Below are 144,179 nucleotides of genomic sequence, written 5' to 3'. Positions count from 1 at the left end.
GTACCAGTACCAGTGCCAATGCTGACCCATATTCACCAGTCTAAACACCAACAGTTGGTACCTGAGTATTGAAACTGGACCAAGGAGAAATTGGAAATGAATCCCACTTCCTTTGACATTATGTGGATGGACATGTGCATTCACATACAATGAAATCTCATGGCACCGAGATGAAGTAATCAAAGATTGCGTGATGTCCTGGGCAATGTACTTTCTTATGCCAACCACAATGATATAACATGTACCCTATGACTCATTATTGTTACCATTCCACTGTCCGATCTTCACAAACACTTGTGGTGACAGCATTTTCATCGACTATTTAAGCATCGTTCTTTGCCATCGGGGCATTAATATCATGTACCCCTGCCTCCTCACAGCAGGGCACAGTGGCTTTATGGGAGTGGGTTATTAACTCACCGCCCAACCCCCAACCTGGAGGACCAGGGGATCACTCTTCGCAGGGGCGGCTGGTGATAAAGTTCAAAGGTGGGGCTCTTCATTATTATTATTATTATTATTATTAGCACTTATTAAGACTCTTACTTGTAAACAAATACAAGCAGATGCTTCATTAAGTCCCTTTTAGGAAAATGAATGTGTTTCAGGGCTGGTTTACTTTAAATGATAGTCAGTCTGAGTTTAGGGAAAACAAAAGGTATATTCGGTATATTTTCAAACAACCCATCAATTCATCTTGCAAAGCATTTTAGAATTCTTTGAAAAAAAAAAAAACCCTCCCAAAAACAACTATACGGGAGAAAGTTGAATCCACAACTCAACAGGTCAGGGCTGTTTTGTTGTCCTAATGTCATGGCCGTGACTATTGTTCATACCGATCAACGTTAACCAGATTAATTGCATTTCTGGCCTTGTCGTTTCTTAGCCTGCCTTAAAACTGTAGCCCCCCCACAGCTCAGTCTGAAGTTTAGTCAACCCCTTCTCATTTTGCCTCCCTTCTCCTCCTGCTCTTTCTTTGCAGCCAGTTGGCAGAGCTCTGAAACCTTTTTTTAGATTCACCGCAAGGTTTCACTGCGGTTACCATGGCCACCAGCCGGAATCTGGGAAGAAAGTCCACGCCGTTCAGTTCTGCCCACCTTTAACAGCGTTAGCCTTTTCCCCTCGCCAGTGTGCGACATCCACTGTTAGGCGGCGGGTCGCCGAGCGGCCTCGTTTACATCACACAACAGAGTTTAGTTTGAAACGTGTGGTGGAAAAGAAAGAAATCTTTAATGACTGTATTTCCATCTGAAAGGGGAGCTTCTAAAGAATGTATAAGTAATAGTGCACAGCAATGTCTTTTCTCTATTATTTCTTTTCTCAATGGCAAATACAGGGACTGAATATACATATACAGTCATATACAGTCTTCGGTTAAAAAGTCTTAGAAATATACACTATAATATAAAAACAAATCAGCTGGAGGAGCAGTTGGTGAAACACTATTGGCCTACATGACAAGAGTTCAGTACGACTTGGTATTGAATTTAGAGAGCAATATTTAGAGAGCAATGTTACAGTGAACATGATCCTGTCTTAAATATTCAGATGCATTAGATTTCAATCAGGGCTTGTAGTTGGTTGGATCGTTTGTCGTTGAAGAGACATGAGATCATTGCATTCATTTTTAATTTACTTTTTTGTACTTTCAATTACATTTCTTCACTCCTGACTATGAATAAAACAGAAACAAGATGACAAAACAAGGTCTACACAATTTTGTCCCGACCGGTTGAATCACATATAGCATCGTTCTGGCAATATTTTGCTTTAAATCTTCATAGAACTCAAAGTAACATGTGTTTTGAGTGATCAGGTGGCCAAACATAACAACATATGTGACCCAAACAATTCTGTCGCATTCATTTCAAGGTGATTGACAGCAGTTCAGAACAATAGTTTTCAATCCATTTCACTGCCCCCTGCTGGTCAGCACTAAATGTTAAAGTGGTGATGGGTTTACGTATTTACTGAGACGTATCAAGCCAACTCAGTATTCTTTCATGTTTAATTGTATTGACTGGAGAGACCTAAGATCCCATGCTATCCAATTGTTAATGCATTGATTTGGATGGATAGTCACATTTATAGTCAGACAGACATTACAAATTTGAATAATTAATAAATTGTACTTTATTTGTCCATTTTATCAGGCAAGTAAGATTTTTCATTCAACCATTCTGACATGTTTTGACTGTAATCTCTTCTTTTCGTCACAAAGGTTCTGGTGTTACATAGATGATTACGTTAGCAACAGCAGTCAGCTGAAAGAGAATCAGTTCAACCTTTAGTTTTGGTATCTAGTAATTATTGTAATCCTGTAAGTTCGTATAATAATAAATGCATGGGTTTTATATAGCGCTTTTCAGGACACTCAAAGACGCTTTCCATTGCATTATTCATTCACTCCATACTTGGTGGTGGTAAACTACGTATGTAGCTGCAGCTGCCCTGCGGCAGGCTGACGGAAGCAAGGCTGCACCATCAGCCCCTCCGACCACCACCAACTCTCACACTGCATTCATCCATTTGGTGCTCAGTGTCTTGCACAAGGACAGAGAATTGAATTGGGAATTGAACCTACCACCTTCTTATTGAGAGACGACTGCTCTACCAACTGAGCCGTGCCACACAAATCATAGACATGATACATTTGCATGGAATAAAGATCACAAACAGTCTTTGCAATCATTACAAATCACCATTGGTCTCGAGGTAATACCGATCCCGTATGAACAGGGCTTTAGTCAATCCCTCCAGAGTGAAATGAAATCTTGTCACTGTCCAAGATAAAGTTTTTATCCACAGAAAAACTTAAACATACAACTGCCACACAACTGCTCCACTGCCCGCAGAAGCCATAATCCCTCTGAAAGTTGCCTCTGGATATTAATTATGGGGTATGAACTTGCCAGTGGTTTGTAATTCCCAGGGATACTGGGGTAGCTTTGGATTTGATTATTCTTTAAAGTAATATTTTTCTTGGTCTTCCATTTTCTTACTCTCTTTTAAAAAAAAAACGAGCTGGAAACAAGAAGTATTATCTCCTTTGGCTGGTAGTGGGTTTTTTTTCTTCACCAGGTTTCTGAAACTCTTGACGAGAAGTCAATTTTCTCAGGACTACCTGGGAAGAGGCACCTAATTTTTTGAAGCCTGTGTCTGGACCTGGAGTAAGATTGATTGTTGAAGTGCTCGGCTTTGTGATTCAGACTTGGGTCTTTCTTTAAAATTACACCCAACTGCTGTTGGGTAGCTGTCTGATCGCACTTCTTCGAAGTGGTTACTGAAGCCATCCTGTTCCATCTTTCACCTCAACGTAGGCCCGTTCGCCTCGGGGAAAAAGCCAGGGACAAACGAGCGGTAATGCACTGAGCAGCAACAGTCCAAGACATATCAAGACATGTCCTTTTCCTTGTAATTTAAAGACAGTAGCTGTGGAAGTCAATCCGGGCACGTCAGGCTGTTTAACTAACCGCCACCATCCACCTAAGGAAGTGTAAAATAATTTACTGCTTTGTAACTAAATGCCAAACATCTCTGGACCTGATGGCCCGAGGAAGGAATCAGCGGCCGTAACGGACAACATGCCCAAGGAGACCGATGTCGGGATGGCAACCGTGACTCACCTTCCTCAGGCCCAGCAGAGTCTCCAAGAGGGCCTTTTTGAATAGTACATAGCTCCACAAAACACAGAGAGAGGGCGAGAGAAAAGACAGTGACTGAGCAAAGAAAGGACAACTTGAGTGGGAATGCAGAAGATGATTAATGAGGATTCTTTTGAGAGCATATATAATAAGCTGACTCTGCCAGTGTATCAACTGGCATTAGTATCACAAACATGCTCATATCAGCTATGTCTGCTGGAGAGAGGAAAGGGGACAGAAAATATCAAAGACTGTGTCTTACAGGATTTTGGAAAAAACACATTATCGGCGTTGCTGCTGTGAAGGATTGCACCTCCTGGCTGTCAGGTTTCAAATCAATATAATCAAACTTAATACAAGAAACTCCACTGTCAAAGTCCCAAGAAAGCAAATCAGAATAGAAATAAACATGTATTTTTTGTATTGCTCCGGAACCAGCTTCTGAATGGTTCCCCAGGTGTGTTTGAGGCTTCCTACTTCTTCTGGGGTCATCCCCTTGTGCGTTTCCCTTCTGGTGTCGGGTTGTGCAGGCGATACTGCCTTGCTCTCTCCTCATTACACGTCCAATTCATCTCCATCGCTTTTCTCGTGATGATGGTCTTCGCACTCTCTTGGTTGCATATGGTGAGATGTTCTTGGTTGGGGATGGTCTCAGGCCAGTAAAATGTACAGGGTTCTTCTGAGTTTTTTTGTGTGGAAGGTGGATAACTTGTTTATTTCACGTTCGGTCATCCTCCAGCATTCCCACAGACAAACAGCAGCTCACAGCTCTGATACAGTTTTAGATTGATCATGGCGCTCTACTGGGATGACTTCCAAACCCTTTTGAGGTCTATGGAATCCTTACAAATCACAGATTTCAGGGTATTTGGGGGTATTGAGGGTCAGTTTCACCTGAAACTTGACAAAATTAAAGTAACAAAATATAATAATCATATTAACATTAATATATAATAAGAATTTTCATGAGTTATCTGCAGATTTAGTAATTTCATTGGATTCCTCGAAGTGTTGTTGACACATCTCATACACTATTCCACGCTACTTCCTGTTATTTGCAAAATAAAAGTCACGAACCAATGCTTTCGAGGCATTCCATCGTACCTTTATTCTATTGGTACTGCGGCTAACATACTGTAAATAAGGGAATGGATTTTCTTTTTGTATTTTAGTAGAGTTTCAAAGTGAATACATTGAACTGTGACCTTGTTACCTAAATACAAGTAAAAAGTGCTTTTCAAAAGCAAAGGGGAAAAAAAAAATACCTCTATGTTTATGTCAATACATAAAAAGTTTCAAACGGAAATGTCATGAGGCAACAGACGCAACACAGATTTCAATGTGTTGCACACATATTTCTTTACATCTTTCATGACTGTCATTATCTTGGTTGAATATCAGAACCAAATATTTCTGTCCTGTCCTACAAAAGAGGCTCCCGTCCGGCCCGCCAGATCAAATTGTACAAATTCAAATCAAACTCGCTTCAAAGTCAGATTTGGCTGTATGTGACCCCTGAACTAAAATGTGTTCGACACCTCTGCTATAGTCGATGGAACATTTTCCAACATCAGCTGCAGTATTTCCATTGCTCTTGCAGGGTTTTTTTTTTAAAACTGTATCACTGAGTGAGGCGCGGCTAAAATGTTAAAACATTCGACAGCAGCGTTCTCACCATCGTTTGTTGCACCTCTCTACAAAATGATGATATGAGGCAGGAACATTTTAACAAGTGAAGTCAAAAAGCTAAAAATACGTGGCAATTAAATGCTGGCGCTTTCTCCTCAGATGTAGCACTGTATAAATCTCTGATTAGAAGTACATTAATTACAGCGAGCAAAACACAAATGAGAGACAGAATAAAGGTTACTCATGTCACAGAGGGTAATTATGTACTCCGAAAACCGCGCTTCGCCCCAAATGGTAACCGGAGGAACTGAGAAAGGCCAGGGAGTCCCAGATGTACGGAGGTATGGTTAAAACATAGAAATCCTGCAGTTAAACAGTAGGGATATCGAATTTAATTGTTTCCATGTTATATTTGTTTTGGTCTTGCAGCAGCTATTTGTGACGTATCGTCTGACAAGATGAAGCTTAAAACATACAGGAGAAGACGGAAACAAGAGCATTTCTTTATGTTTCTTCCCACAAATTCAGGTCATATGAATGTGTGATTAAAGGTCTGAAACTTTTAGGGTACTTCGTTTGTTAAAAGCACACCATATTATCGGAGAGTTGTACTCACAACTGTGAAAATGTGGCAATAAGATAAACATTTTTTACAAAGATTTAACAAGAGTTATTTTTTGCGTTCACATACATTTCTAGTCCATCAAGTTTTGTTTTGTGTTATCTGTAACTTAGGCCCCCATTTATAAGTGAAAACACAAAACCTCGGTAGTGTTTTGCGTGTCTGTTTACACAACAAAAGTGCTCTGAGCGATTGGAAACTTTTGGAAAAAAGGCTCCCAAGGTGGAGGTTTTCCAAAACATTCCAACTTGTCTGTGGAAATGCACATTTTTACAAACGTTGCTACTGCACATGGCCACCATGACAGTAGTACGCAGTTGTTCTGCACATGCTCAGTAGATGGACTATAAGAACAATGTTTGCCTCCAGAGTGTCATGACTCCCGGTCCATACTCTCTGCCATGTTCACTCTGAAATCAAGAACTCCTCTTCCCGCTTTCCTTCAAGTATTTCTCATCCATCAACACATAAAACTAATTATTGAGTATTTTTGGTGTGAACTGATCATTTTTTGGGCTGAAAATCCGGAAGCAAAAGGGAGAAAAGTAAAGTAGTTAATTCATCGAAGGTAGAAAGTACGACCAATATGCAGACACATTTGCACACGGCAGTGATAACTTTGGAAGAACGTTAGCGACGTTAGCACACGCTCTGCTGTCAATACTGCAGGTTTCATTTCCAAATGACAATCACTAAATAAAATCGATAAAGAACCAGATCGTGAGGCAGAATCGAAAATGGAGTCGGAATCGTAACAATCGTATCAATTCTTATCCCTGGTTACAAGCAATGATCATCATGATACAAGAAGTTCCATTTTGTAAAAGTATGGCGTACCAAATTGTGAAATTTAAACATTTAATCTGTTAATTTGAATTTTTTTTTTAAAAAATAGAAAAACTGCATGATGCTTGATGATATGTAGAATCCATGAAATTCAATCAAATGACCATTTTCTGATTTATAGCTACTTGACCTTATACACCCATTGTATCAAATTTGATACCGACATTTTCAACTTTTTTTTAAAATTAGTCAATTTTCCTCCTCAAAACCCACCCGTGTCACATTCCTTACACGTGGTAATGTGGTAGACTCACTGGAGAGCCTTCTGGTAAAATTAATCACTGCCCCCTTGTGCATAGTCAATGAAAAACTGTAATATGGGAACTTTAATGAGTGTTTTCATCAAGAACATGATATACATGATAAAGAACAATTTTACAACTGTGTTCCTTTAGATATTATGAGTCTCAAATGGATGCATACACAATTTTAATTCAAATTCAGTCCATCTGCATCAATGTAAGAAGTTTATTCTTTGAACAGAGAACATCTTACCTTTGTATATACTTTTGCTCACTAAATCAGAAAATCAGTCGGGTTTATTTCTCAAGTGTGTGACAGATGTCAAGAGTTTCACTCCAGTTCTGCTCCGTCTGCTTCAGATTCTAAGAACATAGATAATTACATCCAGAAGAAAAATGCATCAGTGTCACCTGTTGTTGGCGACGCAATCAAATGTGGTGAAAAAGTACTTTTGAGTTTAAGTGTTTTTCCCTTACTTTTGATCAGCATCTGTAATTAACTACAATTGAAGCAACTGTGAAATTAGCTATAGGTGCACCAAAGTAAAAAGTACAAGACACTGTTGCAAGTAAGGAGGCTCAGAGGGAAATTGGAGTTGAGTGGAATGTTATTATAGTCTTTAGTTGTTGTTGTCATTGACACCAAGTTTACTTTACACATGGTCATTACAGAGATTCAGTTGCAGGCTAGACACCTGAATCTTATAAATATCTCTATATAGAGTAAGATTTAGGCTTTATTATTGATACCATGATGGAAGTTTTCTCTCTCTGCGTATGATTCATTCTACCAATATTCACCTGAGCTTTACACATTAAAAACCTGTTTACACGACATATAAAGTGAAAATTCATGTTGTTTTTCTTCTTTTTTTAAAATTTTGCTTCAGGAAAGTTTTGCATTTACTCAAAAACGTTTGATAATGACGTCTCTGCACAGAAATGGAATGTACTGTCCTTTCTTGATAATTCAAACGGTGTTGGAGTGATGTAGTACCTTGCGTGTCGGGATTGCTGAATTATACATTCTTCCATGTGGTCTGCCATTTTAACCTCACTGATACAGGGACAACAGCTTTGCATTTCACCATGTGCTTTGTCGCCGTGTTGGTTCCAGTGATACTCAAAGACAATAGCTTTTGATAAGTAAACAAGGACCCAGGAAGTGACTTCAACCTGAAGCTGGAGGTTTGAGTCCGCATTCGGAGAGAGGAGGTTGGCTGAGGCGAGGAGTCCTCCACTGCGATTGGACCGAAGAAGACAGGAAGTGAGCAAACGGTCACAGGAAGTGGTCTCTCGAAGAAGTCCGCCACTTGTTGCTTATAAGTGTGTGTAAATGTGAAGTCGCTCTCTTTCCTACACTGTAAGTTGGGGGGGAGGAGAGCACGCCGGTGACCTGCGCGAGCTGCCATGTGGTGAGAATGTCTTTGTTAATAAATACTTGTGTCAACTCTTAACTGTCTGTTGTCCTTAGCCAGCCACAGTTTTGGAACAGGCAGGATGCTGAGAAAATATCTTACGGGATAATTACAATTTTAACAACACAGTGTGTTTGTACGTCAAAAAAGATTGATTTTTTTCAAAATGACATATGTAGCATGTTGAACAACAGTGGGTTATTCCTTTTAAATTTTTAATTGGATGACTGTGTGCATGTAACAGTGCAGTGAACACTACAGTGTTCCTTCGATGTATAGTTTACATAAGGGGCCCCCAACCGCTGGGCTGCAGACTGGTACCGGTACGTGGATCATTTGGGAATGGCCCGCATAAACAGAATAAAAAGTTTCATTGAGAATATATACTTTTAAATTTCCGTTAGTCTGCATTTTCCCACAGTTAACACCGTCACAGTTAGTTTTTTTTTATAGATCGTTAAGCCTTCCTTAAGGCCTTTTCATCCACCGTCCTGTCGCACTTAAAACCAATCCGTGGTGCAAAAAAAGTTTGGGGACCACTGCGCTATAACATCTCGGCTAAAATCAGAGACCACGTCTGATCACAGACAGTTATCACTCGATGCACGCGACAGTTCTGGATAACTGAGGTCTGGAAAATTGAGTGTACTTTTCATATCGTGGGTGCTGTTGGTAGTTTTTGTAATAAAAAACACACATGTGCGCAGAAGATCATACACTATGTACCTTAACAATGGCAAGTACACAGATATTCTTAAGGATAGAGGATGAAGTTGGATTGTTTTCATAGAGACCCTCAACTATAAAACTACCACCTGCACACCATTCCTCACTTTCACGTTTCCACCATTAATGTTAGAGATTCTACGGTAGAAGAGAGATCGGCCATAATTGTAATCCAGACAGTGTGTTTGTCTATAATAAGGACAATTAGCGATTAAAAAAAAACACGTGATTTACATGAAGGGACTGCAGTATTTTCCACCAGTTGCAGCTCAAACAAAATCTTGAGAGAAAGCCGGGAGTGCTTAAGCAGCAAATGTGGCCCCATCACAGCTGCCAGCTTCTATTATCTCAGCACTTTTTGATGTCAAACCATTCATTATATGGCGCTCGAGGGTCACTGCGCTCTGATGACAAGGTCAATATCCTGAACCTGAGTCGAGGTTTCACAGGAGAGCTGATATATGTCTCGACGAGCGCGACTGTGCCCCTGTGGATTTGATCTTGAGCACCGTGTCAACGGCGGTGGAAAACCATGAAGACTACAGGAACAAAAACAACATAAAACTGGTAATAACGACGCTTCATATACCCATCGAGAAGGTTTATATGATGAGTTATAGAGCTTAAATGAAGGTGTCGGAGCGATCTTCCAGACCTTCACTGATTAGAAAAATTATGATTCCATACCGCCTCATGAAAGATACTGTCTAGTTAACATCATGTGTTTAATCAATTTTTATAGAATCAAAGGAGGAAAGCTGGAAAGATTGCTGGAGGGAACTTGATAATTACATGTCATTAAATCTTTGCAGTACATGTCAGAGCACCTTCAGGGCTTCTGGGAGTGGGAATACCAGTGGGGTGAACCGCCTAGTACCACTTAATCTAAACCCCAATTGCATCAAAAAATGAAATCTCTCCTTTTTGCAGTGGCTCCAAACTTTATTAACGGGTGCCCTTTTAGCTTTAATCATTCTTTAATTGTCTTGGGCTGGAGTAGATTTAATTTGCGATTAGATCGTTTATAACGGGGCATACATTCCTAAATAAGATCCCAGTGTTTATAGCCAAATCCAAGACAACATTAAAGCAATGAAAATAAGAGAACCCCCAGTAGATAAACAATAAAAATTGTTTTGAGGCGTGTTTTGGGAGCAGCAATAAAGCCGTTTTTAAAGCTGAGTGCTCACAAGAGTGCGGTGGCTTCATAATTACTATGACTTGACTTACCTTGAGTCTTCAAATGAGCCTTACTTGAACAGAGCTTCACAACTTTTCTTTGGGTATCAAAAGAGGCTGCTTATACAACTAGAGCAACATTGTTCGGTCAAACGTGTGTTAAAAAGTAAAAGGGTTCTAATCATTTCCATAATTCAAATTCTATCTCTTGAAGACACGGTATTACTCATTACATAGCCATGCCATACCTAAAGTCAAAGCCCAGAGTTGTGTATTTGGTACACATCGCATGGTAATGAGGGTCCATCGAGGCGTTTTGCACAGGAAGCACGTTCACTACTTTGGTAATTGTATTTCACTTATAAACTTTTCCACTGCTTGAGCAGTGGATGTGATTGTTAATCACATTCACACTCGCACTCACACACCAATCTGGATGGCCGCTAAGCAAGGTGCTCAATCCATCGATCTGGTGCAATATGGGGTTCGGTGTCTTGCTCAAGGACACTTTGGCATGCGTACAGGGGGAGACATTCAATTGAACCGGCAACCTTCTGATTGAAAGACGACCGCCCTACGAACCGAGCCACAGCCATCCAAGGTAGAATGAACGATGTAAGACGGAGACACGAACGAAGACATTGTACAGATGCAGGACTGTCGCCCCCTCGAACGACACGGGATGATGAAAGCAGCATCAAGCTCATGCAAAGAAAACCGTTTCATGGAATTAATTTACCTCTAAACAATGTCTCCTTGGTTGGAAAAAAATCTAAACTTTGCTGCACAATCTCTGCAAACTCAGTTATGTCCTTGCTCAAGGAGCAGTGACCCACTCTGAAAATGTCTGAGGTGAATTAAAGCACCAATTTAAAACACCACGGGGCATTTGCAGATATTCACAGGTGCTTGTTGAGGGTTAAGACTTGCTACAATGGGTGAATATACACAGAATTAGAGAGGTGCGGTCTAACTGTGCAAAAATTACTGTACAATGCCTAACATCTAACATTTGATATTAGTAATTATAGCAAAAACCAAGGAATTCGAAAGAGTGGTGACTATACGTTGAAAAGATTCGAGGTGTATAATTTATTCCTACTTTATTACACGAATGGAAACTATATATATATATATGTATATATATATATATATATATATATTTATATAGTTCATTAAAACTAACACACTGGAATAATGGACGAGATTATCTCTTTAAAATGAAGGATGCAAAAGGCAACATTCACAAATACATGTTATTCATAAAATGTCAAAATACCCGCAGCATTCTTTTTATATCAACTCTCTGTTCATTCGAGTGCTCTTCGTTTCTGCATGTAAGCACAAATTATACGCTCACTTCCAGTAGCCTACACTTTGTTTTGCTTTGCTGTAGCCATTTGGATTAGTTTGGCACGGTTATGAACGGGTGGCTGGATGCACAAAGAAGTGTAACGACGTATTATGTTTTAAATATTCACTTTAATCAACAGAAGATAAGTTGGGACGGTAGACGAAGCGCCTCATCAGCAGTTCCCGTAGTTTTAGCTCAGGAACATTAGGAGTGGGTCACTGCTTACTGATGAAAAGCCAAACAGTTGGAAGTATTACAGAAGTGTTAGGGTATGTTTTACAGTGAGAGACCCAATGTGGATTTGTGTGGCGAGTGCGCAGCAGATATGCATTCATTTATCAATCACAGTTGGGGGAGCCAGAGGAGATAACTGATTAATATATGCACTCATTTTAGCTTTCATATGACTTTGAACCAGGCTCTTTATACTGTGTTTTTCTTTTTTTTTTTTGAGAAATGGTTGCTGTGAATCCTAACCTGCACAATCCTAAACTATCTTTAAAAGTTAAAACGAAAATCATTTGTTGCTTTTTCAGGGTCCGTTTACATGGTTCTTAAGATGAAACTTTCCGTCTTCATGTAAAGAGAGGACAATGCAAATTTTTTGGAAACACGCAACTGCAGCACGTTCCGCACATGTGCGAGTCGACGGGCAATAACAACAATTGCAGACCTCCAGAGGGTCATGACTCCCAGTCCATATCCTCCTGGGACAATCCAACTTGGTCGCCTGTCCAAACACATGTCTGTGTGCTCCCATTGTTAATCTTTATAGCATATTCTCTGTCCAGGTATGTGTGTTTGTGGATTCATTATAAAAACAAACAACAACATCCCCTAGTGGTCCAACATGAAAATTACACGATTTTCAGCATTTCTGTGTGAACATGAAACTTTTCTGGAACGATAACGCAAAAAAACTAGGTGTTTCACCTGAAACGTTACCGTGCAAACGGGACCTGAGGCACGGCTGTGACAGGGGATGGGCTGTCTTGTATATTCTGAGTTTGGATCTGAAGGTGTGTGTGTGTGTGTGTCCATGCCACAGCGTCCTGGTTCTGCAGCGTCATCACTGCAGCCCTCCCTGCACAGCAGAGCTCGTTTATTAAAGAAGCAACCAGCCCAGATTCGCCACCTCTGTGTGTGTGTGTGTGTGTGTGTGTGTGTGTGTGTGTGTGTGTGTGTGTGTGTGTGTGTGTGTGTGTGTGTGTGTGTGTGTGTGTGTGTGTGTGTGTGTGTGTGTGTGTGTGTGTTCAACCATCCCAGATTTACAGTGGATCCCCTCATCCATCATGAGAGATGTAGGGAAATCAGGGAGGGAGGGACCGAGTCAGGTAGAGCGCTGCAGACTCCCTCTTCGTTCTCTCTGCTCTGAGCAGGAGGGAACAGCCATTAGAGAAACTCTTCAATGTCTCGGGCAGAGCTGAAATGCTTCCCCGGTACTTGTGTGACTCTGCGGGCTGGGTTACAGATTCAGTTCCAAAAATCAACCGGGCGATTGCTCAGAGAAATACTTGTGCTTTCTAACCTTGTGTCCCCGGAGCCGCCCCATTTTTACCTGTATAACCCTCTGCAATGCTGTTTTCCCAAAACGCTACCATGGAGACAAACCCTGGAAGTAAAGTGGCTCTAATCAACATACAAAGATAAATTCCTGCAAAACACGATAGTTAGCAATTTCCAATGTCTGATAGAGTTTTTTTCACCATTTTTAAAGGCAAATTTAGATATTTCTGGTCGTACTTGAAGTTGTAGCGTTTTCATTAATGATTGTTCTTAAAGTCTTAATTTTGCATTTACATTTTTCAGTCGTTTGAGAAACATTTCCTGCATTGTTTCACAAGATAACTATGTTTCTACTGTATACAGTATGTGGAGAACACTCAAAAAGACAACAGAGTTTACATACTGTATTAGGGGTTGTGGTCCTGTCCTGCCCTGTAACCCTGTTTGAAATATTCAAACCACCAGATTCTTTTTTCTTCTTTTCATTAAAACATGCATGGCCTATATTGATTGCTGGGAAAAAGTTGTCTCTAAAGTGAAAACAAACAAACAACTTATTTATGAGCATTGACATTGAATATTTTGTAAAAAAAGAATCTTTTCCAGATTCTCAGTTGGGGATTGTCCTATTTTCTACCCTTCCAGATTATATTGTACACGCTACTGAATACCTGCTGCCTGACACCATTTCTTTTCGTATCCTTGTACTTGCATGTCCGGTCAGAATAAGTACTGAACTCAGTTCATTCTATCAGTTGCCATAATGGACATCATGTCTGTCCTGCATAGCTGCCAGTTTCTTACGCCGTTCAATATCTCGACATTTTCAGAATCACCTGAAATGGCATGATAGAAGACGGCGTGCGGACAATGATCTCTCCTTGGGCAAGACGCTGCAAGTCTTTGTAACCAGCTGAAACAGCCGAAAATCAAGATTCAGAACAGCAATGTTCTTTTGTGAGGTCTCAGTGCTGAAGGGTAATGGAAGGCGATACGGGAAAAGCTGATGTCTTTCATGACGGCGGCCTCCTTCTGCAGGAACCACTGACCCAACATGATCACGAATGAGGAACTTTATGTGTCTCGAAATAGAGAATCGCAGGTCGGTCACGTCCGAACGGCGCCCAATGACAGGATAGCCACAAGATGCAAAGCCACCTGGTGAACAGCGTTGCCGCAGTTACCTTGAAAAAGTAATCTGATTACGAGTCGCTCTTTTAAAAAGTAACTAGGTTAGATTACGATTTACATTTTTAGTTACTCTTGCTGACAACACCCCCCCATCGTCTCAAAATGAAAATGAAAAAAACTCTGCCTGGCCTCCATGTTTAGACATATTTTAATCTTTGACCGACATTCGTTGTTGTATTTATATCTGACTCATGGTTTTATTATCAGATTTTTACAAGTGCTGGTATTTATTTTAGCCCGTCATGTAATTGTTGTCTGTTGTTGCATTGTTTATCTATTTATTTATTTGCGCTGCCTGCTCTAAGCTACCATTTAATTGATGATGATTGATGATGGGGTGAAAAAGGGGGGAATCAAGCAAAACTGCTTAAAAACCCCCAAAATGATTCAAACAGCTAAAATGTCAAAGCGATCATTAAACAATCACTGAAAAAGAGGAATACAACTGCTAAACTCAGGTACATAAACTGGTCAAATGTGATGAAATGTTAGGAGAATCATAATTGAAACCTCATAAATGTAACATAAAACAGTTTTTGTACATGGGTCAAAACTATACATGAAACTTTAAGAAGCCGTTGGCCTCATTTTAAAGGTTAAACATGTTTTATGGCTCCAGTTAAATCTGATCCGGTGGAAAGTCCCCAGAAAAATTGGCTCTATTGGTCATTAAGGTTGCAGACCGCTATACTGTCGTGAGACCGGTTATTTTTTAAGTCTACTGACGATGTCTTGTTGCAGTAGTAATCCTGCTCTCAAATCGAATTCCACAAGCTCTTTTTTTATGTGCTGTTTGTGCTGGACGGTTGGACAGCAAGAGAAATAATTTCATTGTGCGGGGAAACATGTTTTGGATGCACAGCTGACAAAAAATGTATGTAAAGGTAAATATAACCTGCAGCTTCACAGCATCAGATTTTCATCCTTTTTGGCATTGAAGGCCCTGTACCCAAAATGCACTTAAATAAAATGCCACCCGTCAAGCCTGCTTATACCTGCAGTGGGGGCCCATTCACACTTTGCAAGAACAGCATGCACCCCCCTCCATGTGCTGTACATAATACAAGGACAAGCCACTTCACGCGGCCTCTCTTAAAATAATCCCTCTTTTTTTAAAAAACACCTGATAACTGAACATATAAGACCCTACAGTGCAGCATAATGCTCCATAAGATGAATCTATAAGCTGTGCATTAGTACCGAGCTGCACCATCATTACGTGGATATGTGCAACGGAGCCTCGCAAAGCCGTATGGATTTAGATTCTCAATGTCAACAACACCTGCGAGGAAGCGCCCCGAGGCTGCCGTGTGCACATCTCACACGTTCCCCTCCTAAAGACTGTTTTTATTTTTTATTTTCTATGACTTATAGACAAACGTGTGTGTGTGTGTGTGTGTGTGTGTGTGTGTGTGTGTGTGTGTGAGAGAGAGAGAGAGAGAGAGAGAGAGAGAGACAGAGTGGATGTATTGCAGTTCACTGCATTATTGATTGGTTGAATCCCCAGGGCATGTGATACAGACTGGCCATGTTGATTTTCCTCTACACGCATGTTCTCTCATGCGCACACACACACACACACACACACACACACACACACACACACACACACACACACACACACACACACACACACACACACACACACACTTCAGGAGTTGGGCACAGCTCAGAAGGAGTTGAGAGGGAGTAGGTTTTTGTTCTTATGTGTGTGAGCTGGAAAAGGCATTTGAAAAGCTCGCTCAGCCAATCTACACACACACACACACACACACACACACACACACACACACACACACACACACACACACACACACACACACACACACACACACACACACACACACACACACACACACACAGTTCCTCATTAGAATCCATCACAGGCCGACTGCAGTCCTATGGGTCCACGTGGACTTTGCAGGAGTTTAGAGCATCCGTATCAAGTCACCGCATGTGCTCCACTCAACTCCAGGTCCCCGAAGTCATCTGGAGTCACCTGAAGTTATCAAGTGTCTGCCGGAGTCGGCTGGAGTTCACTCCAGTCCCTCTTTATAATTCATTTGGCCCACAGCGAGCACTTCTGAGGGACACCCAACTCATTTTCATGTTGGGATGATCCGAGGCTTGGTGCAGCTCCATTGGTTTGTATTGATTTCACTTAAGTCATTTCGAGGAGATCGCATAGCTGCATATGATATCAGGTTATCAATGAAATGAAGAAAAGGCTATCAGGGACATAATATGGTCTATTCACATGGATTTGAAGTGGATTTGTCTGTGCAAATGGTACACTGTCTTTCACACATCGTTCTAGTGAAATAAAGTACTCTGTGATGGATATCTTATAGAAAAATCATCCTGGTAAAATTGAAATAAATGTACATATAATGTGCTGGTTTTTTTTTACTTGAGGTTGCCTCATTTACGCGTTTTAAGTGAAAATTAGTCATTTTCATGTTTCAGTTTGTGAAAAGTTTTACATTTGCCGCCAAAACTTTTGAAAACAATGTCCATGTCCACAGATCTCGCTGAAAAGCTGAAAATAATGTAGTTGTCATGTTGAGCCAGTAGTGGGTGCTGTTGGCTGTTTTTGTACTCAAAACACACACACATGCAGCAGAACAATACGCTATAAAAAAAATTAACAGGTAACTAAGTTGGATATGTATTACAGTGAGTCAACTATAAAACTACCCAGTCCAGGAGATTGTGGACTGGGAGTCATGTCACTCTGGAGGCCGCCATTGTTGTTTTTGTGCATTTTACTCACACGTGTGGAGACGAACTATGAACAATGTTGTTGTGTACATGCGTGGTAGCATTTCACCGGAGCTCGAAAGTTCCATCTTGGGAGTCGTTTTCAAAAGGTTGCGTCAATTGACACATAAAATGCGACAAATTCGTGAAAACGGAGCTTAGGTGCAAAAGCAGAGAGACAGACGAATGGACTTTGTCACGTTCACATCTACAATCAGACTGAATAATTAACCGCTGATACACATTTTTGGACTGCGGCAGGAAACCAGAGTAACCCCGCAAAAGAAAAAAACACAGCCCATGCTCAATGTGAACATGACACTCTGCACAGGTCCCCCAGAATTAAACTGGTGAGACGATTATGTAACCGTGGAGATCCATAGTTGTGCTGGACACGATTTACTATTCTTCTGTAATGAATTGGGACAGATTGGCAGATAGGACTTTCACACGACCGCCGACAACCAAAAAGTTCCCGACCGAGTCAACATGTTGGCTCACTCACTACACTACGAGTTCCGAGTGTCGCGACTCGCCGGCCGGTCGAAATATAGTGGGACAATTAATGCAACGACTACGTGGCGACTCTTCTACTCACTTTGCTTCTCACTTTTGCTCCATGCACCAAGAGTAATGTAGCGTAAAACAAATGTAGGAGCAATTAATGAACTCAGAGATGATTTTAAGGAAGTTTTATTTATTTTTAAAGATTCACTCTTTATCTAAACGGATGGAGATTTGAGTGTTTGGACCTCGGCGAGGGAACGCAGGAGCAGTGCCACAACTTTCTAAAGCTGAAGGTTTTCATAGAAGTCTTGGCTCAGCCTTGGTCAGAATTACTCACTGATTTATTTTTTATTTTTTATTTCCCCCTGACAGTGAGAGATGGCGTTTAATAATGAATCGTTTCTTCAGAATCAGACCTCGTGTTCGGTTAGGACAACTTGATTTTTTTCCACGAGGGGGCAAAATCATTCGGAGCGTCTCAGTGTACATTCACCCATACAGTCTGTAAGCAACATAAATAAACAATCAAACTGTCAAGAAAACATATTTAAGCATGGGACAGAGGAAGCTGTCAGAACACGGTAAGTAGCAGAGCAAGATAAAGACAAGGTAAAAGCAAATAAGATAAAAAAAAAAAGACAATATTTAAAGAGTAATTAAAAAAAAGGAAATGATGAGATAAGAGAATAAATGAATAAATAATGTCCGCTATATGAAGTCATTTAAAATGGGTGCGGTTTGTGTCTGGAAGCGTAACAGAGGAAATGAAGGAAGATAATTAATTTGACAGAACACGATCCGGTTGGCCGATAGCTCTATTTGCTTTCTCAGCTATTTGTTCATAAAAAAAAAAAAAAAGAAAGAGCAACGGCAGTAATCAGTAGGCCTAATCATGTTCCCTTGCACTTGCACAAATACTGTATGTTGTCTTGCATATTAATCATCGGCGCTAATTTAAGACAAATGCATTGAATTCCGAGGAAACGTTTCACTAAACTACAGCGGTTCAGAAATACGGTTTGATTTTGATGGATTCACCCTTTTCAGACAATCCACACTAATTAAAAATGATAAGAGGATAAGACAATCTCTCCGTGATTTATCTCACTTTGTAGACTTTGCGGGAATTTAATGCAAAAAAAAAAAAAAAAGTCTTTTCTGAGGCTTTGAAGGCTTGGTGAAGTTGAGAGAATTTCACTCTGTTTAGGGAAACGTTTGAGCAATAAGCTGCAAAATTAGAGAAGCAGCATTGCGATGTACAGCAGAGGTTACTTTCACGTCACCTCGGTATTTTTATGCCTTTTTATTCTATTACACTACACCACGCAGACGCTTTAGACCACTTCTTTTGTGTTTGCACAAGCTTTTAACACAAGTGTAGGTTGTATCTGTATTTGTTTAATGATGAAAACCTTCCAGAGGAAAAAAAAAACCCCGAATATGCTGAGGTTCTCAAAAGCAAGCGGTGTAATTAACTTTACACCCTTGTATCCTCCCAAAAGTGCTGCGTCACACAGAATACTGAACACACACCGGCGAAAACACTGTAATAACTTCATCAGCGAGCCATTTGCAAATAGTATTTCCCTCTAGGCTGAGTGCGTTTAGTGGGAATGGTTGCCACTGTTTATGTGAATATAGGGTGCTTGTACTCCGCTAAAGCAGTAGTGTCTAACCTCATGGTGCCTCGGGGACCACAGAATTACTTCGATGAAAGGTTTCGCACCTTTCTTCGGACCGGTAACACACATCCAGGTTTCTTTGGATATTAACAATACATAGACATTCCCGATCAGAATTAATCTGTGCTATATATATATATATAATAGATATAGATATATATATATATATAAAGTGTTAAATGTCCATGACGAGGAATTCCTTCACTATATAGTGCACGCAATAGAAGGGCATGCCATGAACTTCAGGAGACGAGAATGTGAAATCACCATATTTAATGTATGTAAGAGTAAAGATATTCACGCTGAGATACATTTAGAAAATGACAACAAGTGGTTTATTTGTTATTTTGTTGGTCAATATCAGCATTTATATCATTTTGTGATTCACAACCATTTTATTCAGCTGTTGTCCCCCATATTGCCTCAAAGACAGACTGTACATCCTATGTCTAAACCCTGCTGGAAATACATAGATAACCTCATTACTGCTAATATTTGCATTGCATATTGCACACAACCACAACTCACTTCTGGCCTCGACTGTTGTGATTTGAGTTATCTTTCCCAGTTCATCATCAGTAGCCTCACACATGTCCTCATCATCTTTTTACCCACTTAAATGCTTAAAGTCCAATTCAGAAATCACCGAGGTATTTTATTATCAACACCGGTAGCAAGATAAGGTTCTTTCTTAGAAAAGTCTTTCTGCAGAGTGGAGGAGGCGTGACTCAGCTGCTCTGAAGCTTCCTTCAAAAGGCCAAAATGATCAGTGGCGCTGATTTTCCTTTAACCAGAAAGCGTAAAAATATTCAAGACATCGTAATCGGACAGATTTGATCATCCAAAGATGCTTTCAGGACATTTATTTCCAACTGAGCACTAAAACCTTAAAGTGTCAAGATGTCCCACTGATGTATTGAACAAACACAGTGGCAGTGGAGACACACCTTTGCAATATCCTTCCTTATGGCCAAAGCTCAAAGAAATGTTTGGGAGGTGGCGGTACTCTACTAGTTTTGTGTGAGTGTTATATAATGCAGTGATATAATGTACTCCACAAGCTCCACTGTATTTGATGGGCTCGGCTTTAGCATCCTGTGACTCTAACCTTAAGAACATAGATCCAGTAAGGACAATTATTTGTGACAATGCAATCTTATTCGATCCATCTATCCTTGCATACTTGATACCTCGCTGTTTTGTGTTGAAGCGAGCTCGCCTGTTATTCCTCCTGGCCACTGAGTTACTGTATATGTCAGAGGAAGGTGCTCCTGTCAGAAGAACAACATATTTTTTCCGGCGCTTCCATGACACAGAGAGTCTAGGAGGGAATTTATTGCTCAAAATGACGACATTCATCATCAACCCCGATGGAACCCCCATAGAAAGAGTGGTGAAATTTCCCTTTGAGCGAAGCCACTTGGTTCTTCCGCTACATTTCCATGATTGAGAGAATCCGATTTGTAGCAAGGACAGCTGGCCTGATTATTTAATGGCTTTGCAGGAAACAATCACAGTCGCTGACACAGGAATAAAATGCAGAACTTGGGAATCCAAACAGCTACCATTCATCAAACATACGGCCTCTTTTCGGGTGTATTCCACAGAAATACAGATCTGCTCTGCTGCCAGCGATCCAAATCGAGTTGGTAATGTCTTTCATAAGGTTGGTCCAACATTCGGCAACTAATTGTGACATAAACTCTTCCCGGAGAAATAAAGGGTGTATGTTAAAGCACTATGTGCAGGAGAAGCATAACTTAATTGGGGAGGCATTCCTTTATCCAGCTTCATTAATTAGATCACATTAAGGTCTCAAGCGACGTAAACTGCAAAATGCTTGTCTTGAGTGCCAGCACACGCTACACAGAAATGGTGCTTAATAAAGCATAATGTCACATTAAATCAACTAAAATAGCAGCTGTTACATCACCGCAGAAAACTCTATTAGGGATTTCACTATGCTGCCTTGTTAAGCTAATTGGGAGGGTAGTAGAGGACAAGGCCTTATGAAAATAAACATATTGGACACAAAAGTATAAGTTACACCAATAGATTATTTTTACAAACTGGGAAGTAAAACTGTGAAATGTGTTCACCGCCTCAAAAGTAATCCGAACAACTGATCTTAATGGGAGGCGTTTACTTGGTTTTAAAAAAAAACATTATAAAGACTAGGAAGCATGCGGAAAAAATAAATAAGAGTCACAATGAAAGTTGGGTATATTTCATATAAGTGTGCCGGAACGCGTCACGGTATGGATTTACATCCAGCTGATAAAGAAAATGTGTTTTCCATGAAAATGTAAACATATATTGAGAGATGCTATGAATATTACATAAGAAGCCTTATAGGAAGTACCGGCTCAGTCCCTGTATGTTGAGCTTCTCTGGAAGAAAGGTGCCAAAACATTGAGTATTTCAATCTAATTTGTTTAAATGACCTAAACAGGGTATTTTGTTTTGCTAAAGATTCCTGCCTGAAGAAGAAGTAATTCAATAAAAAAAATGTTTAACTCTGTCTCTACTCTGGAGGAAGCAATAAAGTCCATGGGCCTGAGGCCAATATGGTACCATCTGGGTGGGCAAAGGCTATCATATATTTTCTGAAAGCTAACAGTCTCAGTTGTCTGAACATGTGTGATAACCTTTTCAACTTGGTAGCTTTTTAGAAATTACAGCTCTGCAAAGATCGGAAATTGTGAAAAAAAACTATGGCAAACTGTGAAAATGTAAAATTGCAATAGCTCAGCATACAAAAGTGATATACATATGCAATGCCTACTTATAAGTTATTTAATATGGGGAATTCATTTATTTATTTAAAGGAGTGATATCACACAACTTTTCAACACTTTCACGCGGTTCCTAATGGTCCAAAAACATTGTATTCAACGTTTTTGGCCCCAAATCCAGCTTGTCCTTGATTTTCATCCAGTTGAATGTTCGATCATTTGAGCCGCATTCAGAATCTGCTGGGTTTCGTTGAGCTGGACTGGCTCCGCCCCACATGCCCATCTTGGGAGGAGGGGGAAGTACTTCCTACTCCTTATGCCATGCGATATTGTTTACATTCTATCTGTCATTTTACGGACAAACGTTGTTCAACCAAACCAATATGAACCAGAACGTCAGCCAGAAGGAGAAGCTCCTGAAGAAGTTCCGACTCTGCTGCTGCAGCAGGACGTTTCAGATTGGTGAGTAAAATATACTGCGTGCACTTATCAAACTATGTGCATGCCACACTGAGATCGGATAATGTAATTATCCTCTACTAATGATCATAATTAGTAGCTGACAGGAGAATATTCCAGAATCATAGAAATAAAGCGATCACCTCACAGTTATCAAGCCCACACACAGACCTCAGACTCTGCAAAGCCAACATTTGATCTACAGTCTCTATCAGCACAACTTTGCAGACATGAACAATACCTCACAATAAACAAACAAAAAAAAAAACTGGCCTCAGCTTTTGCAAACTAACCAACCTGGTGCTCCGGACAGTAATATAAAAGCTTATAAATCATAATATTATACTTACAGTCCCCGCATTTGCAGTACAGTCATGGATAGTTGGTACAGGTCCATGCTTTACTAGAAGTCTTGCAGCGAATCCAGAGTTGTTCCTGGCCGACGTTATACAAACACTCCTTCATATAGTGCTGAGCGCGACATTCAAAACTTTGGGGAGTCTTGTTGATAGATTCCTATTAAATAAAATAATCCACTGGGTCCTCACAGGCTCAGATGAAGGCAGTAAAAATAGACATATCTGCTCGTTGACACAATTAATAACGGTGCACCTGGCGTGTTTTGTTCGTATCTTCGCCGTGTTTGTTTTCCTGCAGCGGGAGCGAGGTGAAAAAGACGGAGCGCTCGCTGAACGGTCTGATTGTGGGCGGGTCAAAGGGAGGGTCTACCTGGATTGGGCTTGGCTAAAAAACTGATGAGCACACACTTTGGAAAAAATGAAACAAGCCAGACAAAGAGACGACAGACTTTCCTCACTTCCGGGGCGTCATTCCCAGGTATGAGGACGCATATTACTGCTGGAAAACCATTAGAAAGTGAATTTTGCATGATATGTCCCCTTTGAAGGTCAAGTTCATGCTCTAAGGTCAAGGTCAAAAGACGTGCAAAATTAAGGATATGACTTCATTTAACATGCTCTAGATACCACCGCATATATTTTAGCGCTCCAAAAGTAATGGAATCTTGAAGGCAAGGCTATGGGCTTTCAGGAAATGTGTAATATATCATTATATTATATTAATATAACATTAACAGAGCATCATTCAGACACAAGGCGATTCACACGGCTTTACAAAGAAATAAGAGACTAAACATACACGTCTTACAAAGAAATGCAATCAATAAATGAAAGCTTTACACAGAAACAAAAGAAACACATTAAACGCAGGTAATTAAGAATCTTAATCCCAAGTGATTAGGAGTATGGAATACTTTAAAATCTCTCACACGCCCTCATCCTTTCCATTGGGTCACATGTTTCCACACACTCAAGCATGCAGAGATATAACTACCATCCCGGCTGTCCTCCTACGTCTTCTCATTAAAGGTCACTGACCCTTTGTCTTCTCGAACACAACAGAAGTAAAAGGGAAACAAACCTCCAACCTTCTGTCCTGCCAAACAGCTCAGCCGGTGGAAACTCATCAAACGCTTTCTGAAAACCCTCAACTGGATTGGACGGTGTACCAGGTGACGCTGGACTGTGCTGCCTTATCCGGGGTTTCTGTTCCATTGGTGCTGTCACCCTGTTTGTTTTTTGTTTACCAGCTCTCTTTATTTTAGACTGATTCTTTCTTATGGCTGAGTAGGTTGTTACAAACACCAACAACACATAAGACAACAAGAAAAACACCTTTACAAACCTAATTAACCTTTTTAGCGTGAAAGAGAGCATGAGAGTTACAGTGTCCTAGTCGATCTGTGGTATCTCACCAGCACCTTTTGGTTTCATACAAAGTTTTAAGTAGACCAGCCTCAAACACTAGAAACTTTTTCTGACTGTAACTCGGATAAGTCGGTCAACCTAAACCCAGTTGTCCGAGAACTCAGAATCAGAACCAAGAACTTTCCAACCTAAATGTTACAGGCACTAGACCAGTACTGGTGGCTAGGTTATTCCAAGTAACTCCGTCAGTGTGATACGTCTTCATCAAATCCATTCCGAGGGAGGGAAGCTCGCTTCAGGGACTAACCCTCCAGCTATAATGCCCCGAGGGCAGCCTAGACTCCAGGGCCAGACACTTAATCAGTTCTCTCAATCACAGTTCCAAATGTAAATTGGAATTTTCAAATTTTAGTTTTCAATTGCTCTTCTTTTGTAAGTTTAATCACCTAACCTCAATCGTAAAATTAAGGGACATCTTCGGCTCTTTTGAGTTTTAGGAATTTGCTTAATTTTGAAATAGTTCTTTTAATCAAGTCACTCGTTTTCATTGTCAGTCATTGAGGCATTACTTCCTTTGTTGAATCTTAACAAGGAAACATTTGCATTTCCCTCGTTTATGTGGTGTTCAGATCTCAGACGAGCCTCCAAACCGATGTGGGATTTTCAGAGACAGACCCAAAGATGTGGAGTCAGGGTTTCGACGCTGCACCGGAGGTTTTATTTAGGATTGCAAAGGTTACAAACACAAGTCAGTTGACTGAGAGTACGGCTGCCGCTCCGAATAGAACCTCCGCCATTGCTTCAGTGAGCCCAGTTTATATAGACAACAGCTACCAGAGTATTCTGTTATTATTGAGATTACAGTTGATGACTCCTCTCAATGTCAAAACAGTGTGACTTCTTTACCGCATCACTTTAAATTTAATCCGCGATTAATTTTTCAAGGAGCAATTTTCAGTTCAATCACTGTTCAAAATGTGAGCTTAAAGGCTTAAAAAGAGATCAACTTCACTTTGACAAGAGGACGTAATATTGCCAAATACCCGTACGGGAAAAGTGCAGAGAATCCTACACATCACGGTGTTCCAGGTACTGTACCTTCGCAAAAAATGGATTTTCTCTACAAATCCAACATAGAAATGATCAATTTCTACACGAGCAGAGGAAGCTGCTTTACCAACGCTGACTGTTGGTAACATAAGACTTAACAAGATGCTACTATTAATTCATAACCATCCATCGGGGTTATGTGAGCAGTGCAAATATGTAGTGAAAGAGAAAGGGGTAGTTAACTTTGGACCACACTCGAGCACAGAAGGTGTCACCAATGCACCTTGAAAGCTTGTGCCACCGGCCAGCAAACTGAAAGAAGAATACCGACAAGGGAGAAATCACGATGGATACCAGCAACAGTCCTCTCAACCGCATATGGTGAACCAAGAAAAAGCTCCCGAAATAGAGAACAGCATCCTCAAACTGGACCTCAGCACACACAAAGGTAGTGTCCCGGCTTTAATTGGTCAGCTCCATCTCCTGCTTGGACAGCTTGTCTGCACATGCGTCACATAGCTAGACTCGATACCATTCGGTCCAGTCCGCTCGACAACATTTCCAAGTGAAAATGCCAAACTTTTATTGTGTTTTGGGTGTCTACTGGAAACGCAACTTTTCCAAAACCGCTGAGGCTTTGTCTTTTGTGTAAAACAGGGGGACAATGCAACTTTTGAGACACGCTGCCACTGTGTGTGCGCTCACTGACCACAGTAAATAGCTGTTCTTGCACATGTGGAAGTAGGTGGACAATGGCAATGGCTTCCAGCGTGTCATGACTCCCAGCCCAAATTCTCGTGGTGCTTGGTAAGTCTTATACATGACAGTCACCTGAAATACAAGTCCAACTTTGTCTGTCCATACGTATGTCTGAAGACTCACCACTGTTAATGTTTGTAGCGTACTGTTGTCTGTGTAAATGTGCAACACGGAAATGACATTGTTCTCCAGTGTGTCTGCCTTTCTGAAACTGTGAAACACGGCCTAAGATATGTCAATAAATCTAAGCCTCAACTTTCAAATGATAAAAACATATGCAAACCTCATCTGGAGGTTTAGGGTCACTTCCACAATGTACTCAAGAACTTCAAATCTTGGGGCCTTAAGTAGTGTGGATCTAAAGTCTCTGGCAAGGCTTTTGGCTGCAATCCAGCTTCCGCCCTGAAGCATTATCCTGAGTAATCCCCATTTAACCCTGCTAATTCTCATTGTAGCGATATGACAATGTGTGAACCTGACAGACCCACGATGTGCATATACTTGTCTCCAGATATATACCTATAGCTCTTAACTATCTGCAGCAAAGAATTGATATTAATAAGAGCTGAAAGTTAATTGGCCGCTCTATTAGAATGTATACTCGGGCAGAATGGGAAGTACTGCTGATGTACTGCGCCCAATGGTGTTTGAAGGCCAGCAGGCAGATTCAATTGCCTTCATTAGAACGTTATGCGATGTGCATTAGAACCATACATTAGTCCAAATTTACTGTAATACTTATAAGTGATCTAGACTGTGAGCTCATGCATTTTCTACAAAGTGTACCATGTTTTAGCCTGAAATATTTACTGGAAATGTTAGTGCCGTTTATGTTTCTGGCTTTTAGAGTGAGGGATAAATAATATATACAGTTAAATATTTCCTTAAAGCCTGATCGTCACTTCCCCGCAGCGCAGCTGCCAGGTAAGCTCGAGCTGCACTTTACAGTGAGAGGTGGAACCGCCATCTAGAACCTCAAAATCCTTCATTGGCTTGGAAACGCACGTACAAACACACAGGAACAGGAAGCCGTAAGAACGCGAGAAGACTGAAGTACACACACACACACACACACACACGCACGCACGCACACACACACACGCACACACACACAGCCTCATTAATGCCAAATTACCTTCAGCACATTCTGCTGTAATGGAACAAGATGGAAAACGAAGAGTTCTTCCTCTCCATTCACTGAATGATAAATGACAGTGTAAGTTGAACACTGGAGAATGATAAATGAGGGAGAAAACAGGCACGCTAATGTTACAGAATATCAAGCATGTGTAGCCGACCGGGACAAAAGCTGTGCCACATCGTGTTCACATTAACGCTGTTTAAGTGTCAGCTGTCAACAGATTAAATACTTCCACTAAATAAAACTATAAAATATGATTTAGTCGTGTAAATGTGTTGGTTTTTAGATGTTTGCAAACCAACTGTACACTCAATTTCCAAGTCCCTCCATACGATTTTACATTCATTTATGATTTTTTTTTCTATTTCTTTTCTTTTGTTCTCTTTGGTAACTGGTGGCTCGATTGGAAGGTTGCAGGTACGAATCCCCATCTTCTCCTGTCCATATGTCAAATGCCGGACTTAAACTACAATGTTTGATGCTCAGATTAGATTTGCGGCACAAATCAGATTTTTTTTTACCGTGAAGTTACACATATTTTATCAAGTGACCCATCACTCTTAATGCGTTAAATTTGATTGAAACTTTTCATAGAGTTAGTGAAACATATAAGTGAATGCCAGAAAAATGATTTTACTCAATAAAATGAACTTGAAAGTAGTTGTTAATCAACCTGATGATGGCTTACAGAACTCAGAGGGCATGCAGGTCAGGCGAATCAAAGACTTTCATTTTATGCAGATGCAAAGATAAATCTGCAAGCGAGTGGGCGTGGCAAAAGTCCAACCCTTAACAGCATGGTGCAATCTGGATAAGAGGCAGAGAAGGGATGAATATATTATTAGTGGGAGGAATATATTATCAGCAGGCAGAGTCAAAGAAGGCCTCACTAATGTCTGAAAATCAACTCATCTCGTCCCCTTCTGAAAGCAGCGTTCACTTTTATAATTAGCCGGGAGGTAAAGTTCAGTGTGGGCTTGTCCTGAAGTCACTGAAGAAGATCCAAATGTACAACCATCTGAATATAAATGAAGTCTGCATTGTTGTCTTTGTGTTAGAAGTTGTCAAAATCATATCTACACATTTAAAAAAAAAAAAAAAAAAAGCACATTCCAGAATCTAGAGAAAACTATCCACTGCTTTTCAACGTTGAAGACAGTTGGTGCGTCTGTTCAAACCCTGGTTGGGGTAGGGTTTGAGTCAAAGGATTGTCATAACAGAGTCATGAATCCAATTTTTGCAGGGTCGAGAAAATGGTCAAGAACAGATGAAGTTTATCCTCGCTAACTTTGGGCATGAGGTCGTGTGCTTGGAAGACAGGTCATCTATCCATCACTCTGACACACCCACAGTCATTCTTTTTTTATATATTGTAGTTTTTCCAGTAAGTCAACGTTAAACCTGTGACATTCTCTTTAGTACACAATCTTGACATGTTTCAAAACCCGGACAGGCAAAGTTCCTTTGAGAAATGTATACAAGTTAACTCGTTGGACATTGAAACCAAAGTAAAATATATCACACATTTCAAAAGACTGTTCAATCCGCTGCACTTGACTGCCATTTCATATGTTTTGGAAAGTTGCAAATATGACTTCTTACATCGTTTATTTCATCAGTTTTTTTGACGACAATGTGCCCTAACTTGGTCGACATGCAATCATGCAAAGCAATGATGATCTCGATGTGGATTCACTTGCTTTTTTATTTTGTTAACCACAGATGCATTTATTTTTAAGCCTCCACCACAATGGAGCAACAGTATGTAACTGCCTCGTACAACATAGCACTCATTCCTCGTTTAAATTTGCTAAGCTGACATTTAAGATTGCAAGTTTACAATGTTTGCTGTTTGACCTGACTTGTTATTTCATTTTCATTCACCATAACAATGAAAGCACCGGCTCTGAATCTTGATTGTAATCCACTGCAGTAAACGTAAAGTCACTGTGTTGCAATGCACTACAACAGCTGACTGATTTAAACCCACTGCACTTTATGTAGCTTCCATTCGAGCCAAAATGCAGTCAGACTATTGCTTATGAAGCCTATCTGTCTGGTTTTGGTTCAAGAATATCACATTTTATAAACACAAATTGCGCTAAATGATCACTTATTCATAGATTGCACAGCAAGATTAACATTTTAGGGGAAGAAAATTATTACTTCAACATCCTCAAGAGGATATTGATGCTTTCTGATTCATCCGTTCCTGAAACATCTTTGTATGTAAAATAAACATTGGTTTCTGCCTGATTGGCTAATCCTTCAAGACTGGCCCAGAAATTTGCCAGAGGGCCAAAACATGGGATTACTTCCAAACCTCACACATGTGACGTGAATTAAATGTTTTCAGGCCTTGTGCCGGAGTTAAAAAAAAAAACCCTATATCCATCATATCTGCAGGAATTTTCTTTCACCGCTCATCAGCCTGGATAGAGTGCCCAGTTTTGGTCTAAAGTGGTCCTGTCTTTTATATACGCAAGCGACATAGGCGCCGATTCAGTGGGAGCTCCGGTACTCGAGCACCCACTGGAAAGGCTGAGCACCCACTGGTGGATATCCGATCAAAAAAAAGAAGAAGAAAAAAAAAAGGAATAATCAAAACAGCATGTTTACAATTAGCTAAACGTATTTTGGAAGATCTGCTGTATTGGCTGGGAATCAAACCCGGGTCTCCTGCATGGCAGGTGAGAATTCTACCAGCAAACCACCAATACCTCAGTGACATGGATTCTTACAGGGCGGTTGTACGGTTATGTGGTGAGTTAATGTTAAAGATGCATAGAATCAATCTGGGAGTCAAGATGACAGTTGGTTAGATTCAGCGTCTACACGCTTATCTTAGTAAAAAAAAAATTTACCATCTCCATCGGTAAGTTGAGTTGGAGTTTCTATATGAAAGTTAAGAGTCAACTGATATTATTCCTTTATGATATGTCTGGATTTTGGAGCACTTTGTTGTCTAAAAGCAGGCATATCGAATGACTTTATTGGATTATCTTTGTTTGTTTGTAGGCCTTTTTGGATTGTGGTCACTTTTCAAGAACTTTTTTAACGAGAGATATTGACAACAAGAAGTTATCTGAAGACATGGAAAAAGTTGGAGTCATATTATGCAAAAATCACTTTCTAATGGTTTTACAACAGTTAATATGTGTCCCCATACCGGGAATGATGCTCCAGAAGTGACGACAGTCTGTCCTCTCTCTCCCTGACTTGTTTAAATTCTTTAAAAGCATGTGCTCCAACAAGTGAATCAGAAATCAAACTCTATATAGTTTCATCTGGGGTTTAACCAATTCAAATCAAGGTAGGCCCTCCATTTGATCCTCCCACATTTAGGCAGCTCTGCTCTGGCACATGGCACCACAAGAGGAAGTACTTCCTCCTTTTCCCAAGATGGGCATGTGTGGGCGGAGCCAGTCCAGCTCACACAGACACAACAGATTCTGAATGCATTATTTGATCCAATGTTCAAATGGATGAAAATCAAGGAAAAGCTGGATTTGGGGCAATAAACTTTGAATCCAATGTTTTTTGTACCAACGAGACCATGTGAAAGCTGAATGATATGACCCTTTAAAACCGTCAAAACTAAAAACTTTTGTTGCATTTTCGGAGATCAATTTACACGACAACGGTGCTCCCACTCACTAAAAACTGAACTTTTTAAAAAAAACTGCTCCAAAGGTGGAACTTTTTGAAAACTGTAAACCGGGAAAACTGAATTTTTCTGAAACGCTGATATTGCACACGCAACACCACGGTCGTAGAAGACAGTTCCGCACACGGGCAAAAAGGATTCATTAATATTGATGAATGCGGTGCGTGCTGTTCGCTTTTGAATTTAACAGTGCTCCTCCAATAAAGTGTACGCCCACTACTCCATCATCTGCATCACATGTGGAGACACGTTTTAATTCTTACAAACTATCGATACTGACTGTACCAAAAGATGACGAAAGACAGTTTAAAGGAGCGTCAATGTTTAGAGCATACTGTTCTCTGAGTGCATACAGTATATAGGTGTTTCTACTATTTCTACTCCTTTGTTTTCAGCATGCCTGCCATTTCCGTGTAAATGGACATCATTTTGAAAACATAGCCTTTCAAACGCAAAACTTTTCGGAAACTAAAACACAAAAACGTTTGACTCGAAATGTTGGCGTATACAGTAAATGGAGTCACAGTATCACAGTGTCAACTGCAGGTGAAGCATCTGCATGATGTTGAGGCTTTTTTTGTTATCTATATGTTATCTATATATCTATATATATCTATGTTTGTTATCTATCTATCTCTCACTCTCTCTCTCTCTCTCTCTCTCTATATATATATATATATATATATAGAGATCTATATATATATATCTATCTCTCTATATATATATATATATATATATATATCTATATATATATCGATATATATATATAGATATATCTATATCTATATATATATATATATAGATATAGATATCTATATATATAGATACATATATAGATATCTATATATATATATATATATAGATATCTATATATATAGCTTAGGCAGGCTGCTATATATATATATGCTAATGAGCTTTGGAAACAGCCTTCCTAAGCTGTTTCCCATGAATTCCATAATTTCAGAACATGTAAGAAAAAGGAATCAGTCACCACCTCCAATATGTTTCATGCACTTAAGTTCTCAATCAGGTTTTGCGCTCCAGAAATGAGAAAGGAAGAATTATTCGGTGTTGATTTTTTTCAGGATGCAGCACCGTATGAGTGCCGACTGTGAGAAGCCCCCTTTTGCACAGGTTTGTGTGCTTGTTGTGAAAAGTAGGGCAGTTGGAATCAGCCGACTCCTCCAACTAATTCAAAGTTCCATTGCAGTCCATAGCATTTGCCGGTCCAAAACCACTGCCAGCCAGCTGATTAATGCAATGTTTTCTTTTCCAATCCCTTTGCCCCACTTTCTCCCTTTATTTCATAGCTCTGCGTTCCCCATAGGCAATCAGTGTTTTATCTTCTGCCAGATGGTATGTTGCTTTCGAGAAATATATTTTTGAAAAGAAAAGCCAGGAGCAACAAGTCATTCACGGGAGCGACGCATTTCTTCACCTCCACTGTACACACATCATCAGAGTCTTGTGTGGACAATGGGGAGGCTGTCAGCATCTACAGTATATTGAATTCCTCTAAAAAGCATGTGACATATTACTGTGTGCGGTAATTTCAGTTCTTTCACCACGCGTGCAGCTCAGCCTTACATGGTGACAAATATGGAGCCGATATGTCACACATGGTATATTTGTCTTTGCCGTGTTTGAATCAGTGTGTGTTTGGCTGTAGGTGGGGGTACAGTTGATAGGTTGTTTTGGATCAGGAGCCACATTAATCATCTGTGCATGTAAACATTCTCACGCAAAGTATGGAATTCATCAACTTGTACCTATATTTAAGAATGTGTGGACATTCTAAGCACAACTCTGACCAGGTTTAGACACATAATCTCGCGGCAGAATAGTGGAACTACCAATAGAAATCATTTGGAGTGTCACGGACAGGTGCTCAACAATCTCAGACATCACGTGTCCCATGTTTTCCTGTAATTAAAATGTAAAATGAAAAGTTCCTCTCGTTCATCCTCTTTGCCATGACGGTGAAAGGTGAGGAGAAAATAAATCTTTATAAAGAGGCGTGTTGTTTACACTTATGGTTAATTGGAGCCGTTTTCAGAAGGCAAATGAGTCACAAGTCATAAATAAGTGCACGAGCATAGTGATAAAGAAAAAGTGGGATTCATCGACACTGATGGATTACTGATGTGTGTACGACCCACGTACACATTTAAGCACAGATTTGTATGCACATTCGAAATGTCATTTAGAAGACAGAATTTAGTATCCACCTATGCAACCCTCTTCCAAATACCATCATACACTTCGTGCACCGCTGTCATGTAAACAGACGCCCAAAACTTTACACGCATTTTTTTTTGTTTTCACTTGAAAATGTATAAAAGGGGCCCTTAATGCAGATCTGATGTGAATATGCGGGTTTTCTGCAGCTTTTTTGACAGAGTTCTTCCTCTGAGGGCAGCCGTCTCAGAAGAAACCGACTGGTTTCACTGATGCTCTGTGCCCATGATTAATGATGAGGGTAAGTAGCACATCTTTGAACCAAGTGACGTGACTTTGCACTGAAATGATCTGTCATTAAATTAGCAGAAGTGCACTTGGACACCTGAAATGGACTGGAGACTTTTTAATAAACGGTATATCTTTTGAAATAGAGAGCCAAATGATTTGCTTTGGTTTTATCACCTGTTACTTTACTCCTTTTTATACAATCTCACCGAGTCACTTTCACAACCGGACATAAATAACACAAGAGAATCTTGTTGAAAGCCTCATTAGTGAGCCGAGCTTCACAAACATCGCTCCGGAGCCACGCTAGGTAATGACGGGAAAAGCATTTAGCTTGTATTAGTTTTTTTTGTTGTTGTTGTTGTTGATATAAGTTTAACATGTTTTTAAAGGGATTTGATAAGCTTTTGCTTTGCCTTTATTATCTGAATAGAGGACCTGTCTGAGGATATTTTTTTTTTTAAAGTCTGTCCATCAGTCCATATTGACATTTAGCCTTAGAGGAAACACTTCACCAGAGCAAATTGGTCTCAGTGCTGCACTCAATAATTTGGAAGTCACGGGATTCTGAGATAGGAGTTCGGCCTTTAAAATGACTGGGAAAGCAGAAAAACACGAGATTCTGACAAAACAACATTAATACCAGCGCTGGATGTGGCTCTTCCTGTCTGGGCCTGGACCCGTGCCACCTTGTCCCACTCCTCCATCCCAACGTGTTCAGGAAAGCCTGCGGCTTTGGATATATGTGCACTGATATCTAAAGAATAATTTACCCATTCGCAACTGTTCTTTTATTATCCACATCAGACCCAGATGCAACACTGCCGCTGTGGCTACGACACGAGGCTCAGTCATTATTTTTACTCACTAAGTGACACTCATCTTTTGCACACAGTTGTGTGTGAATGACTGAAATTGTTCTTTGATAAGTGACACTTTTAGGCTCCATTTCCACAACAAAGTTTCAAGTGAAAAAGCAAAACTTCAGTCGCGTCCTGGGGGTCTGTTTACACAACAACAGTGCTTGAAGTCACTATGCAACTTTTTGAAAACGCTCCGACTCTGTCTCTGTGTAGACGGAGGAAAAAACGATTTTTCTGATTTGCTCCTACCGTGCGTGCGCATCACCACAATTTAATCGTTTATTTGCACAAGTACAAGTAAATTGACGATAACAACAAAGTTTTCCTCCAGAGTGTTACAACTCCCAGTATATATTCTCGTGGGACTTTGGAGTTTTTATAGTTCGGGTCACTGTAATGGCAATCCAGCTTTGTGGTCTGTATAAGTGCAAAAACAAACAGTGAGAAGTCATTGCCACACATGGTTTTCAAGACTTTGCTGTGTAGACATAAAACGTTTCCGAAACGAAAATACAAAAACGAGGCATTCTCTCTTGTCGCGCAAACGGGGCCTTGTGGTCCATTATACAATACAATAATTTCAACTGTAACCTAGTGAAATAGAGAGGAAGTCATACTATCTTATTTGAGTCAGAGCATTTCTGTGTGGAGTTTGCTTTAGGCTATTTGTTGGCTTGAAATCAGTGTGAGCCAATATGTGTGTTTGAAAGACTTTTGTTCTTTTGATCTTTCTTGTTTCAAATTAACCCTATTTTTTAAGCACTGAGACGTCTTTCCTGTATAATTATGTGAGGAGGTCTCGTTCTTTTGTGAGCAGCACGTTGGATCTTTAATAGCCGTGTTCAGTAGAGACGAGACGTATCAGAATTCCTTGTATGACAATATAAGCGCATTGTGTGTGACTTAGATAGTGCTTGGATCACATTGCATGAACACTTTTAATGTATAAATAGGTTCCATACTTAATTACATTTTTAGATTTTTTTTCCTAGTATTCAATGATTGTGATACTTTTCAAAGAAATGTACCGAAACGAAATAAAACATCCTTCACCAAAACATTTTATCAAATTTTCTTTAAAAAAATACAGGTCAAACCTTTAACCTTCCTTTTCTTGAAGTTAATCGATCACGGTCGGTAAGCCCACAGGCAGCAGCGATGAGAAGTTTTGTCGACTGTGTCTTAAATAGCACAGTGTGTTTCAACTTTGGCTCCTATATACTTTACAGTTTGAGGCATTTCCCTCGCTCACGCTGTGATTGTGATGGATCGTTCAGGCAGTGTGCAGGGATTACGTCTGACTGAAGTTGCGCCTTATTTGTATGAGAGCCATGCAGCTTGAAATGTTCTTTTTTTTTTTTTTTTTTTTCATGCTTTTGATCAATACACTGGAATTGACAGCTTTGCTTGTCTCCTGTGACCCAGAATAGGTGGAAGGTAGCAGCTAATGGGAAATAAAATAAAAGTGTGTGTTTTCATCATAGCCTGCATCCCAATACATCAGTCCAACAGTCACGTAGAGGTACAGTAGTAGGACCAATGGACTGCAGCAAGCGGTGAAGACAAGTACAAATTACCATAAAACACACCATTTACCAACAGGAAACTGCCTTAAGATGCCATTGTATTGCATCAGAGCAGATGTTATTTCAACATTAGATTTTTCAATCTTTAACAGACGTTTTCTGTGCCCACATTAAACGTTTGGCCATGATCTACCGGTTTTAAAGTGTCATACCATTTTCACAAGTTCCCAAAAAAATCATTTTAAATTCCTTCTGACACAGGTAGTTCTTAATTAATACACTATAAAGCTGCTGTGCTTTGTGAGTTTTACCACACATTCTGTGCTGTGTGTGTAAATGTCAAAAATTTCACACCAAGAGGAAAATTGCTGTAATTAAATGACAGGAGAACAATCTCCATCTAAAAGACAGTAAAGACGTTCCAGGCCTCAGCTGAGGTGTGACTCTCTTGCTGTTTAAATCTTTCCCAAAGCGACAAATCCTTTTGTGCGCCTTGTGGAGACCTACACTAAAACCACTACCATCGTCTCTGTGGGAACCAGCACAGCACATCATCTGCTCAATGACGCTAAAACTGCGGATGCAGGAATGGATTTCAAACGCACTCATCATCTGAGAGGAACACCTTCTTTTTTTTTTTCCTGTTTAAAATCTCCCCGTCCCCATTGTTTACAGTGTGAACGAATCCTGATTACTTCAAGGTCAGAGTGGGTGCACGGGAGCCTGAACACAATGCGGGAGGCTGGCCTGCTGAGAGCCATGTTTGAAGGGAGAAAGGCCCCCTGAAGGCATCTGGAGTGTAGTTCTAAATTCAGAACAATGTGTCCCAAAGAGTCCTGAATGAAGCTCTGGTCGCCTCTTAATCCTGTGTAATCTCTGGAAGTCATTTTTTCTCTTTGCACATTTGCACAATTCTCCATCGCCCCATCATGCTGCAAAGAAAAAAAAAAAAAAAAAGAAAAGAAAGAAAATCAACCTCTCTCGCCCACAATCATCCACACGGACTCACGCACACTCACAGTTTGATTTTTTTTTTTTTTGTTTCCTGGGCGGCTTGAATAAAGACAGTTCTGCCTGCTTTTCCTCTGTGACTCACTGTTCCTGCGGGGCTTGCAGCGAGGCAAGACCGGAGCCAAGGGTGTGTTGGAAGCGTGCGTTTGGGTGTGTGTGTGTGTGTGTGTGTGTCTGTGTGCGCAGCTACTTCAGAACAAACTTTGGTGCCCTTGCAGACGTTGGCGTCCGTCCCTAATGTTGTTGTTTGAAGTGACCGCGAGGAAATCTCAGCTTCTGCTCAACTCTGACACTAACGGAGAGAAATGTCACCCAGGCACGTGGAGACGCAGGCGGAGGAGCAGGCTGGATCTGGCATGAGAGGCCGGAGGAGGACACACATTGTTCCTCCACACTGGAGCGAAATGCTGATTTATGGATACATATAAAATTGTGTTTCTCCCCCCCAAAAAATTAAGTTGGTCTTGTTGCAATTGAAAATGAACCGAATACAATCAAGTAGAAGTCAATGAAAGAAAAAAAAAAAGTACAAACGTACTGATGACAAATTGCATTAGATTTGTTAAATATAATGACATTTGTAGTTTGTTATTTCACCCTCACTTTATTTTTTATTTTTATTCCTCAAACTAAACCAACAAACACAGTAACACTGCTTAACCTCTTGAAATCAAACATAGCATTTTTCATAGAGTTTTTATAGGACAAAGTGATTCACATACTTTAAAAAGAGAAATAAAACACACACACACACACACTCTGTCCTCTCCACGGAAATTGGTGGAAAAGCACCTTTAGTGTTTTCAAAAAGCAGCGTCTTCATTGGCTCTGAACAACTCTGTCCTTTAAATGTACCCCCGAAAAGCAAAAAAAAAAAGTTTTCCATCTTTACTTGAAACCATTGCTGTGTAAAAAGGGCCTTAGGTAGTTGTACTTTTTTTTTCCCCCTGTCCTATATCAGATCATAACATTCAAAGTAAACTATCTGAAGAGAACATCAAGACAGCACATCTCTCATCTTCTGCCAACTACTAAAAACACAGGAGGCCTGAAACGCATATAGGCGTTTTATCAATTTTAGACTTGACTCTTGGTATTTCTAAAAGGCTAGTGGGCAGAGAGTCTGAGTGTCCTGACTGGCTTAAAAATGACAAATATGTCAAAAATATACTGAAGTGCCAGACCAGTGGGTGCTTTGCAAATTCAGAGATGGTTCTGCTAAATCTTTCTGAAGATCACAGACAGCCAGTATGTAGGGAAAATACATCAAGTGCATACCGGATAATTGGTCAATATTGATTGATAAACACATGTCGGTACACTCATCAGCCCAATAATCATCAACCATGCATCATTTTGGATTCCCCCCCCCCATCGTTCTGCACACTTTGTACAGCGAGCGAGCTCTGCTCAGATAGAGTGGAGAGCACGATTCTCTTAGACGGCGAGTATTCCCATTGCCTCAGACAGAATGAGAGACAGATTGCTGAGGTAGCGCATAAAGCAATTTATGACTCATTGGGCCTGATTGACTACGGTCCCGGTTAAAGCATGCTAAATTATGTGCTCGCGCAACTGGATTGTGCTTTTGATTTGCTTGTGTTTGAGGGTGTTCAACTAAAAATATCACTGTGGGAGACATCGAGGAGTACTCCAATGAAGGTTTTGGATTCCTTCCAATGGCGAGCCAAGCATATAATGAAATGTGATACTATGGAACTTGACTCCTTTGGTGGAGGAGGTTATCAAATATATTGAATCGTTACAGAAACTAAATGTGAATTTATGAAAAAGGAAAAACCCAACATGGGAGATAATCAGTCCTAAATTAAATCATTCTGTGGGCGAAATGGGAGTAACATAAAGAGGAGATATAAAAAAAAAAGATTGAAGATCTAAGAGCTGTAACAACAAATGTTAAAAACAAATGTAATCATAAACATTTAAACAAGTAAATCACACTGGGGCTTTGTAAATTGAACATGAAGAACATCTTCATGAAGACGAGAACACTCGATTGTTCAAGTCTGTCAGACTCCATCCACAGTGCATCCTTTTAGATCAGCGTTCATGTGTGTGTGTGTGTGTGTGTGTACACAATATTAACTGTTTTAGGCCCTGTTTACGCGACATCGTTTCACGTGACAACACCTAATCCGCAAAAAAAAAGGAGTGCGTTTACACTGCAGCAGCAGACACAGAGACAACGATGCTGTTAGTATGGCGGGCCACTGGAGGGCGCTGTTGCTTGATTTTGTTATGAAACTACACAGACGTGTGCAGAGAACAAAACCCTATAAACGGGAAGAAAATGGAGCTAACCCGACATCCGCATGGACTGATGAGGCATCGGATGCTATCAGGGGTGAGTCTCAACTATTAAACTACTGATCTGGACGATAAAACTAGAATGTGGACCGTGAGTCGTACCACTACGCCGCCGCCATGTTTGTTTACAACTGAATGAGCAGGAGGGAGGGGGAGAGATATGCATGCACAGTAACAGGCTCTGTAGCCTCCATCAGTCTCCGCAGGAGGGATTTGCGCTGTGAAAGAATCTTTCCACCTTGGGAGCCGGATTAAAAACTTTGCGGATACAGTGCATCCGCAAACTGGTGCCATGTAAACGGACCCCCCCAAAAGTGAACACTCTAATTCGTTGTCGTGTAAACGGGGCCTTATATACAAGGAAACCTTTAAACGGGTCATAAGATTCAGCTTTTCAACACGTTGGTCCAAAAAAAAATTATATTCAAAGTTTATTGCCCCAAATCCAGCTTTTCCTTGATTTTCACGCATTTGAATATTGGATCATAGGAGCTGCATTCAGAATCTGCTGTGTCTGTGTGAGCTGGACTGGCTCCGCCCACACATGCCCGTCTTGGGAAGAGGAGGAAGTACTTCCTCTTGTGGTGCCATGTGCCAGAGCAGAGCTGACTAATTGTGGGAGGGTCAAAGAGAGGATCTACCTTGATTGGGATTGGCTAAACCCCCGATGACACTATATCGGGTTTGATTTCTGATTTACTAGTTGGAGCATTACAATTTTTAAAAAACAAAACAAGCCAGACTTTCTTCACTTCTGGGGCGTCATCCCAGGTACGGGGACACATATTAGTGGTGGAAAACTATTAGAAAGTGAATTTTGCATAATATGACCCCTTTGATAGAATATAGTCTGGGTTATTTAATCCTCGTAGTGGGTTGACTGTCGCCCCTATACTATGATCATATCCTTAACATAATAAATATTCTACCATGGCTTTATCAGTAAACAATTCTGGCCCCGTTTACACGTTTGAAGTGACAAGGCTTTGTTGTTGCGTTTTTGTTTCAGAAAATGTTCCTGCGAACATGACGAAGTTTGGTAACCACACGCACACACACACCCACACACGTGTATGTGCAGAGAGCGATACAATATAAACATGAACACTGGCGAGTACACGGTCATTCATATCAACAGACAATGAAGTTGGATTCTTATCAACTATTTCTGTCTTCAAAAAGTGTCCTTTTTCTCCTGTTTCCATGGAGATGTTGTAGGAGCATTTTCAAAACGTTCCACCTTCAAAAAGTTGCATTTATAGTAGTTACAGGCAACGTTGTGTTTTGGGGGTTTGTTTACATAACAACAAAAGTAATTTGTTTTCTTTGGAAAACACCATTGAAACAGGGCCTCAGTGTTGTTTCACAAAGACATGAGGACTCGGTCATTCGCTCCAAATGCGTCTTCTCAACAGGATTACCAGATTTGCCGCTCAACTCAATAAAAACTGCCGAAATCACAAACTTCCTAGAAAGTGTGTGTGTGTTTTTTTTTAATCTTGATTAAACAAATATCCAAATATATTATTACAAAGCCATACAACAAGTACACAAAAACAATCCAAATGTTTCCTGCTCACGCATCATGTAATCTCAACAAACTAAGTGCATTACGAATTAAGAATGTGGGGATGCACATGCGAGTTGATCTTTTTAACTCCAGGACACTCTGGAGGCACTCTTGGGACAGTTTTTTTTTTTTTTTTTTTTTTTTACAGTCTGTCTTGGAAATGAGTGACATTGAATTCTAAATAAAGGTTCTGAACACCTATATTCAATATATTTCTAAAAAAAAGATTAAAAAGCACAGCATTGAGCAAGAGTCTTTTAAGAGTGACACCCTGCTGCTCTTTGTTTAAATGTGAAGGTTTTTTTATTTTTTTATTTTCATAAATGACACCTATATTCTTCATGTTTACTTTGCACCGTTTTTTCAAAAAAAGCAATCCCCAATTATATCTACAACATTTTTTCCAGCCCAATATGTTAAGCTGACTTCTTCATAGTGGAAGTTCCAGAATACATTTTGATATTTCTGTTGTTCCATTTCACATTATTGTCTGTCTCTAATTGTTGGACCAAGGCCAAAGTCATTCCCATTTTACTTTCGTATTTATGGTACGAGCAGACCTCTTTACTGGGTTATTGGGTTAGCATGCTTCTTTTGGGAATATTTAATTACCTATGCGCAAAAAACATAGGGATGTGGGTCGCCCCAATGAAAAATTGAACATACCTTTACTTTTTCTGTGCGTGGCTCATATGCGAACAACGCAGGCGATGAATATCTGGGTTGACATCACAACGGTAATATATGGTGGTGCGTTCTAAACCGGCGATATTACACAATCGGCGTTTTCAACATCGAGGAGCCGTGCACCCAATCTCCATGTTAACAAAATCACACTGGGAAGAAAAAAATAAATAAATAAAAACTGTTGCAATGTGCTTTGCAATCCTTTGCACCACATTTTCTATTGAAGTGTTGTTTTTGTATATATATTTAAAGTTGCCCTGGTCGTGACCCGTCTTTCTCTTCGTCCACATTTAATGCTCCCCTCCTCCCTGCCTAGACAACCCCCCCCCCCCCACCCCACCCGCTGTTAGATTCCCAACCTTTACAGCTGTGCTTACACTCATCCAAACACACAGCGGTGTAATTAAATATACCCGCAGCACGCGTTAGGGCCGCACTCATTGATGCAGAATCCGTGGGTGCTTGCAGCGGGGAGCAGTCAATCCGAGACAACACCGAGCTTGTGCTTGTGCAACGATTGCTGCTTTTTAAAGATATGTTTGATAATTAACATGAGTATTGAATCCTGTTTTTATACTGAATCTGTTTTATTACTCAACAAAATTGAATGCGGATATCAATACACATAAAACTATAGAGGGAGTTAACTGACAACACGGAAAAATACAAGTGTGCATGTTGACATACATCTGTAAAGCAATCCACATAAAAAATAAATAAAATACTACGTTGAAGGTCCATATGTCTGATTAAAAAAATCTGCACGTGAATAACCCAAATGTCAAAATTACATACGTCAAACACAATAATGCTGTGACACTTTAAAAAGTTTGATTAGGTTTCGGCCCTGTTTACTCCATGTTTTAGGTAAACACTGCAATCTTTGGGATTGGGAGTCTTTTTGAAAAATGGCTTCCTCATTACAATGTCCTCAAAATGCACCTGTTTAGTCCCTGTGAGAATATTCAGAAAGGCTGCGTGGTGCACTCGAGCAGATCGGTAACAATAACAAATTGATGATTTCAGACTTTTTGTGCTATTCACCCTTTTGAATTTAATCGCTCTTTTTTCAACAAAAGTGGACATTTACTTCCATTTACGACACACTCATCTGTGTGCGGAGCAGTTTCTGTTTCCAACACAGCTGAAGAAGAAGGAAGAGATACAGTATACTAGATACAGAATGGAGAAACAGAAATCTGACTGAAAAGCTCCAGGTTAGGTTCAACTCTCTCCGTTGTAGGTATTTAATGCACACATGTTCAGAATTTTGTAATTGTGTACAGGTTTGTTAATGGTTTATACATTTTAAGATATGGTCATATTTAGTGATGACCGAAAATGAAAGAGCTTAAAAAAGCACACAGTTTATTTTGCAAGTCTTTTTTTTTTTTCTTTTTTAAATCCCAAAATACTTGAAAATATACCCAAGCCTGGCTTCAGTTTTCCCTAAACTTGGGCTAACTAGCAGTCCTTATCATTTTAAGCAAAGCAGCCCCAATAAAACAACACACTTTACTAAAAGGGACTAATTAATAATCTGATTGTATTTGCTTAGCGTGCGCCTAAAAGTGTCATCTCAAGAAGTGCTTTCTATTTGCGAGCTATTTAAAAGTACAATAATTTTGATTGGTAACCCTTGTAATGCTTTTTATAAACACACTGTATTTAAGTTAACAGACAGAATGGTGAAAAGCCCCACCTAGGAAATTTACCACCAGCCGCCACTGTTCTTGAGAATAAATTAGGCTTTAATGTTCCCTGCATGCATGTGTGGGTGGTTGTATTTCAACAAAAAACACAGCACCAACTAGTGGTATAACATGAAAACTATAGTTTTATTTTTATTTTGCATTTGTTTTATTTCAATTTGCACAGAGATCATTTTAAAAATGTCTTTCTGAATGTGACTAGTTGACCGTTACATACAAAAGTGGGCATGTCTTCCTTAAAGGTTTGTGTCGTCATCCCTACAGCCACTGGGGGATAATGAATGATTCTGTAGACCAAAGAAATATAAGTCTCCAAACAGTAGAAGTCATCGTATTTATTGATTTGTAAAATCAACCTTCTTCTTATCCGTGCACATTTTTTTTGCCTGTTTCAACTTTTGCTGCCATGTAAGGCCTTCCAAGACCCGAAATATTGGAAAAAGTGTCCCCAGAGCTGTAAAAGTAGTTTAAATAGGGCCGGTAATCCTTCCCAAAGCACCGAGTCTGATGCAGCACAGTTCTTTGACAGATCGAGAATTTCTCCCCTGTTGAGGAAACGATCCAGACATAAAAAAAAGAAAAGAAAAAAAAAGTCTGAACTGCTCTTATGTGCCTATGAGAGAAGACTCTACCAATCTAAGTCCACTCAAAGCATTTGCATTTGCCATCTCAGGATGAATCTGCTCTTATAAGAGCCTCTTAAACATATCCTGAAGGACTTGAAAAAAAAAAAAAATCTTACACAACATCTCTCTGCACAGAGGCCGATTTAACATAAATCTTTGCATCACTTGACTACAATTGTACCTGGAAGCTCCCAGACTGCAGCTTTATGACTGCGCTCAGCCAGGTGCGTATGGTCCTGGTCATTCATTACCTGTGATATTCAAGCACCGTAAATCCCCCGAGGACTCACTCCAGCGCGATTCAAACCTCTCTTGATGCCGAGGAAATGAGCCATATTGACAACACACAATACCCAGGTGGTCTCCCCCGGGAACTCAACCACATATTAAAGAGGCGCAATCTGCAAGGGAGAGGAGAGTACAAGGAGGAGATGATGAAAACACATGTGGAGATCCCTTGAGGATGTCCAGACATGCGCTGAAAACCTGTGCTGTGCAAGTTGTGGGAGTCGTTCAGGTGAGAAAGATGACGACTATTTTAGCTGAACTGTCGGCACTGTTTGGGTCAGTCGAAGTACTGATTCACTCCGAACACACACACTTCCTTTTCCTCTGAGGAGAAACCCTTTGGGTTCACACTCTCTCTCGGGGTGTCTGGTGGACTGGTGCCGCTTCAACTTAAAGTTTTCCACCACTAAAGATGCGTTCAGCTCTAATTTTGTTAATTGCCTCTATGAACTAATATTGCATTCAACTCTCCTCGTACACTTTTTTTCCCCTATTTGACAGAGTCCTCTTTCTCGGTCACTTCACGCTCTGCCATTTCCTCTCTTGCTGCATTACAAGCTTATTTTTTCCTATATAATGGAGACACTTTAAATCGATTATAAACTTTTGATCTAAATGCTTACACTTAGTAATAGGGACGCAGCGGTTCTCAGTAAAATATTGAACTGTTTAGTTCATTACACCCTTATGGACAGTGGTTTTTCGGTTTTGAAATTCATTTTGAATTAATGCTTTACAGAACGCTATGTACGTACTTGTGTGTGTGCGTCCACCAGCTGAGTCAGCCTGCTGCACTAAAGCCCTCCCCCATCAGTTAATGTCCACAGTCGTGGCGATGCCCCCCCACCCCCCGGCATGTTGTGGTTCAACCGGGTCTCAATGAGAAGAATAACAAAAATTCCTCTAGTTGAGTTCCGTCTCAGTATAAGCAGATCGATCGTTGTTGTCCAGGGATGTTAGACAGAAACAAAGTTGGAAGACTGGGTCTGTTGTCAGCTGTTAGTCTGGTCAGCATGCCAACAAACAAGGGAGTGAAAACTTTTCCTCCATCCATCCCGCTCACTCTGTTTAGGGTTCTGTGGTTCTGTGAGGGCCCGGAGGAAGCCCAAGCACCCACGGGGAGAACATGCAAACTCTACACAGAAAGGCCCTGGGCCGTGCTTGAACCCACGACCTTGTCGCTGTGAGGCGAGAGCGTTGAAAAAAGGTTGGCAGGAATTTCACTGTCTCAAAATGTTGCTTGAAACATGTCCCGGATGTCAAAGAAAATAAGAGCAATATCAGCATGTATCTCCAGCGTAAGCACCCTGATGTAACGCTTTCTGATAGTCAAAGACTCCAGAAGGTGAAAAATAGCCACCCCGAACCGGAACTGTAAACATGGCCCTGAACCCAAGGTTCAGACTGAACTATGGGCTACCCGAACCTTTGAGCCCATACTTAGTAGTTGTATGACGGAAGTGAATCATTTTCTGACTCACCCACAGTACAGAAGTTCAGGGACATTTTGATTTTTTCATCACGCAAAACTTGCAAGCATATCGGCACATCAAGAAAGGACTTTTATGACTTTTTCCACCGACTAAAATCTTTTTGATCTTTACAGTACATAGTTCAATTCCGTTGTGTTTGTCTCCCAGTATTATCTCATGATGGCTCTGATGAAGACGGGAGAGTCCCATGGAAACATGTCAAGGGTATGTGGTGAAAACATGCTGCCTGAAGAGAAAAGAAAAAGAGAAAATACTTTGTACTTGTTTTTAATCTTTTTATTTTTTTGGAGGGAATTATGTGCTGACTTCTGATATTGATTTAGATTCTTGAAAAAAAAAAAAGCCCAAAATTTATCATTCGAATCAGATGAGATTTGAGGTTTCCTAGAGACTTTATTTAACTTTTGAATTGTTTCTGCACCCATCCACGTGATTACTGTGGTTACACATTCTGTAATGGTAATCTGTTCCTGGTTTAACACTGCTAAATATTTGTGTTTCATATACTTTTAACACAGTACCAGAATACTAGAGGGGCCAAGTTGGTTCCTGCACTAAAAATATCGATTTTCACTAAGCCAGGCAGCAACAGACTAATCGTCTCATCTGAATTCCTCTGATTACTGTGAATTGTGTTCTTGAATAGTCTCCCTGCAGCACATAGGGAGCGCAGAGCCATGCTCCTAATTAGTCATTTCTACACTTGCTTTTCACCAGTGAATTGTGGCATTATAGAAAAATACAAGCTTCGGGGCTGCATCACCAAGCAAGCTGAGAAATTGGGGGTGGTGGGGGGTGGGGGGTGGGGGGGATGGGGTGGCTCACCATACCAACAGGGACCCTCAATCACTAGAGACAGAAATACAATAAGGCCGATGAATTGGAGGGGGTCAAAACCAGGATTACCTCGATTATTTTTCGATTTTTCAGTTGCTGCTACTTTGCGCTACAGGAACTGGAACTGGGATTTCTCTCTTTATTTTCCCTCCTCGCGGAGGGACCGGAATTGGGTATTTTCACAGAGTGGTGATGCTCGAGCCAAATAGACCATTGGGACGGAACCTTTAATGTAGTGTGGGGAACCCTGCTAATGAAATCCCTGCTCCAATGAGAGACTCCTGTAATCATTTTCCCACCTTTCAACAAGCGTTCAGTCAAACTGGTTCAAGCAGTTTGCCCCCTCTTTTCTCTTGTAACAGCTATTTCAAATTTAGCCAAAAGAAACAGTGTTACAAGTCTTTGTCCAAGCGAGGGCTTCTGGGAAAAGATTCTATCACGAAATGGTATTACTTGTGGCGTTGAGAAGCTGAACACAAGCGCTGCATGTACTGCTTCAGACTGATTCATTCTGCCTCATTTATTCAACCCGGTTCTCACTTCTCTATTATCCCTGTTAAGACCAAAAGCTTTCACAGTTTGCACAGGAAATCAGCAGACACACATCTTTTCGGAGCTGTTACTCAATTTGTGAAATGTCATCTAAGTAATCCACTTGTATGTTGTTCTGCATGGCGGGGCGCCAAATCAGAACACTGCAAAAAGTGGACCTCCAGCTCACAAGAAATCGGCCTTTGGCTCTGTTGTTTAACTGTTTGTGGCGCGGCCAGTCATCATAGCCCATCTGGGTAGTTTACGTGTCCTAATATGACCCATTTTTCATCATGAGGTCGATGCATAAACTGCAATAGATATCGTGCTTGTCAGGGATGAATCAAAGTTGAATGCCAGGAGATTTCAAGGTGCACAAAAGCCCATTGGCTATGCATAAAGGATGAGTACAAGTAAGAGTACGTATCTTTAGTTACTTGCCAATCTTGAGTACCAATGTAGGTACTAAGTAAACGCGATTACAATTACAACTGTTTTCATAATATTTTATTGATGCTTCATATTCCAGATAACGTTCAACTCACACTTATAAACCTCACTGTTAAGTTTTCTTGACAGTGCAACACAGCTGCTAAAAAACAACAACATATAAGTCACTGAAATTGTATATACAACAATACTACTTGAACGTTTACCAACGGTTTAGTGAATGAGCTTGTTCTACAAATTTTAACGACCTGTATGTCCTGTTGGAGTGGAGGGCGTGGCCTAACGCTGGATGTTTAACATGTCCAACAGATTTCCCTCCGCAGCATTGCTTAAGTCGGGTCAACCTTCGCAAATCGTTTGGAGCACACCATGTAGCACCTGGTGTGTGAGCCCCAACACTCTTTAGCATGTAGCATGTAGCATGTAGCACGGCTCGAATCCACTGGGTAGTTAAACTAATGAGCAACATTGGGCTAAAAACCTGATTAAATTGCTGGTGTTGTACAAACTGTCTTTCTCCTCTTGATATTTTGGCAGAACATAATGTACAGTATGTCTTACTCTTTTCATCCTCATTAATATTAAAGAATTTCCAAACCGCAGACATTACCCGTCCTCTGCTGCATCACATTGCTGATGAACGACGTCGTGTAATACTCACAGGGACTTTTTAGAAATATGCGTACACTGTGCAGTATCAAACTCGATACAGGAATCGGTGCATCCCTCGCTATATGTAATGTATTCTGAAATTGAAATTTATCATGACTGGTAAGATTAAGCGTGATAAAATATGGTATACGTAAAAATCAATGCTTAGGAGGAAGAACTGCCTGACGCGTAGGATTCTAGGGGTTTTACTAGAGTCTTCCAAATGAAGCACAAAATGGAGAATGTGGTTTTTGGACACTTCAACATGCGTTGGTACTTCAAGCTAAACCAAATCTTTCATAGGCAACCATGTAAATGATTGTCATTTCCATAAAACCTAAACATGACTGACGACATTTCCTGTGAGTGAAACTTAACTTTGAGTTATTTAGGCGTATTTTAACCGACAATGTTTCAAGTGAAATGACATTGGTTTTGCCTTCTAATTCCAGAAAAGTTTCCCCGCTTACGCCACAAATGATGGCCATTGTTGTCATGAAACCACACACATGCTGCAGAGAACAATACACTATATATATTAACAATGGCAAGTACATGAACGCTCATATGGACAGACGATGAAGTTCGATTGTTATTACGGAGATTGTCAATTCTAAAACTCCCTGAAAAGATGAAGCACTGTATGATGCTGCATTGATCTCTGAAGATGTGAGTGCCTTATGCAATTGGTTGACCAGAGGACAGCTGAGAATATAGTTAGGTAATGCCAAAATGGACAAGTAATCAGTGTCGTTCACACTGTTTCTGTCCGTACACTTTTCATCATCAGGCTTCTGCTAAGCTTAGAGATGACATATTTATCTGCAGAAGGTCTATTAAAGCAGGGAAACATCAGAAACACACATGGCAGCTTAAATAAAGGTTGATTGATCGATTTATTTATTTTATCACACACATCTAGAAGTGTTTCACGTGTCTAATAGTCACACTGTAGTCAGACACCAATGATGATGGCTGCCATACAAAGTTCTTCAACTTTGCCATTTTAAAAAACTTCTCCAGATGGAGTGAGGTAATCGAATGATGAGCCTCAGAATTGAAGAAACAACTCAGTCCACTAACTGAGCCACATCCATAGGTAGATTCAGTTTAAATCATGTGGTTGATCTCAGGTTTCCGCGGCTGAGAAAGAATGCTGGACTGTTTGGATGCAAAGACTCGCTCATTCTAAAAGCATCTCAAGAGACATTCTTGTTTGTTGTTGTCAACATTTGTATTTCAGCCAAATACATGTAGGGAAAACTCCTCTGACTTACTTTACTAATCAGCCACAGCGATACTCTCGGGCAAGGTTTACCCATAAATGTTTTTCAAGTGAAAACAGAAAACCTTCATCCTGCTTTGCGGCTCCATTTACATGACAACGACGCTCGGAGTCACTGAAAATGCAACTTTTAGAAAACGGAACTTTTGGAAAACGCTCTGACTCGGTCTCCATGGAACTTGGCGGAAACCCAACTTTTCTGAAATGCTGCTACTGCAAATCACGATTATAGTAAATAGTCCTTCTGCATGTGATGGACGATTACAATATTTGCCTCCAGGGTGTCTGAACTCCCCGTCTATATTCTCCTGGGACTTTTTATTTGAAAGTCTGTGTACTCACCATTCTTAATGTTTATAGCATATTGCTCTCTGCACGAGTGTGTGGTTTCATTAGAGAAATAACCAACAGCACCAACTGGTGGCCAGGCATGCCAACACTTTTCTGAAACAAAAAAACAAACAAACATTGAATTGACAAGCTTGAAACATAACAATAGTGAGCTATTATGATTTTGTTTCTAAGTTTCCAGGTTTGAATCAGAATTCCTCAAAAATGATTTCTTTTATGGGACCAAGCCAGAAATGAGCATTGTGTTGTGTCGATTGTCACAGATAAATAGAAGACTGGCACAGTTTTGGGTGTTCAGACTAATTAACTTCATTTTGCCATCGTTAAGAGAAATGGGCGAATGGTCAAGTGCCAGTGTGGTGGTTGGTTTTCTTTGTGCTTCAGGAATTAATTAAATTGCCAAATTCAGACACTCGTTCCTCTGCCTGATTTGTATTCCAGTTAATTTTCTCTCCATTTATCACATTTCTTTGGGTTTGTTTATCCTGTTTTTCTGAATAGAGAATACTGGTAGTAAAGTTCAATAAAATGAGCAACAAATGCTCAAGCGTCCAATTTTACAGCTCAAAAATATCCAGCACACAGTTTGAATAAACACTGATGGCTCCAAACTATCATTTATGAACAGCTCTATTGTCTTTGTAAATTGCATCTATCATAATTGTATTTTATTGCTCTAGTATTTTCATGAATGAATATGAAATATGCGTTTTATTTGTAGATGCTGATGAGAAAACAATGTGGATGTAAAGCCCAGGATGAGCCGGTAAATTATGCAGATATTGTGAAGAGTTACTGTGAAAATTGCACACAAACGCACCATAATTCTTTATGGATTTGAACATGTCAACATTAGAATTATGACAGAAGCAGTAGTGACGTCTGCCGCGGTGAAAAAAAAGACAAATTTCTGAAAATGGACTACAAAAAGTGCATTTCAAAGACTTTCCCCTTCAAATCGCTGATATAATCTCAAATCTCACAAGGTTTGAAGTGAAATCAAAAGAAAAGAGGCTGCCAGGAACTGAAGTGAAACGACTGCACGGTGAATAAATAACCAATCAAACTGAGAATACGCTGCACAAAAACTTTGTTCGTTTTACAACATCCACATAACATTCATAGTCGGGATCTGGGTTCTAGATTATTTAAAGTTGTTCAAGGCAGATTATTGCATTGGTAACTTAACATGATCTGTGTTGAGTTTCTGTGAACGCTCGGATGAGCGAGTCCTTTTAAATCAGGGGTGTCCAAGCTCGGTCCTGGAGGACCGGTGTCCTGCAGGCTTTAGCTCTCTCCCACTTGCAACACACCTGATTGCAATGAAGGGCTCATTATTTGGCTTTTTCACAACCTTGGTGATGACATCATCATTGCATTCAGGTATACTGAAGCAGCGAGAGAACCAAAACATCCATTTAAAAGTTGTCACCGCCAGGAATTGTGGGGCAGCATGATCTCGTCTCCTTTAGTAAAGGATGCAGCAGTGTTTCCTAGGCTTATTGAGAATTTGAACGTTCCTTATCATGGCCGCCACTTAAACACTTCTGGGGTTAAGGAAAAGTGGATAGGAAAGAAGATAGGTGGGACTATACCGTTGGCGTGAAATGGCAGCCACGCCTCTGTCAGCATGCCCCAGGGCAGCTGTGGCTACAATGGAGCTTACCACCACCGATGTGACTGCTGTGAATGAATAATGGCTTCTCTATGCGCTTTGAGTCACCTTAAAAAAAGCGCTATATAAATCCAAGCCATTATTATTATTCGATTTAACAATATCTACATTGGAAATACACCTCAGGTCTGATTGTAGGTGTTCATTTTCTTTAGTGAGGGAACAAATAACTACCCATCCTTTTCACTCACAAGCTGCTGTGACCTATGGTTGCATTTACTTGGATGCACTGAATAAAAACACTCTAAAGGCTTTTAATGCTCGACGCGCGGCGTGACGTGCGGAATCAGCATGAGAGAACCTGTGTGCCATTTATACTACTGGCGGCTCCCGCTCCCAAACTGCAGGGGGCAGTGCATCGCAAACGCAGTTCCACCGCAGTATTAAATTGGAGGAGAAGGAGTAGACTTCTTCTCTTCTACACCAGCAGGTGATCCGGCACGACGAGAGCGGAGCATGCAGCTATTACATTTTCCCTCTGTTGAAGTGTGACACTGAAGCAAGTCGGCATCTATGAGTCAAATCTTGTGTTTTCAGTGTGGATGTGCGGCTTTATGCTTTTTGTGTCTTTAAAACCAAGTCTCCGGTCCTCCTCCTCTTCAGCTTGGCCATTTTTCCCGCACGTCTCACGCGTGAACAGGTCCGCACGGAGGGGCGTGGCGGCTGAAATGACGTAATTCGGCCCTTCGTGCGGAGCTCGCGGACGCGTCAAGCATAAGATAACCTTAAGGCCCTGTCTACACAATGCTTTCTTGGAAAGTCTCACTTCCAGACTCTCCATCTCCATGGAAACGGGTAAACCGCAACTCTACTGAAATGCTGCTACTGCATATCAGGACCATAGTGAATACTTCTTCTGCACATGATGGACAATAACAACAATGTTTGTTATTCCGTCTATACAAATGTCTGTGTACTCCCATTATGAATGTTTATAGCGTGTTGTTCTCTGCGTGCATGTGTGTGTGTGGTTTCATTCGAAAAACAAACAACAGCGCCACCTTATGGCTTGGCATGCTAACTACATCATTTTCAGCGTTTCTGTCGTTTCAGTGTAAAAAAGGTTGCACTTTCAAAATGTTACTATGTGAGCACAAGATTTTCTGAAATGAAAAAAGCCAAAAGAATGCACAATTCTCTTCACACGTTGTTGTGTAAACATGATCTAAGTGAGATGAGTTCTCCAGCTTCTTCACAAACCCCATGCAGCTGCTGCTTCTCTGGGCTTCTTTTTAGAACTTTCAATAAATATCAGTGCCTTTTGGACAAATCAAATCAAACTTTATCTCCATAGCACTTTTCATACAGTTGTTGTAGCACAAAGTGCTTCACGTACTTTAATGCCGAGTTGTTCACAGTTGTCAAAGGATCCTTATGCTTGGAGAATTTTTAGGCAGCATTGCTTTAATTCAGTTTAGCAACTGAACCGCTCTGCAGTTTCAGTAAAAAGTTGAACAGCATTCTTCACTGTGATGAAAGACGACCCACCTCTGTACTGGGACCACTTCTCAGCCCCCTGTTATATTGACTTTCTGTATATTGCATCTGAGGGTTTGGGACGGTCTCCTCATGATGATAGTGATTCAATAATTTGATAAATTATGACCTCTTGTTGTTTGCCACTAAGGACCACTACCTGCCTGTGACACAAAGCCAATAGCAAATAACAGCAAGAAGGTAATTCAAAGAGCTTCACATTCACAAATGTACAGCCAACAAGAAATGTCAATAAAAAAGGTAAAAACTAACAAACAAATAACTGCCAGGTTTCTCACAGTGATATCGGAGGTCACAGTAATATCATCCAGTGTTACGAGCTATCTAGATAATTTATGTCTCAGATGTTTTGGGCCACACATTACAACTTCTGTTTTATTTCAGTCCAGAAGCAGAAAATTCAAGCTCATCCAAGCTTTTATGTCTTTCAGTGAAGCTTCGAGTGGTTTCCTGATAGTATTCCCTACAGGAACCATGTATAATATGAAATGTATATGTCCTAAGACAGACCCCTGTGGAACTCCATGTTTAACTTTAGTCACAGCTGAAGAGTCATCATCTAAAATTGTTCCCAATGGATTGACCGCTCCTTGCATGGCAGCCGCGTCTATTTTTTGTGTGAATGAGTAGGTTAATGGGTGAATGTGACTAACAATTTTAAGTGCTTCGGGGCTTCTCATGCAGTTGAAAAGCGCTGAGGTGAAGTCTTTTTTACCATTTACCACGAACATGAATGAAGCGAAACCTGTCTGATGAATATGATCGAAACCAGTTTAGCGCTGTACCTTTAACCCTGAGGAAATGTTCCAGTCTCTGTAGTCTAATGTTACGATCAATAGTATGAAATGGAGCACTGAGATCTAACAGGACAAATAACCTTGACCAGAGCCGTCTCTGTGCGACACTGAAAAAAAGAAATCGGCTTAACTGAATTGCTTGGATTGTTAACATGTAAATGATCTAAATCAAGTTCTTTGAACTTAATATAATTAATTAACTTAAGTTAATGAAGGTAATTGTCCATCCACCCATCTACTGTCCCGCTTATCCTGTTCGGGGTCGCGGGGTACTGGAGCCGATCCCAGCGTACTGTGGGCGAGGGCAGGATACACCCTGGACAGGTCGCCATTCTGTCACAATAAAGTTAATTAATTTTGAAGAACTTGATTCATTTAGAATATTGCCAATTGAAGCAATTCAGTGAAGTTGATTCCAACTATTTTCTTTTGTCAGTTTATGTTGAGCTTTATCTGACTGAAAAGGATGAAACAGGCCACTTGTACATAAATGGTCAGATAGCTGATTTGCAACAACTTTTCCCAGGATTCTTTGAAACAAAAAGGAAGGTTTGGATATTAACCTGTGATAAAACACTATGGCCTTTTTAAGAAGAGCTTTAATAACAACAGCCTTAAAGGCTTGTGGTATATAACCTGTTACTAAAGCTAGGTTGATCTGATCTGGTACTGATATACTAATCAGGAAATGTCTTCAAACAGTCCAGTTGAATCCAGATCTGATCTAAAGGATACATCATTGGTTTAGATCAAATGTGGCTTTTTGAATTAAATAAAGCATTCAGTTAATAATAATAACTTTTAATGGAGTCCCACCACTCGTGTGAAGACTTTCTTCCAACACAGCTTTCTCTTGTAGAACATGCATGAAGGCCTTCAGATCACTTGTCAGCATTAGTGTGATGAGCCTGAAAGGCGATGCACTCTGCCCTATACTGGTTGGTATTCACACAGCACTTCAGTCGCTCTGTCATTAACACTCATCATGGAGAATATTCTGTTTTCAAAGGTCATTTTTCAATAAAAGAAGCCCAGAACACACTGTGCAATAGTAAACAAAGAAGCTGCTATTAAGCCATGTGTCTGTGGTTTCTCAGATACTGACCAGTCAGCATTGGCCGTTCAAGTCTTCATGATTTCAAACAAAGGGGGCTATTATTGCTTGTTGACTTCTGACTTTTTGACTTGGACCCTTCCTCTGCTGTTAATGACATCCTCGTCTCTTGTCGTCGACGTGCTGGATTGACAAAAATCCCATTTCCCTTGTGTGAGATGAACAAAAAGTCTTGTTATTCATTGGGAGAGACGTGGCTGATTCACACAAGAAGACACGTTCAGTCAGTTATTGAAATCCTGAAGGGATTTAGAAAATTATTGGTTTTTGAAACCACCAGGGTGGGATAAATGAATGTCATCCACATGATGCGCTCGATCAATGCAGTTTTCTAAGTGGATTCTCAATGATTTTGACATAAATGCGAAAATATTCCTGATTGAACAGTGAACTTTTTCACCCTAGATTGCTCATTTTTATGGCCAAGTGTTCAAACAAATGCACATATCCATTCTAAAATACCACTACATTCTTATAATTGCTTTGGTTTCAGGGTTTCTGATTACGTGAAGCGTTATTGACCTCATGACCTCATTTTTATACATGTATTTCTCTGGTTTTAAAGATGCCTGCATAAACATTGATCATACATGTTCTGTTGCTTGATTTTCTGTTTTTGTTGGAGTTTTTTTTTAATTGACATCGGTTCCATAGCCCAATCAGGCACAACAAGTATAGCAAGTGATGATAATTAAGTTGAAGTGAATGTAAATAAAGCAATGATTTTGGATGGCAGTATTCTTTTTTGTTTTCTTCTGTTGTGTTTGCCTTTTTTTTTGTTTTCTTATTATGGAAACCAAACAAATAAAATTATTTTGAGCTCCTACGGCTTTTCATTGTATTGACACGATTTTATTGAAAATTGTAGAACAATTATATTTCAATGCAGTTGTGACGCCCATTAAATGTATCGTCACATTTTATGAAATGTTGGTTGTTTTAATTTGGAAAGATTATTTCCGTCAAAGAAATGTATTAAGATGAGCCCAAATGGCCAATTATTAGGTTTTGAGAACACCAAAAACTTTATTTATTTGACGCACTGAGAGCTTTCCAGTGTTGCCAGCAGGAGGCAGTGTTGCGCCGTGCGTTTCCTTTGGGACCCTCCTTGTGCGCGGACTTTCGTTGACTTCCTCATTCGGCTGAGAGAAGTTCAATGGTAAAGAAGCAACGGTCGCCTGTCTCATCCTTTCTCCTGTTTTACAGGTTGGTGGAGTAATAAAAATGTTAATAATCACTCGTGTGGGTGCTATACATGTAAAGAAGATGTTAGATCGATTCTGGGAAAGTATTGTCAATGTTTGAGTGGTTTTCAGAACAAGTGAAAAATACGTCAAGATGGCGTCGCGGTATTATTATTTTGTTGTGACCAAACCACGTCATAGTTTCTGGCTCCAGTACATTTTATTTTGAGTTTAAAAACGATTCTTACGGACAGTATATTGTTCACCTGTAAATTCATGAGATGTTAAAGTTTCATGTGTATGTCTGTGTGTCGTAAGTAGTTAAAAGTGTAGAATTGTGTAATGTTCAGCTCATGCCTTGATCCGAAACCCACAGTAATGGAATGTGATATGCTCATGTCAGTTTTATTTGCACTAGGTAAGATGAAATACACATTTGGTGTTTCATGTTATTGCTTTCGTATATATATAGTATATAGTGACTCAGTTAACATACTGAATGGCAATATGTTAGTACAGTAATACACTGAATCCAGGACAAAGTGTGTATTTTGGTTCTGGTTTTGAATATTGTGCATGTTGCTCTGTCAAACTGATATTTGAGTGTGAAAAGACCTATTGCATGAAAGAGAATCTTGTAACTTTGTAAATAGATTCGGCTGAGAGAAGTTCAATGGTAAAGAAGCACCGGTCGCCTGTCTCATCATTTCTCCTGTTTTACAGGAAACCTTATCTGTTTACAGGTTACACAGTACTTTATGTTGATTTTATGCTGGTATCATTTGTAATCCCTGAATAGCTCATCTTCTAGTAGGACAACATACTGTAGTAGTGGTTCCTGTTTGCTTTGACTGTCCCGACAACATATACAAGCAAAGGAATATCTGAAAGCTTTTATGACATTCTTGTTAACTGGTGAGTCCATTCTGCATCAAAAACTATGATGGACTGGCAACTGGGGTGTGTGTGTGTGTGTGTGTGTGTGTGTGTGTGTGTGTGTGTGTGTGTGTGTGTGTGTGTGTGTGTGTGTGTGTGTGTGTGTGTGTGTGTGTGTGTGCGTGCGTGCGTGCGTGTGTGTGTGTGTGTGTGTGTGTGTGTGCGTGTGTGTGTGCGTGTGCGGCCTCAGGCCCCGTTTCCACATCTTCAAGTGAAAACAGAAAGCTTGTTGTGTTTTCAAGATCTATTTACACAACAAGGGCTCTCTGAACTTTTTGAAAACAATTCAAAATGGGTCTCCGTGGAAACTTTTCAGAAGCGTTGCCTCTATACATGCAAACGACAACCGTAGTAACAGGTACTTCTGCCCATGCACGAGTAGATGGGTAATACCAACAACCTTTGCCTCTCGAGTGTCATGACTCAGCGTCCATATTGCCCTGGAACTTGGAAGTGTTATGGTTGATAGTCACCGTAATATCAGTCGATGAATGATCTCCATTGTTTGAGCAATTCAGGGAATTCAATATAAAAACGTGATGGATATATAAAATGCAGGGGACCTTATAAAATACAAATAGAAATCCTGAAGTCCCGAGGTTTTAATAAGTCTACCAAATCAGACGTTGGTTTTGTGAAGCAACCAACTGCTCAGAAACTTCATGTAACGAGAACCGATGCTCTATAGTCATTCTGCAATATTCATGAAATGTATTTATCTTTAATGGAAGAAACACACACTTGCTCCATGTCTGTGCCTGTGGCAACTGTACAACTTCTCCCCATGATCATGAGCTCCACTGCAACAGAACTGCTGTGTACTCATCCGGAAGCAGTGGCAGCATTTAACAATAATTGGTAATGAGATGAGCTGAAGAACCAGGAAATAAGATTCCATGCATTCTTGCCAAGGCTAAGTATTTCAATTCCCCCCCAGAGTGCATGTGAAGTGGAAACAATAGAATAATCCAGGCCTCGTTTGTGTCTTTAGGGCCTCAATTTGGGTTTGGTGCCACTTTAACCACTCTGTAGTCAAGGACATCTGCATTTTACAATGCTCCTGAACAAATAATGGTAATGTTGACTGAAAAATGCAAACTGGGGTAATGAAATGGAATCCTTTTGTAAAGCAGTATATATGCTATAGGGACTTCTCCAATAATGGACCCTCTCACTCCTATGCTACATTAGTGCTAATAGGTAAAACCCTATTAAGAAGGGAATAGCTTGATAGACTGATTACAGAGTTTATGACTTGACAGTGCGACTTTGGTGAAAAATATGTGTCATTTTGTCCACATGATCAACTCTGCCTCTTCTACCCACAGTTTGAGAGATTTTTTTACGTCGTCTTAACTACAATAACATTTTTCCAGGAACGGTATTCTACACAGTGCTGGCTTCTAGTAAATCAATGAGGCTGGTGTTAAATTACCACGCCTTTAAGATTAACTTAACATATCTAAATAACATAACACAACAGGAGGGACTTGAACCTGCTGGTCTCCCTGCATGGCAGGTAAGAACCATCACCACTGGACTACAGCAGCTACATGGATGAAACAGTTTCATACAAGGATTTCTACACCGCTTCACTCAGTTCAATCTTTACAGTAAAGTCTGGAGAGAGCGAGTTCAGGGTTTTTAGAACCATGAGTGTGAGTGGTGTGGCATCCAGTGTCGTTCAGTTGTTGTGTGGATCCTTATTATTCAGAGTTTAAGTGAATAATTGCCGCTGCCTGTGGCAGTGGGCGTGGAGAAGCGGGTTACCGACTCCTGGCCTAATCTCACCCGGAGCAGCAGAAAGTCTTCACCTCTTGGTTCTTTAGGGTTTTTTTTTTTTTCCTGTTAAGGAACTTTTTCCTTTTCACTGTCTCCTCTGCTTGCTCATGTGGAATTGTTGTTTTTTAAGTGTCTTGAAATGACAAGTGTTTTATATTGCACTATAGTAATAAAATTTTATTGAATTAAATGGACCCCAAAACACATTTTCACTTGAAAACATTGCTGCCTAAACAGGGTCTAATTTACCTGTGTGACGTACAAAACAGGATAAGGAATACTGAGCTGGCAGACACAGTGAATCATTTTAAAGCCAAACCCCCTCGTGAAAAATTCACTGATATCTAAAATGTCCACGGTGTGAGCCCGTGGGAAATGGATGGATTCAAACCAGTGGCCAAACCAACCATTGCAGTGTGGGAGAGCTTACAGGGTTAAACCATCATGCTGAGTCATGTCAAAGAAAAATGCATCAGCGGACGCTATCCATTGTGTGAAATTGCTTTCGAGCCACTGCAGAAGATTGGTTTGCCATACATCTTTACACCAATGATAACCTTTAGCTAAGGCACACATCCCGTCCTTTCCCCTGCAAAGTATAGCACGGGTTCACATTTAGATGAAGTAGATCAATAGAAAGCTCATGTAACATCACACATGAATTTAAAAAATGAAGAAAGAACGCTTTCAAAATGTCCCATTTGTTCCATTAAATTACGAACAATCATATCTATTTGGAAACACAATGTGAGTTCATTGTTTTCTGGTCCAGAACTTTAAAAAAAAAACACAAAAAAAACCCCAGCCTAAGCTCAGCATTCACTTTCATTACTGTAGAAAGTTGAGTCAAAGAAATGCTTTTTGAAGTTTGATGCTATTTTAGCTCACTTCAACCGCACAGATGCAAGATATGGAATGAAAAGGCTGTGATGTTACCTGCTGCAGGGCATAAAGTGAGGAGGAACGCTGAAAGGTTTTCATGTAAGGTGTTAAAGACAGTGTCTCAACATTTAGAAGGCTTGTCATTCCTCTAAAGTGTCTGCTTGGGACGATTTCAGTACATAATCCTGAAATCAAAGACCATTGAAACACTGAAAGGAGGGGTGCTGAATGATACCAGGTCGGGAGTAAATACAGCATAACACGAAGAGCTTTTTGAACATGCAATAAACAGTGAGCTTGTTTGGCGGAGCTCTGTGATCATGCAAGTCGACCTCAAAAGTGACATAAGAGAAGATGGTAGCGGTAATTGCTTGAATATATGTGCAGGATTTCATTAAAAGAGGATTTTTCAAACAGACTGTCCTACTTAAAAAGAAAAGAAAAAGAAAGACATTTTCCCCCTCTTGTTACGCTGGTGTTGTTGTCTGTTTTCTGTGCTGACGAATCTTCAAATAACAGTCTAATTTCTAATCCCTTAATAACACTCAGTGGCCTGGATACAGGCTGAGGGAAAAAATACTGGCCTGTTGGAATAGCGTCGGCCCATTCTGAATCTAATTACACGTTGGTTCGAAGCACAGCGCCTCATGATTCACACCTTGTGAAACAATTTCAAAATACCAACACTAATGTGAAGACAGATGCAAGGCAGCAATGGCTTGTTACACCTGAAGAGGAAGTATTGATTATTATCATTATCATGATGGTTTTTTTGCATTTCCATTTCAGCAAATGTCATGTTTACACAGCAACATTTTGAAAACGATGTCCGTTTATACATGTATTTAGCATGCCGGGCCACAAGTCGGTGCTGATGTTGGTGTGAACAGAGAACAATAAGCTATAGACATTAACAATGGGAGGACACAGATATTCGGATGGACACACGACCAAGTTGGATTTCTAATCTGGGTGACTCTCAACTATAAAACTACCATTGTTGTTATTGTCCGTGGACTCGCCCATGTGCAGAAGAACTATTTACTATGGTTGTGGTTTAAGTTGATACATGACATCCTGCTCAATGAAGTCATTGGTACTTGCAGTAAAAGCATCGTTTAGAACAGCTTTGTCCACTGGAGATACACTGGAGTTACTGCACTGTAATCTAGAGAAACTGTGATACTGAAGCTCATTATTACTATTATGAAATTAGTAAGGTGTTTTTTGACAACTTTAATTACTTTAAATCATGATGAGGCAAGATAGTCATAGCCATGTAGCTCACAATAGGAGCAAATAAATAAATAAATGCATCTTTAAAGATAACAATTTAATGTAAATGTAGGTCTTTGTTTACCAATTATAAACCCTATTATTGTTCAATTTAACAACTCAACATACCTAAAACACAATGAGAGGTCAGAATGTTTAAATCTAAAACAGCTGTGAGACTGACCCGGCTTGATTTCTCCTTACTGTGTGGTTCACTGTTAATTGGTTGCTTTGGTTGGTTTCATTAGTGAGGGGGCGCCGGAGATCACAGCAGCAATAATTATTGTCAAATCAGAGATGTAAGAGAGCTTTCTTTGAGGCAAATGGGGCGAGCTCAAAGTCTCAAAAGTACCAAATATCTTTTTCCGGAAAACAAGAATTGAAGTTCACACAAATCAATGTTTCCCTTGGACAGACATGTGTCGTGGGGCTGGCCCCTCCTCCACTGTGGCAGTGAGCATCGTCCCGGCTCCTCATTTGACACTTCAAACAGCTTCTGCGGGTTCCTCTCGGCTCTCCAAATCAATTTCTCGAAGCCTTTCTTCTTCCCAGTTGGAACTGTCGCATCAGCAAGGCAACGACAACAAGCGTGGATGTTAAAAGGATAACAAGCTGAGCAGAAGGGGGTAGGGAGGGACGACTTATCCCACCAGAGTCCCTGCCAGATTCAGGAGGGGCTCTCCGGGAGAATCCTTGGAACGATGCGGGGGGACAATTCACATGAATAGACGCGAGCAGGTGAAGTGTTCACATGAAGGGAATCAATTCAGTTGAATCAAAGTTTGACGGAAAACAAGGTTTTCTTAACATTTGTTTAGCAAAATGTTCACTAGAGAGAAGAGCAACGGTATTTCTCTTCGTCCTTCAGTTAAAGCGGCCAGGAAGAGAAAAAAAAGGAGGGAAACAACTTTGTAATTGTGAGCAGAAATAACCCCGATAGCACAGAAAGAACAGTCATGATCTGCCGTTTCATTAGTGTATCTTGATGGTTGGAGAAGGAAAGTTGTTCTGAATTAGCTGGCCTTTTGCGGAGGTCTGGGGCCGAATTTATCAAGCGTCTTAAAAGGGCCATTTTACTCTTAAGTAGAGCCCGCTACTTTTTTTTGAACCCGCCAGCTTAAACAGTGACACTAACTTGTGGATTTTTTTTCATGGGTAAACAAGCTTCATGCCGATAATACATGGGTGAGGCGTTCAGGTGCATCACGTGACTCCGCACTCTGCGCTCCGTGGCTGAGCAACGTCCTCCTCAGAGGAAAGTCTCCTCTCCTCGGAATCACAACCAGCAAATATGAATAGGAACAGAGATAAAACCCTCAGTGCTTGTGTATTTTTGCAGTAATTCACTTGCCCTCTCTCCCTCTCTCTTTCTCTCCCAGCCGTCGCCCCACCACGGAATGTTTAAAATTAGTTTTTTCATTTCAAAAAAATGTATAAATAAAGAGATAAGAAAACAATTTTTTGTATTATTTTTGTAGATTAATGTCAAAATATGCACTCCCATTGTACATTTCAATATTTCTAAGATATTGCTTTATTCGTTGAAAAAGAATTCCCTTCCCTGATTGGTCATTTCTATGGACACCGAAGTGACGTCAACTAAAATTCCGTTTACGGCACATAGTACCGTCGTAATTCAGCTCAAAGAGCGATGCTTAAGAGTCAGTCCTACGCTGTGCTGAAAGTGCGAGTAAGACGCTTGAAGTTTTAAGTGCAGCTTTCAGTGAAAATTGTTTTTACTCAAGTCAACTCTGACCAGGGTTCATAGGAGTAATTCTCAGAAGCTTGATGAATATGGGCCCTGTGCCCGTATTCACAAAGCCTCCTAAGGCTAAAAGTAGCTCTTAGATTTCCTCAAATTTTAAGATTTTTCTTAGAATTTTCCCTTATTAAGCTCTAAGAAAGCTCCTAAGGTAGAAAACCGTTAAAAGGAGCGAGGAGGACTTAAGAAGCCTAAAGAGTTTCTTAAACAGACAAGATGGAAAGACAAGAGAAAGGAAAGATATTCTCCGTTTGTTTAACGACAACCATTTAACGACACACTACCGGCTCGATCATGGACAGAAAAGATAATAATCATTTCAATATGATAATCGGCATGTGAACCAGGTAAATTCAATAATTCAAGCTGTGTACAAATTAAATTCATTTTTCGGAGTTTCATAAAATACACATAAAGTAATGTTCACGATTACACATTTGTAAGTCAGCCCAAGATATTTGATGGGTTAATTTTTCTTTTTTCTTCTTCCTTTCTGTGATTGGTTCCTTAACAACCAATCACAGCTTTCAGCAGACTGCATCATACGTAGCAACGGGGGTCAACCACACCTCCTCACTAAGATAAACGTTTCTGTCAACACCTTGCTAAGAGTTACTCTTAGAAACTTCCTGAATCACTTTTAAGGTAGGGTTCCTTGCTAGGAATTGTTCAGAGCTCAGAGAGGACTCTGAGACGCTTTGGGAGTACGGGCCCTGGACCCTAACCCAGCAAGTCCAGAGAAACAATCATTTCAAGTGTGTACTTGCTAATGGAGTGTAATGGATGTGATATGGAGCTTTTCAACCTCGCTATCTGGTAAATACAAGTACAACTCTACTCGAAGGCATCATTTCAAAGACTTCTTCAGGTTTTCATTTTCAAGAGGAATAAAAGCAATGTTTCATGTTACACACAATAAAAGCGTTCATGAGGTAAAGCATTGAGGCTGGCGGAGGAGGAGGAAGAAAGTGACGTACACCCATGAAAAACAGCATGTGCTTAAGAGGACTTGATTGTTTGAGAGTGCTGCCGACCTGCTCTGCTCTCCCAGGACTTCCTCTCAGATGCAGAAAAAAAACCCAAAAGCTCATGTTACAGAGACAGATTAAAGAGCAATTTTAGACTAATTTGCCAATGAAGACAGTTTAATGGAGTTGGATGGAAAGGTTTGTGATTAGATTTTGAATATCATTTAAAAAAAAAGAAAATAATAATTATAATCCAACTTTTGACAGTGATATGTTTTTGTGGCATCTAAGCCGATCTGCACTTTTACATCACACTTCAGCCTTTCCCGGCTCCCCCTCTGTTCCCTTTACGACAAATATTAAAACAATGGTCCGCAGCTTGCAAACCTTTTCTCCGTCTTGGCTCCCGAGAGATTCAAGAAAATTAATGAACAAATCTTTATACATAATATTCAAATCGACAAATGGGATTGTCAGACTAAATAGGTTTTTAGACTTTGTGTAAAAATCCGTGCCATATCCTCTGATGTCCCCTATTTTAGGTTGATTACCTGACTCCGTCTTTGTGAACTTATCATGAATGAATCCAAAATGTAGATGGTCTCAACTCATTCAGTCTCCACCTGTTTGAAGTCTGCAGACCATGCCATACACCCCTGAACTCTGAGAGCCACTTTGGCCTGTGATTCTTCGACAAAGTCCAAAACAAATGAATTCCATAGCCACCCACCGACTGTCTGACCAACTACTAAACAAAGGAACCAACCTACCGACCGACCGACTGACCAACCACCAAACGAAAAAAGATAGATTAGATGAGATTTTCTCTTTGTCATATACAGGTAGTGAAATGTCTGGACTGTCCACCAGGCTCTATGAACACAAAAGAAAAACACAAACGATACAAAATACATAAACAGATTATTCTTTAAGGTATTAGATAACGTCCTTTGTTCATTTGGTTTTAGGCTTTTTGTTTTTTTCCTTTCAGAGTTTGTTGATTGAGTTGTTGACATGTTTTGGATAAGAAAAGGTTGAGCCTCCCCTTGTAGAGTTCGCTTGTTCTCCCTGTGTGTGAGTGGGTTTCCCCTTGGTACTCCGGTTTCCCTCGACAGTCCAAAAACATACACGTGAGGTTAATTGGTGACCATAAATGTGTGAATTTGGGATGTGAATGAGGGACTGGTGACCTCTCCAGGTGTATCCTGCCCTGGTCCACTGTTAGCTGGAATGGGCTCTGGTGCCCTGCGACCGTGAACACTATAGAGTGGCATAAAATGTGGATGGATGGATGGATGGATGGATGGATGGATGGGGGCTTGCCATGTCCCGTGGGAAACTAAACATTTGTAATGCAATTCTTTTCAATTAACCACGATCAAACCAAATATCAAATGCCAGGATTTCATCTAAAATTCAATCTAATTCATTGTGTACATGATCAAATACGTTCCTTTTTATTTAACAAGGTGAAGTTGCTGCTGCCATGTGAGCCCTTCCCATTAGGATAGCAATTTGGTCATCGGTTAGATAAAGATTGAAACATGTTGTGCTTCTCATCCTACTGACAATCCCGTTCTACCTGGTTAAGATGACTTGCAGTTTTCTTGGTGCAAGTGTCTGACAAAGAAATCGCCGGAGAATGTCAGAAATCAAGGCGAACATTAGTGTGACAAGACATTGTGTTTTTGTCAGACACGTCCTCTTGACATGCAACCAGATTCCTTTTAAATGCATTAATGAGAATGCTCAGTTTGCATTGTTCCTTTGTATGACTGTCAAGCATGCATTTGAAGTGTCTTCTCCTTTGGAGAGCTTAATAGTCACCATCTACATGAGCACGTGCAACAAAGATGAGACTTATCCAATCCACAGTCAAAATCTCAGTCACAACCATCAGCCCTGTTTAATTGAGTGAAACGACAGTAAAAAGGCCTTGAAATGCCTGTCTGATTATACGAGTCTTTAGATTTGATTGAATTAACTGAATCAGCTTTCAGTAAGAGTGAGGGTTCAATCGTTATACTGCTACAGCCTCAAAGGTTTAATAACCATTGGACTTAAAATTTGCCTTAAAAGGGCCATGTAATGCTTAGATAAAGCGGTAAGCATGTACTGTGCAAGGTTCCGTAACTCAGAATATATATATTGTATATATATATATATATATATATATATATATGTTTCTTGTATATGTCATTACTTATGTTTTAAGTGTGAATAAAAAAAGATCTGGTCAACTGTTCAATGAATGACGTGGATCGGAAAGCTTTACGGAGATTGAGACTGATCTTTTCAGAAAAACCGAAATGTGTTGGAGCCACATTATTTAACCTTTAAAACATGGATAACATGTCTGATGTTTCATGGCTAAACTTTAGAACATGGTGCATATTTTTCTGGAGTTACTTTACCAATTTTCTTTTCTTATCATAATGCCAATTCTTAGTTCTTAGCTGTGTTGGCCTTGCGGTTTAATCTGTTTAGGTATTTCATCTATTTTAACTCTGTCTTTTTGCTTGTTTTTTTTTTTGTTGTTTTTTTTCATCTGTTCAGGCTCGTAAACCTTTCATCTGTATTACTTTGGCTGAATATTTAGCATTTTTGTGTCACATAATATTGATTTAAATAGCAGTGCTTTCACTGAATGTGCACGACTGTTACGTGCGCGGTGTGGTGCGCGCATATTGTCGGCGTTACAGTAGAAAATGAACAAGAGATCCCTAATTTCCTCAGCTTGTAAAGGGTTAAATACTTGACTTCGTTCCTCATTACATTGCCTGTTATGTCAATCATGTTATGTTGTCTTACACATCGAGCACATGGCGGAATATCAGTCCCTCTTTGACAATCTGAGCTCATGGTTATGTTTTTCAGGACAGGTTGTGTGTTAACTGTTAATGTTAATTCTGAATTTAAGGAGATGGTACAGTTGAGACAGGAGTCAGATACCCGGTGTCCTCAGTGTACAGTCCGGTCTCAAGCAATTTAACAAGCCAGGCAGAGCAGCACGCGCAATGTTAATGTGCAGCCAGAGATGACAAGGTTTGTTATTCCGTCACACGAAAAAGACAAAATATGTGTTTGAGTCTACATCATACATGCAGTTTGGTATTTCTCTCCTGTAAAATTCTAAATTCCACTATGCAATTTGATTCACCTTTAGACATGACTTCGGATCGTCATTGCATTGGGGGGGGGGGCTATCTAAACATGCTTTTTGGAATTTGAATTAATACTTGATTGTTGTTAAACTCACAAAGTTACTTTTTTTTTTTTTTTTAATCCACAGGTCTTTTCCTGGTTATTTCAAATCAAACCGTCGTGGCAAAGAGAGGTGTTTGATTGCTATTAAGCCCTTTGTTAATGTACCTAGTAAGACTGCAGCTCTTACTTTTTTATCTTCTGCCAAAAAATACATCTCACACACTAATTGCCAGCTGAGGAACTTGAGCTACTCCAGGCAGACATGGGGGAACAAACCCTGTCTGTTCCAGACGATGGTGACCACTTTGAGGTACAGTTGTTTTACATTAAAGAGAATATTATACTGAAAGTGATTCTCTCTCTCTCCATCTATTTATCTATCTATCAAGATTTCAAGGCTCCTGACTGACACCTTTCCAAAAATGGAGGACCTTCATGGAGGATGGCTATTACATAAGGCCACAGGGATTGTTTAGGATTCTTTACAAGCTTTGTCGCACCTATTTATTTAAGCTGTGCATAAACCCCTTATGTTGCGTTTTATTACTCGGTGTAGACATTAGAAGTGGTGGGTTATCAGTTATTCATCTATCTTTGTCTGAAAGGCAGCGGTCGACAGAAGCTCACTGCCGTTCCACCAGAAGCAGAGTGGGATTCGGTGAAGCTGTGTCCGCAGGTGGTAAAGCCTCTTTTCACATTGAAACCGCTGCAGGAGACATTGGACACATCTCCCTCTGCCTCTTGACTCCAATCAATTTTCAAAAATGCCAAATATGACGTGCCACCAGTGTCAAGAAGAAACGCCTTTGCAGATGCTTGCAGTGCACATCCAAGACGTGCACAGGGACAAAATCCTCTGTGGACACAGGTGAGGTGAGATGAGCGTCATTTTTAATTGTTTAGTTACGTCACTTAGAATCATTGACAAGGAAAATATCAATGTTAATTAAAATTAATGTCTTGTTAAGCTGCAGTCTGATGAGGACGTATGTGTTGTGGAGAGCGAGCAGAAGGTTTGTCCGTAATGACTTTATTCTTTTGGTACCTGTGATCATTCTTTTGTAATTTAAAGGATCTTCCCTTCACATTTCAGGTGGTATGTCCAATTTGCAGCAAAGAATTCCCAGATGAGGGGATCACAGTCCATGCCAGCCTGTGCGGAGAGAGGCGATTTGCTTACGTTATCTCTTTACCCCCATATTTGCATATACTGCATGCGTGTGTTTTTATAAATCCCTCAATATTTTGAATGTACAGTGACAGGTGTGAGTATACAGTACCGTCTGCAGAAAGTGGTGGCAGTTCAAGCCGACCTGCCGAAGTAAACAAACCAAAGAGGTGTGTTTTATCAAGATGGGATTTTGCAAGTCAGTATACGAAATGAAAATATTGATGTCCTTAACCAAACAATGACTCCCAAAAAGTATAACGATTTTAAGGTAAAGCCGATTTCAATGATACTGCACTGCATATTTCCCTGACAGCATGGCTTTGAGGGTCATGCTCGTTTCCTAGGTATCATGGCAGAATCAACTATATTTCAATTCGGGTCTCAGTGTTGTCTTCTGTCCACCACTCTCAAGACATTTTTTTAAATATCTAAAAAAAAAAAAATCTATGTTTTCCTTGAATTTTTTACAATTTCCTTGGCGGTTTGGCGGGCTGCATTTGAGCCTCTTACAGGCTGGTTTAGGCCCACGGGAATTATGTTTGACATCCCTGCGTTAGTAGATCAGCTACCCCATGAAAAAAAAAATATCATTTTGACGCTGAAATATTACAAAAAAAATCCTTACACAATATAAAGTTTTGTTTCAAGTTTTTCAGCTCAAGATAAACTTGTTCATACAGTGAGGCTGACTGATATATATATATATAAAAAAAGAAACAACAAACACCTCATATTTCATTTCTTCCTGCGAAAACAAAAACCCTGATATCTTCTTTTATCTGCTCACCTTCAGAATACAACGTGTGTGTTTGTGTACCCGCAGACACATCAAGCCGAGTATTACTGATGCTGAAGCGTTTCAAATACGAAAAAAGCGACTCGCTTGCTCCATCATCAGATCTTTTTCGCCTCAGTGGAAATCTAAAGCTGGATTTTGGAAGTAAGGGCCAAGCTGATGGCTCCAAGGCAGCATGGGAGCGCCCGAAACCGGATTACGTTTGACTCTGTTGCACAGACAAGTTGTGTTTTCAGGTGATTTGGATGGTTGATGTGGCTTTGATGTGGTTAATCAGGGGTCTGGAACGAGAAGCGCGACAAGACAAATGCAGCTGCCACATGCAGCCATTTGAGCGTAAAAATCCCTAATGTGATTAAGATGAGCAGTGCAGGTATCAAAATGAAATGGGTACAATCCTTCCCCCCCCCCCCCCTTTGTGTGTGCATTTTAAACGCGAAGCCAAAGAAAGATTAAATTACAGAACAATCTCCAAGTGCTGTTCAGAAACCATGTTGGGATACGTCCCCTTGTTTTTCAAACACTTCACTCCAGAAAATGGTTAATAAAGATGTTAAAGTTAGAACACGAGCATTGACACATTTTTTGGGGAATGAAAGTACTTGAAACACCCACAAAATGCCACAAGGACATTTTTTTAAAAATCACGGAATTTTATCAAATGTAAAAGAAGCATGTGTTGACGTCGAACAATTACATCTGAGTAAGTGAGAAATACAGAGATGTGTGATGATGTATTCCAAAAGGTTACAGTGTGTGAAAGTGGTGCTACGTACATGACATCCTGCTCACTGAGGTCATTGTTGGCCTGAGTATAGGACCCTGTTCACACAATAATGTTTGACGTGGAAACATTTCGTTTCAGAAAGGTTTTGCATTGACGTGGCAGTCTCTTGAAAAGACTAAAAAACAAACGCAAGTTTGTTGACGCGTGAAAAATGTTGAAAACGCTAAACTTCGTAACAAGGTGTCATTAGGCGACTTATAAATGAGGTCATTACTTACATAAGAAGTTTCTTTGCCCCGATTATTGAAACCACTGTTTGCTTCAGCTTTAACATTAAATTAACCTTCAGAAGATATATATATAATTTGGCTTGTTTTAAAAAGTTATTTAGTGATTTTACAGCATAGTCTTGAATCTAGATTTAAAAATTTCTCATTCAGTAAAATATACTTGCTACATGGACAGATAATAATAAATCCAGTCATTTTCTTCTCACATTTAGTGTTTATGTCTTAAATTTGGGCTGCCCTCATTTTGCAGTGCCTGAATTGAAAACAACATCATTTTAAGTATTTCCATCATTTGCCTGTAAACTGACTTAGGCTTTTTTCTTTTCTTGTTTTTATGTTTAATTAGTTTTATGTTTTATTATTTTTTCATTGTTGTTGTTTTTTTCATCAAAACTTTTCCGAAGCGAGAACCCAAAAACGATGTGTTTTCACTTGTCTTGGAAACAGAGCTTAAGAGAGGTGATTTTTGTTTTTTTATATATATATATATGTTCAGTAACTAGTAGAGCAACTACACTATTTTTATTCATTTATTTTTTGAAGATATAACGGTTTACTTTTGCCTTAAAATACACTGAAACAGCTAATTTGGTGTTTGTGTGAAGCCAGATGCAGTATTTTTTTTATTTTATCTAGGTCATACATGTATTGCACACATGTACTATGTATGTATAGAGTAATGTGGACTGAACATTTCAAGGGAAAGGGGAGGGAATAATTCACCAAAGAAAAGAGTATTTTACAAAGAAAAGAGCAACACAAATCTGCAGAGGGTTGCATCACGGTGCTGGCTGCGAATATTTGATTGACATATGACCCTTTGTGGCGAGGGCGGCCCCTCGCTGGGAGTTGGAAGCCGCCTCACTCTTGAGATGCTCGAACGAATACAATGACTGAGTGGCTCCTTGTCAAGAGACAGCTTCAGAGAGCCTGGCACTGGACAGAACTCCGAGCGCAGCCGTCCCTGGGCGCCCATTATGAGACCTCATTTAGTTTCACCACACAACATGAGACGATCAGAACCAATTTAAGTCTAATGAGCCCATTTCTTTGAAATGATCACATCTTTGAGGACACACAACACAGCAATTTGCCAGCATTGTTGTTGGTGTTTCACCAGTGTGTGTGTGTGTGAGGCTTTTTATCACCTGTCAGCCTCCACTGCTTCTGCCTGGATTATTATTATTATTATTATTTATTTAATGTTTTATTTATTTTTTTTGTTACACCTGAAGCACATTGCACCGTTAAATAGCAACGATGTCTGAGTGGTATAATGAGCTTACTGGATGTCAAGATTTGAAGATTTCTTTTCACAGTCTGAGTGGAAACATTGAAGTTTTAAAAGAATATTTTCCCCAATAATGAGCTCCTATCACCAAGGAGTAACGGCATTGGAATTGTCCATTAAATATTACAAGGTCTGCAAAACATGAAAGGATTGGAATCTCTTTTTTTTTTTTTCTCAGCCTAGTGAGAATATAGATTGATTGCCTTTCTTTGATGAGTTCTGTTCTTCCTAGTGCCGTCAAAGAATCACGGAGTGGCTGTGGATTAATTTTTGTTAATCTCAATGAAATATCTCTCCTTGTTAATGCATATTGATCACATTTCATTTCACATGAGCAAACGGACTCAAGAAAGAAAGCGACATACGTGCACTTAACGTGTTTATTCATCGCCATCACTGGTTTTTGTTGACAAACAACTACTCTCATCTGGCCACACTGTGGATAAAACAAACATTAATCCAAATTATTCTGGCCCAGTTGTTGCTTCTTCAGCCAGTGATTGACATGGTCTGAGAGGAGACGCGTCCCTCGGGGTCTGCCTGCTCCTGGAGTTCAAACCAAACCAAGACGGCAGCTCGGTCACAAACTTTCTCTTTTATCAGTAAAACAGTTCAGCGAAAGTTTTTCTGAAAACATTTGAGGCGAGAAATAACCTGTTTAGTTACTGAATTTAGTTTCGCCCACAACTAGTTTTAACGTTTTACGAAAGTTTCGCGACGCATCGTCTTAAAGTTGGCTCGAATCAGCTCCGGGATGATGGCCCACAATGCAGCTCTAAATACACTGCACTGCAGCCAGCACACGCCGCGGTGCGTTTCACATAGGCAATGAATGACATGCGAGAAATTGACACATCCTGTGGACACGCGCTTTCATTCTGCACTGAAGATGGGTTCATTTTTAATCTGATTATTCATGATGATAGATTAATTAAAGCGTCAATTCCGAAAGCCCTGGATCTGTCCAGGATTTAATGGGCCTTTTGCTTGAATTGGTTCCTGCCCTGAAAATTGGGAAGTGAAGTTGGATAAAGCAGAAGAAGGCAGACAGATAACCAAAGTATTTTGTTTTGTGAATGTCCATATGGAAATCATATCAGCATAAAATAACTTGATGTGCTGGATTCTATTAGAGAATGGATGGAAATCACTGTGGATCTCTTTTATTTTAAGTTAATCTATTTAAAGAAACTACTTATTCAACAAACCCACTCCCACTCCAAGTGCAAATACAAATACAGTACGCCGTTTCACGGATAATATTGGTGCAAAAAGCTTCATTTCACCGGCTATTATTCGGAGTAGCTAAATATTCCAGTGATTTCAGCCTGTGGTTTCATAAATGAGATTAATAAGAAAACACTGCATTGATCTGCAGCGAGACCCCCAATTGTTCCTGTTAAAATATCCAATATAACATAACAGAGCCAATGGATTCCCCTCACTGTAGGGGTCAACCACTCAGACTCTCCCTTCAATCCATCACACGCCTGTATTAGCTGCATCCGGGAGGAAAAAAAAAGCAGCTGTCTCGGGCCAGGCAGCCGAGCGGAGGTTGGCAGTGAGTGAATCACCATGTGGCTTATTCTCCAGAGGGCCACTGTCAGAGTGATGATGATGATACTGGTGATCAGGGAGGATTTGGGAGACCTATTTTTAAATGCACCACCGGAAACACAGTCAGGAAGTGAAAGCAGAGCCTGTTAAGATCTGTTAATCAGAGGGACCAATTTTGTCAAAAAAAAAAGAATGAAACCGTGGGTTTTACATTGATTTTGTTCACAGTGTGGATGGATTTTCTGAAAGGCTGTTATTATGTCAGGTATTTATTGCTGATTTCTCGCAAAAAGTCTTCCTTCTGCAATTTTAAATTGGAACTCCAACACGATCCTGCTAAGACATTTCGAAACAACCTGATAGCCCCCAGATAATCCGACATGCTGTTCGTCTTTTATTAACAAGCAGATTCATCCAAGTTAAACCAGAAGCTAAATAAACACAGTTTTCCCAGTGTTTGCAAATTATTTGTGGAGCGAGAGTGTGTGTGTGTGTGTGTGTGTGTGTGTGTGTGTGTGTGTGTGTGTGTGTGTGTGTGTGTGTGTGTGTGTGTGTGTGTGTGTGTGTGTGTGTGTGTGTGTGTGTGTGTGTGTGTGTGTGTGTGTGTGTGTGTGTGTGTGTGAGGGAAACAGTGGCTTCACATTAGTTTACTCACTGTAGCCTCCAGCATTTCTTCCTGCCCTTAGAAGCAGACCTCAAAGAGCCTCAAAGGAGAACAGGCATCAGAGGAGGAGAGTGGGAGAAATAACGGAAAAAAAAAAAAAAAGGGAAAAAAAAAACACCACACTGCTGTTACCACTAGTCAGAGCAGGGCTGTTTCTCGCCTTCCCTTCCTGCACTGTTAATCACCGCTGCGCAAACACAACAACAGTTGTCGTCCCTTGCTCGGCACTGCCTCAGCTTGCTTTTGTTTCGTAACCTGGATATGTCTCCAGTTCCCACCAAAACTAGGGCAGTCAAGGGGTGCAAATCCTCCCCTGGTCAGGCCAAGTGTCCTGTAGTTAACATATGAGAGCCACAATACGACTTCCCCTGAATCTTCCCACTGGTGTTGGTGAAGTAGCTCACGGTTAGGACAAGCGCTCTCATCTGTTAGGTCAAACACTACCCTATGTGACCCAAGCACATAAATTCAGCGGGTCATCGTCACCCTACAAATTTTTCCTCACTCGCATACCTTGTGGATGTGTAATATTATTGTTTCATGCCTGTCTGGTTCAATCTGGTCTTGTTAGTGTGACTGAACTTAGTTTGAACCTGTTGGCTGATGCCACAGTTTTGTAATGAACAGACCAGGGGCTTTTAGCCACAGTGTAAAAGGCAAAATGCAATGCTTAAGTGTGGAAGAGGAATGTAAAAAGATATGCAACACAAATGAAAATTAACAACACAAATAGACAATTTGCGACACGAAGGCCCTGTTTACACAAGAAAGACAATTTTTGACCGCTTACACTGAAAATGTATCTTTTCTCCATGGAAAAGGGGAAAATGCAATGCTGAAATCTGAAACGCTGCTACTGGTCATGTGTTCTATGGCCGTAGTAATTGGTTGTTGTGCACATGCTCAGTAGATAAGAACAATGTTTCCCTCCCGAGTGTCTTGACTCCGAATTCATATTCTCCTGGACTTGGTAGTTTTGTAGCTGCCAGTCACCGTAATAACAATTTAACGTGTTAATCTGTCCATACAAGTGCACATGTACTTATCATTGTTGGCGCATTGATCTCTGCATGGATGTGTGTGTGGTTTCATTACAAAAACAATAAACAGCACCACCACGTGGCCTGGCATGCTAACCACATGAGGGTTCAGTGTTTCTGCCACTTCCATGTGAACCGACATTGTTTTCCAAGCACTGCAGTATAAACCGACATTTTTCTGAACCAAAAATGCTAAATCAATGCTCTTTCAGTTGAAACGTTATCATCTAGACGGGGGCCTATTTTTATCAAGCTTTTTATATTTTACATTTCGCGACTCTGAACCCATTAAATACTCACAACCCACAGAAAGCTCTTCCAATAGCACTAAGCCTACCGACAGCCCTGCAGCATTATAAATTAGTAATTTGACACCAGGCTCATTGCTTTACCAGCTTCCAGGACTTCAGTATACTGTTACTGGAGCGACCTCTGCTCTAGAAACTCATGAGAGTTTTTAGCGTTTCTGCCATTTCCATATAAAAAGGGTGTCGTTTGCAAAATGTCACGTAAACTGAAAATCTTTCTTGAACGAAATCACCAAAACGATGTGTTTTCACGTGGAACGTTGTCGTGTAAATAAAGGCCAAATAGAGACGAAACACAAACGCTGCAATAAAATGCAAAAGTCTCAACCAAAAATGCTAAGACACAACACAGACCACAATATCCACAAATTAGATACAAAAACCACAATGCAAATTAATGAAGCAGGTAATAGAAGCAACTGCAAAACAACAACAATACAAACAAACAAACACAAATTCAGAAGTAAGCAGCAAGGTTGTTTTCGCTCCAAAAAAGATTGGATATTTTGACAAATACATTTGACAGGAAGTTGACATTAAACCAAAAAAAGCAACTTATTTGTAAAAACCTCAGTTGTTTATTAAAGTCCCCCCCCCCGACACACACACACACACACACACACACACACACACACACACACACACACACACACACACACACACACACACACCACCACCCCCAACTTTTGTTATGGCTTTCTTCTTTGTGTGGCTTTTGCATTCCCATTGCAGCTTTTTGTATTGTGTTGGCTCTTCTTGTTGTGTTACTCATGGAAAGCAACAAAAGGAGATGTGTGAGGAATTTCAGACAGCCTCGCAAAATTGCGGTTCCGTTTGGACTGTGAAACACCGAAGCCAATCTCTATGTAAAGCAGGCTTGTTGGACTGTCAGCATCTGGAGGCCTCAGGAACAGATGAGACCCGACTTTCCGTCGGCTGCTGCATCACAACGACATCTTCTGAAGAAGCGCTTGGAAAATACTCGAGCAACGGTTTCCTCAGCAACTGTTGAAGAAGGATCCACACCAAAAAAATTGTTTTGAATATCATTCCCAAAAAAAAACAAACAAGAAAATTCCTGAAATAGGTGGTTTGAAATGTTGACAGAATCCCAAAACCACGTTTGATCGATAATTAGACAAAAAAAAACATCATATCAAGTATCATTCAAGCAAGTATCATCTACGTGAAGTATCAGGCAAGCTTTATGTAATAGTACAATATCTAAAAACTAATAAAGTCCATAAATAAAACATATAGGTCATAAGCGGTAAAAATACAAATAATAAAAAGAGGTGTTTTTTTTCTATACTTTCTGCATTAATGTTACACTACATATGGACTTCGAGTATAGTTATCTGGAATAAAATAAAATATGGTTTGGAATATTAGAGTGTGTTGAAGAATTTAAAACTATATGGATTTTCATTGCGTAAATTACATTATAGAGGAATAAAAGTTTCCCATTGTGTTAAAATCTTTAGAAACCAACAGTATTTGACCCAGTTTACATGGTGGCTTTTTTTTTTTTTTTTTTTTAAATGGCTGCCAATTAACTTTTCGTAAATACTCCAAATCCATATTGATAACAAATAAAAATGTTGGGCCTCTGTCTCCATGTCGATGGAGGAAACGCTGCTGCTGCACATGCACTCCGTGGCCGTAGTAAATAGTTGATCTGCACATGCTCAGTAGATAGAACTTAACAATGTTTTCCTCCAGCGTGTCATGACTCCCAGTTCACATTCTCCCGGGACTTGGGAGTTTTATGGTTGACAATCACTGTAATAATAAACCAACGTCATTGTTGTTTTATTGCAAAAACAGACAACAGCACCCACTAGGGGCCCGACATGAAAACTACATTGTTTTCAACGTATCTGCCATTTCTGTGTAAACATGAAAAACCCACCGTCCTACATATATTAACATTTATTTATATCGTCGAGCTTTACCGTCAAAACTGTCATCTGAAAAAACATCAGTAGTTACTGTTTTTACACTTTCCATCCGTTTAACTGGAGCAAAAACATGTTGAATTTGCTCTTGAGACTTATTTGGAGAATGAAACTGTAAGACCAGGTGGTGCAGACCCACTGGAGATAGCAGAGTCTATGGTTGGCCGTCGGCTGATTTTTTCTTTCTGAAACATTAGCCATTTTTTTTATTACCAGCAATTTTTTTAGGCAGCTGGACATGAACAGATCTGTATCAGTGTGGATCACTGGTGTGGAGGCAGCTGGGAAACCTGGCATGCAAAGTATCACCACGTTTGTCCTTCCTGTTGGCTGACTCTGAAACTCCCACAAGCTGGCGTGCGACTCCCTGTTCCGTACATTCGGACAACTTCCAAGTCAACCGTACCCAGGAAGTAGTTTGGCTGTGGATCAACCAACATGTGTTCAACTCCAGGGGCTGGATTCCATGTTTGGAAACTCGCAGGGTCGGAAGGGGAATTGATTTCCAAGCAGAAGGGGATGCATTTCACAAAAAGCTATCTCTGCTTTCTCACTTGGATAATTAAACAAGACTGGCTGCTGGTCGGTGATCCCTCAGCGTCTGCGGGCCTTTCATGCTTACCTTACACCTAATGAATGGAGAAACCACATCAATTTGAGGACAAGATCCATTTAGGGTCTCTGGGTCTGGGAATTGTCTTATGTTAATGTCATGGCGGTTTCACCATTCCAGGAATGGAGACGAGCAAGAGAGCATTCCAGTGAAGTGAGCAGATGTGCAGTGAGTGCTCCTTCTAAACCCTTACCTTCGGCGTAAGGAAAGAAACTTCTGATTGCTTTCAGGGAGCCAATTGTTCAATCTATGGCATCAATGAAAAAAACAACTTTGATCTCTTTACGTGACATTAATTTTACATTGTGTAGAACAGTTCTCTGTCAGATTTTTGACTTCAAGCTGAAATAGACTACTGCATCTACAGAGCGCATAGGGCAGTGCGTCACGTCTACGTAATCCCTTCACTCCTGGACGTTCTGCATCGAGGTTGTGTGTTCTGCAAAGTAGTTCACCGACATTATGCGAAGGCCTTAGAAGGGTCGGTTGAAACCGCATGAAACCCATTGGTAGTGGCTATGACTGAATTTCAGCTTCTGCCTTAAATCAGAAGACTGTAGCGGCGAGCGACAAGCTAGCTTCCTGCAAGATGTCGTCCATATTATCGGACGTGAGCAACATTGCTGAACCACTGATCATAACCACTGGAGTGTGTATGCAGACAATGAGCTAACTGTGGTAACTTCATGCTCTGATTGTAACTTGATTGTATCTTGCTGCTCCTCTTTTAAGAAAATGCACACTCAGCATATCAATAATGCCTAATGAACTAAGCCGGTATTATTACTGGTTAAAGTTGTTTTAGAGTGTTACGACTCACTGTGTCATGAGCGCATTTAAACTGTGTGTGTATTTTCATCTACGGATTCCAAGTATCAAAGGCCTTAACATTGCCTGAGTAATTTAATTTCTGGACATCCAGTCAATACGCCTTAAAACTCAGATCAGTCTGGAGAGTAAGATAAGGAGACATAGGAGGTCAATGACTGTCATAACAGCTGCCTCCCTCAGAACTGCAATATCTACTGGCCCAACAAGATCACAAGTATAAGAAGACAATCAGTATAAATATGTCTCGTGAAATTAGGACTTGGAGACTGCGGCGGCTAATTCATGTCCCAAAGACAGGACAGCCAAAGTTGCCATGAGATGGACTCCAACTGGAAGGAAGAAAAGAGGCAAAACCACCCAGAGAAGGACTGTGATGACAGAACGGGAAGAGATCCGTCTACCGTGGGGTAAAGTACCAGCGAAAGCTCAGGACAGGGTTGGTTGGCCAAGTATTATTGTGGCCTTATGTCCCCGACAAGATGAAGAGGCTGAGTGAGGGAGTGCTCCAAGTGTATTCAATCAATTAATGTTTTAAACTTGGTTTGGTTAACCTTCTCCCACATGGGCCTTTCATTTTTGGAAGAGAAAATGGACACACACATACAGGCCTTGGCAACACAATGAGATGATGAGAGAAAGTGAGCTGAACTGGGCCCAGAATACAATTTGTGTTAAGTCATCACACCGTTTAACCTCCTGACTGTGCCAGTGGAGAAGACACTGCACACTGCAATTGTTCTACCGGTTCTACCAGGATTCCATGAAAGGATCCTGTTACACCCTGTGTATTTGCTAGTAATTACTTTGTGTTCAATAAAATCTAACACATTTAACCTAAACCACTTCATGATTCATTGTCCTGTTGACTGCGGTGTATTTCATCATAAATGAACAGAAGCAGAGACATATCAGCAAAAGACACACATTTGTTGGCAAAATCAATAGTGAGGTACAATGGGGGCCAATGTACCAACATAAGAACAAGAGGCCAATCATTTTTTTTCTTTTACAGTTACAGTTCACAGGTACTGCATCACAGCTTGTCGTACATCTCAGATATTTTCTTCAGAACCCTGAGCTATTGTTGCCACAGGATCACCTGTAGGTACACGAGGCCTCACAAATCAGTTTCCCCACACAATACAAAGACCCCAGCAAGGCAACACTATAGATTTTAGCAGTCGATGCCTCAGTCACTTCTTTTCGGAAGGCAACGCCGCCTTCCTGTCATCCATGACTCGACTGAAATTTCTGTGGACCATGTGCTGTCAGTGGTCCATCCGTGAAGCTGGGAACAAAAAGAATCCCAGCGCTCAGAGACTTAGCTGAACATCTCCATGGACAGTTTTGCAGCAATAAGTTGGTGAAAAGCAAGCCATCTGAAAGTCACACAGCATTCGTCCATCTTCGATAAGCTTTTCCGAGCTATATTGCTTTGCCTTGAGTTTGAGAAAAAAAAAAATACTGAGCAACATTTAGTCAGTTTCCTCAATCGCCATTGATTCCATTGAATGCAGGTGATGCTACTCAATGACATGGCGGCATCACTTTTACGGTGCTACTCAATTCTGAATGTGACCACGCGCTCCAACATGGCCGCAGCAGAGCTGACACACTAACCACAACCCACCAAACAAAGGATACTCACACTGGCGTCTGTGTGGTGACCCTGGGGGTGCACACTCAGGGCGCATTCACATTCCCCTGTTAAATCCGGACCAGAGTTCTCTTCAAGGATAAACCCTTTCATTTCTCTTTCGGTCCGGATGAGTTACTGAGCCGTGTTTCTTCTATACTTCCTCTCTGGTCAGTGTTTGTTTCGGGCGGTGGCGGCCCCAAACCAGCAGTTGTTGTAATTGCGTGACGTTTTCCAGGCGGTTTGATCCAGTCTCAGAAGTGGATGGGAACGCCACCCGCAAACAAATGAAGGTGTGAAAGTTCTGAAAACGCATTGTTTCGCTTTTACATGGCTTTATTTTGAAAACGACATTTGTTTACAGAGAAATGGCAGACACACTAAAATCTATGTAGTTAGCATGCAAGGCCACTGGTCTTGACACTGATCATTGTTTTTGTAATGAAAACACACACACACACACACACACACACACACAGACACACACACACACACACACACACACACACACACACACACACACAAATAACAGTATGCTCTAAACATTAACAATGGGAGTACATGGGCATTCATATGAACAGACAATGAAGTTGGATTGTTATTACGGTGACTCTCAACTATAAAACTACCAAGTCCCAGGAGAATATGGACTGGGAGTCATGACACTCTGGAGGCCACCATTATTGAGTGGGCACTGGTGGCCTATGGGTTAGAGATGGGTGACCGAATCTTGATTGTTCATTTTTGTCCGTACCTCTCGTGTCTGCTTAATTAACATTGTGAGAAAAAATGCTGGAATCAATGCACAACTATTGAGTTCAGAAGACAAAGCTGCACTCAAACATTTATTTGTCTTTTCCTGATCAGACTGTGAAGCACGAGACTATTTCCTTTTTTGATTCAACTCCAAACACAACACGCTTGATTTGTTGAGCGAACAAGTCCGTCTTCCTTTCAAACTTCTTCTGCGCTGAAGGGGCTTTAAAGTTTTTTGGTTGGTTTTTTTGTAGTTGAGCAGCTGCGGGGAAGCTTCACATCACTATTATACCAATACTGGACTGGTGGGCAGTGGAAGAATACTCTGTGGTGTGATCAATCATGCTTCCTTCCCAGTCTGGTGAAAGAATTCTAGTTTAGATAACACTAGGAGAAAAGTAGCTGCCGCACATTATTGTGCCAATTGTACAATTACTTTCACAAAGCATATTGTTATGAAGTCTTTCTGGTGTCCTTGGCATCTTTCGTACTGCTTAATAGAAATCCTAATAGTTACCAAAACATTCCAGGCAATTCTCTGCTTCCAAATTTGAGAGAACGTATAGGGCAAGACTACCTTTCGGATTCAGCATGACTGTGCGCCGCTACACAAAAACAGCCTCCCTTCAGGCATAATTGGGAGTTTGGTTTAGAAAATAGGCAACGCTGCACAGAAATAAAACCACAACACCATCCAGCAGTTCTGGGATGAACTGAAATAGAGATTGTTTAGCTTTTTTTTCTCATTTTACCAATTATTAATTTGAGGACAGTGGCAGCCAGTTCCATCGACTCACTGTTATATTGCAGAAGTCTTCCAAGACCTTATGGATTTTTAGCGTTGGAGCAAATTGGGACATCTGGAGATGTAATGGGCAGCCGCTCCATTCAATTGTTCCTATGGTGTAATGTGATTACGTCTGTAGTTATCAAGAGTACTTCAACTCTGAAACATTTTATTGAAGACAAATAGGTCACAATTTGTAATCAATAAAAAGAGTTATTTTAATTTGGCGAAAAGTAATATTGCAACGTTAAAACTGAAACTTTTCCGTCGTGCTTTGGTTGTCCGTTTCCATGACAACGGTGCTCGGAGACATTGAAAATGCATACGAATGTCTTAGTACTCCCATTGTTAATGTTTACTGCGTATCGTTCTCTGTGCGCATGCGTGTGACTTTTCATTACAAATACGAACAACAACACCCAGTAGAGGCTCTACATGAAAACTACACAGTTTTCAGTATTTTTGCAGTTTTCATAGAAACAAACATCGTTTGAAAAACATTGCTGTACAAGCTTTTCTGAAAAAGAAAATGCAAAAACGATGCATTTTTACTTGAAATGTCACGATAAAGAGCAGACGTCAGAAATAGTGTAATCTGTCCACTCGTATCCAACAACCACAAGAATTAACTGTCTGTTGCATTGTGGGTTAACACAAGCCATAGTTGACATACACTGAATGACACTGTTGACTTTGTGACCCGCACAACCTTGAGCGCTTTCAGCCTTTTGTCACCTTAAAAATAATAGTTTGCTGGGGGAAAACAAACCGTCACCGTGCAATCTGCTCTCTGCGGATATGACAGGATTGTTATCCACTCAGAACACCCACAGGCCTTCTAATTACACAGCATGGGGACGTCTCAACACAGCCTTAATGCATCGCTTTACGTCGCATCAATCCTAATAAGGCGTTCATCGGCGCACTCAAACTGTGACATTTCAATGCACCGAGTGCACTCCGTGCCTTCATTAGACAAATAGTGGAGAAAAAAAAAAGTATTAGCATAGTTGACACCTTGCGGAAATGGAGGCAGGGGCAGAAACCACGGCAACGCAGCGCTTATTAACCCCTCGCCGTTCCACAGCCCTGCAAGCTCCTGCGCTGAAGCTGCTGCTGCTGCTGCTGCTGCTGCTGATGATGGAGCCTTTAATTGGCTCGAGGTTGAGTTTTACTATTGACGTTACAAATGTGCACACACACACACACACACACACACACACACACACACACACACACACACACACACACACACACACACGGCTGCATTTCAAAATCCACATCAATTATATATCACATTCTTTTGCTGTGCCTCAGGTGTTTGATGTGCGCGCGCGTGTGTGTGGGTGAAGGAAGGACTACGAAGGAAGAGATTTGCGGATAAATCGGCAAGCTAAGCAAGATTCTCTTCTTAAACGTGACAACAGTTTTTAATAGCCACGAGTCATTTTGAGAAGAACTCAGCCTCTCCGACCAGCAGCAGCTTCCTTAGACACCGCGGTTCCTCGGCTCTTTTTTCCTCGATCTCACATGTACTGCAAGATTAGTTTACACTGTGAATATCACTTCCAGTGCCTAGAAAAAAGTATTTTTTATTCATTTGAGGAGAATTATGATCGATATATATGGGCTTTTCTGACATGATCGGACCACTGTTGTCGATGGTGTTGTCCCAGGAAAATACGTCATACGTCATGCGTAAACATCATCAGTGCATGCCGTGTTTTTGTTTAAGAGAATGTGCCAGTCTGAGTTATACAGTCTTTCCAACTTTTCCAAAGAAATTATGGAAATAGACAAGTGTAAAGAAATCTGCGTCAGGGCTCGTCACATGTGATCTCATCACCTGAAATGTATGTTAATGCAATGTGTAAGATGCAGCATTCACACTGAATGCAGCGGTTCCGCAGGAGTTCATTAATTGGACCAAGCTGGACACAGGAAACAGGCGGGACAACGCGGGATGTCAAAAAGCTCCAACATTAAACTGCTGACAAGTTCAAAGGAGTCTGGGTGTGATCAGATCTGAGACCAACATGAGCATCTTTCTGAGCATCTTGGAACAGATGCAGCAGACTGTGTGATACTCTCAAATCAATATTGTGCAAAATCTCAACGGTATCCAACTTGCCCCAAGCAGGGTGCGCTCAGTTTTTGCGAGTGGATTTTCAGCAAAAATGTAAAGGTCTGCTGCTCAAAAAGTATCTCCATATAGTGTAATACGACCACAGGACAATCTCCGTTATCTGTTTGTGGTCATGTGTGACCAAATATCACTTAATAGTAAAAATGTGATATGATTTAATTGTAAATTGTAGAAAGCCAAACTGTATTAATCTTTACTGCTTGGTGGATTTGTAAACCCTGAACCCTGATATCAGGCTGACAGTGTCACTGCTTTTCCTTTGCAGAAAAACAAACAAAAGAACCATCACATGAACACAGTGGTGTTATAGTGAGAAACCTGACATACACACCGCTGGCTATTGTTTTTCTCACAGCTTGTCAGAACAAGCGCTCCTCCTCACATGCAATGTGCAACACGCACCCTTCAAATATTACACCGTGAACTGTAATAGAAACGTTTATTGTGAATGTGCAAAGGTATCTTCCTGAATACATTTCGCTTGATTATGAGGTTCAACAAGAGCAGGGCAACGAAACATCTCACCCAACTGGCTTCCAACAGCCGACTCAGCAGTTCCTAAACAACTGGGTTCAGCAAACACGGGGCTTTATCTCCAGCAATGGGATTGCCGGGGAGCCAAGTATGACACCCTGCTTGTGTTCCATATTGATAAATAACATGATATACTTTCTGTTCCAGTCAATAGGTGATACACTGACCTGGATTCTCCTGCAGTCCCTTGCTAAAAAAAAGAGAAATGAAGTGTTTTTGACAAGTGATACAGGTGCAACTGAGAAAGAGACAAACCAGCATGTGTTCAATATAGAGGTGCGATGACCTACAAGGTGTTGCACGTGTGTAATGTCTCCCATGGATTATCGTCACACACACACGCACGCACAAACGTTACATCTGTAACCTGAAAAACTGCAACGACTAAAATAGAAGTCCCAAGAGAGCCTGATTGATCCAACCTATCAAACCGAAGGAACACAAGGAATCAAATAAGAAGCAATAGAAAGTGTGTGTGTGTGTGTGTGTGTGTGTGTGTGTGTGTGTGTGTGTGTGTGTGTGTGTGTGTGTGTGTGTAAACCCTAATTTGCTGATCTAAAAACTGTTTGCTGACATTTAGAGGAATCACATGACATGACATCATAGCTGCTCTGAGGCTGTCAAAAAGTATTTGTACGTCAAAGAAAAATGCATACTGTTGGTTGTTTTTATAAATGAAACCACACACAAGTGCACACTGATACACTACAAACATGAACAATGGGGGTCCAGGGACATTCCAGTGGACAGACGACCAAGTTGAATTGTTATTAAATGGAGTGTTAACTCTAAAATGAACAATTCCCAGGAGAATATGGACTGGGGTCATGACACTCGGCCATTGTTGTTATTGTTGAGTGCTTCGCAAAAGTTGTGTTTTCCACCGTTTCCACCATTAACACAGATTTTGAACAACTATCACCATACATCTACATGAAGCATTTGGAGCACAGTGTCAAACACAATCTAAGGGTCACATAAAAATCTTTTTTATTCAAAGTATACCTAGTCAGTTAAATTACAGCATAAAGAAAATGTGATATAAATTAGTGACGACTCTAAACATTTCCCTTTATTAAATGTAAAGAGCCATTTCACTTGTTATGGAAAACAAAGACGATTTATGTAAGTTTCTTTTCATAAAACATGAGCAAGCTGACATTAATAAAGAACGCTGAGTTGAAGTTTCAACATGTGTTTGACGATGCTTGGTGTTGAAATACAGTGAAATATGACTAACATCATCTCCTCCAATATCTGGATTACTCCGCATGTAAGGGCACATTTCTATGTAATCCAGTGTATAAGTTTGCACATGTGTATCACAGTATAGGTTTGAATTGAATACAAGCTTTGACCGGTCCCTCACTGATGTCTTCCCTCGGTTCCTCGAGTTTTATTGTTTAACTCAGACTGAAGTGTGAACCCATGTGAAGGAATTCAAAACAGCTGTTATTTTTTTATTGAAGAATGTTAATGCGTTTGAATCTTTCACTCTTTGCCTGTTTTGGCCTGCAGTTGTGTGTTTGAAATTAAAATTTCACAGTGACCGTAATCAGCTACCTAATTAAAGTTCAGCAGGAGGTAACGCTGACTATATTTCAGAATCAGATTAATCCTGACTTCAGTATAGAGAACTCAGTAATAAAAAAAAAAACACACACTCTTTTCTAATATTTTCAGGTTTTCGGGGATGCACTAATCCCATTATCAGATATCGCTCAGTTACCGCACGGAGTACTTGTACCCACAAAGGATCCCCGATACAAACTGGCAAGTATTACATGACGTTATGCATCAGCAACATTGCCAGTATGCAAGAGAGGATGAGCGATGTCCGCAGTTTGGAGATCCTTTAATATAAATGAGAATAACAAACGTAAGTCAGACTGTAAATTATGTTCTGCCAAAATATCAACAGAAGAAGAAAGAAAGTCCGTACAACACCTGCAACTTGATCACCAGAGACAATTGGTCAAGCTGAATTATCCCGATGTCGCTCATTATTTTAACTGCTTAGCATGTAACTTTGAGTCGTGCTACATGCTACAGAGTTTCAGGGCACACACACCCGTGAAGCTATGTGCTAAAGACGATTAAAGTAGGACTCATTAACAGTGAACTGGAGTGTGTGGTGGTCTACAGCCTTCAGTTCGCTGTCGACACTGCAGACCAGGGATGGGCATCATTTGGTGCGGTCTGTGAATTGACTTATAATTAATAGCTACTTTTCAATCGTTGGCCTCACTGCGTTTGGCGAAGCAGGCTGTCTCCACAACAAATCGTATTAACATGCAGCTGCAGCTGAGATGCTAAACTGTGTCGGACCTGTACGCACACATCCGCGCCTCAACATTTTCCACATTTTCCCTCCTGTGAAGACATGCGGGAAGAGGTTCCTGAATGTGAGAAAATACTCCCAATGTACAGAGTCGACATGGAAACTCTGCTGCAGCAGTTCAATGAGCTCGTCCCTCCATTGCTGTCAGTGAGCAACCCGCAGAGTTGCAGCTGGAACTGCGCAAACTACAGACGGATCCCTTCTTCCAGTCACAGAGGAATGAGAAGGGGATTTCATTCGGGAGACTGCCATCCAAATCCCATTTCTTATGGATTTTTCATTTCCCATGGCCAGCTTGTTTGGGTGCACTTACATCTGTGAGAGTGGTTTATCAACTATGAAGCACATTAAATGAAAAGAGAGAAACAGGCTGACAGAAGAAACTGTCTTGGCAATGAGAATATTATGCGGCAGCAGCAGGTGAGACAGATGTTTTTGACCACCACACCACAGAGAAACACTGCACCCCTATTACTCCCCTCTCAGGGAATACGGACTACCCCCGTGGCCTCTCAGCCAACCACTGATTGGTTAGGACCACCATGATTCGGACCTTTGAATGCCCCAACCTTATCAAAAGCTTTTGGTCCATTCACACTCACCTCTCTCCCTCCATTGGTCTTCTACGAAGGAGCTGCATGCCAGAAGTTCAGCCTGTTAGCCCAGAATGGCTAACGGCTAACAGAGGCCCGACCAACAAAAGGCCTCTAATCCGTCTCCTGACCCTCCTAAGAAGGCCAGGCTTCTTTTTCCCCAGGAACAAAGCCTGGGAGACCACAGCTCACTCCGACTGTTCCAGTGTCCAACCATTCGCCTTCTTCAAAGGTAATACGGACGTGGTGACTACTGGGCATTAAGATGAGATGATTAGTTATACATGATGTCATGAACAGAACTGTTTAGCTTTTGTGAAGATGTGCTGATTCTATTACTTGTGATTGACTTCTATTGATAATGATATTAGGAGTAGTTGTAAACCTATACATCACTGTAACCCCTTCCACACACAGACACAGGTTCTGCATACATAATTGAACACCATCTGACAACTCCAGACATTTTACAAAGAAAATCACATTCACTTAAACTCATTTTATAAATTGGTACTCAACAGAGACACACCCAGGAAGCAGACGCTAAAGACTACGAACACACAGCCAAGACTCAGGTCAGCGATCTTGCCTCTCTGATAACCACCATTTTGCTCTTTCCACCTCTCTCTCTGCATCTCACACACATACACACATATGCACATGTACACACAACAAGCTGTATATCGTCAGTTAGAATCTGTGTGTTTTTTGTTTTTTTTTGTGATTAAAAATAATTCTACAAATCATACTTGCTGTTTTACTGATGTGCACAAAGGTGAATGAAATGTCGACCTCTTCTGTGTCAAGAACTCCAAAACCTTTCAGGCTTCACTAGTAATTTTGGTAATTGTAGTTAATTTAACTATTAATTCAAATTCCTAATTAATTGTTTAATTTATCTTATGAGACTAATATAAACAAGTTGGCTATCATTTCCTGTTAAACAGGTGGTGCCCCATTTTATCTGACGCATATCAGAATCCATTTTAAGTAAATAATCAATGACCATTTTTGATCATTATTAATCAATATTGACAGCCAAACTGCCCAAAACCCAACATTAATGGTGATTTCCATGAGGTAAAAAATCCCTACAGAAGCATTACAAGAGTGCATTTGAATGATAAAATGTGTTAAAGAAGTACAACAAACATTGATCTTTATATAAATAATATAATAAGTATGATGAAAAAATTCACAGTCATAGTGTGGCTCCCAGTAGAGTTGTAGGAAGTTAAAGTCAATAAGGTTGAAATCACATTTTCGCGCTGACTTTAGCTCTATTTTTCAGTCCTCTCTGCATGTCCATCACAGTTGAGAAGGGAAAAAAATGCTTTGTCGAAATTGCATAAAGGGGATGTTTTTATCCTATTTTAGGAGTGAAAAAGAACACTTCAACAACTTCACAGTAAACGACAAGATGAATCAAACCGCCCATCATCCCCCCCCTCTATACTATTGGGCAGAGAAACGCCAAATCGCTCACTTCCTCTATCTCTCTCTTTCTTTAACTCCGGCAAAGCTATTAATTTTAATATGATTGGAAATATCCCTTAAAAAACTCCAGGGACTGCTGCAGTCAGACCGCGCCGCGAACAAGAGATGAAACTTCAACTCGTTTCCCGACTCCAGGCGCTCCAACATCAACTGTGCTGTCATGACTCATAAGGCCCGACGTTTCCGGCTTTAGAGCCGTCCCATCTTTCTCCAAATCAGGATCAAAAGCAATCAAGTCGTCCCCCCAAAACCCAGCCCCCCCCAGCCCCACCCACGCCAAACCGTCCCCGCTTTAAATTGTATTTCAAGTAAGTTAAATTACTGTCAAAATAAGTGTGAAGCTCTGATGAAATGTTAGGTAAGCGCTGGCAGAGAATGTAAGAGATGTGATTATTTTTCAACCATGCCAGACACTTTGAAAGGCCTCCAAATGAGAAACTTCACAGCACCTTTCACTTATTTGAATGCACAATAAGCTGAGAATCAGACTGACGGCCGAATGAAAGCAAAGAACTGCTGACACTCAAAGACAGAAAGAGATATCCAGTGTTTTGGAATCTGACAGTCACTGACACGAGGCGTAAAAGCCCCGTCTGCTCGCCAACAAAGGTAAACTCCGGTGTGAGGACATCGGGAAAACACGACGGCTTTGTCCCTTCTGGTGCACCCCTCAGCGGTGCTCATTTTTCTTTGTGTGCTGGACCTGAACATGCTTCTCTTTGTGCTCAGTAAATTTTCACGACTCTTGAATGTGGTGCCGAGCTGGCAATTCAAGCCCCTATTGATTCACTGTGATGAACTGTTTCACATTAAAAAAAAAAAAAAAAAAAGATCTACAGCTATTCATGCCTGTATGTTTCCTTTGCTGGCCGGGCGACAGTGGCATTTAAGTCTGCTGGCATGCAGGGATACAATGGACCAGTGGATGTTTCTCTCTGATTCAGCCTCTTTTCAGTTTTGTTTAGTTTTTTCCAGCAAACAACTGCCACATATGAACCCCTCAACATGATCATTGCTTCACCTTATAGAAAAGAATGTCCTTCATTGCGAACACAACAGGATCCGATGCTTCAAAATCTTAAGTTAAATTTCAACTTATAAATAGAAAGAAAAAAAAAAAAGACTAAATCAATTAAATGTGCTAAACGTGAGGCAATAGGATGGTTAACCCCGTCGCTCCTTGTGCCCGCTACACGCTGTGAGATTTCAAACCACCCCAGATGAAAGATAGCAACCATGGGAGAATCGTGGCGAAGTCTTTGGTTGTGGCTCTAAGTCGGTGGTCCCACTACACACAGTGAGACCCGTTCAAGGATGGCTGCTGTCAGGGTCTTGTGACCAAAGTCAACCTGCATCAACATGAGACACTGTCAGACATTTGGCATGATCGTGACTGCAACTGTGACCTGTTTGTTACATTTGCATGTTTTGTTGGAAAATGTGACCATGACAATAAATGCTAATGTAAAAATGCCCGTAGATCCAAACAAGTACTTCAGGCTCTCTTTGCAAAATTGTCCTCCAAAGTTGGCCTCTATATATATCTATATATCTATATAGATATATATATGGTTGGTCATCCGAAGGTTTAAAGGTTGTCATTTTATGGGACTTTGATAACAATACATTCAATAACACGTGACTCGAGATTATTTTGGAGGCTGTTGCGCTTGCTTTAGATAACAAGGGTATCAAACATGAGTATTTCTTCCAAATCTGATCCGTTTTTTTTTTACTTTCCGTCAATGGAACTATGTGCAGCAACATGGACTTGAAATCAAATGGGCTGTCAATCTCTGATAACCTGAACTCATGACCACTGTTAAGAATTCTCCAAGTTATAGTGGAGTGTGGCTTCCTGCCTTTATTCTGAAGTGGGAGCTTTTATTGTTAAAGGCCGAGTGGGCACTTCCTTCCTCCTATGCACGTTCGGAGGCAAACACGTTTGCGATGGTGAAGCAGTCACTGACGATGTGAGATGATAATATCGCTGTAGAAAGAATGTGTATATGTCTCCTACCGTTTGTAGTAGTGTTGAGTTCGTGGAGGGATTTGTGTTCTATAGAATGTTCGTTTTTGTGCGTTAGCATCATCGCGATTAGCATTGAGCTAACCAGGTTGATTTGATGACTGGATGTTTATAGGCATTACGTGTTTATGGACATGGTTTGATGTTATAGTGAATGTTGTTTACTGCATTTGATTTACTGTGTGTATCATAGTAATTCTTTATTTTCGTGTCTTTCAGAAAATGCTAAACCGTAAATCACCATGGCAAACTCTTCTTAGTAAAATACAAAAACTGTGTGCTCCGTTCACTGCATTGTATGCAGAATACTCCACTGTTCATAAGATTCCTCACTAAAGGATTGAAATCCTCTCTGACCGGAGCCCTGTAGTGGTCAGTTAGGCAAATTAATCAGCAACAGAGGTCGTATTCCTCAACAACCACCATTGGACTGGTGATTGTCAAAAAAATGTCATTGTCTCCACCACAGCACAAGGCACAGCATGTTACATTCAACTTACAGGGGGTATTAGGTTCTACTAGTGCTTAACTTTGTCCAGATGTGACATGACAAATGTCACAGATTCCGAGTCATTTTTCAGTGTTCCTTCTCTTTAGTGTGTGTGTGTGTTATGTGTTATAGTTACAGACGATACGCCTTTCGAACCTTAGAGAGTGTTGCTGTGTGTACACAGGCTCCCCGCTGAATTCTCTGGCTTTCTGAATAATTGTCTCCCAGAAAATCCAATATTTTTTGCTGTAATAGACTGAACGCATGTCAACACTCATGGCACACCATGTGAGACACTGGGAATACTTGAAGAAAAAGCAGGGAGGTGGGGAGCTCCATGCCACGATTACAAACTGTTTGATGTCAGACATGGATCAATTCTCGATGCGTCTATCCTAATATCCCCAGTGTCTACCCCCCTCTCACCATGGTAAATTGATACCGCAGCAGCAAATACTGTGGTAACGGTTGTGATCCGGCAGTCTGACACAAAAAGACCTGAATGGTTTAACACCATGTAGGTTGATTCAAAAAACAAACCTACACAGTTTCCTGTTGTATTGCAAGGGAAGGCAGCCGGCAGAGGTTGTACTAGTGGCTCACTGGTGGGATAAATACACTATAAACATTAGCAATGGGACCAAGTCTCAGGAGAATATGGACTGGGAGTCATGACACTCTGGAGGCTGCCATTGTTGTTTTTATCCTCCATGTATTTCCACATGTACAGAACTATTTACTACACATATGCAGCAGTAGCATTTCAGAAAAAGTAGATTTGTGCTCGATCTACATAGAGGTAAAGTCAAACCGTTATTGAAAAGTTGTGTTTTCAGAGGCGGACATTCAAAATACTATGAAAGTCTTTTTGTTTTTAGTTGAAAACCTTCTCACATAAAAGAAATAGTAGTTTCACAGGTCAACTTTGACACCGTGAACCTTTTTGGAACTGAGCTATACTCCAAGGTTTTTGTCTAATGCAAAAATGGTACTTGTAGCGCAGTTTATCCTTAACATCAATGCTTTTTTGCCAATCTCAACATGATCACATCATTACTGACAGTGATTCGTCATAGTAGGGGAATATTTAAACATGCAGTATAATTCTTTATTATTTTTGTGTACAAATGTATGATTATAGGGGACATTGGCGGCCCCCAAGGCTAGAAAAGCATACTTGGTATCAAAGTTCCTAAGTTTGATCAGCATCAGCTCCCCTGAGCACCTTCATCTTAGAAAAGGAATTTTGAATGAGTGCATATGCAAAATCATTCAAAATCAATCTTTTTTTTTTTGTAATTCTTTGTTGAAATTATCACGCATGACTTTTTCTTAAATCAGTATAATAAACATGAGTAAAATAGTTACTGACTTAAGAAAAAGTCATGCGTGATAATCTTTAGAAATTTAGATCAAGCACAAGCAAGCTGACATTCAACTGGTTTCCCTCGGTTTTTCTGATGAATTTTGGTCTATAGTGACATGGAGGCATTACACAGTTGCTCCAGAATGTTCTCCTCCACAGCATCTCGTAATCTGGTGACTATGGAGGCCTTCCGAGTCCAATGAACTATGTCACTATGTCAAAAAAAGATATTTAAGCTCTAACCTAACTGCCACGGCATGCCATACACACAAGCTGCACACCAAAAGGAATCGGCATCACCTGATTACGAGACTAAAAGGAGATTTAATGTTTGAGCTTGGATTCAAAGAGCAATGTTAGAATAGCTGCGTGTATATGCTGCAGTTTTCCTGCAGCACAAATTAAGAACACAGACCTCCACTGATTTGGCACGTGGCGTCAATAATTTAACCGAGTATGAAAACCCTGCTGTGCCCTCAAAATACCCCCACTCACTGAACACACAGGTTGTGCTAGATTAGTGCGCATGCTTGGTTCAAATGATTGCAGTTCACTTAGAAGACTTTATTGGAACAAACTGATGTTTCCTTTTCAGATTCAGATAAATTGTCATCCATGCGAGATCACTATCATTAATCATGGGTCAGCTTTTAAAAAAATAATCCCTGAAATGATGTATTATGTTGTATGTATGGCAACAATGAAACCAAACTTCTTTCTATTCCTATCTTAAACAACTTTATTAATCACTTCTTCCTGTTATGTCTTGACTTCACTTCTACACATACTGCCTCAGCAGCATGGGAGACGCGCACAACGGCATGAATTTGCATACTTGATGAAATTATCTCCACTAAAGAGCCCATAGTTTCCTAAAATGTAGCAGTGATGATCAAATAAATCATGGCACTGTGCAGATCTTACAGCCATCTGAATTATCGTGCATTTGGAGTAACAAGATTAGTCCCAGCTCTGAGCTCACAGAGGCGGCAACAAAGTTCCACTAATGTGAAAGATGTACGATGTTGTATTAGCATATTGAGATGCTTCAAATTAATATAGAAAATAAGTGCTCGGGGGCGCACGTTTCATCACTGTCTCTGTCAGGCAATGTTTGCTCTTTTTTTGCTCATGTTATAGGACACATCGGCATAGATAGATAGATAGATAGATAGATAGATAGATAGATAGATAGATAGCCCTCGACATGTTTATTAAACACCTTTAACAGTTCATGTTAACAAAAAACTCACTATTTGAAAACAAATATTTTTAATGTAACCCACTCTTTCCTTCAGCAGCTACTAAGACAACCCTAACTTGTTGACATTTTCCGAGAGGAGACCCATTGTCTCGGGGACTGTCTGCTCCTGGAGTTAGAACTGGACAAACATGGCTGCTCAGTCACAAACTCTTAAGTCCTTTATTACTAAAAGATTTCAGCAAAAAGTATTCCTGAGAACATTATAGGCAAGAAATGAATGCTGAATTTGTCTTTGTGACAATAAAGTTACATAATGACAGTATAGTTACACAATGACAATAAAGTCACACAATGACAATAAAGTTACACAATAAAGTTACACAATGACAGTATAGTTACACAGTGACAATAAAGTCACACAATAAAGTTACACAATGACCATAAAGCTACACAATGACAATAAAGTTAGACAATAAAGTTACACAATGACCATAAAGCTACACAATGACAATAAAGTTAGACAATAAAGTTACACAATGACCATAAAGCTACACAATGACAATAAAGTTACACAATAAAGTCACACAATGACAGTATAGTTACACAGTGACAATAAAGTCACACAATAAAGTTACAAGTTTTGCGATGTGTCGGACCGCCGCTCTGCTTCATTTACATAAAGTTGGCAGGATTCAACTTCATGCAAATGACCTTAACTCAGGTGACACGCCTCAAGGCAGCTTGAAACACGTCGCAACGCACCAAGCATGCACTGCGGTGCGTTTCACAAACAAAATGAATGGGATACGAAAAAATGGCGGCTCCTGTGGACACGTTCTTTTACTCTGAACTACAGGTGGGTTAATTGCATTGATATCTTTAATTAGATTCATGATGATGATCGATTAACCTGCATTAATGCATCAATTTTGATAGACCTAAAAAAAAAGAAAAAACTTTTCTAAAACGCTGCTACTGCAATAAACCACAGTAAATAGTTCCACTGCACATGTGCGAGTAGATGGACAAAAACAACAACGCTTGCCTCCAGAGTGTCATGACTCCCAGTCCAGTTGACAGTCAACAAATAACAATCCAACGTGGATTCGTCTGTTCATATGACTGCTTGCGTATTTTCCATCGTTCGTGTTTATCGCATATTGTTGTCTTTTTAACTTGAAAGGTAGTTGTGTAAGGGGGTCCTTATTTTTAACGGCTCTTGTTTTCCGTGGGGGTGTGACAAGCAGCATTTGAATCCACTGTGATTTTCTGGTGAAACAGGAGCCAGGGTAGAGTATTTAACACCTCTATCGGAAAGGTGATGGTGAATCCGGAGGCTGCCTGTAAAGAACACAATGCATAGAGGCAAGGAACAGTGAAAAGTCGATTCCAACAAGGCTTTACATTCCCTGTGTACAACAATGCCCACTCAGTCTGTCTCCATTCCTTTTGCTCATAGGTTTAAGCAGGCTCTGTGTAATCTGTATAAAGCAGGTGTGATCCAGTGTTTCATCATGTTTTCAAGCCCCCACCCCCTCCACCCCCTGCTGTTCACACTACCTGGATGATTCGGCTGTGATAAACAGGAAGCTCACAATTATCCCAGTAGTCACCGCGTTGACTTCAGCACTCTTGAAGTGATCTATTTATCAATTTGAACTGGTGGCGATGTGTCCCACTTATGGGACATAAATGCATCGTTCAGTTTGAAAAAGTTCCGCTTCATCCATCGGGAGTGTATTTCACGTCCTTAATTAAAAGCATTAAATGGCATCGCAAGCTTCTATGATATGACCAAAACTATTAAACCAAAACTATTAGTCACTTGCCTGCAGGTTTTTTTTTTTTAAGATAATTATTATTACTATGTGTGCTCAGCAACAGAATAGATAAACATTTTTTATTACATATTTTTTTTTTACTTTATTCAAAGCCAACGCCGTATCTGTTTGTTGTGCCAAATACAAGACCTTTAATCTTGCAATTGGATTCACATCTTGCAACACCAAGTGTGAACTTTATCAAAGCAAAAGCTGCGAAACTTTACCCCACATCATCACTTTAAAGTCCCAGGTTGCTGACACTCACCAAAAAGCTTCCCGACTGTTAGAATCATGGCCAGGCCGTGAACTCTGCTCTTCTCCGTCTGAGAGACTTTGCAACGTCTTTGTTTTTGGTGACGATTCTCACTGCAACCTCACGTCAACATTACCACACTCGTTCCTGCACCCCCAACACACACACACACACACACACACACACACACACACACACACACACACACACACACACACACACACACACACACACACACACACACACACACACACACACACACACAAACCTCCCCCCCTCCCCTCATCTTCTTCCTCAGCTCCCCACAAGCGTGGCCGGGCCAGATAGGACTTAATTTGTCCTGCCTCGAGATGAAAACATATGCTACGCCTCCTCTTTGTAAACACCCTGTGCAATAGAGTAGAAAGAGAGGAGCTTTGTTTTGAGACAGACTGTCGAGACGCTCATCGAATACCAAAGGCGATCAGAGAGCCGCGGTACAAGAGCTGCATGTAAAAGGTTACTGTACACAGCAGCACGCATCGCCGACAATGAGGCAGAGGAAGTGAGCATCAGCGAGGACTGGGGATTATCGAATTTGCATTGAGCTGTGCAGTTATTATTCCCGAGACAGAAGAGGGAAAGATCTGATGATGGGGTTACGCATTGTTTATCACGAGGTCGTGTCAAAACAGGGAGCCAAAAAGGCAGACGGAGGAAAACTATTACAGAGAGTCACTCATTGGAAACATAAAGGTGGGGGAAAAGCTTTAACAGTTCAGAAAACAACAAAATGGCAGAGTACCGGAGAAAAATATTGTTTCTCAACAAGTGCTGGAATGGAACTAAAGGTAGTCATCAAGAGAGATGCCAAAGTTGGAGCACAAAGGCAAGAAAATACCTTGAAAGTGCGGGATACTGAAGGATTTTAGTAGCAGCATCACATATTTTCCTTTGGTCGAGTCAGAGAGTTTGAAAACAATTTGAAAGTCAGTCATAGTTATCCGCACATCAGAAAGTTTTGAAAAAGTACTTGTTGAAAGTTGTCGTTGTTGTAGTAACTGAGCGGTCACCGGCCCTGTGAGAAGCTGCTACTCACAGGGCGACTCACGGGGTGCCCGGGGTGGAAACCCAGTGGTCGAACATTTTGTGGTCTCACCTTTAGTTGACAGGCGTCCAGATGGTCTCATCCATCGCCCCACAAATACACCACACCAAGCAAACCAGACAGTAACAGCAGTGTTTGACTTAACTTTCTACGGCGTGGCATTGCCCTCTGGAAGCAAACCACATTTACGGCCCTGACACTGCCCCTTTAAATTCTTTACATGTTTTATATTTTCAAAATATCACCTGATATGTTCCTGTCCAATTGAATTTGGGCTGGAACAACTATTCCACGAAAATGTGTTATTGGGATAGTTAGTTAATAACATTTCTCAACCAATCTGCTCTAACAGCTAACAAAGTGTGGCACTAATGAGCCACCGCTGGCTGTCGTCTACCAGCACAGCAGGAGAAGCATTGAACAGCCAATGGCTGACCTGATGTGCGCCAGGATGCCACGGACCAATGGATGGTGACGCATGAAAACAAAGGGCGATACGAAGCACCAGGATGTAAAGGGAATCCAAAATCCAAGTGTGTCAAATGTGCAGTCCATCTTCTTTTCACATCCACAAGCAGCTGTTTGTCAAGGGTTCATACAAAATAGCAGTTTACTAATGAATTCTCATGTTCTGTGATAATGTTGAATGAGACATTTTGTTCATGAGGCTTTGTACACCTCCATAGTACTGGAAAATATTTAGTGTCCTTTCGGGTACATTTAGTACTTGTCCATTGTTCCCCAAATTGTCTAATCTGATTGGCAAACTCATTGCTCCCAATAGATGGTATGGAACCTAATAAAAGGTAAGATCCCCACAGTGTACAGGTCACCTCTGTGGCTCCCTGAGCAAGTCCCCTGACCACCATTAGACCCCCGGGGCACCGTCATGTGGCCACCCACCAAGAGGGTTAATAAAGTCTGATTAGTTGGTTGAGTTTAATCAGGATGTCTCATTTTCGCTGTGCGGTTCAAAGGCAAGTGCAGACAGTCAAAACGTGATTTGCAATGAAGACGATCCACAACAGCGCTATGAAAAGGATTTTTTTTTTTTTAAAAAATGGAAAAAGCAATCAAGTTTTCAGCGATATGGGAAAAGGAAATGCCAAAGAAGATCTGACAGCAAGGACAACAGCCAGACTAACCAGCCAGAAAATAAGGAAGATTTTTTAATTATGGGTTGTTTATGAGTTTCTGGGACGTGGGGAAGCTTTTGACACCCAAATATGGCTGATATGCCTGGAAACTTTCAAAGCGGAAACTTCACACAAGGAAAGCTGGGAGTTTCAGAAACACTTGATACATCTTTCAGTAAACCGACTGCATTGCAGCAATGTATGAAGATCGACGTCATTAACTTAGGGCGCAGAGTTTGAGAACTATAAATAAAGTGAAGTCATTCTAAATACATACAAATGAGCCGCGTAAATCCTCAATGACCATTTTATCCCTGATGAGAAATGTTCACCGTATCGTGTGGCAGCGGACTTGATTGCTGCTTTGGTTACTGTATCGGTGGATTTTTACTTGTAACTTTGTCTTTATTCTGTCCTTTTCTCTTCTTTTATCCACTAATTCCAACCGGGACAGCAGAGAATCTCCACTTCTCACTCTGGTTCTGCCGGTTTCTTCCTGTTAGGGAGTTTTTTTTCTCTTTTCCAGTGTGGAATTGTTGGTTTTTCTCTGTGAAAAGGCCTTGAAATGACCGTGTTGTATGTGGCACTGCCAAAATACAACAGCATTGAATTGAATGTTCTCTAGTTGCGTGAGGAACTTTATTTACACGTGACTTTGTGAGCTCCCGGCTGCATGTATGTACTGAAACAAGGAAAAACCACAAACGTCTGCACACAAGAGAGGGACAATCGGACTTTGCTGAGATAAGCTGGGAGTGACGGAAGCCCATGAAAACAAATAAAAACAAAGCAAGGCAATCAAACACGAGGGTTGTTGAAGTCAAGTCGAGTCTCTGATGAACTTCTCAATAGAGGAAATATGGACAGGCGTTGTGGATAGACTCCTGGCATGTCTCAGTGGAGGACGAGCAAAAAAAAAAAAAGAAAAAAAAAAAAGGTTTTATTTACCAATGAGTCCAAAGGAGACCAAAGAGTGCTGCCTCTCACTAACTCACCTTCACGTTCACCCGACCTCAACCTCATTGAACATTTATGGGGGGCGCTTAAAACCTTGGAAAGATAAAGTTTGCAGCTATCCATAGACACTGAACTACATCTCCGGACGGCTCAATAGTAAAGGACACATCTGTAGGCTTGTAGAGGTCAGCTCATTCTAATCTGCTCTTTGAATGTAATGACAATATTTCACCTACAAACTGCAACAGCGAGCCAGTTTTTTATTTATTTTTTTGACAGAAACAATGTGTACATAAACCTTCGGGACTTTCTTGCAAGATTTAATTTGATGACGCCTTCTTATCGGTTAACGACACTGAAATTAAGATATTCACAGAGGACTGATAAACCTTTTGTGGCAGATATGTTTAGGGTTATGATAGTGCAATTATTGTGTGGCGAGAGTAAAATAAGGTCAGTTGACATCATTTCATATATAATTGCTCTAATCAGCCATGCCAAGAGGTTTTCACTTTGAAAATGTCGTATAAAGTCCTTGAGCTGGTTTCGTTTTCTTCTTTATGGCAGGTTGAATCACCATTCACAGAGAAGACAGAATTTCCAAGAAAGGGTGAGACAGGCTCTGCAGCAATATCTGATATCATACTAACTACAATCACAGGACATGATTATCAGTTAATGATGGTGAATGTAGCTAAGCCTTGTAACTTGTACATCATTTCTAACTCAATATGTTGATCCAGTTTCATGTGGTCATCTCGTCGGAAACTTGATATTTGGCTGCACTTTCATTCTTTAACTTCAGTGTCCTTTATAAATCTGCCCTCACCGTTTGGGTTGAATACCTCACTTAATTTACGGGATTGTTTCTTTCATCCAGTCCAATGAGGCTGGGTGGTTCATAACACAATCTTTAGTGATCTGACAAAGGCAGAACAGAGATTTATTACTGCTTCACACATAGTGAAATTCTAATGTTGATATTTTTTTTTTTACTAAATGTACCAAACGTACCAGTGAAAACTGCAGCATTGGATTATAAGACATCCACTTAAGAAATAAGCTCAAAAGAGTACGTATGGAATTTCCTGAATGCTTTTAGCCACTTAGATGTTTTATATTATGTGTTAAGACTGTGTGACACATGCGCATGATGCTTAAAAGCATCAGCTTCTCCACCCATTGTACTTATAAATAAACCCTGTACAGTACTTAGCTTTGGTCTTCTTTTCTTCTTGTCCTTCTGCTGCTGCTTGCTGCCAGAGAAACTACCACAAAATACTCTCTGTGGCCTTATAAAATCCACACTTTGCTGGGACAAATCAGATTTTGCTACCAGCAAAGGAACAAATGGGTCAATTTTATGAGACAAAAATACTAGTATAATATAAATACTATGCATTAAATATAGTTACAACAGTGCAACATCTACTGCAGATATTTGTAATTGCTTTGATGGTGGATCACATCGGGGGTGTCAAACATAAGGCCCGTGGACCAAAACCGTTCAAGAGGCCAATCCATGTGGCAAATTGTCAAAACTTTCAAAGAGAACATTGATTTTTGCCCAAAGATTTTTTTTTAAAGTGCAGTAGATACATTATTCTTTTCAGGTGAATCATTCAAAATGTGATACAAGCACAAAGTTGGCACAATTACTCCTTAGGTGTTACTTTTATTTAAGAATACACTGCCCACCTGAAATCGAAGATGGTTGCCATTTTTCAAGATGGCCACCATAATCAATAGCAAAATATAACTTTTTAGAACTTCTGAATAACTAATAACTTCCAGTTTATCCTGTTTATTACTTTGGATTAATATTGTAGAACCGTGGTCAACTTACATCATGGTATTGTAGTGCAGTATGTCTTAGATGTATGTCGTTTGGGGTGTAGGGTGGAGTAGTAGTGGGTAGTACCTTTGTTTCAGCAGTCAGCCACATCCTTTACCATGGATGGACTCCTGGCACCGGTCCAAACTACTTACCTAACTTTCATCTATGGATTCCTGTGCATGATCTTTGTCATTCCATAGGACTAGAGAAAAGCAAAGGAATTCTCTTCTTCCATGGTCTTCGTAGGCTGTGATGTTGGATCAGGATTCCGCGGTAAAGGGAAACCTGGATGGTATGCCCTCGGGCTTGAGAACTCAGCCAGAACCCGCCAACAGTTGATGTTAATGATCTCGAGACCTTGGAGAAGGTCCAGCGGAGCTGCAGATGTGGATGAAGTCAGACTAGACATGTTTGCCAGAAAGCAGAGACCTTATGAAGACATCCCTCCAACTCGAGCAGCACTGCTTCAGCATGCCAAGAGTGCAGCTTCTGGGGCAGATTGCATATGGAGTCAGTCAACTCTGCACCAACAAGAAACAAAGCAAAAAATAAGATAAACAACAAAGAAGGCTGCACACCGCATAATACACAATGTCAGAGAGTACATTCTAGGACCAATGTGTCTGCAAACTGTATGAACAAAATTAAAGCGACGGACTTATTTGACTCTACATTTGTTTTTTTGGAGATGGAAAGTTTAAATATTTAGTTCGTTGTCTAAAAAATTCAGAACAAATGGAAATACATGCTGTAGATGTACATGCATCACTCTTAATAACATATTGTTTCATATCATTGCAAATGTCATGTTCCCTCTTAATGTCTAACTGTTCTGGGCTAGAAATGGTAGAATGAAGCTCCAAATAGATGATACGAGTTGTATTTTGTAAGAGTTTGTAAAAAAAACATGCAGAATACAACTATCAAAAGTTTTTATTTTTTTACATCTCAGTGTATTTTGCTCCAGAATGTTTCATTTTAATTGACTTTATGTTGAGATTATAGTCATTGGCCATACTAATCGTTTGTTTTTAGGTTTAAATTTAAAGGTTATTATGACACTATTTTACTAATTCAGGTGAAATTGGGCTGCATGTAACTAGTGAACTAAAATGTGTTGGACATCTCTGATTTTAGATAATTTATGTTGTCTGGAATTAAATCTGTACAATACTTTGCATCCTCATACACACAAAACAACTGGTTCTGTTAACGAGTTCTCCCACTGAATAGTAATGAGGAAAAACTTCTTCAACACATATCTAAGTCAGTGTTTGCCACTTAATTAGGATTCGAACAATATTAACAAGAAAATACACACTAACTTTCAAACCTTTGCTTTAATCACAAGAGGAAAAACAAGACCTTCCACCCAATGGCGTATTTCAACATTTAAACAATTGTGATTTTCATCAGACAAGATATATTTCAGTGCAGGTTTTGTTCGGAAGTGTGAACACAGTTACCCACACATTTAAAAACCCAGGTCTGCAGCACTGAGGGGGACTCTGAGCTTTTCCACCTGCCCCTGGGGGTCTTGCCCTTAAAGCCCAGAGGGGGTGATTACAGAGAAAACACATCAGACCATATCAAAGTGAACGACTTCTCCTGAAACCAGCAGGATGAGGTGCTGTAACAGAACTGATGCGATACTGCAAGACCCCCTTTTGGCAGCGGCGACAGTAAGTATATATTTCTCTTTACAGATCTCTTCCGGCTTGATTTCCGAGAGTTAGTGCAACATGAGCATTGTCCTCAAGAGAACTTTCAGATCGAGTTTGATGATCGTGATCAGACATTGGAAGGAGGATTTGAGGATTTTTTTATTTTAAATTTTTTGGTGGATTAGATGATTAAAGACATGCGGGTCTTCTGACCGTTCAAGGATCCCCAGCTGTGTGTCCGGTCAACATGGTCACACATTTCTGATGGAATGATTCCCGTTCTTCAACTAGTGTCAGTCAGGACGGCAAAAAAAACCCAGCAGATCTCACACGTGTGTGACGGGTTGAAGTATGGACTCTTGGGAGGTCGGAAATTTAGGGTGAGCTGAAAGCGTCAGTGGCAACAGCCACATTGATGGCAGAGAAGATTTGGCAAATTTATGCAACAAACACGACACAATTTAATCAAGAAAACGACCATATTCTCTCAAAATGTAAGGTTTATTTTCTTGTAACTGTTATTAAAATAAAATGAAAAATAACACACCCAACACAAAGTTTTCTGACCTGACTATTTCTAAGAAGTTAGAAATATGCTAATATGCTTTTTTCAGAAGTTTCATAAGTTTTTTCATCCCTGTTTATTCGACATTTCATGTGAAAAAGGCATCTTTTTTTACATTTAAAAAAAGAAAGAGGCCCGTTTACACAGAAAATGCAAAAGTGCTGAAAACAATGTAGATTTTAGGTTCTATGTTGAATGCTATTAGAGGTGATTGTCAACTAGAGAACTACCAAGTCCTCGGAGAATGTGAATCTGGAGACGAACATCGTTCTAATTCAACAACTGTCGTGGATGTGCAGGAGAACTATTTACTATGGCACATGCGCTTTGGTGCAAATGCGCAGTAGCAGCATTTCTGAAAAGTTGTCTTTCCGAGATTTCCACCTTGGGACGTTTTCAAAAAGTTGCATTTTCAGTGGCTCCAATTGATTGTTGATCAAATAATGCTCCTTACCCATTTATTCATTGCTTCAAAACACAACATACCGACCACATAAATCATTTGATTTTAAGGTTTTAGTTATTTCCCTTTGTTTGTTAGTTCAGTCTATGGATACGTAGATGCAACAGACATGGAAACTCTTTCATTCCTACTGAAATTACTGTGTCTGTTACCCATGTGTTATTGCTGGCTGCATCTCTCAGCAGTATCGACAAACCAGATTGCCGATTTTTTTTCCCCCTCTTGGACGATGAAGCCATGCACTGAATACTTGCTGCATTCCCTGATGTGATTGGTTGACGAGGCAAATGTGAATTATGCCAAAATCATTTGGCAATGAGCTAATACTATAAAAAGAAATCAAAAGAATACCCACTTCTCTAGGGTCCACGGCACCACTGGGCGTGATACAGGATGTCAGCAGAACAAGACACGACAGACAGCAACGTCATGTGTACAAGCACAAGTCAAAGCAAGGGCAGCCGTGTCGTGTCCTCATCATGATAATATTGTTCAGTAACTGTATAAAAGAGACTTTATAACAGAACTTTGCTCCGGGCTTTCGACAGGATGACTTATTCAGAATATTTTTGTAATATTTTTCAGCTAAATATGAAATTGGAAAATTGACAACAGACCATATGCACCTATATTAAGGTTTTTGCCAACGAATTGTCACGTAACAAATTGCCTCCAATAATGCTTTTTTTTTGCTTAAACCCTTTTTTTTTTTCCTGCCTCAAAAACCAATAAATACCACTGACTCAGTCCATTGATTATACGGAAGTTTCTCTTCGGATTTTTAAAGATATGTGGTGTCTTCTCAGTTCAATCTGGCAATAAAGCAACTTTGCCGGGGTGTTGACAAATCTAAAGAAGGGAGGGGTATTCTAGGAAGGCTCCTTCCTTGTAGCTCGTGATTGTGTTGGCTGTCAGCCATCCACACTGAGCCTGAGTCATTGTTGGCAAACTGGCTCTTCACCCTGACAGCCTTGTTGAGCTGGCTTTTGACCAGACAGCATTAATCTCAGGTTTCCCATCCCATGCGCCCGTATCTTGAGCTTCCACGGGGTCCCAGCCTCCACAGTAAACCGTGACTTAAATCTGTTTGACCCCACTGCAGTGTTTCAGCGCAAGGCAGGTAACACAGAGAGACAGGCATCACAGGGCGAGCTATAAGTGAGGAGATTGCATGTGGAGGTGTAAAAACGCTGTCATAACCACATCCCAGACTGTGGAGCAGAGGCCGAATTTGAGCATCCACTGCTGCCTCGGGGGGGTGTTCCCGCTCCAGACAGCGTGTAAGCTCGACTTGTACAGCATGACTAACATAATCAGCTGGGGTTTAAAATGCACTTTTGTGACACTTAAAAAGAAAACACACATACGAGAAGAAACTAATCCCTGCATTTAGAAATGAAAAAGCGGCTTTGAAAAATATAGCAGTGGGTGACCCAGGAGCCAACTGGTGAGTGGCTGCTTCACACTGGAGGCGCTAACGCCATCAGAGCCTTATTTCTTGAAATTCTCATCCTATTTTTAATGGTTTTTTTTTTTGTTTTTTGTTTTTTTTTTGTCTGCATCTGCTACTGCCATTTAATGAAGGCAACTTGCCAACATGCAGTAAATGTCCCATAACTGAAGACTTACATCACCCGATATAAAACGAAAGAGTACATCAGAGCCGTTAGCAGTCATATCACTTTTAGACTCAATTAGCTGTATCGAGTTGCAAAAAAAAAATCCGGCAACTCAATATTCAATTACACTAAATGCTCATGATTCACTCATGATGATTGGAGTGAATCGTGCACATGTAGTTATATCAATCAGATTCATACCCTTTTTTTTTTTTCTTTTTTTTTTACAAGAAAACAAAACAAGAAAGCATCGTCTGCATTGCATTTTTGAATAGTGGAGCCGTACTTTTTGAGAGCTTTCTATCCGCACGCAAGCTAGTGACGTCATTACGCTCCTCTGGTAATCAAGTCTGGCTCGTAAAATTGCTCACTCTTCCACTACCCCAGTCACAATGGTCCGCTTAGTTACCGAAGCATGGTACGGTTTGATTTTACGTGAATTGGTACTCTGTGTTACAGAGGGAAATTCAGTCACTACCTATAAAAGTACAGAATTTGGTACCCATCCCTATTCAGAAGTAATACAATTAAAGTTCATCATGTAAAAACCATTTAACCAGAGCAAACACAACACAGAAAAGATTTTCACATGACTGAAAGGAGCGGGAGGATACAGCTTGCAAAATTACCAATATTATGCATTATATATAATAATTATGCAGTTAGACACTAACATGAAAGAATACTTTGTGATTTCCCTTTGGGAAATTGCTTCCCTCTATTTAACCTATTCATGTTTAAACCTTTAAACATAAAAGGAGCTGCCGTGCTGCAGCACTTTGGGAAGCTGATGGGAGTCAGAGGTCCTGACCATTATATGCCACCAACATTGTGTCTGTGTTCTCTCTGTTCCCTCTCTGTACCTTGCGACAGGAGTTCTGACAGTGGAAATGAGGTTTGTGATTCAAGTCTCGCGTCCCATCAAGTATACAGCCAGTTAATTAGCTGCCTTCTGATGAGAATTTGTTTATTTGCTTGCTTGCAGCTCTCTGTCTCTGTACTTCCCTTTTCTCTCTTTCTACCCACTATCCTCAACTGGAACATCAGAAAGTCTCCACTTCTGAGTCTGGTTCTGCAGGTTTCTTCCTGTTAAAAGTGAGTTTTTCTTTTCCTCCATTGCCTATGCTTGCTCATGTGAAATAGTTTGGGTTTTTTTCTCAGTTTTTTTTACTCTGTGAGCAATTTATGGGCAATTTGCAGTCACTGATAAGCCTTAAATTCATATTTTTTGGGGTTGTGGGATTAAACTCGTCTCCCCAATGTAAACTTATACGCGCACGCTCATAAAATCCACACAGACAGGTCCAACCCGGGCTTATTTTTTCCTCAATTATCGCTGTATTCTCACATTCAATATTCAGCAAAACCCAATATTGCAACACTGCTGACATCCTTTTCATGAAACTGCTTTATTTAGGTAAAAACCTCCGAACATTGCCGCTGTATCAGAGCGGTGTTCAAATGAATACAGCCTGAAGAAAGTGACAGGGGATACCAAGAGAACATCTCTTTACTTAACCAACCAGCCAATTCAAGCCAGAAGTGCTGTTTTAATGATGTTGAATTTTGAGATGACTGGCACTTTCAGATTCTGTTTGTCCCAGCATTTTACTCTGGTGGGCCCCACGATCTTTAATCCCCGGCATCTCTTCATCAAAGATGACAAAAACCATCTTGCGCTGCCTGCAGACCGAAGGTGAAACGGTCCCTGTTAATTTGTGAGTTGATGCTTTTTTTTGACAGCAGCTCATGTTTTTATGGAAATTTGTTATTCCAACTGTGGTAAAAAAGGCTCCGGACCTCTGCAACACGCTTAATTTTGAATTTTGAATTCCACATGGTGATGTGATCCTCCAGGTTTTATTGAGTGATCTCTTTTTATGTTTTTGTTCTTGCGACTTTAGTTTGAAATAAATGATTCTGTAAAAAAAGAAATACCAGAATCAGTTCTTTGGACTGGACGTTCGATAAACTGTTGGGGTAATTATAAGTGCATCTCTCGGACTTAGGAGTGCCACTGCTGTACTAGGAATTTGTACAAAGTTTGAACAAAGTTACATCATGCACTTTAAGTCGGATTGCAAGACTTTTCTTAATACCCAACAATTCTACTTCTTTAACAAGTGATCGCCACGGTGTGCTGAGGCCTGAAAGTCAGATTAGGGTTTGGACATCATCACCCGATGAAGTTCATGAGTGATTTCCCCATTCGTTGACAGTTCTGACCTTGTATTCTCAACGGAAGATCGACAAAGCCATTGCACTCCACCTCAGAAAGAGAGGGTAAACAAATGCATTATTTACTTCTACGACATGGTTTACAAAAAGACAGTAAGTCTTGTTGGGTACATGGTGTATTGGGTCTCATGGGGGAATTGTCAGGTGAACTGCCGTATACACGAGGGACATTTTATTTGTTGGGCAAATGACAAATCGGTTTTGGACCGATGAAGCAGATACACGTCAGGATGTTTGTAAAGATGAGTCTGAGTGTACAAGACAAGATGAGTTAAGTGTAAATTATGACTCAGGCTTTCATTTATACAACTCAACAGCAGGCACTGTATCAATTAGGCATCTCGGTGTAGCACGTCAAAAAAGACTCGATTAAAAGATTCCTGATTACTTTCGTCCTATTTTTCCATTCAGTGTCCATCGTTTGTCATGCTGGAGCGTCACCGTACCCCTGGCCTGAGTTCTACATGACTCAAACATGGTAGAGGGCAGTTCAGATACAAGCCAAGCAAGCTGGGGGTTTGATCCATAATCTACACAGAAAGAACACAAACCACTGACAGAAGCATGGCGCTAAGAAGTATGATTCACTTCTGATTCACATCTGCACAGTCCAAGTCCTACTTCTCTGTCTTGATGTGAGTTTGAACTCTATGCGAACTCTACATGCAGGCATTGCAGATGAATGTCTGGACTGCATTAAGGATAAAGACCATACTTTCATTGACAAAGAAGGCACTTAGTGCTTTCTACTGAAAGACTAAACAATGCACCCGCAGCACACCAGTGGAATAAAGGTCCAAATGACACATATTTCTACCAAAAAGGACAGACTTTTGAGCAGACTGTATAAGGCTTGTTAACAAGCCTCAGGTCAGACAAAATGATTGTCACTGCTGATAAAAGTCACGATTCATTGATTTGTTACTTCTGTGAAAGAAGAACACATTTGGACCTTTTGTATTGTGTGTCACTTTTATTTTCTTGCTTCTTTTTGTCATCTTCAGAAAGAAGATGTCTTCAGGCACCTGCTTTCTCCACCTGTCTATGTTCCACCCCTCCAGAGCCGTCCATTTTTTTTTTTTGGGGGGGGGGGGGTTTATATACAGCATTTTCTGCTCCTCTCTCCCTTTCTTTCCCTCTCTTATCCACTTCTGCCTGCAATATGGAGTTATTTCAGTGCCAGTCATCCAGTCGGAGGGCCAACAAAGGAGCCTGGGAGCCTGAAATCGATTACTCTCTCAGGCGGAGAGTACAGACACCTTCGCTGCTGGTATCACTGACTTCCATTACAGACAATCCTCTTTCTTTCTTTTTTTTTTTTTCTGTCTCTAAACCTGCTAATCTACCCACATCTTGCCCTCTGTTTTTTTTTTTTTTTTAAATCTCTTCCCATGAAACTATCTGACCTCTTCTATCCTTCCATCGCTTTGCCCTTGAATGAAATATTTCATATTTTTTTGGAAAATACAGGTAACTCAAGGACGAACTCACAAAGGGACACGATCAATATTCTACGTCTTCAATCATGTTAATCCCTTATGATATATTTAGCTGAGTATTGCTCACAACTGAAACACTTACGGACCAAAAGAAGGAATATAATGGGCCTTCAAATGTATTAAGAAGTACAGATAAAACAATGAAAGCTGCTTCAGTTTATGGTGGGTAATTAACTCCAATTGACATGATTCGACTTACGGTAGAATAAACTCCATTACCAGAGAGACCAGCTAATATTAGCTCAGTGAAATATCAGCATTGACTCCTGGATGCAGTGACAGGTGTTGTCATGGTTTTCGGGATCATTAAAATGAAACGCCTTAATTATCACTGTGCAAGCACTTCACAAACATAAACATGTCAGGGCTTTTTTGTTTTTAGTTTTTAATCAATATATACATATTTTTTTCCTACACTCAGGTTGTATTAACCTCTATAATGTGGTTTCTTTAAATAAAACACTTTGTACTATTGTACGATTTGTTTCAGAGTTTTCAAAGTTTAAGGGGACAACTTCCGACTTCAGTGCGACTTCCGTTTGCCTTGCATTCCTGTTGAAAAGTATAATTCTGCAGGGTGAAAGTGTCATGTAGTTTTTTGGTTTTTAAGATCTGCAGTGAAACAGAATATGTTAATCTAAGTGAGGTGTATGTATTGTAAATCCATTTCAGTGACCCCAATTAATGTTAGTAGGAAATTCAAAAGCCAAAAAACCAAAACTTTTTAAAGTCTTCTGCGTGTATGTTGAATACTGCTTGCAGCAGGAAGTGTTTCTCACCGTTTGGTGAAGGCACCTGGTGTCACCAGAAAGGACTGTTAAGGTATGTTATTAATTCTTTAAGATTATCTGCAATATTTCCTTGTCTGAGAATATAGTTTCCTCCTAAATTGCACACAATTTGTGCATGAGGATTTAAGTTTGTTTATTGGTCTTAATTTTCCCACTTCTGGAGGTAAACTAAGGGGCCGTCCACATGAGAACGCTGTTTCACGTAAGCGTACTGTTTTTTGTTGATCATCCATACGAAGCGGCGTTTCAGGAGCCCGGAAATGTTTTTTTTGTTTTTTTTTATAAAACATGGGTCCCAGAGTGGGAAAATTCTAAAACCCCAGCTCGGCTTTGAGGTGTGGACAGCAAAGACAATCATCTGTGGAAGAAAAGATGATGTAATCGCCCTCCCTCCCCGCCCCACCGCGGTACACAATGACACTTAATAACCACAACAACTGCGGACTGCGTGCTCCAGGTCGAGCTGCAGAAGCTACTGATACGAACAGGAGGAGGAGCAGGAGCAGAGACCTATATTACTCAGAGTTATATAAAGGCATATAGAAGTCTATGAGCCGGAGTCTCATACTTTTACTTCTTCTGCTTTTTTGGTGTATTTGGTGAGTCACAGGACCTCTAAAGGCCTGGCATATGTACTACATACCCTTAGGCCTAGTGTTGAGCCATGGTCATAATGACGTGTGGACAGAATTTCTTTTTTGAGAACGCCGGGGAGAAAAAAAATCGTTTTGGCTTATGATGGAAAGGGCCTAAGTGGCGCACGCCTGAGTCTAGTTTTGCATAAAGTCTACAACTTTTAGTCTGTTCCTTGAAATGACAGTTGTATTTGACTCTATTGAACTTTGATGGCACTGTATGCATACCGGCATCACAGCTCTTAATAAACCAAGGATATCTGTTGAAAGCGGTTGGTGGAAAACAAGCAGGTGAAGTGTCGATGGGGTCCTGGACAATCAAGGCTCATTGATACTTACGGTTCCATGAAGGCACCACCATTGCCCCTTCCAGTAGGTGAAGGATTGCGGTAACGTCTTCTGACAACACACACTCCGTGCTCTTATGGCTCAACTGGCCGCAAAAGGGTTTTCTACATTTTATTGACCATATGATGACAAATATGGTCTCAGACCGACGATTGCCAAAGTCAAACTTAAGAGAGTAAACTACATTACCGCCTTTCAAACCTGTGCTTCCTGTCATACCCAATGCCGTGCATGTTTTCGATGTTCTCCCTGCTTCAGCACTCTTCATCTAAATGGATGGGTGGTTAACAAGCACTGCCGACTCCTTTTAGCAACCAATTTATTACAATCTGTTCTGTTGGAGCAGGGGAAACATCTTATACATGCAGTGCAGTTGATACTCCAGGATCGTGATGGAGAAAGACTTCACTATACCATCTGGCAAAACCCTGGGTGTCTGTCATTAGCAAGGTCGCATACGGTTAGAGTGCATTCAGAGGAGGTAAAAAAAAGGATGCCTCCAAATACTTTTTGAGGCAGAGGGAGTCGCAGAATCCACCAGGTGGACAAAGCATGTTCACAGAAAAAACTTCTGAATGTTGGTACTCATTGTACAATTATAGCACTTCTTTGGTATGACTTTATTCAGAGGCGAGCACCGTTGTGAAGTGATTACCGCTCCGATCTCACTGAAATGGAGTTAGACACAATAGTCCAATTGCAGGTGAGGGGTTTTTATCTTCTGTTGAGGTAGCACAATCTCCCCTGAGACTCCCTGAGTTCTATGCACATATTCTAGTTCAGTCCAAATACAAACACTTGTTGGGTCTGAACAAGAGGTGTAAAACATTTTGGGTGACGGACCAAAACTGGCTTATTACATACTTGGCCTATTCTAAGAAAACATCGACCTTGTCTGAACTCTATCATGTCCAAAATCAATTCATCCAACATTTGGGAGACTTGAGAGCCAAAGTAGAGCAACAACTCTGCTCAGGCAGAGAGAGCAGTTTGCTTTTAGGACATGCGGTTGCAGAAACAGATACATCGCAGCCTCTTTCCACCAGTGCGCAGCAGCTCTGGGTTGCATTTGGCTGTCAAGCGCTATTGGCCCGGCCTGCCACCTGTCTGCCGGTGCACAGGTGTGAAATTACAGCTGACACCACCCACCGTCACATCCCCAAACATGCCGAACACTCTGGCGCCGTGCCCTCAGCTCCACACACTTGCAGGCCTGCTTTTATCTTTGCCTCCCAGACCAAAGGAGCAGATAGGCTTTGTTTGCAGCACATTAACCGTTTGAAAGCTCTCGGTCAACCGCTCAAGCGCAACAAATAGCACAATACCGGGGCGGGACACAGTCGGAGGTTGGTTATCTTAGCAGAAAGCTGATACAGCAAAAGCAAACTTTGCAGTGAAATCTTTTGTCTTGCACATAACAGGAAGTTCTTTGTAAAAGTAGAATCAAGGAAAGTGTCTTTATTTTCAAAGCTGTTGGGATGTTCATTCATCAGGGAAGCCACCTGAGACGCCACACCTGTCAAAATATTCCTCGACACCAATAAAACGGAATGTATTTTCAGGTACAAAATACTCATACTCAGTAATTACATTTGCACCCCAGAGTCCCAGCAAGAAAACGCATTTTTTTTCACCTTCAATTTCTTTTGTTTTATTACACTTATTCAATAAACTATCAAAATGTGAGAAAAGAAATTCATAGCACGACAGAGTTAAGGAATGTCGCATAGTAGTTCAATAAAGGACAATGTGTGTGTGTGTGTGTGTGTGTGTGTGTGTGTGTGTGTGTGTGTGTGTGCGTGTGTGCGTGTGTGCGTGTGTGCGTGCGTGCGTGCGTGCGTGCGTGCGTGCGTGCGTGCGTGCTGTGGAAGTCTGCTGTGTTTCTTAGGCCCCATTTACCCGACAGTGTTTCAAGTAAAACTGCACTGTTTTTGCGTTTTGATGACAGAAAAGTGTCACGTTTATATGGCAACGATTTGAAAACTATGTCAGTTCACGTGGAAGATGCAGAAACACTGGTCGCCGGGTGGAAAGTAGGGCACATTTAACCGCATTCTGGTTTCCTCTTACAGAGTGAGCGTGTGTGCGACGATCCTTCTCTAATTGCCCGGTAATGGACTGGTGACCGTTTCATTGTTTTTGTTTACCAAGCTTTCACACATTGTTAGCTGGGATTAACTCCAGAACCCTGCAACCCTGACCTGGACAAAGCAGTACAGAAGACCAATACACTGCTGAATGCATGACCGGAGTTCTTTCCATTTAATAGCTGTAGGATCATGAGGAAAATGTAAAATATTACAGTTATATGTCTTTCAGTATGTCACAGTTTTTCTGTGTGGAACAAGCTCATGTGACAATTGTATACGAGATGGCGAGTTGTGTCTCTGATTCCTCAGTTGCTGAGTTGTAAACAGTGAGGTCGATCACAGATATGCTGTTGCCATCAGAATTACACAAATAACCAAAGAAATGAGGGCATTTTAGTGTACAAAGGAATGTTACCAACTCAGGTACTGCATCGAAGCTTATTGTTCTTATGAAGGTGTGATTTCATTTAGGTTGAATCAATCAAGTTGTTTTTTTTCTTCTTTTTTTCCAATTTTAAACCTAATTTCACTAGTGTGTCAATCTCATCCAGCACTGCAGAGAGTTCAGCTGAGACCGGCTCCGTTGTCTTCTGCAGGACTCCAGGGACTTTGTTAGGTACTACATCTCAGTCAAGCTGTTTGAGCTGAGAACAGCATTTCAGTCAGGCCAAAATGAGTTACCTAGAAATTGTGTGCTGGGAATATTATGAATAACTTCACTTTCCAGAACACATTGTCAGCCCCAGATATTAAAAGTGATGCCGTTTGGAGCTGCTGTGTGACTACCAGCCCCGAGGAAAGAAGTGATGGAGACGATCACAGGTTACCAGGAGGTTGTCTGAGGGGCCATGCGAGCTCGGCGTGGAGGACTCAATGTGAAGAGCACTGGGACATTTGCCATTCTAAACCGGTTTCATGCTGCTCAATGATTAAGCGCTTCTTTAAAGAGGAACTTTCTGTCTTATCTATGATGTCCCGATATTGCCTGCTCATGCTCATTGTGGTCAAATTTTGAATAATGATGTTGTAATGTTAATTTTGTTAACCTTGCTCAAGCTTAGTCAACTGGAAACACTCAGTTTGGAACAATTTGGACAAGGTGGACCCAGTATGTTGAGCATTAATCATTTATTTTAACTGCTGGATGCTGCCGTTGTGTGACGTCGTAGCTCAGTGGATCTGAAATACCAATCAGAAGCAAGTTAGGGCAAGGGAGAGGACTTTCTTTGTCTTTTGGTCAACTCAGCATCGGTTGTTTGTAGGAAACAAAGTGTGTCTCCACATGTGGTCTCGATAGCGGTGTAGTAATGGAATGTACACTTTATTTAAGAAGCACAGTTGAATTCAAAAGTGAAAAGCACACACCACATTCACTTTCACGAACAAAGTCTATCCCGCGCATGCAGAGAAAGGTTGACGACAGTAGCGTTCATGTGCAGTAGCACCGTTTTCACTGTTTGTACACAGAGACAGAGTCTGAGTACTTTCAAAAAAGTCCCACCTTATTTTCAAAATGGTGCATTTTCAGTGACTCCAAGTATCGTTGTTGTGTAAACAGACACCCAAAACGCAACAAAAGGTTCCCGTTTTCACTCAAACTGACCTTAAACTGAGGATGTTGCCAGTTTGAGACAAGAAAGTATTTTCTTTGAAATAAAGAGCATGAAGGATCAATTTGCATATATTTCATGGGTACTATGTAAAGATTTACTGATCATCTGCGAGCATGAGTCGTTTTGCACGAAGAGCTGAGTGCATGCAAGGGTCAAATGAAGTGTGATTTAGTTTCACAAGCGTTTGCCATTTGCACTATAACATTTTGACAAAGATTACCATATACAAATGCTGAAAGCAATGTAGTTAGCATGCCAGGCCACAAGTTGGTGCTGTTATTTGTTTTTTGTCATAAAACCACAGTCACATATCTGCAGAGAATAATATACTATAAACATTAACAATGAGAGTACACAGACGACCAAGTTGTATTGTTATTACGGCGACTGTCAACTATAAAACTACCAAGTGCCAGGAGACTATAGACTGGCACTTGTGCCATTATCCCCTTTTTCCACTGAATGACTTGGTCGGAACACTTTCAAAAAATTCTACTTGGGGAGCCGTTTTGACATACTTGCCATTTCAGTTGACCCCAAAACACAAATTCACTTTAAAAAAAATTGGAATGTGAACATGGCCATAGTGCTGAATGTGTTGCTAGAGCTAGATGCCAAATATATAAGAATGGAAAGAATTTTTTTAAGATTCAGAATTTGACAAACCATCACGAAAGAGAATTAAAAAATAAATGAAAAATCGTCTTATAGTGGGACTCCGCACTGTGAGCACAATAACAGCAGGATTTCTGTTGAAGGCTTAAACTTTCTCTGTGTACTACAGCTTCCAAGTACAATTCATATCCATGATAATATATATATAAAAAAAGGCCTGAGTTGCTAAGTATAAGTAGTATTAGGTATGAGAGGAATGGAAAACAAAATAAGCCTCCCAGATTTTTAGGTTTCTACTGTCAGACCGGATAGAATCAAACATTTCGTGACCCTCGGATCAAAGGATGAAAGTTTTTTTTTTCAGTTAATAACTTCTTGAAATGCTTCAGTGAGATTGATCAAAGAAAAACTTTCACATGTTTTTGGGTCATTACCTTCTCTCAAGTTTGGTCGGCTCCTTCCCCCCAAAATACCTCACACTCTACAACGAAAGAGGATTTTCTGACTGACGGCAGAGCAGCTTTATAACCAATAAACATTTATCCTTTAGGTATTGGAAAAAGACTTAACCAGGAAATCCAGTACAGATAAGAGTTGCAGGAAGAAATCTTTTTTAGAAATGATATTGTGAAATATAGAATTTTATTGTAGTTGTAACCATTTGTATTGGTCAATCATGCACTTGGGTTTATTTAACGTCGCTATTCAAACTATTCTCGGACCCAAAGTGTACCTTTGACTTGAGATGATTTATTAGGTGACAAGCACACTGTACAGTCCGGAGCACATAATCCTATTTTAAGAAGCGCATCTCGAAACACGTTAGGCTTTGTTATGGGGTCAGCTGACAGTCTGTGATCCACACTGAAATAACCTCCTCATAACTTGACACATTTTTTTTTATTAAATAATGTATTTTAGGACTTCTTCACTTCACAATCATTTTTATTGACAAATCATTTGTGGTGATTTTCTCAGTTAGGGGATTTTCTTAATGTAATAAACTCCATATTCACATTGAGTTTCATCATGATGTTGCTTCATTTTGCACTTAATGAAATCATTTGTTTGTCCAACACTTGAGTTTAAAGTCCTGATGAGTATCAAATTAATCTAATTTACACTTGCAGTTAAATTTATGACTGATTTGAAAAAAATGAACTACAGAGTTCAAATCTTGCTTAACCTAAATGCAATTATTCAGATTATTTTTCCCAGTACAGACCTGTTAATTCTGTATGGTAATATCAAAACATATGTATATTCTATTATATATGTTTTTAATTTACTAAGTCAGAAATCAGATTACAAAAGTCATAAAATAAATTAAAAGAGGTGGTCAAAATAAGGGCCTGTTTAAACTGCGACGTTTCAATTCAAAATGCATTTTTTTGGGCATTTCTGCTTCGGAAAAGTTTTGTGTTTACGTGGCAACATTTTGAAAACAATTATAAAACAACGACACAGAAATGGTGGAAATGCTGAAAATGAAGTGGTTCGCAATTCAGGTCATACGTTTGAGGAAACAGAGCATTTTCTGTCGTCCACATGGAGACAAGAGTCAGTGCTTTTTCAAAAAGTTGCCTTTTCAGAGACTCCGAGCACCGTTGTTGTGTAAACGGTCCCCCGAAACGAGAGCTTGGCATTATCACTTTGAAAACGGAATCGCATAAGCAGGGCTTTAGATTTGTAGACAAAGTAAACAATCATAAGATTCTTTCAAGAAACTAGAAACGCATTCGGTGACATTTGGGGGAAAAAGAACTAAACTAAATAAATTAAAACTTGTGTGTTTAGTAGTGGCATTTCACTATTGTCTGTTAAGCTACAACATTGCAACCAATATTTTGATTAACTGGCATTAAAGAATTGCACAATAATCATTATGACAGTCTGGGTATTAATAATTGAATAAATGGTCTTTGCTGCTGTAGTTTGTTTCATTGGATGTGTGTGGTGTCTCAGGAGGAACAAAAGAGCTGAATTGAATGAGGATAACATAAATCACCACAATCACAATCACCATAAGACCCCACATGTGAATGGAGAGAGAACCCCAAACTGAAGAGATCACCAGTTATTCAGTAACCCCAAAATAAATTGAAAGGGACATTATTGGTCGCTAACAATCTTCTGAAGAACACCGCTGTCTAATCTGTCCGCGGCACTTTCAGCCGCCGAGTTAATTTACTATAATGATTTCCCACAGCGAGCCGAGGGCCCACAGTCGACAATGAACTGGGAGACTAATCTGCCTCCAGTCACTACTGCACTACTCAAAGATCTATGATTCTATCAAATTATGGTGGTCACAAGCTGGCCCGCCTGTCTCTCTCCGAGATGAAGTTTTCTTAAGCCCGGAGCTACATCACCCCACTGAAGAAGATGTCAGGGTGGCAGATGGCAGATTTCTTCCACAAATGCATAAATTAATAGTACCGGGGTGAAAACGGTGTGGCAGAGGACACAAGGTCATCGTTTAAAACCTGGTTTTGATTATGGATGCAAAGTATTTGACACTATCTATTGCTATAAAATGATGGTGCACTGTTTCTTTTTTTTTTAAATATATCAAGAGGACTAACTTACATTTGTGAACTTGCTGATATCAAGTGCAATGATATAACTGCTCCAGCGTTTAAAATTCTTTATTAAATAGCACATTTACATTAGAAGTTGTTTATTTAATGAAGGGTAACAAGTGGCGATCACGGTGGGACAGTTGCTGAAGAAAAGCCAAAGGAAAAAGACAAAAGAATGGTTACCTCCTGATTTGTGACAATATGAATGGATTGCGATCGCCGCAAGCTTTGAAGTTACTTATTTTCAAAGTTGCCTTGTCTTTGTATGAGTATCTGTACATCTCTACTGTACAATCATTAAAACATTCAATTTTAGGCACAAGCGGTGAATAAACTAACGCTGCCTTGATTTGTGCTCTTTAATGTTTTCCAGTTATCTACCTATTCATACTTCAATCTGTTTATCTTCCGCTTCCACGTCTTTCAAAAGCGTTTTTCGCTAATAGACTTGTGACAATGTTTTCATAATAACGTTACATTTTCACTTCAACACGAAAATGTAGTAATTCCACTCTCAGACGATGGAAGTCAAATGTTAAGGTCAGTGCGACTTATAAGTTCTTGTTTCAATCAAGTTGACAATTCAAACTATATTGTGCATTTGTTTCTTGGTTCTCATTTCTTCCTACAGAAGTGGACAAAAATGATAGATTTACAACATCCAATCTTCCACTGAGATATTATGAGGGTCTGCCAGGAAGAGCACGGGGGAATTTCTGCCAGATTTGGCATCTATTTCTAGTTTTACTTAAGAGTTCTCGGATCATATTTCGATGGGAGATAGTCAAGGCCATTGTGACTTCAAGCACATTTCTTTAATGAGGTTGATGTTTTAAAGCAAAACCTATTGAGAAGTTTTTCACTGTTGGCACATTCTATCACGATTAAGTATTAACTGAATAACTTAGTTGCTGAAGGTCACAAACTGTGAACATCGCTCAGTATTAGTATAACCTCAATGGTCTTGTGCCGCGTTCACGTGCCAAAATGATGTCCGTTAACACGGAAACAGCAGTAACGCTGAAAACTCTGTCGTTCGCATGTTGGGCCACTGGCGGGTGCTGTTATTGTTAATGTCCATCTACTCTTCAAACCCCTCCTTTTTCCTACCCACCAGTTAAGACTCACAGGCGCAACTTGTGAGACGCACACTCTGTCCTGCAGACAGCTGAATGCACTCTGCATGATCCTGTGCCTTGGGGACCCCGATAAACTTCTCCTGACAGGTAAAACCTTGTTTTAGCACTTTATTCCAAACAGCACCGACAACAACAGCAAAAATATCCACGACAGGAGGAACCTGGAACTGTTGTCCAGATGATGGTGTGGACAGGACAGGAGCAGAACCCCACCCTCAGTCCTCCCGTTTCCTCTCTCAGATGGTGACGGAGGCTGACCTGGTGGATGTGTGGAGGAAAAAAACCCTCCTCTGATGTACAGTTCACATGGGTCAAAGTGGTGGATGGTCAAATCAGCGCAGCCAGGCTGGATACATTTTATATGTCTGCCTCTTTCATCACTCGTGTTGTAAACTGCCACAATTTACACGTCACCACTTAGTTTTAGCAGAGCAGTTTTTATCCGGCAATAGAAAACCAGGCTCTTTTTGCCATTTAAGCTTTTAACCAGTAGAACAAAGCAGTGAACACCTCGGCCCCGCCCCCCACATCTCATTAACCAGTAGAACAAAGCAGTGAACACCTCGGCCCCGCCCCCCACATCTCATTAACCAGTAGAACAAAGCAGTGAACACCTCGGCCCTGCATCTCATTAACCAGTAGAACAAAGCAGTGAACACCTCGGCCCCGCCCCACGCATCTCATTACCAAGTAGAACAAAGCTGTGAACACCTCAGCCCCGCATCTCATTACCAAGTAGACCAATAAAGTGGACATCTCGGACCCGACCCTTGCATCTCATTAACCAGTAGAACATCCATCCATTTTCTCCCGCTTATCCGTTTCCGGGTGGCGGGGGTGGCAGTCTGAGCACTGTCACCCAGATCACATTGCACCGATTAAGAACCTTCCTGTAGGTGGTGAGCCCATGTGTGGGACACGAACCCACTACCCTGAGATTGTGAGTCTCATGCTCTACCAACTGAGCTAGCCGGGCCCCAAGTAGAACAATATAGTGAAAACCTTGGCCCCGCCCCTGCATCTCATTACCAAGTAGACCAATAAAGTGGACATCTCGGACCCGACCCTTGCATCTCATTAACCAGTAGACCAATAAAGTTAAAACCTTGGCCCCACCCCTGCATCTCATTAACAAGTAGTGTACTGTTCTCTCTATGTGTTATACTGCTGCAGTGTTGACATAGATGAAACAGCCAGACAAACTCTTTTGAGAGCCAGGGAAGTGAGCAGCCTTGCTCCTTTAACGACTCGTTCCTGGTAAGTCAGTGAAATTCAAACAGAGTGAAACTAAAAAAGTAAAGACACAGAATCTCTGTTACAAAGATACAAAGCTGGTACACAGGTAAACATGTAGATAAACATGACTAAACTAGCACATAACAACAACTAGCACATATAACTGTCATAAACTGCCTACCTCAGTACATATGCTAACTAGCGCGAATGCTAATTAGCGCTCATGCCAACAAATACTCTAAGTCATTGCCATACTAGGCCAACACATAACTTACAGTTATTGCCTCCTGATGGATTGCACACATAAAAACTGAAGAAAGAGGATGTTCGGAAGGAATCACACAACTGACTCCGAGCTTTACTTGTTACTTCCGGTGAATCACTTCCTGTGTCATAGTAAAGGCGCTAATGTAAAGATGGACAATAAACAACATAAAATACATTCTGAAGAACAGGAAGTCTGAACCTAGCAATTTACAATCTAATTATTAAACATTTATTATTGAAGGCAGAACAAGTAGAACAACAAAGTGAATACCTCAGCCCCGCCCCCTGTATCTCATTAACCAGTAGAACAATACAGTGAGCACCTCGGCCCCGCCCCTGCATCTCATTACCAAGCAGAACAATATAATGGACACCTCGGCCCTGCCCCCTGCATCTACTTAACCAGTAGAACAAAGTAGTGAACACCTCGGCCCCGCATCTCATTCACCAGTAGAACAAAGCAGTGAACACCTCGGCCCCGCATCTCATTAACCAGTAGAACAAAGCTGTGAACACCTCGGCCACGCCCCGCGCATCTCATTACCAAGTAGAACAAAGCTGTAAACACCTCGGCCCCGCATCTCATTAACCAGTAGAACAAAGCTGTGAACACCTCGAACCCGCCCCACGCATCTCATTACCAAGTAGAACAAAGTTGTAAACACCTCGGCCCCGCATCTCATTACCAAGTAGAACATGCTGTGAACACCTCAGCCCCGCATCTCATTAACCAGTAGACCAATAAAGTGAAAACCTTGGCCCCACCCTTGCATCTCATTACCAAGTAGACCAATAAAGTGGACATCTCGGACCCGACCCTTGCATCTCATTAACCAGTAGACCAATAAAGTTAAAACCTTGGCCTCACCCCTGCATCTCATTAACAAGTAGTGTACTGTTCTCTCTATGTGTTATACTGCTGCAGTGTTGACATAGATGAAACAGCCAGACAAACTCTTTAGAGAGCCAGGGAAGTGAGCAGCCTTGCTCCTTTAATGACTCGTTCCTGGCAAGTCAGTGAAATTCAAACAGAGTGAAACTAAAAAAGTAAAGACACAGAATCTCTGTTACAAAGATACAAAGCTGGTACACAGGTAAACATGCAGATAAACATGACTAAACTAGCACATAACAACAACTAGCACATATAACTGTCATAAACTGCCTACCTCAGTACATATGCTAACTAGCGCGAATGCTAATTAGCACTCATGCCAACAAATACTCTAAGTCATTGCCATACTAGGCCAACACACAACTTACAGTTATTGCCTCCTGATGGATTGCACACATAAAAACTGAAGAAAGAGGATGTTCGGAAGGAATCACACAACTGACTCCGAGCTTTACTTGTTACTTCCGGTGAATCACTTCCTGTGTCATAGTAAAGGCGCTAATGTAAAGATGGACAATAAACAACATAAAATACATTCTGAAGAACAGGAAGTCTGAACCTAGCAATTTACAATCTAATTATTAAACATTTATTATTGAAGGCAGAACAAGTAGAACAACAAAGTGAATACCTCAGCCCCGCCCCCTGTATCTCATTAACCAGTAGAACAATACAGTGAGCAACTCGGCCCCGCCCCCTGCATCTCATTACCAAGTAGAACAAAGCTGTGAACACCTCGGCCCCGCATCTCATTAACCACTAGAACAAAGCTGTGAACACCTCGCCCCCGCATCTCATTACCAAGCAGAACAAAGCAGTGAAACCATTGGCCCCGCCCCTGCATCTCATTACCAAGTAGAACAATATAATGGACACCTCGGCCCTGCCCCCTGCATCTACTAAACCAGTACAACAAAGCAGTGAACACCTCGGCCCCCGCATCTCATTGACCAGTAGAACAAAGCAGTGAACAAAAAAAACTAACATACGATTTCACAAACTCTGGAAGCTTAAATGGTTCCTAAAGAGAGATTAGAACATCTGTCAGGTTCTCTTCTTCTATGATAGAGAATGTAATGGAGTGAGTAAAGTAACTTAATGTAATGAGTAAAGTAACTTAATGTATTGAGTAAAGTAACTTAATGTAATGGAGTGAAGTAACTTAATGTAGTGATTAAATGATTTAAATGTTTGTGATCTTTTTAACTGTTTCTGGAGATACTGGACATCACAAAAAGAGTGTTTTTCTTCTCTCAGTCAGTGGTGGGAGGTGGGAAAGGGTCAGACCAAAAGTTTCATGAACTTTAATGTCAAGATAACACCCGGTTAAATCTAACCGAGTTTGAATCTACAACGAATGAGTTGAGTTCTTTTAAAAAGACATTTGCATCAACCTATATGAGTCATTGAAATTGATTTGATTGATTAGTGGTGCAAGTTAAGCCAATATTCTATCAGAATCTTTCACTTGGTGATACAAGTGCCAACTTTGGCACAAATGATGTTCAGGATATGCTATTTGACAAAAGTATGTTCTCCAGCTGAAAATACAAGATGGCCACCAGTTTTCAAGATGGCCACCTCAATAAATGCAAAAAAAGGTTTTTGAAGTAGAACTTTAATGACCAGAAATGTATTAACGATTCAAACATCAATATAAATGTATACTGACTGGAAGAACTCAACAGAGTCAATTGAATTCCAAGATGGCAGATACTATGTGACTCCAAAAAAACAAAGTTCTTCATCCCATGGAACTTTCTGGGTCTCCTCTGCTGTCTACTTAGTCTTCTTCTTCTTTCAGTTTCCTTTGTTTCTGGAGAACAGCCTCTTTTCTTGTTCTTCTTGGCCTGGAGTTCCTCCTCTAAGACTGTCATGACCTCCATCTCTGGCTCTGCCGAGTGCCAGCATTTTTCCCTTCCCCCTCCCTTTTTTTCCTTTTTCTTAGGTGGGCGTGTGCTGCATGCTGTGTGAGGTGTGGAGTGCAGTCATCTAAATACCTGAGTGCACTCACCTGAGGCAGGGTGTGGCTACACCAATCAATTCACCTCTCTCCCCATAAAGCTGGCCTCAGATCAAGACTCAGCGCCGGACCGTAAACTATTGACAGTTAGTTGCATCTTGCCCTGCCCTGCCCCGCCCCGCCCCCCTCCTTCTCAGACTGGAGGGTCCCCTTCTCTGCATAAAGAGTCTCCTTCTCAGACTGGAGGGTCCCCTTCTCTGCATAAAGAGTCTCCTTCTCAGACTGGAGGGTGTCCTTCTCAGACTGGATGGTCTCATTCTGAACCAGCAGGGTGTCCTTCTCAGCCATCAGCCTCTTTCTCTCCTCCACCTCCTGCTGGAGCCTCTCCTCTAGATAGCTGAGCCCTGCCATCCTGTCCTCTTCTTCTTGGAGGTCTGAGCTTTTCATATCACCCCGGTTTTGGGAGGTGTGATTTAACCTTGCAAGAAGACCCTCATTTGTCCTCTGGAGTTCAGAATATGTGTGTTCTATGACATTGAGCTGCGCCTTTAGCTCAGCCACTTCGCGTTTGCAGTCCCTCACTGTCCTGTCCTACTACATTTTGCAAAATCCTGTTCAAACTTCTTCAATGTTATAAAATCATTAATTGTCAGTTAGAAAAAAGATTTCTTTTTCATTTTTCAATGCTCCAGTATGAAAATTGTCTGCCTGTGCTCTTCTTTCAGTGAACTTATTTCCAAGATGTTTTTTTTTTTTTGGATATTTGTGTTGTCATAGTTTCGTATAACTTCCACTCTACTTCTTGTACTCCTACAGAAAGGCAACTCCTCAAGGCCTTACGACAGCACTTTGATGACAATCTATAGTATTCCTCCCCGTGAGAAAGAAACATTGCTTATGTGGGCAAGCTAGAAGTAAAGTTTAGCTCACCGAACTATAATACTTGTGTGTTCGATATCGGGTTGCGTCGCGGGCGGCTGCAGCAGAAGGGACTCAGAACAGTGAGAGTCATTTGGAACGAACTGTCTTCCTCTGTGTCTCATCGCGTTGCACAGGAGTGTGCCAGTGGAGGCAATGCTTCGTACAAAATGTGTCAATAGTGAGATTTAGCTTGCCTTTTTAACCAGTGAGCATAAAACGGGCAAGGAAAACAAAGCCGCGGTGAAAGCCGGAGGAGCAGCAGCTGGTGGACATGGTGGCATGTTATTTAGTGCTTGGAGTAGTTTAGTGTGAGTTTACAAGGATTAGCTTACTTTTTAAAGCACATGTGGATAGGTTCACCAAAGATATTCAGTAAAATACATGAGTTTGCAAAGGGCTGTGATGGACTGGTGATCCTTCCAGGGTATAACCTTTTATCGCCTGTAGTCCTAAATGAAATTCAAATAAAACCAACTCATATTCACATGAGCTAAGTTACCAATACATGACAGTTGACTGCATGACAATAGGTTGCTTGTTTATATAGTTTTTACCGAAAAAAGTTTGGAGAGACAATAGAGGCATTCGATATAAAGTAATAAGATCATCCTGAAATCCCTTGTATAACAGCTTATTTTTAACCAGTACCTCTTTTAACAAGATTCTCCTAATCCCACTGGTTTTCTGTGACAGAAAATGCTGGCCACTCCATTTGAGTTACCCCAGTCTCCACCAGCTATTTCCTAAAGGAAGATTATTTAAAGATACATTCTAATTGAATGTTTAAAGGTTAGAGGTTACATAGAGTTCACCTATAAAGGTTAGAGAAATGTCAGGTTAGGTTTGTCCTGAAATTTGACCATGAAGCCAGTTTAATAGTCATAAAAGTGATCAGCTGTTTCCCGGAGGTGGTACTGAACAAAAAAAAACCTACTGTAAAATGTGTTTTTCCAAAACACATGGCATAGAAAGACCGATCTAAAAGAATGTTTAGGGCTGCTATCAGTCGATATCACACACCAAACACTAAGCCACGGGCTGTAAAGGCCCAGGGGGACACTTCTGATGAGGCAAATACACAAGAAGTCACAGAAATGCACCACACACTCTGTCTTGGATCAAGTCGAACTCCAGGGATGTAGTCTATGAGTTTGTTCATAAACCATCAAGAAAAAGATTCAGCAGCCGGGAAGCTCGTTTTTTATTTGCCAGATCTTCCATCATAATCTCAGGCAGACGTTATGCTATTTCCCTGACGAGAACCAACTATAAGTCCAAGTCCTTTGTTCACTCTGCTATTTAGAACTTCTCTGCACAGACAAAAAAACGATTTCAATGCTCTCATTTTATTTTCATGAACAAATAGTTTCTGAATGCTTATAATTGTCCATGGACGTCCTCATATTTATTTTTTATGATTATAGTTGGTGGTATGAGTTTTTTCGGCCTTAGTTCTGTGGCAAATTGAATGTCACAAAGAAATGATAGACTATAAATACTACTAAGACGGTTCACAGAAATACGCCTTACACAAATGCAAATAATATATCTTTGAGGTAAAGTGGTCGTCAAGCAGTACGAGAGGCCAAAGCTCACCACTTAAATTGGAGAGAGATGAAATATGCAATTGCAGAAAGAAACCCTGCATATTGAAGAAAAGATTCACAAAGGAAGTGTCATGAACTGGCACCAGACGTGTGCAATGAGCTTGTAGGTGCAAACAAGAAACTTCAAGGGGTTATTGTTGTTTTTATACCAAGGCTGTTCCTCTGTAAAAGTGTCTTGAAATGACACTTTTGGATTTGGCACTATCTATTGCTATTTGGCACTACAGAAATAAAAATAGCTTTGAATTGAATTTCGTTCAGTTTGATCAACCAGATGTTGCGTTGACTTGTCAGCTTTTGCATTCAAAAGTACATGTACAAGAGCACATTAAAATGCTGTGACGTCCCGATGGAACAATGCCGATTTATACATATGTGGATTTCATCAAATTGAGTATGACAGTAAGACCGACTACACAATGTCACGCTCCAATCCGAGGTGAAGGCAACATGAATGTACTTCAATTTACAAACAATGTTACCCTTAAGGAAATAAGTGAAGTGAATCAAGAACCATGCAAGGTGCAAACATAAAAAGATAATCTCATTCACTTCACTTGTCAAATGATTGCACGACGCTTTTAAATGTTTAAAACGGCCGAGTACTTTCAAATCTATCTATACGATCATGTGCTAAAACAATACCTTCAGATGTCTTTGAGAACTACTAACATAGCAGCTGTAAATACAGAGGTCTTTGTGCTCTGCACGTGTGCTCATTTCCACGCAGTTGTAAACTTCTCGTCTCATATGTCAGAGTAGTTACTTGCGCATTGTTAAGCCGATCCACCCCTGGGACTGCTCCAGAACTTGATATTTCTGTGTTCAAGACAAGCCAACAGGTCTCAGGATCTTCTGGATCGATTTAAAGCCGTGCGCTTCACCGCATTACACCCCTCAAGAGCTGGCCAGAGGCTAAGAGATTTGGCAGTATGGGGTTTGTGGTGGGGGTGGGATTTGGGGTTGGAGGGCACTCATCCCTCGGCATTTAACACTTCAGGCTTCCTTTAGAGACGATTCGTCCGTTTTTTTGTTTTGCTTTGCTTGTCTGTCAATCATTTGAAATTTAGAAGGATACCTGAAGCCTCCTCACTATAATATACTGTCTTCAATCAGGTTTAAATCATAGATTTAGAAAATAATTAAGCTTGAGGAGTTACTGATGAGTCTTTTACCAATATCCAAGCATTAAGTGTCACTGTTGTTGATAGGAATGGAGATCAGGGTGAGGAATGTTTCACTTATTAGGAAACCATCCATTTACCTTCGTATTTTAGTTCCACCAGTAGGTCTGCCAACACTTTACTGCCAAGACAGCTATAACCTGCTAAGGTATTCATTTCATTAGCCTTTATTTAGTCAAGAGGATCGCATTGAGATGAAAAATCTCTTTTACAAGTGTGTCCTGTATGGACTACACGAGACCGCTGACGGTCTGCTGTCATTCCTGGCACCAAGATTTTAGATGTTAGATCATTTGAATGTTCTGCTGTGAGACCATGTGTTGCATCATCGGTTCAAACCTTTTAATGAAGCTAAAAGCAGTAATTCAACCTGGAAGACCAACTTTAGGTTTTGGTTCTAACAACACTCGTCTCCAGGCCCACCGACCCGCGGGCAGCCAAGCCCCACTGCAGATCGCCTCTGCCCAGCCAATCATCAGCCACGCTCCGCCTCATTAGCCCTCATTGTTCAAACCTTGGCATCCCAGCTGCATTACTACTCTCTTCCACGGGGTCTTGCATCCATGCCTCCATCAACGCTCATAATCCAGTCTGAATCCAGACCCTACCTGGACCGCCCAACTCATCCTCCTCTCCTTCACCGGTTTAGCAGAAAGCTGCCACCTCTGAGCACGGCTCTGCAACGGTTTCTTCCTGTTAGAGGAAGCTTTTCCTTTCCACAGTCACTCTACTTGCTCACATGGTTCAGTTGGGGTTCTGTCTGGTTAAAAAGAACCGAAATCCCTTCTTGCCTCAGGCCATCCTCTTCCTCGCCACCACCAGTGTCCATACACGTGGGAGAAGACTAATCCTAGATCAGCATGTCCATGCATTCATTACTTCAGCTGAGCGCCAAATAACCTTAAGCCAATAAAGCTCTTCTAATACATACCCGTGTTTGGGAGGTTTTCCAGGTTGAATTTACAATACTCACAAACATTGTATTCTAATTCAAAACACTATTTGTGATGTCTGCCACAATGGATGTGCTTCAGGATAAAGCAAGCATGTTTTACACGGTGAAAAATGGTTTGATGAACCTAATCAGTGTCGGTCAAACTGACTTGGATTCCTAATTCTCGCTCCATCAATACAATTTGGGAGCACAATCTACATTATTTACACCAATACCGCCAACATGTAAGAATCTGAATACGTAAGTTGCGAAACACCTATAGGAGTACTGTGTAAGTGAAATCCATCAAACTCATGGCTCAGATTTCTTACTAAATTATAATGATTAATTTTTTTTTTGTAATGAGTAAACTCACTGTCTGTATGGAAGAGTGTTAGGGCCATTGAAGGAAAAAATAATAATTGCGAGGTTAAAAAAAAAAAACGTCATGTGCTTCAGAAAAAGTCAAGAGTGGAAATGTCCGTCCATCCACATGCCAGCGTATGTGACTGCTTCTATAAAATGTATTGCAGGTGGTTTAATGAAGTGGTGAAATGATGCTTCAGAACAGGCTTTCGCTCATAAGCACTGTGCAGTTATCATCCGTATTAGGACTTTGCAGAGACAGTGCAGCCTGCAGCTCTCCGTCATATGTTCATCGACTACGAAGGAGAAAGGCACGGATCCCAGGGTACTTATAAAATGTATTATTATTAAACAAGAAAATCCTGCATAAAATGAGATGTCCAGAAGCAGTAAGCGACCATATATAGTCAAAATGAAGTTACTTAATGTGAGTTCACATCCTCGGGCAAATGAGGGATGGACAGACGTCTCCACTTTGTATAAAAAAAGACACCCCCCTTTTTTTTTTACTCCCTTTCTCCCCTGAAGAACACATGCAGATTTCTCCATTTTTACAAGACTGTTCTCCCCATTTACTGAAGGGATTTTTCTGTTCCCTGTGCTCCTGTCCTCATGGCCTGTTTAGTCACGGAAGCTGAGGCTGAAAGAATGAGAGGCCAAAGTAGCACCTGCTCCATCATCGCCTCACAGTCACCTCGGTAAGCAAGAGAATATAGAGGCCAGAGCTGTGAGGCAGGAGGAATATCCCATGTGGAAGACTGCAGTAAGAGATGCAAGATAAAGTGTGTGCGTGTGTGTGTGTGTGTGTGTGTGTGTGTGTGTGTGTGTGTGTGTGTGTGTGTGTGTGTGTGTGTGTGTGTGTGTGTGTGTGTGTGTGTGTGTGTGTGTGTGTGTGTGTGTGTGTGTGTGTTCGTGCAAGAATGTGTGCGGGTAAGTAAAGCAGATTGATGTAAGCAAGGGTTTCTGTCCATCACTCATGTAGCCTGGCCTCTACTGGGGGATATTGCTGCCTCAAACCCACACATACACACACTGTGAACCTCAGCACTTTTCCTATTGGGCACCCCCCTTCCAGACTATACATCAACCGGCTATGGAACTATCCCCAAGACCCCACAAGTTATAAAGCTGACACACACACACACACACACACACACACACACACACACACACACACACACACACACACACACACACACACACACACACACACACACACACACACACACACACACATGTGTGTGTTGGTCACAATTCATCACTCTAGCTACAGAACAATCCGAGAGCCCCCTGCAAGTTACAGCTCGAGACATAGATGACAACAACACACACACACACACACACACACACACACACACACACACACACACGCAGCATCGAAGTCAAAGCTGCTATACATCAACAGAGGTACCGCCAACCCCTGAACTCACCAACTACCGCCACTGAAGATATACTGTTGCAAGCCCACGTGTGTGGCGGGGCGTACCGCAGTGTGTATCGCCACTACAGATGCTCACAATGCACTTGCAGCTGAAACATAGCACGCAAACAACAACAACAACAACAAAGAAATCTGCACTTAATCTTAAACTGAGTTTGGAAAACAAACGGGCTTTTCAGAGGTTGATACAGGCTGAAATCTCCCGGACCCACTCTTCACCTGCCAACCCCATTCTCTGCCTGCAGTGCTTGAATCGAATCTTTCCTCTCTCTGCAACACGCACACACACGCACAACACACGCACACACATAGACTGCTGTCAAGCCCTATTTCACACAGATTGCCATGGGATGTGAGAGTTATTACAGGGAAGAAGCTCAAGAGAGGCCTGACAGTGAATGTGATGAGAGACCCAGCAGAGGCTACAGATGCTGCAGGTTGTGTTTACCCTCAGAGAGCAGTGTCACTGAACCTCTGGGTTAAAATGTGTTTTGGTTATGAGTGGGCCGGGGTGGGGTTCCTCCCCCCTACTGTCGAATGTAATATTGGAATCCATATTGAAAATGTGGGCAAGCACTGAGACATAATTGACAGGCAAAAGGCTTGCCATGCAATAAGTCCCTACGATGCATCTGGGAACTTGACCAATTCATCTAATGTGATCTGCTACTTTTGTAGGCAGCTTGCTGGTTGGGCCACCTGGTTATTTGGGGCTTTTTCAGTGAAATTTCAAATGACAAAATGGCTCAATGACAGTTAACAATGCCTTGACACTCTATAGGAGTATAGTTTATGGATGGTAGTGCAGTTACTTTTCTTTTATAAGACATTGGTTACACATGCATCACACATCATGTTACGCATCACGCTATAACCTAATATCGTCAATTTCTTTCCGATAAGATTTCTTATAAGTTTGTAAGACTTCATCGTGTAAGTTTCAGAAAGTGGGATCAACCGTCAGTGAAGCCTTGCATGGCATGATAAAGTACTCCAGACACTTGTCTTTGGATTGGAATAATTAAGTAGTAAAGCCACGTCAAATGTATATGGACTGGGAATCATGACACTCTGTGTCGTTATTGTCCATTTACTTGTGCATGACCAGAAGAACTGTTTTACTATTTTCAGAAAAGTTGTACTTTCCCTATAATTTTTGGGATTACTACCTTTTTCTTGCACCATTCAGGAGCGTTTTAATCCCTTTCAGGGCAGATAGGTGATCACAGCAACAAGAAATGAAAGGAGGAAACTGATTATGCAAAGAAGGAATTTGGTAACAAACAACAACCTTCGGTTTAACAACAATGCCTCCGAGAAAACAAAGAAAAAATAAGCCTGCAACTTCTTTCTGCCACCATGAAGAAGTGAGATCAACAAACAAGAGGATAGATGAGCTATCACCCTCAGGGAGAAATGGACGAGGTTTTTGTGTATGGATGTCAAAGTGACTGCAGGACAAGTCTATTTTAACCGCCGATGGTTTCACACAATTCAAGCTGACAGCTATAATTCTGGGTGCGTCAAGCAAAGACACAGAGGGCTTGATACTTCTCTTAACAAATGATGCTGCCAACTTTGTTAACTCACATCGAAAAAAAAATGTTTCTGTAGCCCAAACAGTGAACCTTTCACAGCACGGTACATCTGCACTACATTTTCAGGGATTTTACGACCTCACTTTACTACCCAGCAACTCTATCAAGCCATCCACTTTTTTTTTTTTTCCCACTGAGACACTCTGAGAACTGCTGAGATCATAGAGAAAACAACTGGGTGCAACTAGTAGACGCCCAGAGAGACACTCAAAAAGCTTTTCTGACAGCGATGCCAGGACACTGTTGCTCTATCTATCTGCAGCACATCCGTCTTCACATTTCTGTCTTTTTTTTTGTTGTTGTTTTTTTTTTTTTTGAGTGCAGGTACAGAAATGGCACGTATAAAATACATTACTGTTTATATGGACACTTCAGTCAAAATAGCCTGTTGCTTTCTCAAGCGATCAAATACATCAAATCAATCCTGAAAGTGACAGGTCATTTCAGATCGGGTAACAGTGAGGCCAGAGGGAGGGTAAACAAATAGCTGTCACAAACGAAAAAGCACATTGCAGGACGTTGGCGTCTGAGACACAACAATGATGGGAATACTGGGGATAAAATGAAAATGTCACTGGTCTCGGGATGCGAATTGATACGATTTTTCCGATTCCGCTTCCATTTTCGATTCTGTTTAACGATTCAATTCTTTGTAGATTCTCTTATCAATTTTTTTTTCTCACACATATAGTGAAGATCTACTAGCATATGTCTATGCTGTCGGCTCGTTGGAGCAGACATTCACTACACGGGACAGAATGACAGCAGAGTTAATTTAGTAAAAGTTCCTCATTAGTCCTCAGACAGGACATTTCTTCACCAAATGGACCGTCTTCAGCAGCCACACAGCGTGGTGCTCTGGGGAGGTGATGGAGGCCGAGGGTGTAGCTCAGGGAGCCATGGTGCAGGTTGTTTAGACTATCAGAGTAAACCGGAGTACCGGAGGAGAACCAGCACACGGAGAGAGAGAGAGAACATGAAAACTCCACACAGAAAGGTTCCTGCCGGGATTTGCACCGAGACTTTTTTTTTTTTAAACTGGACCTTGTGGCTGTGGATTCAGGACGTGGTGAGTGGAACATGTATTAACGTATCGTATTATTTTGTCGTTTATCGTCTCCTACTTTAGACCTTCTTCCTCCATGTTTTCTCCTGGTTGAAGGAGGTCTGCGTCGCATAGTGTGACGTCATGCAACGTACCGCAACGCGACTTGACGTCGTGCTGGGAAATGAATCGTTAAGAAGAATCGAACACATATAAGGTGTACGATTCCGATGGAATTGATCAATTGGGACCGGTTCTCAGTCAGAACCGGTTTTCGATTCCCATCCGTACACTGGTCGCAAATCATTTGTGACATTTAGCAGTTAGTATGTTATGAAAACATCGGACGCAAATGCTGTAATTCAGTTTTGTTTTCTGTTAACCGGAGGCAACATTTTCTGGTATAGGAAAAAAACACACAGAAATCAGCCTAAATAAACAAAATATGAAAACATGCAAATAATGTAAATCAGACTGCAAATGTTTTATTTGCTGATCCCGGAGTTGTACTAAGTGGAGAGTATACTCAGGGTCGACAACCTGCAGCTCAGCAGCCCAATGTGGCTCTTCAGGATCTCTTTAATGGCTCCCTGAAGGTTTCAGAGTGTGTAATGTAAATAAACATTTTGTTGTTGTTTTTATTTTATTTGCATCCCACGCTGATTTTTCAAAATGGTCTCATCGTCAGAAAGCTATATTAAATATTAAGAAAAATAAAAAAACCTGGAAAAATGAGTAAGCAAATTATATCCATTCAAATTGCTTGTACAACATTTGTTTCCTGGAAACGAGAAATAGAAGAAAAGATAGATGATAAAAAATGAAAAAAATCGAAAAGACAGAATAAAAGAAGAATGGAAGAAATGGCAGGGGCGAATGAAACCTTGCTAGTATACCTGAAAGTGCTCAAACATTAGGAAATGCACAGTGGCTACACATAATTAAAGTGGTTAAAATAGGCAATATGCATTAAACGACTAAAGACTGAAACGAACGAGGGACATATTTCAGGAACACTGGTACATTGCAGCTTTTGCTAATGCATGTGAGGTATTTTGGGAACACCAGTTAATATTAGCAGCAACTTGACAAAAGAAGCTATAAGTATGTCAACCAAGTACGTTTCAGAGGATGCCAGTCAATCCATGTCAGATATTCAGGACAACTTCAGTAACTCCTCGTGTCATTTATGTACTGGGGAATCCGTTTATGGTCTGAAGAGCTCCATTATGTCTAACTGGAGCAAATTCAAGCCTTCGGATGACGTTTCTGACAAAGTCGGGGGAATCCAATTGAAACTGAAAAAATAAATAAAAAATCACTTAAATATAAGCCGAGTCTGAACACTAATCTCACTATTCCGACAGTTTCCATCTCAGGTATGTTGAACATAGCAGCGGAAAACACAGATACATCGATGATGTATTCTAATGTTGGCACGTGCAATGAAGCTGCTCTATGTCAAATGTTCACATTGTGTTGTAATAGTGTGGTTGTTAAAAAAACATTATTCAATTTAGTTTTATTTTTTCGAGAGCGCCATTTAGAACACAAGTCATCTCAAGGCACTTTTACAGAGAAAAACCAAGCATTCAACTTGAACAAGTGGGAGACGGTGGAGAGGAAAATCTCCGTGTTAATAGGAAGAATCCTGCAGAACCAGACTCACAGGTGAAGTGGTAATCAATAACGTTTTAGGAAAAAAAGTGGACAGGATGTTATGGAAAACACAATAGTGTAACTATACGTAATGTTAATTCTGAATAAAATTATGAATAAAATATCCGGCTAACAAGCATTGTGTGCCTCAACTGTCTTGTATCTTACTCCCTTGTATCATAAAACTCAAACTCATAACTCATAAAACCAAATATATAGATCAAAATACACCATCAGGCTGGCATATACTCAGTGACATGTCCTTTTAATACAACAAGGCCTATATGTTGCTGATCATTTTAAACTTCCTCCCACACACACCACGCTGCCGCCGGAAACTCTCACATGAGCAATAAATGTATATTAATCTGTGGCTGGGGAGAATTTTTCTGTTATTAGACAGTGACAATAGAGAGCAGTCAGGAAATGAGAGGGGGGGGGGGGGGGTAAATAAGATCCAACAAAGGTCTCTGTCCAAGTGGAACCAACATCAGGCCACGTGGACGACCCAACTATAATCACAATTCGAGCGGAGATTGAATGCAGGACTTTCAGGTTGGCCCACGGCTATTGTGTATAACTAATACAGACAGTTGTATAGTCTCCCTGGGAAAAGACAAGTCAGAGTACTCAGACACTCTATATTCATTGTATTTGACAATGATATGAAAAATCCATCTATTATTGATTTCAACACATTTCTTTCTTTATTTTTTTCACTGGCTCGAGTTACAGCAGTGCTGCACACGTCACTACGAGTACTTCATCACAGTTAGTACTTCAACAGCTAAATGAGTTACTAATTAGCTCCAGAAACTAATGCAGTAGATTTTCAGTTGTATATATCAATTTTAGGATGACTTCAGCCAATCCACAGAGAGATAGAGGGCATGCAGTTTGCTAGAGGTAGTGCTTGTTTGATTCTCCATAGGGCCTTCTGGTATTAATTCTTGATGTTTTTTATACGTTTGACATGATTCTATAACAGAGGCCTGACGAAGCACAACCAACTGGCCCTCCAGGTTGGGTTGTTAGACACAGAACTAACAATCTTGTACCGGAAAACACTCGTTAGGGAGACGGCAACAAAGGAAATCAACATGACTGGGTGTGACGGGCTTCTGCTGGCCGGAACAGACAAGACTGGTCAGATTTTTGTTGCTGCAGAAGAAGATGTTTGGATGGATGGAGAGACTCACAGCCCATTTTGGAGGATAAAGTTAAATGTTTGGAACCGCTGGAGCAGGCGCCACCTATGCTTGAGGCAGCCCTTACCTCTAAGGAGGGGGTGTTTACCAGTACTCAAAGCAGGTCCTGCTGCTGAGAACAGACTGCTATATGACACAAAATCATTAGAGTTGCTCAGTGAAAAGATGTAAAACAGCAACGATGATCCGACTTAAATCACATTTCTGGAGAAAAGAAATTTGGGAGTGCTTGTTGCTGGCTCTGAAACGATGCAATGTCGCTATAAAGTTTGGCCCAAACCTGCTTTTTCATCAAAAAAACGTATTAATTCAGAAACACAGAGAAAATCTCTTTGAAAATAAATGTATTTTCCCCTTGTAGCGCCACATTATCTAGAAATAATGCAATATGTAATATATTTTCAACTGTAATAACTAATAATAAATGTAATAACGCCACATTTTGTAATTACTTATATATTGCAACAGTTGTTACAAAATTTGGGGGCTCTTCTTTTATCTTTTAAGAAAAAGTAATAATTTGGTACGTTATGTATTACATTTTGCTCTTTATCTGTATACATGGCTTTATGTTTAATAACGAGGAATAAAACTGAGATTCCGTTGGACTAGAATTATAAGTCACTCTTTGCTTTTGCTCGTGTCCTGCCAACATAGCAACGGTAGAACGCAGGACTCTGAATCAGGTTTAACTTTTTAGATCACCTGGCGTGGTGGCTGGTAGATTTTTAAAGTTACCAGCCAATCAGTATTTCCACCAGCCATTTCTTTTTTCTTGAAGAAATTAAAATCGATTGGAAGTGCCAATGAGAGCCTTTAATTATTTAACCTACATTTTTGTAATAACTGTTGCAATATGAAACAAGTTATTATAGAATGCGGCAAGGTTTATTACAAAATGTATTCGAGAGTTTAATTACAAAATGCGGAAGATTATTACAAAATGTGGCGTTATTACATAATGAGTTGAAAAATGTATTACATTATCACATATTGCACCATTATTACATAATGTGGCACTACACCTCCCGAGTTCGTCAATATATGGACATTTTGTATTTTCTTCATTCTATTATGTTACACAACCCAAATCACTATTCAATGATTGTGTTTTACTGACATTTAGGGTAATATATATTACAGTATTTGAGTAGACATAATTTTGGACTTTCCGGGTTTCCGAAAGATCACCACCCCGACTGTTGAATAAGAAGCCAGTTGGAACTGTTTGCTTATATTGATAGTTTATACGAACTCGAACTACTTTAAAAAGAGAATATCAACAAGAGGTTGCGACCAGTTTCCCACAAACAATAACACAACAGCAAAACAGACCTCACCACATGGACTCAAAGAGTCTCGGTTGCTGATCGAATCGATACAGCAGCCTCCTTAAAATTCAGGACTCACCTTTTAATGCAAGCCATGAAGTCAATATTTGATGGATGGGATGGATTTCTTTGGCCGCCGGTATTTACCTGCAGTGCTGGACTGTGGCAGCTCCAAAGATTTCGGAGAAGGTCCAAATCCTCGCAAAACTTAAGTTGGGAGAATTCAATCCAATTTAAGTCTGGACTGGAAACTTTAGAGAAGGGAAGGGAGGGGATAAAAGAGGATGGAGCGATCAATCCTTTACACTCAGAGCAGAATAATTAAAGCAGCACTTGGGAAAACAATCATTGTAAGAACAGAGCTTTGCCGAAAGTTCAATAAGAAAGAATCACGGTCAGAAGAACACGCCGCATAATAGTTATTTATGCATTGAGAAATGGGACCATTAGTGCTCATATACATACCACGACAAATCACATGTAGAAGCATATATATTTTTTTATATTGTACTTTATTCTCAAGTCCGTGGCGAGTAGCCTGCGCTTCATGAATACCATTAGATCAACTCGTGATCCATCAGTCTTCTAAGCTGCTTTATCCAACTGGCTGTTGTCGGGATTTGAAGCTGATCTCAGCTGACCATGTGCGGAAGGAAGCCCACACCCCGGACATCACTGCAGTCCGTCAAACAATGACGACACCCACACATTCACGCTGTGAGAGGCAAGTGGCGAAAGCCTTTGACTGAATATTTGGATTTTTGTGAGCCGAGAATGATAGCCACTACACCACCGTGTCACCCCAAAAGAAGCTCATCTGTCTATTTTAGTTACCCTACGAATGTATCATTCTAACTTTTTTTTTTTTTTAAGTCACAGTGTCAGCCTGGCTTGTATTTGGTTTATCGCCGCATACGTTCACATCAATGGCCATGTTATCGATTAGGAGTCGCGTCACTCTGGAGGACGCCATCGTTGCTATTGTCCATCTACTAACACACGTGCAGGAGAACTACTTACTGTTACAGTGCTGCACATCCGCCGCAGCAACGTTTCCAAAAAGCTGGAGTGTTGGCCCGTTTCCACGGCGATGGAGTTGGAGCATTTTTCGAAAAGTTCTACCTCGGGTGCAGTTTTTAAAAACGCAACAAAAGTTTTGAGTTTTCCCTTGAAAATAGCACCAGAAAAACTTTAAGAATCAGAAAGAATGTATTTGGTTTCCAGGCTTTGCAGTGTTGCTTGATCAAAGGCCCCCGACTGCAACTATAATCTGGAAACAAGGTTCGTCCTCCTAAACTTACTCTTTTTTCTTCTTTGTTCCATCACTAAGGATCATTTGAGAGCAGATACAAGACGGAGCATATACACTGAGCAGGTAATGTATTTTCCATGCAAGAAGCAAGGTATTAACGCTCTTTTCACCTGATGCACAAACTTGTCGTAATACGCTCAATAAACAGCCCCAGAGTGTAGCATATATAAAGTGCATATCATTGATTTCTTTGGTCCGTATATTCCAAAGGTCTTTGCAGGTTAAATCAGTTGTGAAGAAGAGAGGCTCACTTTTTCGCAGGTTAAATGTGAGATGGAGATGAAATACACATTTCCACTCGGTTTAATAGGGTCCGCCTCAAGTCTCTGTCATAACCTATGAGAGAGATTACCGTTGCTAATGAAATCCGCAAACATTGTTTGGGTTTGTTGATTTGCTGCAGGTAAAAGTGGCTGACGGTCACTGGTTATTGATTTAGCTGGTTCTGATTAGTTTGACTGTTGGTAATTTGTTTTTCGAGTAAATGTGCTCATTTTTGTTTCAGCTACTTGAAAAAACATGATATATCTGTAGAAAATGGTTTCTGTGGCAGAAAAAGGATCCCGTGTCCCCTATTTTGTCAGTTTAACAAAGCTCACAGCCATTGAAATGCTTTTCGCTACGTTTTACACTTGTAATTAAGTTTCTAGTTTCTCTGCTCCCTTGTTCGTCCCTGGCCTTGCACCACGAGAGTTGCTGGAACAAGCAACATATTGGTATTCATCCAACTCTGTTCTCATATGGGCTACGGGATGATCGATCGACGGCGCACTCATGAAAACGTAAAAACATACCTCGCGCCACGCCCCTTCCTGAGTGGGTCCTTACCCCCACAACGATGATGTGTCACATATGTGAGTATTATTGGAAAATGACAGGCGACGATTACAAGTAACTGATTTTGGCCTCATTTTTTCGTTTTTTTTGTTTCATTTTTTTGGTTGTTTTTGTTTCTGCTGCATTTTGGAAATGATGTCCATTTAACGGCAGAAATGCATGGCAACGATGTAGTTTTCATGTTGGGCCCAGAATTAGTGCTGTTGGTTGTTTTTGTATTGAAGCCACAAACTCGTGTGCACAGAAATCAATAGCAATGCCCGCGATTCAAAAGATTAGTATTTTTCCTCTGTTTCCACAGAGACGGAGTGGGACCGTTTTTTCAAAAAGTTACAAAAAAGGCAGGTCCGCTGCTGTGGACAAACCCTCCAACTCGTTTTCAGTAGCTTATAATTACTAACTTTTAGTAAGATTGACTGGACAAGGTAAGGTGACGGTTGAAAGATGATCGTCCTGGAAATTGAAGCTGACAACACAACATTACTTTGGGAAATTTCTGGTTTCCTGCCTCCGACCTGTAGTCAGCGTAAATAAAACATGCAGCACCCGCCCTGATGTGTCATCCCTATTTCCATCTAATTTCCATTTTGTAAAGTAGGTGAGGATGTGTCCAAAAGATTAGAACAAGTGTCCCTTTCCCCTCTGCTCAGTGTTTGCATGGTGCCACTAAATAAATTGATGAAATACATTTTTTTTTTTTTTTTTTTTAAGATATGTCAGCAATTTAAAGATCATAGCAGAAGGGTGAGCGGTGGGATTCAGTTAGTCGGTAATTTCATTGAAAATGTTGTCTTTTCTCATCTTGCACTGTCAGACCATAATCAGCAGTTAATCAGATGTTATCTGGATTCAGCAGAGGGTGGAAAGGATTACTCCAGTTGCGTTACCATGCGCATACCATGCAACACGAGTACCTCTGTGCAGCAGCATGCATACAAATGTGACTCCTCCACTTATCCTTTTTGTATATATATGCCTTCATGTATTTTCTTCCAGTCACATTGTCAGTTACTGGAATAATGATTTATAAGACCAGATACAGGAGTGTGTCAGGATAGCAGGGCTGTCAAACATAAGACCCGTGGGCTAAAACCGGCCTGCAAGACACTATAATCCGGCCCGTCAAACCACCAAGCAATTAAAAACAAAACAGAACAAAACACATTTCTTAAGAGTGGCGGATGCTGCCATGCTGTCAGGGTGAGTTTGTGAGAACATGCATAAATACAACAGCTGTATTTATGCACCAGAAGGTTTCATTAAAATTGTACTTTATGTTGAGATTGTACTATATTTCAGTGCTAATTGTGTGGCTTTTCAAAAATACACACAATTTCCTCACATACACTCTGCACCACAACAAAGAAAAAAAAAATTGGAAGTTCAAATTTCAAGGTTATTGTGACACTATTTTATCAGTCAGGCCACCTCAAGAGGAAATGGGGCTGTTTGTGGGCCCTGAACTAAAATGTGTTTCACACCCCTGCTATAAACATTAACAATGGGAGTCCACGGACATTTGTGTGAACAGGATTGTTATTACAGGAGATCCTCAACCATGAAATAAACACGTAAAGCATGTGCAGGAGCACTGTTTCAAAAAAGTTATCTTTTCAAAAAGTTGTTGTGTAAACCGACACCCAAAACACAAGGAAAAGTTTTTTTGTTTTCACTTGAGACTATTGCTTAGAACCTACTTCAGGATGTTGCTTTTGGTCTCCAGAAGCCTAATAAGTGCAACAGTGAAGGATAACCTTAGTTAGTTGGTTAGTTAATTCATTAGTTAGTTAGTTCTGTATTTCATTCATTACAAAAAAGCAAAACTAAATAATTAATTACAATACACAACAAAAGTTTCCATATATCTGAACGAAAAGGGAGGAAAAAAAAGAGAGAAAGAAAAAAAACGTATGTCTACTGCCCCTTTGTGTCAAACAATTTAATTGTTTCACTCAATTAAAGTGATTGCATTAAATACAAACAACAAACAAAAATGACTTTCAAGTCTGCATGGCCACTCTCACTCATGTCAGAGTTATGTTATCATGACAACACTATGAAACTCAATTAATGTCTTTGCATGATAATAATAATAATAATAATAATAACAATAATATTAACAACTTGGAGTGAATATATGGCAGTTCTAACATTTGGTGTTTTGTTCATTGGGCTGCACCAAAGTTGGGATAAAAAAGTTTCACTCCAGTCCAGTTTGCATTGTGCTCACGCCGACATTTCTTAACATCAGACCAATAAATATAAAAGGAACGCATGGCAGACAGCTGTTGTCCCATATTTGACAGCAGACTGAGTGCTAAACTCGATGTAATACAATGCATGTGGGATTATTGGGATGGCGTTTTCGCCAGCTGTGGAACTCAACAAGAGCATTAAAAATGTATAAAAAGGAGTCAAACACCAGCCGGAATCCCCCTGTTGGGAGATTATGAGCTCCTGAATCCTGACAAGAGCTTCATTTCGTCCGTTTGGAGCTTGTTGGTCCATGCTGCGATCAGACTAGAATTTAAAAAGCCGTCTGAACTCAGTCTGGGTCCACTTGTATCCAGTCCACATGGCTCAGGCAGCAATTATTAGACTTCAGACCTTGTATGTCAAAGTTGTAGAGAATGGTCCATGCTGTGAACAGCTTGAGCCAATTGACCATGTCCATGCTCACAGATATCATGATCACCGCCAGTTTATTAATAGTTCTCTTATTTTTTTTCTTTATTTTTTTTAAACCCTGATCAAGACTAAAGGATGAAATGTGGACGCCGGACAATTTTGAAAGCACGTTTTTGCCTCAAAGGGCCACCAAAAGTGAAGGCATTGTATCCTGAGACTTTTGCTGGGTGCATACATACCTCTGGATTTCTTTTTCGGTGGCAGAGCTTGTAGAAGGTGTTCTATTCGGTGATTGCTCAGACTCCAATGAAGCTCCCCTCCGGGCTCGGAGTAGGCTCCGGGTTCGGAGTCGGCTTCCTCCCAGACCGTGCGCTACAGTTTAAAAGTCTGGCATGGCGCCCACGGCAATCACGGCCCGTTACGTTTGCCCATCCCGCTCCCCTGCGTTGTCTCACGTCCATCCCGTTTTGTCCACGGTGGCCTGAAACGGGGCGGCCGTCAACATAGTGTAAACGTACCTTTAAAGGGCTGCAGATCATAAAATTGTGAAAATGTCCCCACAATAGTTGAAATTGCCAAAAACATTAAAGAGGGTCAAAGAACACAACAAAAATGACTGTAAGAAGCTAAATTGATAAAATGGCTGTTAAAAATTGGTACAAAGGGTTAAAAAATGAAACGCTTGTAAAAAAAAAAAAATTATATTCACACTTGTTCACACATTTATGAAATGCAGTGTTTGCATACATAATAAAGCTATTCGCCCAATGCCACTTCCAAGCTTCGTCTACAAGGACCACAATCGTGTGTCGGCGCATCCGTTTAAGACATTTACATGTGGAGTGACGGTGATTATTTGGCGGTTATGAACGTTCCACAGTTGGCACCTCAGCTCTTAAACGCTAAAGGCTCCGAAAGCAATTCATGAGAACGCATAAAACATTGTCACGGAAGACCTCATAAAACAGATGCGGCCGCACGGTCCGAAACCCTTCAGTCCTTATGGCATACAGCGTCAGGAGTGAGGAGGAGTTTACAGTCCATCCACTTCACCCACCCGCCATGCATCGACCACTTTCCCCGTCTTGAAACCATATTAAAATGGATAAAGAATATTTTTTTAATTCATCAGGAGCCACGCTTCTACAGAAGCACCGATAAGCTCATGCGTCCACCTTTTGCGTCTCTTCAGTTTAATCTGACATGACAGAGGAGGAGCGGTACCGTTTGACCTTGCGTTCGCCGGGTGTGGTGCTGATGTAGACGCTGTGATGCATCAACACTCTACGTCACATTGGAGCAGTCTGGATAAATTGACATTGACGAGTCGGCGAGCGCAGCCTTCCCATCCACAATGAGTCTTGAGGATTAGATTTTCAGTCCGCTCATGGTGGGGGGATTAAGGCTGCCTGTGTACATACACGAAGACCTATTAGTTTGATCTTCCAGACGTAGGAGGGAATATCTTCAAATATATTTCCTGATGAAGTTGTCTGTCCGGGAGTTTTTATGCGTGCTTTGGTCTGTCGCTCCTCTTCCTCTCTCCTTATATTTTCACTTTCATTGAGCTCATGCCTCGGGAGAAAGGAATGAATAGTTCGCCAAACCACAGCAAAACCGAAATATATTCTCTTCTAATCGCCCTGCTTTCAAAAGTACACTTTTATTTTAATCGTCTACTTGCATGTTCAAACAAATTGAAACACTTCATCTCACATCAATCAGCCACTGAGGAGATTCTGCTTTTTGAAGGTACTCTTGTTATACTATTTAGCGCTATACAGTGTATGCTGATTATTTCTTCTCTCAAAACTAAAGCCGTCTTTCCAAATGAAAATAGGAAACTTGTTGCATTCTCTGTGTGAAAATTTAGCTTTCCTCTCTTTGGTAGGTTTTTATAAAATACCTTTGACATGTTTCGACAGAGTTCTCTCGTCTTCGTCAGAAACAACCTCTTACCCCCTTTTCAGGCATGTGATATTTCCAATATTTGTGCATTCACATACCTGCCTTTCCACCTTGCAGTTAAAATGAGAATGGATGCCCATTAACCTCCATTTCGACATGTACATACCAAGATATCAAGACTCTTCTCCAGGCTTGAATACTCTTGAGAAAGGGTTAGGGTTAGGGTTATGTGAGAAAGTCTCGCTTTTTTCAGGCCAAATTAGTCGAATGTTGATATTTTCGCTGGCGCCGTCTTTGATATCCCAGCAACCCACACTCAAAAAAAATCAACTATCAGTTTTTCAGTTTACATATCCGAAATATGTTTGATTAACATGAGCATATTGAGATTTTTGTTGTTAAATGGTTCATTCTAATACATGTTGTTCAGATAATATGAATAAATAGGATCCAATCTACTTTATATGAATCGATGGAAATGTGTGACATGATTAAATTACATTAACAGAACAAATTATATTTGTGTTTGTGGAAATGACTGAGAATCATTTTTTTCAGTGCATGCAGCAAGCAACAGCGGTTTGGAAATGAACACAAATGAGTGGTAATGATCTTGTTTCCATGTATTGGTTTATTCTCTGCAGAAATGACACGTCTTATGAGAAGTATTCTTTAAAGGTTTTTTTTTTCCTCTGGTAGATTAACTTTATATAAGCAAAAATAGTACTCTCTAAAGAAGTAAACCAACGCAATTAATGGAAGACGGGTTTTGTGGTAACTTTTTAATGAGAAGGTGCTCCAACAGTTAACATACATACACATCACAGTATGTTGTTTAAAATCCACTTTGAATTGAATAGAAGAAAAAAAAAAATACCTTCATGTATTAGTATGGATGAAGTTTTACCTTCATCCATATCTGTCTTTGAGGCATTTACTTCACTCTAGTGCTTTTTTTCCCCCAATCAAGTTGGTAATGAGGCCTCTCTTCTCCTCGGCTGATAGTTCGACCCACTCATCTGAAGCAAGGTGCTCTCATTCTCTCAAGTTTGATGAGTTCCTTCTGAGTTTCAACTCTCTCCAGATATATTAATTGGAGTGAGATCAGGACTCCTCGCAGGCCATTTCACAGCAGTCCTACATCTTTATTTCACTCTTTCTTGGCTGTTTTTCGATGTGTTTTGGAGTGTTGGAGGGGTTATTGCCCGCAACTTGACAGACTTTTTCGGAATGCTTGATTCCATCTCCAATGTGCACTGCATTCCTGAGTCATATATGGGTTAAAAGCCCCAAAACAAAAATGAAAGTTCTTCATATTTCAGAGCAGAGTCACTTTATTTGAAAGCGTCCTTTATCGGGAACAAACAGAGTGCCTTTTGAAGAGGGCGAAAGAAAAACGTTGATATACCTGGACAAAACAGGTCCGAAAAGATAAATCTGACACATTTCAGGCATTGAAGATGAAATCCATGAGATATTCTATAAACTTACACACATTGTGCATGCAGTTTGCCTTAAACCGAGCCAGAAATTGAGCTTAAATGCTGGACTTCCTGTATTTTTCCACATCAAACATTCTTCTTCTTCAGCGAACTAAGGTGAGCATAAGCGATGCGACACAAGCAGAGGCCTCTCATTTAAAATCAGCCATCGTAGATAGAA

Source organism: Lipophrys pholis (genome assembly GCF_963383615.2).
Source record: "Lipophrys pholis genome assembly, chromosome: 6".
NCBI lineage: Eukaryota > Metazoa > Chordata > Actinopteri > Blenniiformes > Blenniidae > Lipophrys > Lipophrys pholis.
This window is presented reverse-complemented; position numbering follows the sequence as displayed.